Source organism: Salvelinus fontinalis, chromosome 2 (assembly GCF_029448725.1).
Source record: "Salvelinus fontinalis isolate EN_2023a chromosome 2, ASM2944872v1, whole genome shotgun sequence".
Lineage (NCBI taxonomy): Eukaryota > Metazoa > Chordata > Actinopteri > Salmoniformes > Salmonidae > Salvelinus > Salvelinus fontinalis.
The window spans coordinates 86979482-87123660 of record NC_074666.1 but is presented as its reverse complement, the minus strand read 5'-3'; the positions used below and the strand labels follow the sequence as shown (position 1 = coordinate 87123660).

The following is a 144179-nucleotide window of genomic DNA, read 5'->3' as shown; positions in this document are numbered from 1 at the left end:
ATTGTAAACCAGTCACCATACTGCCAGACGTTGGCTCTTTATGTGTCCCTCAATAGCATCATTAAACATAAAATTTGACCATGTAATACCCTAACAAAAAAAGAAGGATGGACGGACAAATAGACAGACAAAAATACAAAACAGTGTTTGCGACAAATCCCTGCTGCCTCATGACAGTATCAGTATTTACCTTGTTTTGCCTAGTTAAATAAAGATTAAATAAATAAATAAATGTATTTTTTATACTAAAACAGAGCAGTCATGAACGACCTGTCCTGAGATGAAGTAACTTGCGTTTATTCCCCCGCCATTATGAATTCACTGGCGTGTATTAACCCCTGGCATCCCATCAAGGCTTTTCATCACAAATCTATGTTTCTGCTTCCTGAACAGGCAAAGGACTATTATTTTATATAACCAGCTTCAACCAGAGCCTAATCTGCATTCCTGGGCCAATATTTTTCAAAAAGTTGAAAGTGCGTCAGCTCAGCTTAGTACATCATGCAGTTCACCAGCCCTGTGGAATCTCTTCTGGCTCTAAGTACAGATGCAGTAGAGAGGAGAGAAGCTGAATTGTAAGTGACTTGTTTTTAGAGCAGGTATGACCTCCAAGTTAGTTATAGACTACAAGAAAGGATGCTCGAAGAGCCGTTTGTTAAAGTCTGCTGACCATGGCTGTGAAGAGCCGTTTGTTAAAGCCTGCTGACCATGGCTGTGAAGAGCAGTTTGTTAAAGCCTGCTGACCATGGCTGTGAAGAGCCGTTTGTTAAAGCCTGCTGACCATGGCTGTGAAGAGCCGTTTGTTAAAGCCTGCTGACCATGGCTGTGAAGAGCAGTTTGTTAAAGCCTGCTGACCATGGCTGTGAAGAGCCATTTGTTAAAGCCTGCTGACCATGGCTGTGAAGAGCCGTTTGTTAAAGCCTGCTGACCATGGCTGTGAAAAGACGTTTTGGGGGGCATGTGCTCAAACTAAAAAAAGAGCACCCCAAAAACAAAAATCCCAAATGCGGTCATAGACTTGTTGAGCAAATATTAGGATACTTTGATTATTTAGTTAGATAAAATAAATAGATGGTCACATCTTAATGGCAAATTAAATAAGCCTTAGTCTCAAAGTAATTTCATAACTCTAATAACTTGGGGGGGGTTCTTATATTTGTCCTGTTCACACAAGTGTTTTATGATTTTTTCTTTTTTTGCATATGCCAACCCCCCCGGGGCACCGACAGGGAGTGGGGTCACCATTGTACAGCACCCCAGGAGCAATTAGGATTAAGTGCCTTGCTCAAGGGCACAGCAACAGATTTATTCACCTTGTCGGCTCCGGTAGTGAAACCAGCAACCTTTCGGTTAGTGGCCTAATTCTCTAACCTCAAAGCTACCTGCCACCCCCTCTATAGTCATGTAGCACATATCGCCCACTGGGCACAGATGTCAATTCAACGTCAATTACACGTTGGTTCAACGTCATTTCAATGAAATTACGTGGAAACAACATTAATTCAACCAGTGTGTGCCCAGTGGGCTATTACATTCCTTGCTTTGCTTAACCCTTTACAATCGTGGAAATTGACTTATAAAGTTGCTTGCGAAAGTATTCACACCCCTTGGCATTTTTCCTATTATGTTGCCTTACAACCTGGAATTTAAATAGATTTTTGGGAGGTATCATTGTATCATTTGATTTGCACAACATGCCTACCACTTTGAAATGTGGTATATGTTTTATTGTGAAACAATCAAGAAATAAGACAAAAAAACAGAAAACTTGAGCGTGCGTAACTATTCACCCCCCCAAAATCAATACTTTGTAGAGCCACCGTTTGCAGCAATTACAACTGCAATTATCTTGGGGTATGTGTCACATCTGCTCCAGCTACACCCTCCGGTGTTCATCCGGTGTCTTCTTGACCTGCAGTTACTCCCCCTGTACGCTCTCTCTCTCCCTCTCCCTCTCTGTGTCATTGTGTGGTTGGAGACAGGTGTGCTGGAGTCAGAGCAGGTCCCTACCAGGTGCAACTCGTTCCATAATCAAGACCTCTACAAATACTCAGTCCTGACACTTCCACTCTGCCAGATCGTAATCTCTGCTCAGTCAGTTCATGATTCTAGACATTTATGATTATTCAAGATCCCGTTACTCGGCTGTGCCTGTTTCCCTGTCGGAAACTGTTTACCCTCTCATTGCAGTTTACCACTCTGTCTCTGGCTCTTGTCTCCCATTCCGCATCTCACCACCCAACTACCTTGTTCTGGATTTTACTTACCACCACTACCTTGGATTACTCTCAGGACCTGTTTACCCTGTTCTACTCAGCTAACTCCAACCTCAGTCTCCACATTTGTTTTTTCTGCAACTCATCCAAGCTTCCCCGGATCTGCACTCCATATCTCCCTGTGTAACAATACATATTTTGGTTCATTCATCCCTGTTTCCTCATCTGAGTCTGCTCTTGGGTTCCCCTAAGTCGCTCCACTTAACAGTATGTCTCTATAAGCTTGGCACATCAAGCAACTGGGATTTTTGCCCAATCTTCAAGGCAAAACTGCTCCAGCTCCTTCAAGTTGGATGGGTTCCGCTGGTGTACAGCAATCTTTAAGTCGTACCACAGATTCTCAGTTGGATTGAGGTCTGGGCTTTGACTATGCTATTCCAAGACATTTAAATGTTTCCCCTTAAACCACTCGAGTGTTGCTTTAGCAGTATGCTTAGGGTCATTGTCCTGCTGGAAGGTGAACCTCCGTCCCAGTCTCAAATCTCTTGAAGACTGAAACAGGTTTCCCTCAAGGATTTCCCTATATTTAGCGCCATCCATCATTCCTTCAATTGTGACCAGTTTCCCAATCCCTGCTGATGAAAAACATACCCACAGCATGATGCTGCCACCACCATGCGTCACTGTGGGGATGTTGTTCTCAGGGTGATGAGAGGTGTTGGTTTTGCGCCAGACATAGCATTTTCCTTAATAGCCAAAAAGCTCAATTTTAGTCTCATCTGACCAGAGAACCTTCTTCCACATGTTTGGGGAGTCTCCCACATGCCTTTTGGCAAACGTGTTTGCTTATTTTTTTCTTTAAGCAATGACTTTTTTTCTGGCCACTCTTCCGTAAAGCCCAGCTCTGTGGAGTGTACAGCTTAAAGTGGTCTTATGAACATATACTCCCATCTCCGCTGTGGAGCTTTGTAGCTCCTTCAGGGTTATCTTTGGTCTCTTTGTTGCCTCTCTGATTAATACCCTCCTTGCCTGGTCCGTGAGTTTTGGTGGGCAGCCCTCTCTTGGCAGGTTTGTCGTGGTGCCATATTCTTTCCATTTTTTTATAATGGATTTAATGGTGCTCCGTGGGATGTTCAAAGTTTGGGATATTTTTTATAACCCAACACTGATCTGTACTTCTTCACAACTTTGTCCCTGACCTGTTTGGAGAGCTCCTTGGTCTTCATGGTGCCGCTTGCTTGGTGGTGCCCCTTGCTTTTATGGTGTTGCAGACTCTGGGGCCTTTCAAAACAGGTGTGTGTATATACTGAGATTATGTGACACTTAGATTGCACACAGATGGGCTTTATTTAACTAATTATGTAACTGAAGGTAATTGGTTGCACCAGATATTATTTAGGGGCTTCATAGCTTCATACACATGCAAGCACCACTTTTCCGTTTGTTATTTTTTTGCATTTTTTTAAACAAGTTATTTATTTCATTTCACTTTACCAATTTGGACTATTTTGTGCATGTCCATTACATGAAATCCAAATAAAAATCAATTTAAATTACAGGTTGTAAAGCAACAAAATAGGAAAAATGCCACGGGTGGTGAATACTTTTGCAAGCACTGTATGGCTAGAGCCACATTTAAATGTTTCTAACAGAATAACTTTAAAAAGCATGTGCATGACCATGGTAGCAACTGAAAGAGAAAACTTTGGAGATAATGGGGAAATTATCAGATCAAAGGCGATGACAACAGTTCACCTGACAAGAGACTGAATCCAAACATTACACTGTTGATTTTATGTGCATTTTACATTTGAAGTAGACTACTTTTCACAGCATTTGTCAATAACGAAATCTTAAAATACTCTGGATACATTCAGTAACATAAGAATATTAATTGGCATTTTGAGGTAGGTGCAACATAAGAAAAAATTATGACACGGGTTTGAGTGACAGGTCTAACTTGTCTTGTGTCTCCAAGTGGCCACACAACTCTCCAAAGTGTGCACAGTTCCTAAGTAATTTCAATGCCCTTTTATGACTCAAGGAAAATGTGCTTTTTGAGCTATCTTGCTTTGCTGTTGACGAACTGAAGCGATCACACTTTTTTTGCCCAGCACTACACAGCTGATTCAAATAATCAAAGCTTGAGGATTATTTGAATCAGCTGTGTAGCACTAGGGCAAAAAACAAAATGTGCATCCCAGGACTGAGTTTGGGGAACGGTGCCATACATACTATCGTGTTTCAATTTAGGTGCTTATCAATGACCAAATCTGCCATTTCCAACAACATTAACGACGAACTACAGGCAGTGAGTTCAGAACAACAACACCAACAATACAGACTTTGGGGCGAAATTATACTACGACCCAAAAGGCCACTTTGGAGACTAGAAGGTCAAAGGGGCATGTGCTTTGCTTCAGGTAGAGCCCTATCTGAGCACGTGCCTGCTGCTGACTCTGAAACTTACTGCAAGGTCACTCAAATGTGCTTAAGTCATGGAAGATCATATCCCCCTTCAAATAAGGCTTGCAGATAAGATAAAGTGGATGTGAGAGGGAGTGGAGGAGGGAGAAAAGGAGGTTGAGGTAGGAGGGAGATGACCACTGAGTACACATCCTACATCCTGTCACCAGTGGGTGGTGTGGGCAGCTCTCCTCTAATGGTTCCTGCACAGCTTAATCATTAGACTAACACACACACACACACACACACACACACACACACACACACACACACACACACACACACACACACACACACACACACACACACACACACACACACACACACACACACACACACACACACACACACACACACACACACACACACACACACACACACACACACACACACACCATGCACCGGAACAGCCCTGAGCTCTCTGCCTCCTGCCTCTCCTCTCTCACACGGCCAAGCAAAACAGATGAGGCCGAAGGAGAAGTAAAAAGAAAAACATCACCACTGGTCTCTGTTCAACCTCAAGGGGATGCATTTATCACTGGGCACACTATTAAAGCAAAAGCCTGGCTGACGCTCTTAAACAATGGCCATTTTGTCTCAGCCACATGGTGTTCAACTCCAGTTCAACCAAAGTGTTATACGCTGCATGTGGCTGAAAACCAAAAAAGATTAAGAAACTAACTTATGACTTGACAGATTTTAGCCCCATTACCTCCTTATGGCATAGCAGATTTATAGACAGCTGGCTGTTTGTTTGTCATCTGTTGCATCTTAAGAAATAAACACAGAACAGGGCATGTCTATGTTGTCTATGCGGTGGGTAAAGGTCAGAAATCACATTGGTTCATCTGTGTGGGAGTTGTGGTGTACTGTTAGCAGGACACCACCTCCTCCCCCTCTCCTCCCTCTCCCCATCCCGCTGGGTTTTGGACCGTACTGCCGCCCCTCTATGGGCCCCCGTCCCCCACTGAAGCGCTCTTAATCTCCATTGTTCTTGTGGTGGCGGCCTCGCTGTGAAGCAAGTCCCTATCAACAGCGTAGCCTGCTCCCTTCCTATAGTCCTCCCTACTTCTCTCCTCCCTGCTTTTTCCTAGATCCCCTCCCTAAAACAAATAGATATCAACTATGACACCAAACAGGGTTGAACAGGGTCGGCCTCCGTTCAAACCTCCCGTAGCCCTCCCAGTGCAACCCAACCTGGCTCTGTCTGTCTGGCTACATCAGATCTCACCCTGATCCCAGCCCTCCCCAGATACCCTCTCTCTCTACTCTACTCTCCGCTATGTCTGTTTATTGGCTACATTTGGGTGCGTTCTGGGAGGTTTGTGTGGAGGTAGTGCTGAGGTGGCTGCGCTCGTCTGGAAGCCATGTTTTATGGGAGCTCTTGAATGACCACAGAGGTTTTTCTGGGAGATGCAGCTAATGTATTACTGGCACCATCAGATTCTGTTTGGTTTCCTCTTTGCCTCCTGTGTAGACTTTCCCTGTAAACTACATCTTAGTGTTTATACCACTGGTTACTGCAGGTTATTTTGCTTGTCTTGTTCTGTCGAGCTCTGTACTGTCTGTCTGTCTGTCTGTCTGTCTGTCTGTCTGTCTGTCTGTCTGTCTGTCTGTCTGTGTGTGTGTGTGTGTGTGTGTGTGTGTGTGTGTGTCTGTGTGTGTCTGTGTGTGTCTGTGTATGTATGTGCCAGTGTGTTTTGCATGTGTGTGTGTACTGTTCAGCTCCACTGGTTCCGATGGGAGAGGGATGAGCTGTGTGAGTGAGTCTGGTGATGTCATGTTGAGGTGGGTGGGGCAGAGCACTCACATGTTTATAGTGAACACATGGAAGGGATTGGATGGTATATGGATCTGTGGCCTCCTGGAGAATCATTACTGAGAGAGAGAGAGAGGTTGTTTTTACACATCAGCCACAACATTCCCTTGACAGCCAAAACATGTGACTAAACTAAATACACTGGACATGCTTCAGTTAAAATCATTAGAGAAAAATATACAGACTGTCTGTCAGTGTAACTGGAAATGTACACAAACCATATATATCCATATACTGCTATAAATTCCCTTTGACATAGTAGCCCGGATTCTGTATCCCTAAATAGTGCTAAGCGATTAACCCAAATGTCTGTTATTTTCAGTTCAATTGTTTGAATTACGTTTTTTTTTTTGTCTAGAGATAAATCAGATTCAGCCCGGACTGTGCGATGTAGGCGGGTTATTGTTACCAACAGGCCAATATTTTTGTTTAGCAAAGAAAATGGTAATTAACTACAACGCCCATAATCCATTGCATGCGTACTTGTCTGGTCTGTGTTTGGCAGACAGAGAGAAGAATGCTCGATCCAGAGGGATAGAGAGCAGTTGTTCCCCAGGTATCGCTACCTGAAAATACATGATCTAAGTGATTGATAGTTATTCAACAGTCATAAAAGTTTGTCTTCTTTTACTACTAAAATAGTGATTTTGTCAGGCAGCATAGGCAGAAGCTCTATAGAGATGAGATGATTATTTGGAATGAAATAATAAAGTCATCAAATTAAAAAAATGAAACATTCACAAGACATATGTATTAAAGTAAAGTAATGTGAATAAATGATGGTTAATAAGTGATAAGCGGTAATGGGCAGTCACTACCATCATGGGACTTGTATTATTTATTTTATGTTGTTACAGCATTCAACCCACATAATGCATGGTGCATTTCAAGTCTAAAATAACTATCAAAACCAAAATTGAAAACCGTGATGTAAAAAAAAATCGACCGAAACCGAACAGACCTCAAAAGGCACCCTGCTAGAAATGTAGGCTTGTTTGAAAGAGCCAAATTAGAGACCTAGGCTTTTCCACTCTATCAGATAAGGATAAACGTAGAAAACAGGCCTGGTGTGAGGCTGAGCATTCCACCGCTGCTGCCTGCCACACACAAGGCTGCCTTTGTCTGCCCACTCTATCTCCACATGGTGGGTTCTCTTCCTTTGGGCTGTGTTGTGCTGGAGGTTGTATGTGTTGTGCTGGAGGTTGTATGTGTTGTGCTGGAGGTTGTATGTGTTGTGCTGGAGGTTGTATGTGTTGTGCTGGAGGTTGTGTGTGTTGTGCTGGAGGTTGTATGTGTTGTGCTGGAGGTTGTGTGTGTTGTGCTGGAGGTTGTGTGTGTTGTGCTGGAGGTTGTATGTGTTGTGCTGGAGGTTGTGTGTGTTGTGCTGGAGGTTGTGTGTGTTGTGCTGGAGGTTGTATGTGTTGTGCTGGAGGTTGTATGTGTTGTGCTGGAGGTTGTATGTGTTGTGCTGGAGGTTGTGTGTGTTTTGCTGGAGGTTGTGTATGTTTGTTACGTTCCCCAGTTTCTGTGTTCTGTTTTGTATTTGAGTGTGTGTTTCAGGAGATGGCTTCCTGAAGTACTCCCCAACCAGCTGATTGGTCAACCCCAGACTAATTGGTGATTGGAGCTGACCCCGCCCCCTCGTCAAGAAGCAGCTGACTCTAATCACCATTTCCACCTGAAGATAAAAGCCAGTGTTCTGCCCAAGAGAGTGAAGATTAATAGAGATTTGTAGATTTGTAGATTTGTAGATTTGTAGATAAAAGATAGAATTGAATATTTTGGAGAGATCAAGAGAAATTAGAGATTAGAGGGAGATTGAGAGAGAGAAAAATTAGATTGTGATATAGTGTTGGTTGTGTATCAGAAAGTGTGGTATGTACTGTTGTGAGTGTTTGTGAAATCATTAATAATTACTCTGTTTCATTTGTTCCCAGGGGGGAAGGAGAAGGCACTTTGGGAGTGCTTAGGCAAGAGGCCCGTGGGCATACATATACCCGTAGTATATTTACTGTCTAGGCACACTAGGTAAGACCTGGGCGGACCACCCCCTGTATTTTGGTTAGGGCACCAGACGGTGCTAAGTTAGGTAAGTTAAGTGGGTAGGCAGGTTAGATAGGAGAGGGGGAACTTTGATATTTACTTTCTTTGCTTTGGTTCCGTCCAGCCCCTTTTCCCCATATTACCGTGTAAGAAAATAAATTCTAGTAAACGGTAAATTCTGCTTTTGTGTCATCCTTACTCGCACCTACAGTCCATACCTCTTGCACTTCAGAGAGTTGAGTTGTAGCAGGGAGTTGCGTTCCCTCTTCTCAGAGGAGTGCGTAACATAATGGGGGCTCATCCGGGATTCCATTAAACCCACCGGACCCTGCTGCACTGAGTTCTCTGTGGTTAGTGATTGAGGTGTGATGGTGGGTTGTGAGTTTGGATGACTTGTTTAGTTTGTGTGTTCAGTAGATTGTTGTGTACAAGATGGCTGCCTCAGCCATCTCCAAGTTCATTGATGCGCCCTCTATTGATTGTTTGAGGTTTCGAAAAGTAGACCTTATAGCTATAGCTGACCATTATGGATTTGTTATCCCTGAGAAAGCCCTAAAGGCTGAGCTTTTAGTGCTAGTCAGGGAGGGTTTAGTAAGAGAAAGAATTCTCTCATTGAAAGGAGAGGAGACGGGTAGCCTTTCCGATGCCAAGTCAGAGGACAGGGCAGAAGAAGGGGTTGCTTGTACCCCCTTTACATTGCCTCGATTCGATCCTTTATCTTCTGCTTCAGGTTGTTCAGACGGGACCGCTAGGCTAAAGGTGAGGCTGGCCCGGTTAGAAATGGAGCAAAAAGATAAAGAGAGACAAATGCATTTTGATCTTGAAATTAGGAAAATAGAAGCCGACAAAGAGGTGAGGATCCGACAACTGGAGCTAGAAGCTGGCTCCGGTACGACTCCAAAAGCTGCTCAGCATCAAGCCCACTTTGATGTAAGTAAAAATATAGCTTTAGTCCCTCCATTCCGAGAGTCGGAAGTTGATTCCTATTTCTCTGCGTTTGAGCGTGTGGCCGCTGCGCTACATTGGCCACTCGAGGTTTGGCCGCTCCTGTTACAATGTAAATTGTCTGGGAAAGCCCAGGAAGTAGTAGCTGCTCTCTCGCTGGAAGACAGTTTACATTACGAAACAGTTAAAACTACCGTGTTGCGGGCTTATGAGTTGGTGCCTGAAGCCTATAGACAGCGCTTCAGGAACCACAAGAAACCCTCTCACCGTACTTTTGTTGAGTTTGCTAGGGACAAAGAGTCTCTGTTTAATCGATGGTGTTCAGCCAGCAAAGCTAACACCTTTGCTGATATTCGGGAGTTGATGCTGTTGGAGGATTTTAAAGACAACCTCCCTGATAGAATTGTAGTTCATTTAAATGAACAGAAAGTGGTGACATTGGCCCAGGCAGCAGTGTTGGCAGATGAGTACGCTTTGACACACAAGACTGTCTTTTGTGCACCTCGTTTTGAAGGTAGACTGATTACGTCATCAGTGCCTCATTCAGGTCGTCTTTCCTCTGACAAGTCTTTTCATGAGATCCGTGAATGTTTTTACTGTCACCAAAAGGGTCACGTGATTGCGGACTGCCCAGTTTTGAAAAATAAACCGAAACAGTCCCAGTCACCGTCCCCAAAAAGGAAAAGTTTGGGTTTAGTCAAGTCTTTGGCTCGTCCGTTGGTCCGAGGTATTGATTCAGCATTTGAGAAACCGGATCCTGTTTATGCTCCGTTTATCTCTACTGGTTGTGTTTCCTTAACTGGAGAACAAGCTGATCAAAAGCCAATTAGAATCTTACGAGACACCGGAGCGGCACAGTCAGTAATCATTACTGATGCTTTATCCTGGTCTCCTGAAACATATTGTGGCTCGCATGTTATATTACAGGGGATAGAGACAAAAACAGTACCTGTACCATTACACTGGGTCCACTTAGTGTCAGATTGGGTATCAGGACGTTTCCGTGTTGGTGTAGTGTCTACACTGCCAGTAAAAGGAGTCACATTGCTACTAGGGAATGATATTGCTGGTGGTAATGTTACTCCTGTATTAGAGGTAGTAGATCTCCCAGAAATTAAAATTGCAGATGAGAAATTGGTTCAAGCATTTCCACATGTTTTTCCTGCTTGTGTCTTAACGAGGGCACAATCTCGCAAGCTTGGAGATGTGGTGGATTTGGCTAGTTCCATTTTTGAGAATATTGAAGTAGAAGACAATGCACCGAGTATTCCTTCTGCAAGTCCGACAGTTTTTACTCCTGTAAAAACTAAGGCAAGGGGACTGCGAAATCGCACCCCAATTACATGACATTCTTTTGTCTGTCACCCCTGAGAAGGTGATTGAATGTCAAAAAGGAGACACCAGTCTTCGCAAGTGTTTTGCTTCGGTAATTTCCATTGAGGAAGCTAAAACTAGAGAGACTGCCTACTTTATGGAAGCAGGAGTTTTGATGCGTAAATGGGCAGCTCATGACACCGTTAATGACTGGAGTGAAGTGTGTCAAGTGGTTGTTCCTACACCGTTCCGACAGCAGGTGCTGTCACTCGCCCATGACCAGGCGTGGTCTGGACATTTGGGGATCACAAAGACTTATAACCGGGTCCTTCGTCATTTTTTCTGGCCAGGTTTGAAGTCTGACGTGGTCCAATTTTGTAAAACATGTCACGTATGTCAACTCACTGGGAAAGCGAATCAAACAGTTCCTAGAGCACCGCTCTACCCGATTCCTGTGGTGGGGGAACCGTTTGAAAGAGTGATAGTTGATTGTGTAGGTCCATTGCCGAAAAGCAGGTCAGGTAACCAGTTCCTACTAACAATAATGTGCAGTGCTACTCGATACCCAGAGGCTATTCCTCTCCGTACTATTACGGCTAAGACTGTGGTGAAGGCACTGGTGAAGTTCTTCTCTACGTTTGGACTCCCTAAAGTAATCCAAACAGATCAGGGATCCAACTTTATGTCCAAAATGTTTTCAAATGTGTTAAAGACGCTGTGTATTTCCCATCAGGTCTCAAGTCCGTATCATCCAGAGAGTCAAGGGGCTCTCGAACGCTGGCATCAGACGCTGAAGGCAATGCTACGCAAGTATTGTATGGATACCAGTACCGATTGGGATGAGGGGGTGCCCTTTGTCCTATTTGGTATTAGGGAAATGATACAAGAGTCCTTAGGGTTCAGCCCTGCTGACCTTGTGTTTGGACACACCCCACGGGGTCCGCTGAAAGTTTTGAAGGAGCATATCTTATCTCCTACACCCAGTAGCGCTCCTAAAAATGTGTTGGATTATGTCAGTAAGATGCGGGAGAGACTGCACGCCGCATGTGCGTTGGCCCAAAAGTCTCTTTCCTCTTCACAAAAACGCATGAAGGTGCATTATGACAAAAAGGCTGTTGGCCGTTCTTTTGCACCAGGGGATCAAGTTTTAGTTTTGTTGCCAATTCCTGGCTCATCTCTGTCAGCACGTTTTTCTGGACCATATCTGGTGGAAAAGAAACTCAGTGACACAAACTGTGATAAAGACCCCAGATCGAAGGCGTTCTTCCCGTGTGTGTCATGTCAACATGCTAAAAGAATATTATGTACGTGACTCTCCAGACAGCTCCTCAAGTAAGCCGGTCCAGCCCGCCGTCTCCAGTGTGGCTGCGGTGGTGCTGAAGCCTGGCTGGGACCTAGAGGAGGATAAGGAGGATGGGTTGGAGTTACGCCATACGTTACAGCAGTGTGAACGCCTATGTAATTCAGAGATGCTGAAGAAGTTACCCTCTCAAATGGAACATTTGGATAGCGATCAAACTAAGGACCTAATCCTATTGATAAACAGTTTTCTCAGTGTGTTTCAGGACGTTCCAAGTCGCACGTCCATCTTGGAACATGACGTGGATGTGGGCAACGCTGCTCCTATACGTCAGCATCCGTACCGGGTTAATGCAAAGAAAAGGGAGGTAATGAAAAGTGAGGTAGCTTATTTATTACAGAATGACATGGCAAAACCCAGTAACAGCTCCTGGAGTTCCCCATGTATTCTTGTTCCTAAGCCTGACGGTACGTCCCGCTTATGCACGGACTATCGTCGAGTAAATGCAGTTACAAAGTCTGATTCTTTTCCTCTACCTCGATTAGATGACTGCATTGATAGAATTGGCTCTGCTGCTTACGTTAGTAAGTTAGATTTGTTAAAAGGTTATTGGCAGGTGCCTCTGACCTCTAGAGCTTCTGACATATCGGCTTTTGTTACGCCTGATAACTTTGTACAATACACTGTGATGCCCTTTGGCATGTGTAATGCACCTGCTACTTTTCAGCGTCTAGTTAACATTGTGTTTGCAGATGTACCAAATTGTACTGCATACCTTGATGATGTGGTGATACATTCGTCTACTTGGTCTGATCATCTCTCCACTTTGAAAAGTGTGTTTCAGCGGTTGGAGAATGCTTCTTTAACCCTCAATTTGGCCAAGTGTGAGTTTGGGAAGGCTACGGTGACTTATTTAGGGAAACAAGTGGGACGAGGTCAAGTGCGCCCAGTATCTGGCAAGGTGGAGGCAATTGTTGCTTTTCCTGCTCCCACGACTCAACGCCAGTTGCGCAGATTCCTAGGGATGGTAGGGTACTATCGTACATTCTGTAAGAATTTCTCGACGGTAGTAGCCCCCCTTTCATCTCTGCTTAGTCCCAAGGTACCATTTAGGTGGTCCAAGGACTGTAACCATGCGTTTGAGTCCGCTAAAGCGCTACTTTGTAGTGCCCCAGTGCTTGCCGCCCCCAACTTTGACAAACCTTTTAAGTTGGAGGTTGACGCTAGTATAGTGGGGGTTGGTGCGGTTCTCTTACAGGAAGATGAAGACGGAGTGGATCGGCCCGTCAGTTTCTTTTCCCGTAAGTTCAACTCGTGTCAGTCAAGGTACTCCACAATTGAACAAGAGACGCTAGCTTTATTGCTAGCCTTACAGTTCTTTGAAGTATATGTGGGATCCAGTGCCTTTCCTGTAATGGTCTTCACGGACCATAATCCTTTAGTGTTCTTAAAGCAAATGTACAATCAGAACCGCCGCCTTATGCGGTGGGCTCTGATTGTACAAGGATATAATGTACAGATAGCCTATATGAAGGGCTCAGCGAATGTGGTTGCTGACGCTCTATCACGGGTTTACTAACTGGGGAAGCGTTGGTTTTTGTTATTACAAACTGTATGTTTGCAATTTTTGTGGTGGGCGTGTTACGTTCCCCAGTTTCTGTGTTCTGTTTTGTATTTGAGTGTGTGTTTCAGGAGATGGCTTCCTGAAGTACTCCCCAACCAGCTGATTGGTCAACCCCAGGCTAATTGGTGATTGGAGCTGACCCCGCCCCCTCGTCAAGAAGCAGCTGACTCTAATCACCATTTCCACCTGAAGATAAAAGCCAGTGTTCTGCCCAAGAGAGTGAAGATTAATAGAGAGATGAGAGTAGAGATTTGTAGATAAAAGATAGAATTGAATATTTTGGAGAGATCAAGAGAAATTAGAGATTAGAGGGAGATTGAGAGAGAGAAAAATTAGATTGTGATATAGTGTTGGTTGTGTATCAGAAAGTGTGGTATGTACTGTTGTGAGTGTTTGTGAAATCATTAATAATTACTCTGTTTCATTTGTTCCCAGGGGGGAAGGAGAAGGCACTTTGGGAGTGCTTAGGCAAGAGGCCCGTGGGCATACATATACCCGTAGTATATTTACTGTCTAGGCACACTAGGTAAGACCTGGGCGGACCACCCCCTGTATTTTGGTTAGGGCACCAGACGGTGCTAAGTTAGGTAAGTTAAGTGGGTAGGCAGGTTAGATAGGAGAGGGGGAACTTTGATATTTACTTTCTTTGCTTTGGTTCCGTCCAGCCCCTTTTCCCCATATTACCGTGTAAGAAAATAAATTCTAGTAAACGGTAAATTCTGCTTTTGTGTCATCCTTACTCGCACCTACAGTCCATACCTCTTGCACTTCAGAGTTGAGTTGTAGCAGGGAGTTGCGTTCCCTCTTCTCAGAGGCGTGCGTAACAATGTTGTGCTGGAGGTTGTATGTGTTGTGCTGGAGGTTGTATGTGTTGTGCTGGAGGTTGTGTGTGTTGTGCTGGAGGTTGTGTGTGTTGTGCTGGAGGTTGTGTGTGTTGTGCTGGAGGTTGTGTGTGTTGTGCTGGAGGATGAATGGTGAAACTATGCTGTTTGTTAGATAGACAAGGTTTTGGCTCTTCTGTAGTGTTATTTGATCACACAGGAAGGGAATTTGATTGAAGCCCACATCTTCACCTAGGCTTGGGGACCACCCAGTTGTGGCATCCAGGAGCAGAGAGGTTTGGCAGGGAGATCGTGGGGACTGGAGGCATACACTGTTCCACCACTCACCATATCCACAAACCTCTGACATTTAAGTGCATTTATACGAGAGTGGTTTGGAAAGGGCTGTTACAGGCCGTAAATTCTCTTTGTCATGATTCCGTTATTAAAGATGTTTTTTGAGAGTGTGATGGAGTTTTTTAAAGTTATAACTACAGACTAAAGTGAGATTTTGTTGAGATTAAGTTTTATTCTGAGGGATTTAAGCCCTTGACTGAGGACAATTGCGTTACATTGAACTCTAAACATTGATAAAATGTCATTCCCTGCTGCATGTGTGCATTAAAAACAATATCCAAACCAACTCCTCTCTCTCTCTCCCTCCTTCTTTCTCCCTCTTTCTGAGCAAATGTATTCTTATTAGCTTTCAGTCTCCAGAACAGAATGCAATGCTCAAATTCACTATCAAATCTGTATGCATATGTGACTGGAACAGAACCAGCCTTACATAATGCTCTGCTTCCTGTGAGGAGATGCATTTACTGTAATTACTTACAGAAAATAAATGCCTTTTAGTTTCGTCATCTGATTCCTAAAGGCCCTAAAATCCATCTGTTGGATTTAAGCCACGAAATGTCAGTTGAAATTTCTCGCTCCTTTGTTCAAGAGAAAACGTATAAGCACTTCCCCCCTTCTTTGTTGCAGTTTACATAATCCTAATGTTCATGATTATGTAGTTTGAAGTCTGGCCAAAACAACAAATCATTGTGCAAGTGAGTTCTTGTCCATCAACGCAAGATGTCATGGCAACATTGTATTTCCAGATTTAGCGTAAATAATATGGCGTCATTATATGTAATGATTGTGATACTGTTATGGTTTCCAAGTCTTGTGGGGGTTCATATCATATGAGCCTTTTGTGCCAACCTCCCATAGTACTATACAGGCAGACAGACTGAGGACTGTTTCATTGGTATTGATTTAACCGCATGCCTCTGGACGTGACAATGATTATAAAAAATGGCATCACCATTTCTGTCTATATCACATCTTTCATAATCCTTATGGTTTCCTCCACAGGCTTTCAGATGATGTAAGTGCCAAAGGGTATAATGACTGCATGTTTATTATTTGAATTAATGGGCATTCTTGGCCTTTCATTTTGATGTAACTAGAGTGTTCTGCCACAATTAACAGGGAGCAGACAGGTTGTAAAGTCCCATCAGAGACAAAGCATTTTGACAGCCCCTTTTATTTCTATGTAGCTGGCTGCTGCATCTAGCTGAATCTACCCTACCAACAAAACACAGATAAATAAAATGCTGAGAAGGCTTGTGTGTGTGTGTGTGGGGGGGGGGGATTCTCAGAGAGATGCTGTGGCTCCTTCCCCTCCACGCTTCCCCGCTTCTTCAAAGAGAGAAAACGCACCATGAAGTGAGGCACACTGCAGACTGCAGACCTTGGCATTGTGCAATAACACATCATGGTTTTCTAAGACTGCTCACCGGAGGCCTGCCTTTTCATGGAACGATTCCAGAAAATAGAATAACCTTCCCCTGACTCGTAATAATGACAAATTCCAGTAAGTTCCACTTCGAAATACCTCACCTTTTTGAATTCATGGTTCATGGTCTGTCTCATGAAACGTCCTGAAGTGCATGGTATTAAAGCAGACTTTCTTCCCAGGCTTTTTAACAGATCATTTCAAGTAACGTTATAATTATTTAGAACCGTGAGGAGTTGCCTTACCCTAAAAACACACACATGGGCTCACTGAACAACCACAGAACACAGCCTACATGAATATGAACAGGGCACAGGAAAGTATCGGACTTCTATGGGGCTGTGTAGCGACACCGATCGGCTACTAAAAGCACCAGAGAGGAGCATGGGATGGGATGGGACAGCACTGGCTTGTGTTGCCAATTAACAGGCATCTGGATGTAGTTGCTCCCCCCGGGCCAGCGGGGCTGGATCCCCAGCAAGGCAGGGCCCTGCTCTGCTCACTAAACAAACAGCCAGACCTGCCATAATTAGAACCAGAGGTCCAGCCCCTCTCTCTTAGATACACTCGTGTGCTTGTCAAAGGACCAGTTTTAATAACACTTCCTGCAGAGGAAAGGAGAGTTCCCTTTCTGCCCAGGCAGCTCTGTGGTCAGAGTAGAGAGGGAGGGCTCCGTAGAAGAGAGACGGATCTGGTAGTCCAACCTTGAGTTGGTTTGAAAATGTTTGTGAATGAGGAATAAAAACAGTGCGTGTTTGGGCCTGGGTTTGGGCCTGGGTTTGGGCCTGGGTTTGGGCCTTCTGATTCCAGGCTGAATCATTATTCTGTGGGCTTTTAGATTCACTCTGAGAAGGAAGTCATAACACAGTAGTTCCTGCTCATCGCAATTATCATAAAATGTTGTATTTATACTTGGAAAAATACATCAACCATCCAATATGGACTCTGAGCTGTTATTCAGGGGTTGAGGCCAGATGGCTGTAGCAAACAGATCCATTAAAACAGATCCTCTCTCTCCTATAAAGTCTGTTGTCAACAGGAACAAATTATGGGAACATAACAGGACCCTATTAAGCAACATATGAGAGTAAATGCTGTAGGTCTCAAAGCCTCGGCTTCAATGACACACACAATTTCCCCTCCTTTTCATCCCAACTTAGTGCACGCTAGATATGACCAGCGTTAGCGTAGGGGAGCCCGTGCCAGGGAGCGGGAGGAGAGGAGCGTACAGCACCGAGCCACACTGGGGATGGAGGTTTAGCATTAGATAGCAGGTCCTTCAGGAAAGCCGAGCTCGCCACATGCCATCCACATGACAGAGAAACAGAGTGCATCGTTGAACGGCGAAGCCAGAATTCCACACAGCCTGCCGCTGTGGTTGTGGGGGCTGATGAGAGCAGATCGTGAGTGTTGGCAGCAGCCTCGGTGGTCCCTTATGAGTCAACCATGACATCCATCAGGCTGAGGAGAGCCTACGATGTGGGATGTAGGCTAAATACACACAAACACTTGGCATGTTGGGGACATGTTGCTATGTGCTTTAGAGTCAAATGTTGGTCCAGATGTGTTTTCTCTCCCAGCCATGTTGTTCCACTGTGCCAGTGTCTCTATGGTCTGCCTTTGGCACACTGCAAATACACAAAGTTGGAACACATGGTAGTTATGTTCAATTATTGCTAATAAGGAGTACTTGATATGGAGTTTGTATACTGTACCAATGTGACAGCATGTTGTGCAGAGCGTGATAAGCTGAAACCACAGAACATGTGACTTCAGTGTGATGGAATGAGCTCAACTTACATATAGTATACATCAGGCCATGGATTTGGAATCCTGTCAAATCATTCCAAATGTTCTGCAGCAGGCCACTTTCGGAGGGTTTGAAGCCAGGGCCCTTTTCCCTGACAGGAAACCAACCTCAAAGACTCTATATACAGCATGTCATGTCAGAATGTTCTTCTCTCACTGCACATATCATCCCTAATGTCGATATGGACTGTCATTCAGTCATGAACGACATGTTGAGGGCCTACAGTTAGTTCTCACCTCTAGCGCTCATGTGGGATGTTCATTTCCAATAGGAAAAATCTGTTAAATTGTCATTACTTTGCTACTATGGCCTATTTATTGCCTTACCTCCTCACGCCATTTGCACACACTGTATATAGACTTTCTTTTTTTTCTTTTATGTTATTGACTGTACGCTTGTTTATTCCATGTGTAACTCTGTGTTGTTGTTTCTGTCGCACTGCTTTGCTTTATCTTGGCCAGGTCGCAGTTGTAAATGAAAACTTGTTCTCAACTAGCCTTCCTGGTTAAATAAAGGTTAAATAAAATAAAAAAATTTAAAACATGTGTTCCCAGTTGGAGCTGGTGTCAGGTTCACAGGACTATGGATCTAAAGTGGACAGCTGTGCGAGTTGAGACACATGGTTTCTCTATGTGCTTTGAGAGAATGTTAGGATAACATTTTAACAGCTGTTCCTGCCTTAATCAAAACCTTCCACCACCACCTCCCCTCTGCCACACCCTCATCCCTCTGCTGTTGAACCGCCCGTTCAATCCCCCTACCCTGGATGAGTTGGAGGTTGGGCTGGATGGTGGATGGGTGCCATCCAGGCCTGGAGAGGTCTGGGTCTTGAGTCCCTGGGTCTTGTTTCTCTGTGGTCTGATGGAGGTCTGGGCCGGGGCATGAGAGAGAGTGAAGTTGACATAACAAACTGTTCCTCGTACACACATACTGTACCCACTACATCCCCCTCGTGACCATGGCACTAGAGAGAGAGAGGCTGTGTGTGTTGGAATCTGTGTTTCTCACTCACACTGAGGTCCCTAGTGGGAAGGCTCCCTGAGTACATTCCCACAGCCTCCATGTCCTGGTCCCACCAGGAGTCAGCGAGGTCACAGGAGGAGAAGAAAGAGCTCTTTCTAGGCCTGCGTCTCCCTCACGCCGCAGGACGTTTTACTGGGAGACATTTTATGGTACTTTTAATGAACTGGACGAGCATTTCCTTCAGGTTCAGACTTCACCCCACAGCCAGGTCTCAGAGAGACAGACTGACAGCCAGGTCTCAGACAGACAGACTGACAGACAGGCCTCAGACAGACAGACAGACAGACAGACAGACAGACAGAAAATTTAAGAAGAAAAAAATCCTGACGTTTCGCACAATTCGTGCTTCTTCAGAGAAAAGTCCTTCGTATTCGTGCTCTGTTTTTTTGTTTTTTTGTTTTTCGGCCAGGGCACATCTTTTAATTAATAAATTTTTTATTTACCGACCGACCAACCGACCAACCGACCGACCGACCGACTGACTTAGGGTTGCACAATTCCGGTAACTTTCACAAAATCCAACTCAAAACTGAGACATTTGGAGACCGTTGCTTTGTATTACTTTTGTCTCCGCTTGTCCTCAAATGTGTATCTCGCCCTCTCAGTGTTGTGCGTCAGTGTTAGTGGTGCGATGGAGGGATGTGAGGCCCTTCACATGCACTGACTGGCACTTGTCCAACGGGACTGAATGGTTGGCATCATACTAACATAATGTACTACACTTGTTTTCCCCGTGCACTTCAATCTTTACATTCATCCAATACTGATTAGGCTACACTGTTCAACAGGGGAGGACGTAATCTGATCAACAGTATGCAGTGTCATTTAATCAAGAAGGTTTGGAAACTATTACAGTCTGTTTAGTGTGACCACATCTTCATTGTTTTAATTCTATGTTACAGTTTGTGTATATTAGCACCACTAGCAGGACTGTTTTTCCATGTTAGGGAAGTCAAGGCAGTCTGCTGACCTTGACATGAACCAGGAGATTACATCTATGGCAACTGGTTGCATTCTTTCTCATTCACTGCTGGTGGTCATGGATACGGTTGTCTTTGTTACTCGCTGGTCATCAAAGACATCAAAGAGGGAGTTGTGAAAACGTTGGCTTGGGGACTGACCACTTGACCCTCCGATGCCCTCTTCGTGGAGAACTGTAGTAGGAAATGAACTGAAGATTACTACCACCACAGTGTCAATGGATGATTGTGGGCTTTACATCATAGGGCTAATACCGATTCAGAGAGGAGAAAAGAGAATGGGAGGGGGGGCATCCAGAGACAAATACGAGGGTGGGGGGCATCCAGAGACAAATACGAGGGTGGGGGGCATCCAGGGGACAAATACAAGGGTGGGGGGCATCCAGAGACAAATACAAGGGTGGGGGGCATCCAGAGACAAATACGAGGGTGGGGGCATCCAGAGACAAATACGAGGGTGGGGGGCATCCAGAGACAAATACGAGGGTGGGGGGCATCCAGAGACAAATACAAGGGTGGGGGGCATCCAGAGACAAATACAAGGGTGGTGGTCCTTCAAATTGAATTAATACTGACTTTGGTGGTGACTGGACTGCTCATTCATTCTTCTCTTTGTTTTTTAAAATAAGATATATGATTTATTTTTACAATACAAAAAATCCCTCTCTTTCTATACTCGTTCATTAGACAGACATGGAAAGCCTAGACAGACTGCGAGATAGAAAGAAGGAAGACTAATAAAGTGCTCTGGTCAAAGTGTCATCTCTGAAGTCACCTGGGTCCCTGATGTAATGGTGTGGTTTAGATTTGCAACCACCCCAGACAAATCCTGACTCTGTGAAATTCTGCTCAAGGCCAATAAATGATTTAATAACAAACTCATGGGATGTAATTTAGACGGATGCATCAAGCTCAAAACAAATCTGAAGTTATAACAAGCTGGAAAAGAGAGTACATAGACAAGTTCTCTGGAAGTCCCTTTGATTTCTAACCTCTGATTATGGTTGTGAGGTTTGTGAGGTTTGAGCTAGATGTAAAGTTACAGATTGCTCAGTGCGAAGGCTGAGTCTAACTGTTTGGGGCGTGTGTGCTGTAGCAGAAAGCCTGGGCGCTGATGTGTGTGTAAGGGGCCAGTGGAGGGAACCACAGGGTCTGTGAAAAGCAGAGCTGAATAGGTAGGCAGAGGATTCATGTGGACAGGCCACGCCACAACATTGTGTACTACACTTCAGAGGCCTACAGATAGCCCCCAGACCAGTCCAAAGAGAGGAAAACTCAGGCTGCTTTCATTCCGGTACTAAAAATGAACGTCTCCCAGCACTTCAAAATGTTTTCTGGGATTGGTTGAGCAGCTTCACTTTCAAAATGTTCTTATCTTTATTTTGGAGACTTTGTTTTTGCAGTATTTCCACTCTCATCACGGTGAGCCGACCAGAAATTGGCTGCAGGCAGAGGGAAAAAATGAACAAACAAAGGTTGTCAATATGTTGTGATTAGATTGCCTATATAAGGATGGGAGCCAACATTGATCAGGCCAGCTGAAGGCCCTAGAGTCAATAGGAATTGTGAGGCAAAACATGTTTTCCGCTGCTGGCTTCTGTCCATTCCATTTTTGAGAAAGTGCCAGCCACAGAAACACAAGGACCAGGGGAGAATCAGATGCAGCTCATATGATAACTTCCTTGTATTTTTCTGGCTGGGATTATGCAGAACTATATCCTGTGGCTGAACTGGAAGGAGCACTCACATAGAGCTCTATTCAAAAAGGCCACAATGAAAAATGGTTATGTGCTCATTGTAAACAACTTAGCGCATATGTCTTCAGTCATGATTTTTAGCCTAGGGGTGCTTTCTACGTTCTATAAAGTGTTATGTTTTATTACATAGAACTCATTCACTCCTTACAGTGTGTTGTTAGGACAATAGTGTCTTCTGAGTATTGTTTACCATGTGTATAGCTAGTGTAATCATAGGTCTGTACATGAACACCAGCTTTATGATACACACCTAGATAATGAGACACCTCATCCCTCCACAATTTCCCTCTTCCTCTTTGATTCCCTCATGCCTTCTTTCTTTCCTCCCTCCCTCCCTCCCTCACTCCCCCACTCCTTTTCTCTGAGCTGTTGTGGTTGTGCCCAGGCGTCCTGTGTGGAGCCATAGGGGTGACTCTGCAGTTTTCTGGCACCATGCCGGGTGGTTGGGAGCAACGGCCCTTTTTAAGTGGCTCAGTGGAGGCGAGGCGCTGGGCTCGGCCCCTTTCCAGCCCTGTCCCAGCTGCATTCCTCCGGGCGAGCTGTCCAATATCATTTCTGCTCTCTCTGTCAGGGGCCCCGAAACCACAAAGGACCCGCTGTGTTTGCCTCTCCTCACCCTGGCCCTTCCAGGCCACCATCTCCACTGGAGAGGAGAGGCTAGAGCTCTGAAGTATGTAATTATCCCGACGCCATGGCCAAACCGTCTCCCTTCTGCAGACCACAACCAAAGAGTCTTTCAACAGGTGTCTGGGCCCACGTTGTGTGTGCCGGGCCAGAGAGGACACTATTTGTGGGAAACTCATTAGGCCCTGTCAGTTCAAAGCACAGTGTTTCTGACACATTGGTCTTGATCACATTTTCAATCACTGATAAGAATATTTCTTGGCTGGGTGGATTTCTCCCCGAGTGGCATTACATTATTCACTGCTCCAGTAACTTCTTGTTAAGAAGATACATGTTAAGGGAAGAGGGGGTTCTTTCTAAGGGTAAGTTTCAGTTTTTGATACAGCTGCACTGGAAGTTCCCAATGAGTCGGGCTTTGCTATCACTATACAGGTCTGAACACGAACAGAGTAAAGTGCGCCCTGGCATTAATGACAGCCCTCTGCCTATAAATCCCAGATGTAAATATATCTTCTATGATATCATGACTAAGCCTGCAGAGGAACAGGCTTCCCAGGTAGCCCAGACATCCTGGGACGCTGCAGGTGTATGTGTGCTTTAATCTGTGCAAGAGAGAGAGAGAGAGAGAGAGAGAGACAGAGAGACAGAGACAGAGACAGAGAGAGACAGAGAGAAGGGGGGGGGGGGGGGGGGGCTCTGGGTTGGCCTGAGCTCCAGAGCAGGGATCTATAGTGTTATATTTCTGTGGGGGAATTAGGGTTGTCTGATGTGAGATGGGCATGTGAGATCACAGTGTTGTTAAACGTACCTGCCAGGGCCAGATCCCAGAGCCAGGACCCAGTGGAGGAGCAGCAGCAGTCATCCCATAGCTCACAAATCTGCCAACATTCCTAGGGATCAACACCAGTCCTATTCTTCCCACTCACTCTAAACCCACGCTCTCTATCTCACCCCCCCCCCCCCCCCCCCTACTGCCTAAACTTACACAATACATTACACAGGCAGTTGGCGGCACCTTCATTTGGGAGGATGGGTCCATAGTAATGGCTTGAACGGAATAAATGGAATGGTATTAAACACATCAAACAAATGGTTTCAGTGTGTTTGAAATCATTCCATTCACTCCATTCCTTCAGTTATTATGAGCCATCCTCCCCTCACCAGCCTCCTGTGATACAGTCCCTGATGAAGGCAGCTCAGTATGTTCAAAGACCAGAGAATGTTTAACTCACTGTATATAGATCTCTGACTCACTTGGCTTCCAATATGTTTCCATATTTACATAACGGTATGTACTCTAGTAGCCTAGCTACCCAGTGGGCAAAGCTGGTTTTAATGACATCATGGCAACCAGTTTTTCCCAGTGGGGGAATCATAGCCTACATGTAGAACATTCAAATCAATCCCTCCACTGTGATTTGTTTGTTCCTGTGTTTAAATTGCTCAGTTTGTGTAGCTATCAGAGTAAGCTCCTCAGAGGAGGAAGGGGAGGACCTCAGTGAATTTCATAAAATAAAAATAGTGAAACATTAAAAAAGTTGTCAGTTTTAGATAAAACTATACAAAATATAGTCACGTCACTAAATAATGTTTTGCAATGAAGGTCTACAGTAGTCTCAACAGCACTCTGTAGGGCAGTACCACGATGTAGCCAGAGGACAGCTAGTTTCCGTCCTCCTCTGGGTACATTGACTTCTATACAAAACCTAGGAGGCTCACGGTTCTCACCCCCTTCCATAGACTTACACAGTAACTATGATAACTTCCGGAGGACGTCCTCCAACCTTACAGAGCTCCTGCAGCATGAACTGAGATGTTGTTCACCCTATCAAAGGATCAGAGAATGAATCTAGTACTGAAAGCATACGCTACAGCTAGCTAGCAGTGCAGTGCATAAAATGTGGTGAGTAGTTGACTAAAAAAGAGAGAAAGACAATAGTTGGACAGTTTTCAACAAATTTAAATTTCTTCAAAAATGAAGGAGAAGCAAGAGAGAGGGAGAGAGAGCTAACTTTATTTATTTGTATTTTTTGTTCACTTTCACTTAGCTAGCGGATGCAGCTAGCTAGTTTAGACTACTCAAACACCCAGCTCAAATAGACAGGGATGCTATGTTAGCTAGCTGGCAATGGAATATTTTGTTTTTATTATTTTATTGCCACCGGTGCCTGCTGGTGTAACTGTTAAACTGCTTGCTGACTGTACACTGTACTGCCTGATTGTAGCGGGTTTACTAATGTGTTAGTTGTAGTAGCTACAACGATGTAGGTAGGCTGTGTGTAGCGGTTAGTCATTATGATAGGAAGGTTTGGCTTGGAAAGGTTTTTTCGCCTGGTCACAAACAGCTGATGTGTTGTGCACTGAAGACCACAAGCGAAGGGAAAAGGTGGAGAGTGCGTAGATGCAAGAAGGAATTCTACAACGAGCAAAACGATCATGCTGTTTGGATGTGGCTCCTGTGAAAGTGAACTGTGTTTGGGTCTGGGGAGTATTCATTCTGCTGATTCTGTTGAAAAACGTTTCTTAAGCTGAAGCAAATGGAACGAAACAGGGGTAAACATACCTGAATTTGTCCAATAGAAACTCTCGTTTGCAACTGTTGGACTAATGATTACACCCTAGATCAGTTTGATGCAGGCAAGAGTGTGGAAGGCGGTATTGAATGTGTCACTGTCTGTCACCGCGATTACTTACATTTTTCTCTCAACCTATGTACCTACATTGTAAACTTTCATTCATAGTCTGAGGTCCTGAGTGCTCTGGAGCAGGATCTGTCTGTACTTTGATCTGTTCATCTTTCCCTCGATCCTGACTAGTCTCCCAGTCCCTGACGCTGAAAAACATCCCCACAGCATGATGCTGCCACCTCCATGCTTCAACATAGGGATGGTGTGAGGTTTCCTCCAGACATGACGCTTGGCATTCAGGCCAAAGAGTTGAACCTTGGTTTCATCAGACCAGAGAATCTTGTTTTGATGGTCTGAGAGTCCTTTAGATGCCGTTTGGCAAACTCCAAGCGGGCTGTCATGTGCCTTTTACTGAGGAGTGGCTTCAGTCTGGCCACTGTACCATAAAGGCCTGCTTGGTGGAGTGCTGCAGAGATGGTTGTCCTTTTAGAAGGTTCTCACATCTCCACAGAGGAACTCTGGAGCTCTGTCAGAGTGACCATCGGGTTCTTGGTCACCTCCCTGACCAAGACCCTTCTCCCCCAATTGCTCGGTTTGGTGGTTCCAAACTTCTTCCATTAAAGAATGATGGAGGCCACTGTGTTCTTTGGGGACCTTCAATGCTGCAGAAATGTTTTGGTACCCTTCCCCAGATCCTGTCACAAGCTCTACGGACAATTTGCTAACATTTCTAAAAACCTGTTTTCACTTTGTCATTATGGGATATTATGTGTAGATTGATGAGGGGGAAATTAATTTAATCAATTTTAGAACAAAGCTGTAACTTAACAAAATGTGGAAAAAGTCAAGGGGTCAATACTTTCCCAAGGCGCTGTATTTGTATGACAGGTTACACAAGGATCGCAATACTTACTGACTTTATTGTCCCCATGGGGACATTTTGTTGCAGTGTCATGTACACGTTTAAAGTGGCATTTAAATACAAAACACAATTGACAATACAACTTTCATAACAGTTACATACCAATAAAAATATATAAAAAAGACTAGCCTGCTGGCCTTACTGAGTCGATAGGAACATTGGCCCGAGCTATTTAAGAGGGATATCACACCTGGCACAAATTATTGTCTAGTTCTGTTTTTCTTGCTGAGGGGTGCCCTATTCCTGCGCCCAGAGGGAAGTACACTGCTCAAAAAAATAAAGGGAACACTAAAATAACACATCCTAGATCTGAATGAATGAAATATTCTTATTAAATACTTTTTTCTTTACATAGTTGAATGTGCTGACAACAAAATCACACAAAAATTATCAACCCATGGAGGTCTGGATTTGGAGTCACACTCAAAATTAAAGTGGAAAACCACACCACAGGCTGATCCGACTTTGATGTAATGTCCTTAAAACAAGTCAAAATGAGGCTCAGCAGTGTGTGTGGCCTCCACGTGCCTGTATGACCTCCCTACAACGCCTGGGCATGCTCCTGATGAGGTGGCGGATGGTCTCCTGAGGGATCTCCTCCCAGACCTGGACTAAAGCATCCGCCAACTCCTGGACAGTCTGTGGTGTAAAGTGGCATTGGTGGATGGAGCAAGACATGATGTCCCAGATGTGCTCAATTGGATTCAGGTCTGGGGAACGGGCGGGCCAGTCCATAGCATCAATGCCTTCCTCTTGCAGAAACTGCTGACACACTCCAGCCACATGAGGTCTAGCATTGTCTTGCATTAGGAGGAACCCAGGGCCAACCGCACCAGCATATGGTCTCACAAGGGGTCTGAGGATCTCATCTCGGTACCTAATGGCAGTCAGGCTACCTCTGGCGAGCACATGTGCGGCCCCCCAAAGAAATGCCACCCCACACCATGACTGACCCACCGCAAAACCGGTCATGCTGGAGGATGTTGCAGGCAGCAGAACGTTCTCCACGGCGTCTCCAGACTCTGTCACGTCTGTCACATGTGCTCAGTGTGAACCTGCTTTCACCTGTGAAGAGCACAGGGCGCCAGTGGCGAATTTGCCAATCTTGGTGTTCTCTGGTAAATGACAAACGTCCTGCACGGTGTTGGGCTGTAAGCACAACCCCCACCTGTGGACGTCGGGCCCTCATACCACCCTCATGGAGTCTGTTTCTGACCGTTTGAGCAGACACATGCACATTTGTGGCCTGCTGGAGGTCATTTTGCAGGGCTCTGGCTTGCACAAAGGCGGAGGTAGCGGTCCTGCTGCTGGGGTGTTGCCCTCCTACGGCCTCCTCCACGTCTCCTGATGTACTGGCCCGTCTCCTGGTAGCACCTCCATGCTCTGGACACTACGCTGACAGACACAGCAAACCTTTTTGCCACAGCTCGCATTGATGTGCCATCCTGGATGAACTGCACTACCTGAGCCACTTGTGTGGGTTGTAGACTCCGTCTCATGCTACCACTAGAGTGAAAGCACCGCCAGCATTCAAAAGTGACCAAAACATCAGCCAGGAAGCATAGGAACTGAGAAGTGGTCTGTGGTCACCACCTGCAGAACCACTCCTTTATTGGGGGTGTCTTGCTAATTGCCTATAATTTCCACCTGTTGTCTATTCCATTTGCACAACAGCATGTGAAATTTATTTTCAATCTGTGTTGCTTCCTAAGTGGACAGTTTGATTTCACAGAAGTGTGATTGACTTGGAGTTACATTGTGTTGTTTAAGTGTTCCCTTTATTTTTTTGAGCAGTGTAGTTCAAAGTCCGGGTACAGGGGGTGGCTTGGGTCTAAAATTATTTTGTGAGCCTGCGGATGGCCCTGACCTTAAAGACTCCAAGTACCTTGCTTGCTGTGGTGATAATCCTTCTCAGCATATTTCTCTGGCTGACAGTGCCATTGCCAAACCAACAAACAATACAAAAATTTAAAATACTCTCAATGAAAGATTTGTAAAACAGAGTCAGTATAGTACATTCTACATTAAAAGATCCCAGCTTTTTGAGAAAGTACAGTCTCTGTTGGATCTTTTTGTAGATCAGGTCTGTACATTTAGTCCACTGAAGCTTATTGTCCAAGAGGACACCCAGGTATTTGTATTCCTCTACAATCTCTATATTCTGACCTCTGATAGATGTTGCAGAGGTAGGTGTTGTACGCTTCCTGAAGTCTATGCACATCTCTTTGGTCTTGTTGGTATTGAGGACCAAGTGTGATTCCTCACACCACTCTACAAAGTCATCTAGGACCGGGTCACGATGTTCCTCGTCATCATTGTGTCATCAGCGAACTTAACGAGGTGTCTGTCAGGATGGGAACTAGTACAACTATTAGTGTACAAGATGTACAGGAGTGGGGACAAAACACATCCCTGAGGAGAGCCTGTGTTGGTATTGCGTATGTCCGACATTTGGGGACCTATTTTGACTCGCTGTGAGCATTGACTCAGGAAGTCCAACAGCCACAAAACCAGCCCCCCATCTAAGGAGAAGTCCCAAATTAGTCTCTGTGCCAGAATGTAGGGCTGGATTGTGTTGAAGGCAGAAGAAAAGTCAACAAACAGAACCCTAACATGGGATTTGGCAACCTCTAGATGTCTGTAGACCATGTTCAGGAGGGTAAGAATGGCATCATCAACTCCTCTGCTAGGCTGATAGGCAAACTGAAATGAGTTGAGAAGCTTCTGGGTGATGCTGAGAATATGACTTTTCACAAGTTTCTCAAGGAATTTCATTACTAAGGATGTCAAGGTGACAGGGCGGTAGTCATTCAGCACAGAGGGATTAGATGCTTCAGGAATGGGTATAATTATTGAGTTTTTCCACAATACTGGCACGTGTTGCTGGTCGAGTGAGGATTGGAAAATGTCTAAAAACACCAGCCAATTGTTCAGCACAGTACTTTAACACATGTCCACTTATTTTGTCTGGGGCTTGTGTATGTGTTACATCCCCTGAACAACTTCAAAACAACAACCCTCTCAAACATTTTAAATGATGCTTCCATTTGTTTTTACCTCCGACACAAGGTTGTCTGATTCAAATCTTGAGAGAAAACATTCAGTTCATTAGCCATGTTCTAGCCCTCATATCTCCCAAGGTCAGCACTGGTTTTCCCCCTGCCTGTGTGTGTGGGGGGGGGGGGGGGGGGGGGGGGGGGGGGGGACGACACACTAGCCATGGATTTAATCCCTTGCCAGGCCACCCTTGAGTTTCCTGAGGAGATGGTCCTCTCCACCCTTTGCTTGTATGCCTCCTTGTCCACCAGTATCTGTCTTTTGATATCACGTTGTACATCTCTTAAAGCCTGTCTATCACAGTCAGCATAAACTACCTTCTTCCTGTCAAGTAGTTATTTTAGATGTTTTGATACCCAAGGCTTCTTGTTAGGGAAGATTTGACAGGTTTTAGTAGGCACAACTGACTCAACACAGACGTTTACATAGATGATAGGACAGCACAATGTACAGTAAGTCATGTGTGTGCTACTGTATCCTCATCTCTCCTTCTCCTCTGGTTCCATCTGTTCTGTATTACTGTGGCCTCAGGAGGAGTCCTCTCCATGGAGCTGTCTGTCCCTGAGACACATAGAGAGGGAGCCATGACCCACAGCAGGCCCACTGTGGTCCCTCTCTCTCCCATCACACGTGTGCTCTGTTGAGGGTCAGAGCCCTGTGGGGGCTGGGCCAGCAGCAACAAGGACACGGCACAGTCCTCCTGGTTTGCCCTCAAAGACCTCAACCTCCACTGAGTCTGAGCCCCTGAAGAGGCCCATATAGATCATGCCAGGAAGGGCACAATAGAAGTGGATAGAGACCAGCATATATCCTACAAGTAGGGAAAAATACAACCCCTACCCAGATGGGAAATGGGTTTGTCACCAGCATCAGACACTGCCCGAGGAGAGAGACAGCTCTTCCCCCTCAGGGGGCTGAAAATATTTGGCATGGGCCCTCAGATCCTCAAAAAGTTATACAGCTGCACCATTGAGAGCATCTAGAGGGTAATGCATATGGCCCAGTACATCACTGGGGCCGAGCTCCCTGCCATCCAGGACCTCTATATAAGGCGGTGTCAGAGGAAGCCCCTGAAAATTGTCAAAGACTTCAGCCACCCAAGTCATAGACTGTTCTCTCTGCTACCACACGGAAAGCGGTACCAATGCACCAAGTCAGGAACCAACATGCATCTGAACAGCTTCTACCCCCAAGTCATAAGACTGCTAAATAATTAGTTGACTAGTTGACCAAATACTGTAGCTACCTGGACTATCTGCATTTACAAACTTTTTTTGTTGACTCCTCACATACGCTGCTGCTACTGTTTACTATCTGCCACTTTATTCCTAGTTATATGTACATATCTACCTCAATTACCTTGTACCCCTGCACATCGACTCAGTACTGGTACGCCTTGTATATAGTCAACTCATTGTGTATCTATTATTCATTTTATTATTATGTGTTTTACTTTTCTACTTTTCAATTTTATTTCTCTCTGCATTATTAGGAAGGGCCCATAAGTAAGCATTTCACTGTTAGTCCACACCTGTTGTTTAGGAAGAATGTGATGGATACAATTTGATTTGATTGGACCAAAACATACTTGGTAAATCAAATATGTAATTCCTGTATCAACATTTGACTGCTAAATGTTTTGTTTTGCTTAAACTACTATGCATTCACCAGACTTGTTCCTCCCCTACTCTAGTTCCACCTCCAGCTGTAGTTCATCTCTCTGCAAGGCCTTGAATCAGAGGCTGTGTTACCATGGTGACTGATGACCTGTGAGCTCCCAGCAGGGTGGTTCAGCGATCCTGTTGCTCAGCACAGATGTAGAGTGACACATGGACGACCAGAGACATGCTGTTATTGTGACTTAGTAATGAGTTCAACCAAAAGAGATCCAGCATGGATCACCAAGTATAGTGTCATGTGCCACCTAACGTCAGAATAGTGAACTGATAAAAAGTGGTTGGTGAAACTATGGGGACACCTTGTGGTTAAAGCTCAAACTGTCTGGGTATCAATGCCAATGCTGTTTTAAGCATCCTCTAACCCAAACAAAACTCATTATCTCCACTGAAAAATAGATGAGCTTAATTTACTTTTTAGCAATACAGCTACCACATGCACAGCATTCCTTGAGTGTCAATAGCCTTTAGCTCATTGTGTGAATGTTACATTGATGTTCTTCTTTATTTTACCTTTATTAAACTAGGCAAGTCAGTTTAAGAACAAATACTTATTTACAATGACAGCCTAGGAACAGTGGGTTAACTGCCTTGTTCAGGGCAGAAAGACTGATTTTTAACCTTGTCAGCTCGGAGATCTGATATAGCAACGTTGCGGTTACTGGCCCAACGCTCTAACCACTAGGCTACCTGCCGTGTTACTGGCCCAACGCTCTAACCACTAGGCTACCTGCCGTGTTACTGGCCCAACGCTCTAACCACTAGGCTACCTGCCGTGTTACTGGCCCAACGCTCTAACCACTAGGCTACCTGCCGTGTTACTGGCCCAACGCTCTAACCACTAGGCTACCTGCCGTGTTACTGGCCCAACGCTCTAACCACTAGGCTACCTGCCGTGTTACTGGCCCAAAGCTCTAACCACTAGGCTACCTGCCATGTGTAATCTACAGAAATATATTTGGTCATACTGTATATCAAATTCCCTCCATTTGCTTTTCTGTGTTGCTGCATCAACAAACGACAAAATAAAAGCATACCTGTTGGTTTGGAGCTGTAGTGTAGATTCCTGTTGCAGTACAGTGAACCAATCAGAGGGTGTGAGAGGGAGGCTGTGGAATGGAATGGTAATGAAGCTGAGATAGGTCACAGCTGGACAGAAACAGAGAGCTGTCAGGTGGCATGATAGCTACATTAAACAGGTTCTGACCACAGGGCATGACGTCTGGGTTACAGAACCATGAAATGTCTGCTCCCCATCACACCTGAGACACCACAGCACTGGCAACACTCAATCCAATACCAGATACGCAGCATTGGGCTTGGGTATTTTTTTCTGGGGGGGGGGGGGGGGGGGGGTTGATTGATATTACCAAATTAACACTCCCTCTCTCTGTAAAACATCCCAACATATCCATCAAAACACTACCGATCTATCTTAGCCCATATTATTGCAGAAGTCCATCAGTCACAAATACTGTGTGTAGGCGGGACGGGGATGTAATCAGGTCATTGTGGTTCAGACTTTTATGATTTGATAGATTAGACATAATCAACATAACCTTGCTGCCCTTATTACTGGACTCTGAGTGTTTCTCTTTGGGGTCACTGTGGTCGTGCAGCAGCGTGTTTTCCATCCAAGGTGGCTCTCTTGAGGTGAGTGAAGGTCTGAAAGGTCAAGAGGGGAACCGGAAGAGGACTGTGATAGAGGGAACACTATGGAGGAAGAGGGAGAGTGGAAGGATAATGGAGGTGGAGGTGGTGGGAGCAGACAGGGCTGCATCTGAGAATGACATTGAGGGAAGTGAGGAGAGTGACTATAAACAGACATCTGCTGTTTCCTTTTGTAAGCCTTGAAACTAAGTGACAAGAGCAGAGAGAGAGAGAGCGAGAGAGAGAGAGGGGGGGGGGGGGTAGAGATAGAGTGAGAAAAGCAAAATAAAGAGACACAGAGAAGAGAGAACATGTAGACACAAGACTGACAGAGACGGAATCTTTCGTCTGGAAGAAATCGAAATGAACCCTGGCATTTAGAGCTAAACACAAAGGACTGTCCCCCCCCCCAGAAGATTTCTAATCAATGTTTTTTTTCTAGGTGTCTAGTGCTACTATATGTTTGTGAGCCCATTTAGGTTTCCATTTAGAAAAAGACTCATGCAACATGAAGAGCAACATGTTGATGTCATATGGGCAAGTCCACTACAAAGAAGGAAACACAAAATGTGATAAGAGCTAGTGCATCATATTCAAATACAATCTTTATTTGTAGACAGCTTCATCTGAATGGTACAATAAACAGCAGCACAATCCATTGCAATCCAAGGACAAGGACAAGTTCACATTTACATTATAACAAATAGAGGACTAATACTCTTTTCTTCAGGGATTTGGTTCGTAATCTGAAGAGATATAAACATCCAATTATCAATCATCAATGAGCACAGATGGCGTCACATAGGCTGCGTTTACAGAGGCAGCCGAATTGTGAGCTCTTTTCTGTAACTTATTGTTCCTTTGACTAATCAGATCAGCTCTGAAAAAGAGCTGGTGTGAAAAGATCTGAAACATTTCAGAATTGGGCTGCCTGTGTAAACGCAGCCATATGTGACCCTACTCCTTGTGTTGACTTATAAAACCCCGGCTACAGATGGCTTTTCCTTGCAGTGTTACATCCTCGTGCTACTTCGCCATAAACTCAGAAACGGTAGTGAGTATATTTCTTTCCAAAGATTGATCCACCCACATGATTGGACTGAATACATACCAATTACAAATTAGTTTTAGATTCAGTTAGATGTTAGAGATGTAATACAACAAAGATAATATAACAAAGATAACATTCAATTAGCTCATTAGAAAACAAAATAATAATTACAGGATAAGCTATTTCTCATATATCTCAGATAGGACCCTTGGATCTTTCTTACTTTTTAACTCCACATTGTTTGGAAAGGGCTTGTAAGTAAGCACTTCACGGTAAAGTCTACACCTGTTGTATTCGGCGCGTGTGACAAATAGCATTTGATTTTGAGGCATAAAAATACAGCAGCGAGACAGGACATTCGTATTACAATTTAAAAAGTAATGCCTTACTGTGTTTTGTTCAGCATTACAATTTCAGTGTACGTACAAGAGGATTTGAAAACTGTAAACATTGTAAACATACGGTAGTACAACAAGTACAAAAGCACATGTGGCAAAGACATGGTCAGAATACACCAATACACCAGACCAGTGCTGACAGCTTCACTCCTCTTCCATGGATTTCTCAATCTCCTTTAGCTTCCTCACAAACTCCTGAGCCTCTCCGTCTCCTGTCCGTGCGTCCAAAATCCTCATGATTGGCTTCTCTGGATGGAGAGAGCAAACAGAGACGTAAGTGCATCCATCCAACGCCTGCCACAATTACCTTTAGATTGAACGGGTCGCTAGGTTGGATTACAGAAGTAATAGGAAACCTTTCCCAGACTTAACAGGCTCTCCCCCCTGGGGGCCCGTTCCCGCTCAGTGAGGAGTAGTGTTATGTAATGTAGTCTATCCGGCAGACTGTCCTACCAGGTTTGGGGTCAATTCCTTTCAATTCAGTAAATTCAGGAAGTAAACTGAAATTACAATTCAAATTTTCCTAAATTCTTTTCGATGAGGAAAACGTGGAATTAGAATTCGGGTTTACTTAATTCATTGACTGAATTTAAATCGAATTGACCCTAACCCTGCTCCCTACCGCTGGGTTTGCTCCGGGCCAGGTGCAGAATGGTCGGCTGGATGGTCTTTCCGGCCGCTGAGGCGTTGGGTCTCCCTGGCCAACAGAAGTCACTGAGCGGGGCCAATGCCTCCCCGGCAAAATCGTTGGTGGACAGCCAATCATAGTCCATCACAGTAAAAGTCAGACAGGCAAACCTGTGCCTGTACTGCTCTGGGCTGACATGGCTGTGGGACAGCAGATAGAGGAAAATGAGTCAAACTGAAGTCTACATCTCCATGTTTTGCTTTTCAATCTAGCTGCTGTCAAGAGGGAATTATCATATCATCCACCAATCCCAACATTTCCTTCTCCGTTAGTGCATACAGAAGGCGGATTAGACACTCACAAATAGAAGAGCTCATCAAATACTGGGTGCAGGGTCTTGAGCTTCACTTGGGTGCGCTGGCTCTTGGCCATGGGGAAGAGGTGGTGGGGACAGAGCTCCACGATGACAAAGGGGTCACTCAGCCCTGTGTGGCACCAGAGAGAGAGAGAGAGAGAGAGAAACAGGAACGAATGGGGGGCTCATACAGAAGATTGGATTGGAATTCTTTCTGCATATGGAGCTGCATGCCAATGGAACTCTGATATTTACCATTGGCGTCCAACGCAATGAGATCGGCGGCATGCAGGATCTCCACCGTGAGCCTCTGCTCAGAAGCATCATAGTAACACTTCACACTGACGCGGCCAAAGCGGGTGTGCTTTAGTGTTCTCTGAAAGGCAGATCCATATTAGAAATCATATATAAAACAGGTGATTGATTGGATTGGATTGTTATACATCCATTCAGTACAGTGAATCCTGGACATCAAATCTAATTTTATTTGTCACATACACACGGTTACCAGATGTTAATGCGAGTGGAGCGAAATGCTTGTAGTAAGTAGACATGCCTGTAAAGTTGTTCAGGCGTTCTAAAATAAACCGCTGTTACAGAATACAGTTAGCGACCACAAAAGCATTAAAGAGATAAAGAAAAAGAAAATGTGTTGTGATCTTTCAGCTCCTAATCAACACTCCCCCACTACACTAGCCTGGGGGCTAGAGTCACATGTGGCAGCCCAGCAGGCTGCAGACTACCTGCTGAGAGATCTTCTCCAGGAAGTACTGCTCGATCAGCTCAAAGGACGAACACTTGTTCAGCCTCAGCTCCTCGTCAAGAGCCTATAGGAACAGCAGTGGGGAGGGGGCTCGTCAGGAACCAGCTGAACAACCCCCACTAGAAAAGTCTCTCTACCAGGGTCAGGCATTAAGTAGCTAAATGGTACATAAACCCTTGGTGCTCTCACCTTGTAGTCGACATGGTTCTTCAGATCTTCTATGGCAAGTCCCTCTCCATCAGCATAGAAGAACTGCACCAGGGCCTGAAAGGAGCATTGTGGTGGGGAAGGTTTCAGGTTACATGTTCTGATACTCCGCTCTGTTCGACTGGCATGACTAGCTAATTAGCGGTGGTAACTATAACTAACGCCTTTTGTTGGAGCATATGTCAGAGGATATTAGCAGACCGGTATGTATCCTCGCTGACAGCGTGAAGCCCCCAGTAGGAGAAGGAGATCACCATGGAACACACCACATGTTCTACCCACGCAGCTTTGCATTTTCCTGACTTTTCATCCAAATCTGTCGTGTGTCCCTTGCCAGCTCTGTGCTCCATTAGAATACAGGAACTGTCACATTGCCATTCTAGTGGGGACTCTCCTCAGCAGGGACTGAGCAGCCAAGAGACCTGATGAATATCAGTGGTATGGAAATTATACCACACAAGTAATTAGCAAGGATAGAGTAGCTGATGATGGTGAAAAGGAAGAGGAAGAAGTGGAAATAAGCCCCCAAAGTGATTCTCCCTGTCTCTGGGGTAGAGAGAGAGACCACTGACCTCCACAGTGTACTGGAAGCGGTTGTAGAACTCCACCTGGACTCCCATGTTCTCCGCCACCGTGTCTAGGATCATTCTGAGGAGCAGCTCCCACATGCCGAGGAGAACTCTGTGCAGAAGACAGGAGAACACAGTTAGACAACGATCCGCTGTATGTCAAGTGATCATAAAGGCCGGATAATGACCAGTACTACAGCATAATGTGTCAGAGGGGTATCGTTATTGTGTGCATGTCTAAGATGCTCGTCTAGATAAAGACGTGACACAGCAGGTAATTACCTAGCCAGATTCTCCTTCACCAGAGACTTGCTGAGGATGACTAAAGTGTCACGTAAGTACTTCATGAGGGGGGACACGGCCTGAAACAGAACAATGTCACAGAACAGTGTCCCATCTTAGGGGGAAGCCTATCGAGGAAATGTCTTCAAACCCAGAAAGGACAAAGAAAGAAAGCAGAGAGGTTGCTGCTCCATAACAGAAGCAGAGCACAATGTACTGTTCAGTCTTACATCATCGTTGTTGATGGAGTCAGGGGACAGGCTGATGTGTTGGAGGTACCTCTTCAGCTCTGAAAGCATCTAGACAAAACACACGATATCACAATGCACTGGTTTACCTCTCTGTTCAAGGCAATGTGACAATGGTTACCAGGCAAGACACAATTTGAGTATGCCATATCATACAGCATTATGTAACCAGACCTGGGTTCACATAGTATTTGTTTTCTTTGAAATAGTTTAGCTGTGCTGGATTAAGGTTGCCTGACATGAGGGACCAATGGAATAGTCCCAAATGTGAAACCCCCCGACCGTCTTGCACTCCAAACAAGCTCCATCAAATGCCCCAAAAAACAAGAAAACAAATACTATTTGAACCAAAGGTCTGTATCATTTATGTAACTCGTTCTCATGGAAACTGATATTGACGTGCATGACTGTCCCTTGCCTGTGTCAAAATTCACAAGGCCGCAGGGCCAGATGGATTACCAGGATGTGTACTGAGAGCATGCGCTGACCAACTGGCAAGTGTCTTGACTGACCCTTGCCAGGTGGTCAGCTGACACTGTCGTAGTCCATGTGGGGTCAAACGACATAAGGAGGGCTAGCTCGGAACATTTGAAAATGTATTTTAAAAGAACTGATTTTAGCATTATAAGACTCCAAAAAACAGCCAATAATTTCAGGTCCAGCACCATCGTTGGGCCGCGGGTGTGAAAGATTCAGCAGACTGCTGGCATTACACATCTGGCTAAAAGACTACTGTAGCTCTGCTGGAATCACTTTTATAGATAACTTTGACACCTTCTGGACCTATTGTTATGTTACTGCTGCTCTTTAATTACATGTTACATTTATTTCTTATTCGGATTCTGATTTTTTAAAACTGCATTGTTGGTTATGGGCTTGTAAGCAAGCATTTCACTGTAAGGTCTACACCTGTTGTATTCGGCGCATGTGACTAATACGATTTGATGACTGGTTACTAAGTATGACCAACAGAGAGGACAGTTCAGTGAGATGGAGGGACCTTGTCTGTGAGGTGGGTGATGAGGCGCTTGGCCTCCCTCTGTAGGTCCGCATCCACATTGTAGAGCTGTCCGTTCAGGGCCTTGTTGACCTGCTCCTTCCCCTCCGCCCCGCAAGACTCCTCCATGGCTTGCTCCACGCCCTGCCAGTCCAGGTCCCGAGGCAGGTGGCCCAGGAACACACGCACATGCTCTGTGTTGTTCAGGGCGATGCACAGCTAGCCCACACCAAGATCCAGGAAGTACATTAGCAGAGGGAAGAAGAGAAAGCCAGAGGAAAGGTCGAGAATGGTTGAAGGAAAGAAAGGACGAAAAAGAGGCAGGGCTAAAGAAAAGAGGCAGGACGGTAAGTAGACCAGTGGAGGCTGCTGAGGGCTCATAATAATGGACAGAATGGAGTGAATGGAATGGTATCAAACCCCTGAAAAGCATGTTAATGATACCATTCCATTTACTCTATTCCAGCCATTACTATGATCCGTTCTCCTCTAAGCAGCTTCCACTGAAGTAGACCAAACATATTACACTACGGACAACCCGCCGAGGTCTTTGTGTTGCCAGGGAAAGAACACTCGCTGACATTTAATTCCCACGTCATCCTTCCCACGTCATTTACTTCCCCTTCCTTCCTGCCTTCCCACAGGCGTTACCTGCACCATCAGGCTCTTGATGTCTCGACCCTGCTGGCTCCTCTCAATCTTGCGCTTTATCATCTCTGAGTAACACATGGCCTCGCTGCAGAAATTCTGCAACACAGACAACATCTCACTCATCATCATCATCAAGAGTGAAACCCTCAATTAGTATAATTTTTTCTGCTCTGGTTGTTTGTGATTGTGGCTTGCCACCTGTAGAGCTTCTACACTGTCTCTGGATGTGTAGCGTGTGTGAAAGCGTGCACTTATGTGTGTGTGTGCATGGGTGTGTTTCTGTGTGTGTGGCGGTTACACTCACGTCTGTCAGGCGGGTGACAAAGATGAAGGCCCCTGCAGAGTCTGGCCAGGACAGCTCCTTCCAGAACTCCCGCACCTGGCTGAAACACGCTGTCACATCCACCGCTGAGGAGCTGTGTTTGGCCTGCTGTACTGGCTCCAGCTGTTCAGTACACACACACACACATTCTATGAACAACAACTTATAGAAAGTCATAAACATGTACTGTATTAGAAATACACTGACACACAGGTACAGTACACAGAAACTAACTCATATTCAGAGTACATTAGATAGAAACATCATGCTGGGTTACAGATCATCAATGGGTTCTGCTGTAGAAGTGTAATGGATATCCTGATTGCCATATGTTCCATGTTTTCTCAGATTGCTTTTCCATGAAAAGCAATCTCTATAGACACTTCCATAAAATGCCTTCTCACCTGGTCCATATCTACTGCTCTGCGGATCCTGTCACAAGACTTGTCATGGACTATCTGCAGCCACTTGTGGATAGACGTCTTGAACCAGTTGTGATAGCCAGTCAAGGCCATCATCTTTGCGTCCCTGAGAGAGAAATACTCATTAACCACCTGACATTTAGCTAATCTATTGTATCTTCAGGCATATGGAGGAGTTAACTGCAAGATCAAATCACCAAGCAATAACAACATCTAACCAATCTTTCTGTTTTCTAAAAGTTCAATACAACCAAGCTGAACATCCACCAGTCTGACCGGGTGACAGGGTGTACAAACTCACCTGAGAGGGAGGAACTCGCTGAAGCGTTTGAGTATTTTCAGAGACATGTAGAGCTCTAACAGAGTCTCTCCCATGGTCTGAGTTAGCCTGGAGCTCTCCTGCTCCAGAGTGCCACACACCTTCTCCATGGCAACGCTCACGTCGTCCGCGACCTGGGGGAGCACAGGGGTCAGTCACCCCATCTCAGAGGTCAAGGGTCAACAGTGAGGATACATGCATGCTGAACATACAGGAACACTATATGCATCAGTATACTGTATATCATCATGTATCAGGGCAGCAGGTAAGCCTAGTGGTTAGAGCGTGGGGCCAGTAACGGAAAGTTTGCTAGATCGAATCCCCGAGCTGCCAAGGTAAAAATCTGTTGTCCTGCCCCTGAACAAGGCAGTTAACCCACTGTTCCTAGGCTGTCATTGTAAATAAGAATGTATTCTTAATCGACTTGCCTAGTTTAATAAAGGTCAAAAAAAAATGTATGGGTAAATGTCATGTGTGGATAAAGATGTTGGCAGGTTCTATTCCTTTTGGTTTCAAAGGAATTCTCACCAGTTTCTCCAACTGTCTATACGCGATGCTGAAGAAATCCACTTTCACCGCACTGGGGGGTTTAAAAAGACAAAACAAAGAACAGGATTCACTTGCTATTTGACATAATCAACAGGATTCTACTTAAAAGTCAAGTTCGCCCCGTCACCCTCCTTGATTAACACAATAAACTGCAGGGACTGTTTGTGTACCTGTAGAAGAGCTTGTTGTAGACGTTCTGTCCCCTCTGTACATCTGCACACACTGCATCCACCACCTGGACCAGTCTCCTCAGCTGCTCCTCTAGAGCCTATAGAATCGACACACTACAGCTCACACACAACCCTGACAGTCCCCATCCATGTGTTACCCAATAAATGACTGGGAGTTTATATATAGAATGTGCGACTCTATTTGTATGAATTTGTGTGTTATCAATTCTTATGGTGTCAACTTACCCCGTCCTCTGGTTTGAATTGTGAAATTGTGCTCTCGTACCACTCCACTGTACCTTTCTGTTGAAATCAAAGATTGCAGTCACTCAAATTAGTCAGGCAACAGTGCTAACACTAACAGGTCTTCCTTATATTTATGTTGTACCTTGACAACAGTGGCAATTTCCAAACGCAGCTCATTTCGAAGGGGGCACGCAGTCTTGAAGGCCGGCATGGTCTGCATGTGTCCTACACCCCTGAGTCACAAGCACAAAGGGAGAGAAACATGGGCCTGTTATTGTAGCCCAACAACTCATTACTGAGTAAAAGACAAAAGGCACAATGCAAGGTGATTTTGTAGGTAATCAAAACGATTGTTGGACACAAATGTAGCAAATGATTGCTGGAACAGACAATCCTGACTGGCCTAACCTGTCATTTCTGTCAGCCTTTTTAAGTTACGGTGACTGACAACAAGAATGATTAGTATGGGTCTGAGTACATGTTTTTTGTGTGTTGTCTGTGTCCACAATACACAGAGATCTCTGTGTCCACAATACACAGAGATCTCTGTAGGAGTGTCAATCACTGGGCAGACTTTGAAATCTTATTGGAAAAGGCCCTGCAGGATCTCCATTAATCTGGTCTGCGCGACACAGAAGTACAGCGCCCCGTGGGGCTGCTCACAGAGAAAGATCATAGCAACATGAGCCTCAACATGAGCCTACTTTTATTGGCACAGTCACCACCATTCAAGTAGAAAACCCCTCCCAATAGGCTTATGATTTAGTCACCCTGCCCTCCTCTTGGCTGTTCTAGGTACTCCGTCTGTGGTTTTATTCTAGTGACTTGGTTGAGTGTTTGGTCTGGTATGACAGCGCTGGCGAGTGTTTGATGCGGTGATGTGGTGAGAGAGAGGGGTTGGTGGGAGTCACAGGTGGCTGGTGGCACCTTAATTGGGGAGCACGTGCTCATAGTAATGGCTGGAACGGAATGGTATCAAACACATGAAACACGTTTTCCATATGGTTTAATGTGATTCCATTCATTCCATTCCAGCCATTACTATGAGCCTTCCTCCCCTCACCAGCCTCCTGTGGTATGAGTTTACCTCAGCATGAGCTCGCAGCGTGTAACGGCGGCTGGACTGGTGCAGGGGAACACCTGGCGCATGCTCTTCATCAGACACAGACAGTGGTCCGTGTACAGCCTGAAGCTGTCCGACAGCTGCCGCTCCTGAACACAGGAAATACATCATCATCACATCACTCAACCTCACAATGATCGATCTAGCCAATAACAGCACATTCAGACAGAATTCTGGGCTTCAGTCTAGTTTCCAGAAAAACTACCGCACCGAAACAACTAGGTTTTGATTGAATAACAGACCCCTAGGTCATAGGATGATGGATGTTGAGTGGTGAGTTAATGAGGTGTCCTAATGCCAGATGAAAGTTGATTGTGAGCCAGAGGTGAGCTGTGAGAAGACAGTAGGCCTACCAGGTCTCCCTGCACAGCTTGGGGTTCCCACTCTGCATCGATGGTCCTCAGCAGCCTCAGCAGCAGGGTATAGCACATCCTCTGGGACCGGTGGTGGCTGCTATAGCACTGCCAGCGACTGCAGACCAGAGCAATATATACTACTATACATCTACTGTACACAACCCTCACCTCTCAGCTGAGATGAATGGTTTCAGACCTAAAAGGACTAGGAAGGAAAAGGTGCAACTCATAATTAAAAACGTGGTACTTTATTGGCACAGGCTCCTCCAGCTTGGCATAGCTTTGATTTTGTCATTTGGACCACCGCAATACCTTTGGCATATGATCTACATTGAAGTGTTACTATTGTAGCTACTTACATGATGGCCTGTTGCAGGGGCGAGAGGTCAGTTTGCACAGCATGATGGGACAGCACAGTCCATGCTGGAGGACTCACCTGCCCATTCCAGTTATAAGGCTCTTTCTGGAGAAAAACAAGATGATTTACATGGATCGCATAAGGAAACCATCCATAGCCATTTCTGTCATTTCACTTGATAATAGAATGATAATAGAATGCACTGTATAGTAGAGTTACCTGAATATGAGCATGCTCGTACTCCAGAATCTGACTCAGCATCTTCTTATGAATGACTTCTTTGGATTCCCTCTTACTCAGTGTAGTGTCTCTCTGGGGAACAAAATGAAATGATCAAGTGACTTGGGTAGAATACACAGGTACTATGGAGCAGAGAGACTGTACTAGCTACCTGGGTAGTGAAGAGCCTCAGAATCAGGTGACATTCTCCCTGGACCTTGGAGGCACTGGACCGGGGCTCCAGCTTAAACCACTTGTCATATCCCATCACAGGAATCTCCTACAGGCGAACAACAAACAGGCTAGACCAGGGATGGGCAACTTTGATGAGGGTGGGGACCACAAAAAGTCTGATTTCATCATGAGGGGTCGCAGTTGCTCGCTGGTCTGCGTACTCACATCCTGTTTAACACTTAATTTCCTGCAATTCTACACATTCTTCCATGGGGTGGAGAGAAATGTTAACAGTTTTTAATATGATATGAGTGAGACTGATAAAAAGTTCTAATAGCTGGCTGCAAAGCTAACTTAGCAATCTACTTTTTTTTTTGTTGCTGAAATGGGCTAATTGACTGACTATCAGTGACTGACATAAGAGACAAACTGCCAAAGTTCGAAATTGCACTTTTTCTATTCTACTATTCTAACTCTCAACATTAAGTTGAGACCCCGACTGAGTTCCTAAATATATACAGTTGAAGTCGGAAATTTACATACACCTCAGCCAAATACATTTAAACTCAGTTTCACAATTCCTGACATTTAATCCTCGTGAAAAATTCCCTGTCTTAGGTCAGTTAGGATCACCACTTTATTTTAAGAATGTGAAATGTCAGAATAATACTAGAGAGAAGGATTTCTTTCAGCTTTTATTTCTTTCATCAAATTCCCAGTGGGTCAGAGGTTTACATACAATCAATTAGTATTTGTTAGCATTTCTTTTAAATTGTTTAACTGGGGTCAAACGTTTCGGGTAGCTTCCAAAAGTTTCCCACAATAAGTTGGGTGAATTTTGGCCCATTCCTCCTGACAGAGCTGCTGTAACTGAGTCAGGTTTGTAGGCCTCCATGCTCGCACACGCTTTTTCAGTTCTGCCCACAAATTTTCTATAGGATTGAGGTCAGGGCTTTGTGATGGTCACTCCAATACCTTGACCTTGTTGTCCTTAAGCCATTTTTCCACCACTTTGGAAGTATGCTTGGGGTCATTGTCCATTTGGAAGACCCATTTGCGACCAAGCTCTAACTTCCTGACTAATGTCTTGAGATGTTGCTTCAATATATCCACATAATTTCCCTCCCTCATGATGCCATCTGTTTTGTGAAGTGCACCACTCCCTCCTGCAGCAAAGCACCCGCACAAAATTATGCTGCCACCCACATGCTTCACGGTTGGGATGGTGTTCTTTGGCTTGCAAGCCTCCCCCTTTTTCATCCAAACATAACGATGGACATTATGGCCAAACAGTTCTATTTTTGTTTCATCAGACCAGAGGACAATTCTCCAAAAAGTACGATCTTTGTCCCCATATGCAGTTGCAAACCGTAGTATTGTTTTTTTTAATGGTGGTTTTGGAGCAGTGGCTTCTTCCTTGCTGAGCGGCCTTTCAGGTTATGTCAATATAGGACTAGTTTTACTGTGAATATAGACACTTTTGTACCTGTTTCCTCCAGCATCTTCACAGGGTCCTTTGCTGTTGTTCTGGGATTGATTTGCACTTTTCGCACCAAAGTAAGTTCATCTTTAGGAGACAGAACGCGTCTCCTTCCTGAGCGGTATGACGGCGGCGTCGTCCCATGGTGTTAATACTTGCGTACTATTGTTAGTACAGATGAACATGGTACCTTCTTTCTGAGGCCTTGGCTGATTTCTATTGATTTTCCCATGATGTCATGCAAAGAGGCACTGAGTTTGAAGGTAGGCCTTGAAATACATCCACATGTACGCCTCCAATATAGTCAAATGATGTCAATTAGCCTAACAGAAGCTTCTAAAGCCATTACATAATTTTCTGGAATTTTCCAAGCTGTTTAAAGGCACAGTCAACTTAGTGTATGTGAACTTCTGACCCACTGGAATTGTGATACAGTGAATTATAAGTGAAATAATCTGTCTATAAACAACTGTTGGAAAAATGACTTGTGTCATGCACAAAGTAGATGTCCTAACCGACTTGCCAAAACTACAGTTTGTTAACAAGAAATTTGTGGAGTGGTTGAAAAACGAGTTTTAATGACTCCAACCTAAGTGTATGTAAACTTCCGACTTCAACTGTATATATATATATTTTTTTTTTATATTGATCCGAGGGCCTGCCCATGGGCTAGACACTAAGCCAGGAAAAAAGGGTTTTGTTCTCAAACAACTGGAACAGAGGTGCTACCTGAAATAATAGTGGATTTCTTTAGAGGCGCGACACTCTCTCCATCATAAAACTATAATTTATTCTAAATCCATTAAAACCGAGTGACGTTTCGGTCTGATGAAGGAGTAGACCGAAACGTCACACTCTTTTTGATGGATTTACAGTAAATTAATAACGGGTGTTGCGCCTCTCTGATAAACAGTGAGCCAGGTACCAAGTTTGGTGGAGTATTAATAAATGTTAGTTAACACTTATAAAAGCTAATAGATACAAATATTAGAATAAACCGCATCAAATGTATTACTACTGTATAAAATAAGAAACATTACCAGTAAACAGCAGTTGGGAAGTGAAAGCTGTAACTTTAAAGAATTACATTCAGTGGAATGTTGATGCAGCCCAGGAAGTCATCAGCATTGTCCTCAGATGATCCTGATGACGACGTCCCATTGGACCGCACCGATTTGGCAATCTGCTTAAAATACCTGGTGGGATAAGGTACTGATGAATACATGAAATATAACACAGAGCAATCAACCAGCACTGCGTCTCAATGACCTGGCAGTCAAGACCTCCATTCACTATATTAAAGGGCCTATTTCACCGATTTTATAATTAGCAAATAGAAGCCTGTTCTACCTGCCCATTCCTCTAAGTCCACTGACTTCATTCAGTTTTTTGCAGGCCTCTGCGACAGAGACGTCATCGTCATGGTCCCTGGGAAGAAGACCAAAGGTTAGTGGGACAGTTGGATAGCATTGGCATGCAGATTCCGTTTTCAGGAATCTGGACTGAAAGTGGAAAGGCCCACACTGTGTTTAATCTTACCATATGTCCATATGCAGTAGATCACCGTGGACATCATCAATGTCACTATTGGAAGAAAAAAAAGATCATAATTTAACATTGTGTAAACAAACGTTGTTACCGTTAGGATCTGAGACACATACAAATGTCAAGCATTCTGCCAACAACTTCCAGAATTGGCGTACCGTCAGTACTGTACTTACAAAACAAAGTGCTCATTCCAGACTGGGTTGAGAGTCTCTGGCTTGACCTCAGTCACCTGGATGCACGTGGCTGCTAGAACCTCCTTGGTACTGGACCTCTTCTCCAGCTTCTCCTTCCTCTTCCTGAAGCTGAACTTCCTCTCCTTCTTATCCTCTGTCTCCCGAGGGCTCTGGCCCAAGAGGATTCCCAGCATGCAATAGGGGTCGCTGTACCCTACCCAGGCACAATAAGGGTTAAACTAATATAGAGACACACTGAGATTATACTGTTAGAATGACGGTGATGTACCTTATTGCGGTTCAGGAATCAAAAGCAATTGGTCTGCTAGTAATAGCAGCCTGTGTCCTTTTAGACAAAGTAGTCCAGTATTGTCTAAAGTGGACAGTGACGTGATGATGGTTCTAGTGTCTTGGTTGAACCACTGTATCATGCGAAGTTTACATTTTTCTTCCAGACAGAAAAAACAATGTGGCTCACTCAATATAGTTGATCTGAAAATGTTCTAATCTTATTTCAATAATAAACAATTGCGTTCATTGTCAATGTGGAGTTGGAGATGGCAAATGGACACGATGACATTTCATATCCACGCACAGAAAACAAATGCTGCTTCCCATCAATAGCAGTAAATGAACAAACACCCCTCACCATTTGCATCCTTTGCCATTAGATTCTTCCCTTTCATGACAGACACTCTCAGGGTGAAACTGGCTCTCTGCAAAACAAAGTGCACAAAGTAACAGCAGTACACCGGCTAAGAGTCATGCATTAGTGAGAGGTCTCGCTGAAACGATCCATAAGCAGGCTGCATTCCAAAAGCGGGCCTTGAACATGGCATAGAGTGCACTTTGAAAACAACAGCTAGTCGGTGAACTTTATTTTAATTTGGATTCTTTAACTCGACAAATACACTTTCATCAGTGGTAAACAAAATACCAGCAATCACTGCAGTGTGAGTCTGTCAAGAGAGAATAATCAATGTGTTTTTTCTTTGTCTGGTGTATAATGCCAGGGCTTTGTGTGTCAGTAAGGTGGAAAGACACTGCTGCGCCAGCGAGAAACAGAGATCATTGTAGGATGGAACATTTAAATGGCACAATATGTTCTCCTCTGCACACAACCTTTCAAGGAGTCTTGCAGAAGAGCCCAGCATCTCTTTCAAACTGACATTTGAAAGGTTGCTGGTAGTCAAGGGCATCATACAAAGTGGGCTTTCACAGATCATTATGTCTCCTGGTGCACAGTGAGCCTCACTATGGCCATCAATACACTCCATCAGCTCAGTCTCTCCGGGTACATAGAGCTGTTAGTGCTTTCCATGCATTTCACTTTAACCTTGTGAATGCAACGTGCTATACACAGAGTATACCAAACATTAGGAACAACTTCCTAATATTGAGTTCCACCCCCCTACCGCCATTTTGCCCTCAGAACAGCCTCAATTCATCGGGGCATGGACTCTACAAGGTGTCGAAAGCGTTCCACATGGATGCTGACCCATGTTGACTCCAATGATTGCCACAGTTGTCAAGTTGGCTGGATGTCTTGATACACATGGCAAACTGTTGAGCGTGGAAAAACCCAGCAGCGTTTCAGTTCTTGACACAAACCGGTGCACCTGGCACCTACTATCATGCCCCATTCAAAAGCACTTAAATATTTTGTCTTGTCCATTCACCCTCTGAATGGCACACACACACAATTCAGTTCTCAATTGTCTCAAGGCTTCAAAATCCTTCTTTAACCTGTCTCCTCCCCTTCATCTACACTGATTTAACTGAATTTAACAGGTGATATCAATAGGGATCATAGCTTTCACCTGGATTCACCTGGTCAGTCTATGTCATGGAAAGAGCAGTTTTGTAAACTCAGTGTATAGCTAAACACAAAAGAAAGGCACATTAAATGGTGCAGACTTGAAGATCCTCACAGTGACAACTCAGCGGTGCCATCTTGTTCATACAGCTTACACGGCGGGTGTCTGCGGATGGGAGATACAGGAAGTGACAGGAGAGGAGACAGGAGATGGAAATTGACAAGATGGGAGTGGAACAAAGCATCTCACCTTGGATTCTTGGACTCTCTGCAGAATGATGTCATGTTCCTCCTGACCCATATCAAATACCTAGGAGAGGGACGACAGTGGAAAAGGGTGCTCTTTGCAAGAGAGCCTCATAGGTCTGTGAGCATATTTGCAATACACATCCAACTATACTCCTGCCTGCATTTTGACCTGTACGTTTATAAATCAAAGCTTAACTATTAAACTATTTGAAACAATAATACAATGATGATAAGCATTACATCCCTTGCCAATGATTTGCGTTCTCATAAGCTCGATCCTCCCAGATGGCTGCACAGGTTCAATCTCACTATCTTCAAAATGCCAAAGAGAACCAGGGGTCACTTCAAAGCATGGGGACATGTGCCTTGGTCCACCACCTCAAGCAGAGAGCGACAGAGGAAGCAAGGATGCAGCTTTGGAGTGACAGAGTCTGAATGGATGTAATATTACAGCTGAGCATCAATACTCAGTGGGCCAGGGCTTTGATGTTTAATCAGCTCTAAGCCAAAGCACATCTGCTCAGTCTCCTACAGATGTCTCATAGCAAACATGGCTCTCTACCGCCAGACTGAACCTCTAGGATCAGTTGGTGAGGACAGAGATTAGAGGGGTTTACAACAGGAGTCACATGACAAGACAATCTGATTTCTGCTGTTGTTTTCAAGGACAGTAATTATTTCAGCATACTTGGCTCTTTCTTGTCTTGTCTATTTTATTAGTCAGTATTTGAAGTGTAAATTACAGCACACTAGGGTGCGTTCATAAGTGTGTGTGTGCTTATGTGTATGAGAGTAAGTGTTTGTTGGTCTCTGCCGTGTGTGTGAGAGAGTTTGGCCAGGTGGACTGTACAGTAAACGGATTTAGCCGATCAAAAGAGTGTGTGAACCTTCAGCAGATAACTGAAGATGTCGCCTTCATTGGTGATGTACTCTGGCGAGGGCACGCCCACCCTGTTGACTACCGTGTAAACGGCCTCTTCATACAGGAGGTCCAGCTGGAAGAAAACAACCTCAGTGAATGCCTTAACTACCGTTTTTCTTTCTTAAAGCAGGGTCACTGCTAAATGAGAGCTGGGAAACAACTCTCTGTCAATAGAATGATGTGACCTTACTGTAGCTAACAATGTGTGAGGTTTATGCAACAGTGTAGCTAGCTACAGCCGTGTGAGGATAGAGGCAAACTGGGTTCAGGACACTAGATTCATGTTGGGGAGCTAGATATGAGAAAAGGCCAATAACAAGTCAAATACCCCTCCATCGCTAGAGCTGAATATTCTACCGTAGGGAGCCCAGGCTACTCACCTCTCTCCTGCTGGACCTCTCTGGAACAAAGGCCTGGTCTACGTGCTCTGCTGGTGGTGCGGCTGTGTTACCTTCCCCTTCGCACTGCGGAGACACAGAGAGAGATAACTTTAAACCTCAGAGCCACAGAGTCTCCCTTAAGCAGGCTCCATCACCATGACTGCTTCAATAAGGCTTGGAAAGGGGTGTGAGGTTAAGTCACAATGAGCTGTTATCGCCAACCAAACACTTTCGTTTTCAACTGCGGCACACAATCAGACAGAGGCAATGACTGCATCATTGATTTTCTTTTTGTTCCCCTTTCACCACTTTAAAACTTGAAGGGGCTGGAAAACAAGTGTTCTCAGATAAACATCTTAATAGCGCCCCATTCAGTCCCAGTCTCTTTCCTCTTGTGTGGGAAGTGAGGGGGTAGAGAGCCATGGAGAGCAGCTTCTTCTGATAGCTGAGCCTCCAGCCTTTTGAGTGGCCTTCTCAACCTCGTCCGTCTGTCCCCTCAGCGCACTGTGTAACACAGAGTTAAGAACGTCCGTAAGCTAGCTCCACAAATAGCTTGAAATGTACCAGACCGAGGGATCCAGTCGGTACCTTTTGGCAGGTTCAACCCATTGGAACGTTGTTAAGGAGGGCGGTCACGTGTGTTGCGAAGCAGAGGATCGCTGGTTCGAGCCCAGTGTGGGGCAGTTGGACAGTGAAGGAAGCTAAGCTGTTAGCAGCACATTAACCCCCGTTACATAGGCATAGCAGAGGGGACCGGTGAGAGCAAAGTATGTGTATACTACCCAAGACCTTTCCTCTATAGCACATATGTCAGAGTCAAGGCCCGCGGGCCACATCCGGCCCGCGAGAAGGTTTTTTACGGCCCCTGGGATGATCTTGATTTATTATTAGAACCGGCCCGCAGACCGCAGCAAGCCGGCAGCCCGCAGATCTTTTACACGCACCAATACTACATTTCCCACAATGCAACGGTGACGCACCGAGCAGTAGGCTGCTTCATTTCAATATTTATTGGCACAGCAGTCGTCAGCATCACAGTAAAATTAACTTTCAGATACCCATCAAAAATGGCAAAACGGAAGGTGGACACTGAGAACCGGGGGTTTCAAACAAGGTGGGAGTCGGAGTATATGTTCACGGAGGTAGCTGGAAAACCTGTGTGTCTTCTGTGTGGAGAAAGTGTGGCGGTACTGAAAGAGTATAATCTGAGACGACATTATGAAACGAAACACGCGGACAAAAACAAGAATATGGACATGGAACAAAGGCTACAAAAGGCAGAGGAATTAAAACGAGGCCTCAAATCTCGACAGGCTCTGTTCAAAAAAGCCAAATCACAAGGCCAGGCTGCTGTCAAGGCCAGTTTTATTTTGGCAGAAGAGATCGCTAAATCAGCCCGGCCATTTACGGAGGGGGATTTCATCAAAAACTGCATGATTAAAGTTTGTGACGAAGTTTGCCCAGAAAAAAGGCAACTCTTTTTAAATGTGAGTCTGAGCAGAAACACCATTGCCGAGAGAGTAGACCAGTTGTCCATCAATCTAAAAGAGCAGCTTGTGAAAAAGGGAAAAGATTTCATTGCATATTCCTTGGCTGTGGATGAGAGCACCGACATTTCTGACATTGCCCAGTTGTCAATTTTCATCCGCGGAGTGGACTCCAGCCTAAGCGTGACAGAGGAGTTTTTGGCTTTACGTCCTATGCATGGCACAACTACGGGGCATGATTTGTATGAAGAGGTGTCAAGATGTGTAAATGAGATGGAGCTGCCTTGGGAAAAACTCGTGGGTTTGACAACCGACGGAGCACCTGCGATGTGTGGACACAGGAGCGGACTGGTGGCGAAGATACGGGAAAAGATGCAAGAGGAAAACGCGACAGGTGAGCTGACAGCTTATCATTGTATCATACACCAGGAAGCGTTGTGCGGTAAAGCCTTGAAAATGGAGCATGTAATGAGCATCATCACGCGCACAGTTAACTTTATCAGAGCCAAAGGTTTGAATCACCGCCAGTTCAAGGCATTTCTGACGGAGTTAGAAACGGAGCATGGTGATTTGCCTTATCACACAGAGGTGCGATGGCTAAGCCAGGGAAAGGTGCTTCAAAGATGTTTCGAGCTTCGTGAGGAGATTTGTCTGTTCTTGGACAGCAAAGGGAAAGACACAACACAACTCCGAGACGAAATGTTTCTGTGTGAAATGGCTTTTCTGTGTGACATTACGAGTCATCTGAATGCAATGAACTTGCAGCTGCAGGGTCGGGATCATGTCATCTCTGATATGTACAGTACAGTGAAGGCATTTAAAACCAAACTGACTCTGTGGGAGACGCAGATGCGGAAAGAAAATTTGAGCCACTTTCCCAGCTGCCAGACCATGAAAGAGAAGCTCTCTACCAGTGCGTTCCCGAGCGCACAGTTGGCTGATAAAATAGGTATGCTTGCCGCTGACTTTCGACGCCGATTTGCTGACTTTGAAGCACAAAAAAGCAGGTTGGAACAGCTCGGTAACCCATTTGCTGTTGACGTGGAAAGCTCACCACCAAACCTCCAAATGGAGTTGATTGACCTCCAATGCAATGATGCACTGAGGGCAAAATATGCGGCAGTGGGTGCTGCGGAGTTCGCCCGTTTCCTCCCCGACACAATGCCCCAGCTGCGCATCCAGGCTGCTCAAACGTTGTCTATGTTTGGCAGCACATACCTGTGTGAACAACTGTTTTCTTTGATGAACCTGAACAAAACATCACACAGAAGTCGACTTACTGCTGAACACCTCCACTCAATTCTGAGGATTTCCTCAGCTCAGAGCCTTACCCCGAACATTGATGAACTTGTGGAAAAGATGGGACACCACCAAGTATCACCCTCAACCTCAAACAAGTGAACATTACTGTGCAATCACATATTTAGAGTTTTTACTCAGTTCAAGTTTAAAAGTTAAAGTTTAATATTTGTTTTCACTGCATGTTACTTCTCCTTAAACAAAGTGTTGTTTTTGATTAATAGATTTTTGCACTTTATTTTATTGTATTTCAATCCAATTATATTTTAAAAATATTTCAGTTGAGTGGATGATAGAAAATTGCTATTATTGTTTTTTTCTTTGAAGTAAATTTAGCCCACTTTTGCTAAAATAGAAAATATAGGCTACTGATGGTGCCTTGAATACCGGTTTCTTTCATTTAATGTTCATGTTATGGGGATTTTTATATAAAGGAAATTTGTCTTTTGTGTCTGTTGAAAATTAAAGATTACTGACAGAGCCATAAGAAAATATTGCTTTATTTATCTGATCATATTGGAATATATTTGTTAGGTTTTCAGTAGGTTCAATTAGGTTCACTAGACTATATGCGTCATTTAAAAAAATTTCAATGAACATTCGAACAGTCCGGCCCTCGGCTTGTAGCTAAATTTTTTATTTGGCCCTCCGTCCATTTGACTTTGACACCCCTGCTCTATAGTCTCCTTAAAAAATATATATATAATTTCAAGGATCTTCCTGCTTAAAGCCCACATGCAGTCTTTTTTACTTTATTTTTAAATCATCACTGTATGTCTAAAAAATCCCTGTGTGTGGTTAGTTCATGAAAATAACTCAGAATATGCTTTTTATCATTGCTCAGTCTGATTGTGTGGGTGTGTTGTTACAAATGTAAATATATGTATATGCACAGCCCTGATTGGCAGATAGGATCGTCTCGACTCTAGAGCCGACCCCTTCAAAGTAAGAGGATACATATACAAATAAAAGATTACTGGTCATTGGTCAGAATAATCAGATCAGATTGTGATGTCATGCTGTGGGCCAAAAACTCCACCCCACCTGAGCAGGCTGAAATTCCAGTCGTTTTTTGTTGTTCGTTTTTTAAAGCTCCAACACTAAAAGGGCATTATCATACTTTTCACAATATCAGACTGTTATTTCAACCTCATAGCATGGAAATATAATTTGTTTTACCAGAAAATCGCATTTGACTGGACTGCCCCTTTAAATTAACATAAGGAGGTTTAGGGTTTACCTCAGCCTGGGCAGCACGTAGCCGATTCTCTTGTTTCTGGAGGATGCCATTCATACGCACAAAGAACTCTCCATTCCCCTCAGACAGCCTGTAAAACATACAGAGAGATAACTGTCAATTAAATTCTCATTTGACACATTCTGTGAATTTCCTGTTAAGATTATAGAAACAAAACTGTCCTAAAGGGTCAAAATAGAGAAATGCTTTCTTAACCCCTCAGTAAACACTGTTACTCACAGATGCTTCTATTCTCCTTAGCAAATGTGGATTAGCTTTATTATGCTTGGTTTCCATTTAGCAAAAGACTAAAGGAGACCTAATGCTGAGCTGTCAATCACAACCAGCAACACATATAGTAGAGTATCATGAACAAACTGTTACATTATATATGATTCAATACCCCAGGTCTTTCACTAGACTAGACAGACATTCCTTCCTGCAGCAACCAATCTGAGGGGAATTGTCTGTTATTATACAACGGGTGGGTCTAATCCTGAATGCTGATTGGTTAAAAGCGCATTCCAGATGGTGTCTATTCCACAAATTAGCACCGGCTAAATCTATGACGTTAAATGGATATTTATTCTGTTCCATCTGACTGCGTAATCCACTGTCTCATCAGCCCAGGCCGGGAAGTTATAAACATCATCTCCACTATAAAAAGCATCTAGACATTATCTCACATTTCTTTTAGACTAACATTTAGTTTTCAGCAGTGGAGATTTGTATACACTTTACTGTCTGTCTGTCCAACATTTGCAACATTGTTTCAATGTTCAAATCTCCAACTGTCCCATAGTAATGAACGTGTAGGGGTTGGGAGTCGGGACGAGAGGCAGGCAGCGTTTCTCAGCCAGTCTAAATCATGAATCAGCTGGCATCCTTTTTTATGGCTATATACAAAGAAATGTCAATTGAAAAAAGGTCAAACGAAATTAAGTGCAGCTAGTTTGCAGCCTTTCCAGCTTCAGTTTGAAGTGAAATTGTTAGCTGTGTTGTTGGCTAGCTCCTCTGAACAACAGTCCTAACGAGGAGCACATTTTCTATGCCAGCGAAATCGTGCCTCATTAGCTCATTGTTAAATGTCACTAGAAAACAGTATAAACAAATTGCTATTGTTATTCTGTCTGTACTGTTTGACGTGACTGTAAGTTAGTCGTCGTTGGCTAACTAGCAAGCAAGGGATAAGAACGTTGCCAGCCAATGGAACATTTAGAATGAATGACTGGGTCGCGTCCATAGATAGAGAACAAAAAGACGGCATGACTGGGTCGCATTTTTGGCAACCGAACCGATAGAACGAACGACCAGCCGGCTTGGGTAGCAACTCTAGTTTTGTGTCGGGACTATATCCTGTGGAAGGATGAAATAGTATGAATAAATTCATCAAAATACATGTTTTTAATGAAAATATGTCAATCATTATTTGAATATGTTGGGAATCCCTTGTATAAAAGTGATAATGCCCCCGAAGCCGGTGGTTGGAGGATATATTGGCACAGTTTGCCAGCCCCCGACTTAGTCCCGGGCCTAACAACACCCGTGCCAATATATCCTCCAAATAACGGCTTCTCTGGCATTATCACTTAAATAACGTGTGTCTGGGAATTAATGGTAGCCTAAGACCAGTATAAACAGACAGTGGATATAAGGTGAGAAAGCAGCCCATCATCTCACTGCACTACACTTAAGGTCCTTGGGAGTTTCTGTGCTCCCTTGAGTAATAGCAAACATATGAAGCTCAACAAAGATTCAAAGGCACTCTACCATGTCTGCCATAGAATGTTATTCTAATCCAGGGAAGATACAAAATACATTCAATTTTTTATCTCTCTGAGCTGGTGAACTCCTGGACTCCTGCCACTTGCTAATTTCATAGCCCCAGTCACCATGGTGATGGAGGCACATTCATGGCGGAGGGATTCACTGGCAGCTGAACACCTTGGGAATACCCCCCTCTCCCCCCTCCCCTCTTTTCCTCACTCCCCAGACTAGAGGAGTGTTCTGGAATGAGTTGTGTGGCAGAGCACCAGGAGCAACAATTACAGGCCTGACACCTCCAGCCCCCCCCCCCCCCCCCCCCACCTGTATCCTATGTCTGAGACAGTGTCTCCAGGGAGCAGGAGGTAGTGAGTGGTAACACCCCTGATTATTTGTGGCCAGGGTACGTTTAGTGCGGGACGAGGATGACAGAGGAATGAGGATGTCTGTCTGTCTTTACAATGGAAGCTTGACAGGATCCCCAAAGAGCTAAAATAGCTCATTTCTGTAGAAATCATATTAATGAGCATGAAAAACATTCCTTCAATACAGTGACAGAATTCAAGGTACAGATACTTTATTTATGTTGGAAAATGGTAGTCTTGTAACATGTCAGCCCCATTAAATAGGTACTTTCATATCTGACAGCTAGCCTGACATTTTTGTGAAGCAGCATGAAGGCATGCCAAGCTTGTCTGCTTTGTTAACAGGTTGGTTACAGCATGAGTCATGTGGTGATTAAATAGGTTATTTGAGTCTATCAACATTTAACACTATGTATCCAAAACAAGACTTTGGCTCAGTGTACCAGCGGCACCTTTCGCTTTTAACCTTTGTAAGTGTATTTTCTGACGTCTGGATTCTCTTTGAAGATTTGTATGATTAAGAAAAACCCACAATCACAAATTATAGGGGTCTGTGTGAGTCAGTCAATCCCTTTCTCTCTCCCTCTCGGTCTCCCTCCTCACTTTCTCTATCCATCTCTCTCTCTCTCTCTCTCTCACACACACACACACACACACACACACACACGAACAATTTTATGTTGCTAGGAAACAGCTTCTTCCAATACAGTTTATTATTAATATTCCATTTTATTTTGAATATTTATTCAAAATCTTTGCTCATGTTTTGCTGTCTAAAAGGTGAATTATGAGATGAAACAGGCAAATAGACATGCAGACTCAGACGAACATATACAGATGAATACAGAGGAATACTTCATGTGTTTGGGTATATGCTGAAACATGACATAACATTTATTTATTTTTTAACAAAATAATTGTTTTCTCGTACATGTATCTTACATAGCCTGTGTCCCCATATGAATAGACATCATGAGGGTTATGAGGATGCAGCTTCAAAGCTTCAGAAAGTATTCCCCAAAACACCACATAGAGAATGTTTGCTAGGTGTGAGTGTTTCCGGTCTTTTTTGCATTCTTTAATATTAATGCTAATGAATCAAGAAATTAAATGTTCTTGACAATTAAAATTCCTCTAATGGTGTTACAAATCAATGAGCTTGGGATAATTTGGTAATGCCTGAATAATGATGGCTCGTGTTTAAGGTGAAGACAGGACTTTGAAAAGAGCAAGTCCTAGTCATCAGAAAATACAATCACCCTCAGGAAATGTCTATTGGTTAATAATCTCCTCTTCAGGGTACATTTCCTCACTGGGGATCTACAGTACTTCCTACATGTGATGTCTCTTTATGTACGACTAACATATAATGACTTCCTTCCATCCATGGATGAGAACCTACATTGTGATTATTTAGTTCTGACTGAAGAAACAACTGCTTATAATCTTTTCCCCCATGTGTGTTTGTCTCTGACCTGGAACTGACGTTACGTCAGACGCCCACCTGGGTAATTTACACCCTGGGTCGTCTACACTGGGCCGGACACTGGTGCTTTAGCCATGCCTCATTTGCATCCTTGGTATTAATGAGCGCCAGTGTGGATCATAGGTGTCGGCTCTCTTTCTATCCCTCTCTATGGCTAATGAAGGACACAAACAGGCTTTCATGCAACCTAATGATGAGCGTCCAGCGGCTCAGTCAGACTTCACTCAGGGTTCTCTCTAGCAGTCTTCAGTGGGAGCTGATGACCATGGTTGCTGCCTGCCTGGCAGAGGAAGACAAGTCTCTCTCTATCTCCTTCCTCCATCTCCCTCCTCCTTCTCTCCAAGTGGTGATAGAGTAAGTGATCGTTTAGAGCCATCATGGTTACACAGGGGCCTGGTCTAATTATAATCTCTCTCGTTGCAGTCCAGGTAGGTACAAAATGATGGATGGATGGAGAATGTCACATTTTCATTGCAAATCAATGGGTCAGATTGATGTGATAGTTATTCAATTCATCTCTCATAGCTGGGTTGATAAAGGGGAGACCGGGGTTGATTGTCACACTTATTTTTTACTCGTGTGTATCTCAACACCAGTACCTCTCTAGGCTAGATGAGACGCTGCCGTCCCACCTGACCAACATCCAGTGAAAGTGCAGGGCGCCAAATTCAAACTACAGAATTGTAAATATTTAACATTCTTGAAAATACACATGCAATACAGTATGTCAAAATAAAGCTTAACTTCATGTTAATCCAGCCACGGTGTCAGATTTCAAAAAGGCTTTATGGCGAAAGCAAACCATGCGATTATCTGAGGACAGCACCCCATCAAACAAACACAGACAATCATATTTCATCCCACCAGGCGCGACACATAACTCAGAAATAACGATATAATTCATGCTGTACCTTTGAACAGCTTATTCTGTTGGCACTCCAATATGTCCCATAAACATCACAAATGGTCCATTTGTTCGATTAATTCTGTCGTTATATCACCAAAATGTCCATGTATTTGGTGTGTTTTGATCCAGAAAAACACCGGTTCCAGCTCGCGCAACATGACTACAAAATATCTAATAAGTTTCCTGTAATCTTTGTCCAAACATTTCATAAAACTTTCCTAATACAATTTTAGGTATTTTTTACGTAAATAATCAATACAATTTAAGAAGGGATAAACTGCGTTCAATAGCGGATAAAAAAAAGTGGAGCGAGCTTTCAAGTCTCGCGCCCCAACCACAACAGTACACTAGACTCGACCCTCGTTCTGAACAGCCCTACTTCTTCATTTCTCAAAGGAAAAACATCAATCAATTTCTAAAGACTGTTGACATCCAGTGGAAGTGATAGGAACTGCAAGCAAGTGCCTTAGAAATCTAGATCCACATAGAAACCCATTGAAAAGAGAGTGACCCCCCCCAAAACAAATCCTGGATGGTTTGTCCTCGGGGTTTCGCCTGTTATACTCACAGACATCATTCAAACAGTTTTAGAAACTTCAGAGTGTTTTCTATCCAAATCTACTAATAATATGCATATCCTAGCTTCTGGGCCTGAGTAGCAGGCAGTTTACTTCGGGCACACTTTTCATCCGGACGTGAAAATACCGCCCCCTAGCCTAGAGAGGTTTTAAGGTGTCAGCATGCCTCGGTCGAACCGAACGAGTGTGCTCACATACTCCCTTAAAAGATCTTTGCTTGAAAAACTTGAAAAAAGCGTCAATATTACTGTTTGTCCATCTTGAGACGCCGTAGCCAATATATACTTCCTCAAAATAACTCAAGAAATCTGTCATAATTTATTTTTTTAATTTTTATTTTAGATCTAAGATGTTTGATGCAGTATTTCTCAAGTGAAACAATTTGCATGAAAACGAGTCCTCTCTCGTTGAATGACAACAAACACTTCATTGAAGAATCCCTACTGTTGACCAATCGCTGGCAAAGGGACGTAGACTTAGGCTACCGACTTTGGCTCGTCTCGAGAGACATTTTTGTCTGCACGATCAGCCATAAAAAAAACTTGCCGATGACCAAATGAACAAAACAGCACAAAATGTTGTCACAATATATAGACAAACTTTTCCTGACTGTTTCGGATGGGAAGCATGCGGATGCCTTTACAAGACTTGTTTCAATGTTAGGAGAAAGAACAATGTCTTGGGTTGAAATGGGGAGCCTTTATTAAATCTTATTCCAACATGGAGTTATAAGCCATCAAACACACTCAGCCCCATCACGGGTTGGATGTCACAGTATGAGGTTGGTTGTTCGCTACTAGCTGATTCCTTTTGTAACAGGAAATGAAGCTAAATAGGATACAGAATATTAGAAATAGCAAAGCCTTTCTTTGAATAAACAATATTCCTAACGAAATTAAGCTTTTTATGCCTTGATAATACCATATGACATTTTAAGTAAATGTGTGTGTGTGTTTGCACTTGCATGTGTGAGTGTGTGGGTGTGTGACAGAAATTATTTTTGTGAAAGAGAGGCAATGAAGAAAGCTAAAAGCACAACAACAAAAAAGCACAAAAGAGCTTGGGATGTATTATAATGGAGTTGATAATGACAACCAACCCCCTAACCCCCCAATGTAAATCAGACAGACAGACTTTTTTCACATTTTGTTACGTAGTAGCTTAATTCTAAAATTGATTACGTAGTTTTTTCCCCCGCATCAATCTATACACAATATCCCATAATGACAAAGCAAAACAGGTTTTTAGAAATTGTTGCTAATTTATAAAAAATAAAAAATAAATGAAATATCATATTTACATAATTATTCATACCCTTTACTCAGTAATTTGTTCAAGCAACTTTGGCAGCGATTACAGCCCCGAGTCTTCTTGGGTATGACGCTACAAGCTTGGCACACCTGTATTTGGGGATTTTCTCCCATTCTTCTCTGCAGATCCTCTCAAGCTCTGTCAGTTTGGATGGGGAACGTTGCCGCACAGCTATTTTCAGGTCTCTCTTCGATCAGGTCCATTCTGGGCTCTGGCTGGGCCACTCAAGGACATTCAGAGATTTGTCCCAAAGCCACTCCTGCGTTGTCTTGGCTGTGTGCTTAGGGTTGTTGTCCTGTTGGAAGGTGAACCTTCACCCCAGTCTGAGGTCCTGAGCACTCTGGAGCAGGTTTTAATCAAGGATCTCTGTGTACTTTGCTCCGTTCATCTTTCCCTCGATACTGACTAGCCTCCCAGACCCTGCCGCTGAAAATCATCCCCACAGCATGATGCTGCCACCACCATGCTTCACCGTAGGGATTGTGCCAGGTTTCTTCCAGAAGTGATGCTTGGCATTCAGGCCTAAGAGTTCAATCTTTCTTTCATCAGACCGGGGGATCTTGTTTCTCATGGTTGGAGAGTCCTTTAGGTGCTTTTTGGCAAACTCCAAGTGGGCTGTCATGTGCCTTTTACTGAGGAGTGGCTTCAGTCTGACCACTCTACCATTAAGGCTTGATTGGTAGAGTGCTGCAGAGGTAGTTGTCCTTCTGGAAGGTTCCCCCATCACCACAGAGGAACTCTAGAGCTCTGTCAGAATGACCATCAGGTTCTTGGTCATCTCCCTGACCAAGGCCTTTCTCCCCCGATTGCTCAGTTTGGCCGGGCGGCCAGCTCTAGGAAGAGTCTTGATGGTTCCAAACTTCTTCCATTTAAGAATGATGGAGGTCATTGTGTTCTTGGGGACCTTCAATCCTGCAACCATTTTTTGATACCTTTCCCCAGATCTGTGCCTCGACACAATCCTGTCTCGGACCTCTACAGACAATTCCTTCGACCTCATCGCTTGGTTTTTGCTCTGACATGCACTGTCAACTGTGGGACTTTATATAGACAGGTGTGTGCCTTTCCAAATCACGTCCAATCAATTGAATTTACCACAGGGGGACTCCAATCAAGTTGTAGAAACATTTTAAGGATGATCAATGGAAACAGGACTCACCTGAGCTCAATTTCAAGTCTCATAGCAAAGGGTCTGAACACTTATGTAAATAAGTTCAGTTGTAAAAATTTCATAAATTAGCACAAATGTCTAAAAAACGGTTTTGCTTTGTCCTTATGGGGTATTGATGAGGAAGACATTTAATTTGATCAATTTTAGAATAAGGCTGTAACGTAACAAAATGTGAAAAAAGTCAATGGGTAGGTAGATACAGTTAAAGTCGGAAGTTTACATACACTTTAACCAAATACATTTAAACTCAGTTTTTCACAATTCCTGACATTTAATCCAAGTAAGAATCCACTGTCTTAGGTCAGTTAGGATCACCACTTTATTTTAAGAATGTGAAATGTCAGAATAACATTAGAGAGAATGATTTATTTCAGCTTTGAATTCTTTCTTCACATTCCCAGTGGGTCAAAAGTTTATAAACACTCAATTAGTATTTGGTAGCATTGCCTTTAAATTGTTTAACTTGGGTCAAACGTTTCGGGTAGCCTTCCACAAGCATCCCACAATAAGTTGGGTGAATTTTGGCCCATTCCTCCTGACAGAGTTGGTGTAACTGAGTCAGGGTTGTAGGCCTCCTTGCTCGGACACGCTTTTTCAGTTCTGCCCACAAATTTTCTATCAGATTGAGGTCAGGGCTTTGTGATGGCCACTCCAATACCTTGACCTTGTTGTCCTTAAGCCATTTTGCCACACCTTTGGAAGTATGCTTGGGGTCATTGTCCATTTGGAAGACCCATTTGCAACCAAGCTTTAACTTCCTGACTAATGTCTTGAGATGTTGCTTCAATATATCCACATCATTTTCCATCCTCATAATGCCATCTATTTTGTGAAGTGCACCACTCCCTCCTGCAGCAAAGAACCCCCACAACATGTTGCTGCCACCCCCGTGATTCACGGTTGGGATGGTGTTCTTCGGCTTGCAAGCGTCCCACTTTTTCCTCCAAACATAACGATGGTCATTATGGCCAAAAAGTCCTATTTTTGTTTAATCAGACCAGGGGACATTTCTCCAAAAAGTAAGATCTTTGTCCCCATGTGCAGTTGCAAACCGTAGTCTGGCTTTTTTATGGCGGTTTTGGAGCAGCGGCTTCTTCCTTGCTGATTGGCCTTTCAGGTTATGTCGATATAGGACTCGTTTCACTGTGGATATAGATACTTTTGTACCTGTTTCCTCCAGCATCTTCACAAGGTCCGTTGCTGTTGTTCTGGGATTGATATGGCTTTTCACACCAAAGTACGTTCATCTCTAGAGACAGAACGCATCTCCTTCCTGAGCGGTATGACGGCTGCGTGGTCCCATGGTGTTTGTACTTGCGTACTATTGTTTGTACAGATGAACATGCTTCCTTTTGGCGTTTGGAAATTGCTCCCAAGGATGAACCAGACTTGTGGAGGTCTACATTTCTTTTCTGAGGTCTTGGCTGATTTCTTTTGATGTTCCCATGATGTCAAGCAATGAGGCACTGGGTTTGAAGGTAGGCCTTGAAATACATCCACAGGTACACCTCCAATTGACATAAAACGATGTCAATTAGCCTAACAGAAGCTTCTAAAGCCATTACATAATTTTCTGGAATTTTCCAAGCTGTTTAAAGGCACGGTCAACTTAGTGTATGTAAACTTCTGACCCACTGGAACTGTGATAGAGTGAATTATAAATTAAATAATCTTTCTGTAAACAATTGTTGGAAAAATGACTTGTGTCATGCACAAAGTAGATGTCCTAACCGACTTGCCAAAAATATAGTTTGTTAACAAGAAATTTGTGGAGTGGTTGAAAAACGAGTTTCAATGACTCCAACCTAAGTATATGTAAACTTCCGACTTCAACTATAGATAGATAGGTAGATAGATAGATAGATAGTAAATGCACTCTCTACCTATCTATCTATCTATCTATCTATCTATCTATCTTCAAAGATGACACAAAAAACAGACATAGTAGGCCTAGGCTACTAGGCATATAACACATAACAAAACAAAAGACAGGACGACATTGTCATAGCCTAGAGCATTGCATATAGACATCATGTTTTCTATTGGTTGATCATTAGCCAGCTTTCGACACTCTTTTTAAATGTCCGTTATGGTCGACATGGCTTTGAGTTGCTGTGGTAGTTTGTTCCACTCAACAGCGTCAGTATATAAAAAGGTGTTCTTCCCAGATAGACTCTTACATGTAAAAACGAGTTAATATGCTAGATACCACAAGGCTTGACCTAGAAACATTTACAAAGAAAGCATCTATATATACATTTTGATTTTACTTATGAAAAACACATGAATTGCCCTCACCTCAATGTTTCGTTATGCTGACACAAATTGACCAGGTGGATGAGTTATTTTATCAAATTCACACATCACACCCTTAAAAATGTTAGATTGGGAGTAATTAGCACTGTGACAATCAGCACTGTGACAATCAGACAACCCACCTCTGAGACAAACCACCCATGAGACAAACCTCCCCTGAGACAACCAACCCCGGAGATAACCCACCCATGAGACAAACCCACTCATGAGACAAACCCACCCCTGAGACAACCCACCCCTGAGACAACCCACCCCTGAGACAACCCACCCCTGAGACAACCCACCCCTGAGACAACCCACCCCTGAGACAACAAAACCCCAATCTCCCCTGTGTATCAATAGTGTTGGGTCGCTGTAGCTCCTCAAGTCTTTTAAAGAGCCAGTGTTTGATAATTCAACATTATCAAAATCAAAGTAATAATTACAAAAGGTTCTGCTCAGAGCATCACAGGTGTTTTTCTCCCTCGCAAATAAAATAGGAGCCGTCATTAACAATCTAGCTGTTCATATTTTAGGAGCAGGCTGTAACAAACAGACGTTGTTGGGTTGCTATAGAAACCTCAAGGTTCACATGCCCATTACTTTTGACTTTGACATTCAGCTGAAGAGGAATCAAAACAGAAGACTCGCTCCAAAGGATGACTGGAAAAACAATTGATTTATTCACCTGTGCCTGTCAATTCTGCTGTGGCCTAATCATCTGCCAATATCCTTTGGATGACAGCTCATCACAACGATCTCAGTTTGGGGTAAATCAATCAAATAAATGTGTTAATAAATATCAAAAGAAAATTCTGTTGACATGTATTGGATGAATTTGGTTCGTTCTTTTTCGATTAAGGTTCTGAAAAGTTCTAGAGTTACATATTAAATATAAATGATAGACCATTTGAGTATTTGTAAGTGTTGTTCCCCCCAAAAGCAATGTTCCCCGTTCACTGAGTGTCTAACTTCATGTAGCTGTTGGTATTTTGGGATGTTTGATGTCTCCTTGGGGAAGACCAGACTGATCGAGGCATTTTAGAAACAGGTCCCATCTCTGGAGTAGAGGAGAAGGACACATTAAACATATTGGGTTTGTCCAGAATATTTATAGTCCCCAGCACCAGACTAGGCCTTCTTCTCAGAGACAGGGGAACCTTTCCTTCATCCAGTCTGAATGTTCCTGTGTGTGTAGCTGTATCTGTCAGACTGACTTTCTCCCTGGCTAACCATCAATGCCCCTCTCTCCACTCAAGCCATACCAGAGACTGACTGCCTTTTCAAACTGCCGATAAGGCTGACTAGAGACAGCTTTCGCTTTCCATTTTATATAATTAGTTTCTTTGCAAGCGCTTTGAGATTCTATGTTGCAATGTAAAGTGCTATATTATTATTATTACCTGAGTGAGTGAGTGAGTGAATATCCATGTTTACATGCATGTGTGCGATTAAAACTGCTGTTACTTCTGTGTGCCACTGAGCCTCACCCGTGAGGTAGCTGGTCAGGGCAGTGTGTGAGACTCACCCGTGAGGTAGTTGGTCAGGGCAGTGTGTGAGACTCACCCGTGAGGTAGTTGGTCAGGTCAGTGTGTGAGACTCACCGGTGCGGTAGCTGGTCAGGGCAGTGTGTGAGACTCATCCGTGAGGTAACTGGTCAGGGCAGTGTGTGAGACTCATCCGTGAGGTAACTGGTCAGGGCAGTGTGTGAGACTCACCCGTGAGGTAGTTGGTCAGGGCAGTGTGTGAGACTCACCCGTGAGGTAACTGGTCAGGGCAGTGTGTGAGACTCACCGGTGAGGTAACTGGTCAGGGCAGTGTGTGAGACTCACCCGTGAGGTAACTGGTCAGGGCAGTGTGTGAGACTCACCCGTGAGGTAACTGGTCAGGGCAGTGTGTGAGACTCACCCGTGAGGTAACTGGTCAGGGCAGTGTGTGAGACTCACCCGTGAGGTAACTGGTCAGGGCAGTGTGTGAGACTCACCCGTGAGGTAACTGGTCAGGGCAGTGTGTGAGACTCACCCGTGAGGTAACTGGTCAGGGCAGTGTGTGAGACTCACCGGTGAGGTAACTGGTCAGGGCAGTGTGTGAGACTCACCCGTGGGGTAGCTGGTCAGGGCAGTGTGTGAGACTCACCCGTGAGGTAACTGGTCAGGGCAGTGTGTGAGACTCACCCGTGAGGTAACTGGTCAGGGCAGTGTGTGAGACTCACCCGTGAGGTAACTGGTCAGGGCAGTGTGTGCGACTCACCCGTGAGGTAACTGGTCAGGGCAGTGTGTGAGACTCACCCGTGAGGTAACTGGTCAGGGCAGTGTGTGCGACTCACCCGTGAGGTAACTGGTCAGGGCAGTGTGTGAGACTCACCCGTGAGGTAACTGGTCAGGGCAGTGTGTGACGGGGATGCTGCTGGCTGCTGAGGCTGCTGGCTCCCTCCTCCCTCTCAGAGACTGGCTCCTCTGAACCTGCCTCAGAACACTGCTCTTCAGGTCCAGCAACGTCGTCATGCTCATTCACTCCCTGGGGTCACAAGGAGAATAATTCACATGAACATGAGCCTAAAACAAGTGTCAGGTTGTAAAACAATGTTCAGTAAATGTCTGAAAATCCTTGTAATTGTTTATTTAAACTATAGTTGGATATACAGTATCTAACACAGATTTGATATATCCACTTGAGGAGCTTCCCTTTGGCTACATAAACACAGGGCTAATCACAGTAATCACACCCTCTTAACTCAATTATACTCAACCCATGGCAGAAGGTACGTGCTATTTCTGTCCAAGGCTGACTGATATCGTATGCTGGTTGATTTCATCATAGACTTGCTGGTTGGCCACTGTTGTGACAAGCCTACCTGCAATAACTCTCATTAAAGCAATGCCCTCTCAAATCCTCCTGCACCGACCCCCATCTACTGTAGCAGAGAGAAGTGCTGCTAAGATAGAAGTATCATCATCACAGACGCCTAATTCATCCCTGACTTTGTTCTTAAGGGTCCTAGTTAAACTGTGATACGATGTGAGACTTCTAAAGAACAAGGTCATCGTTCCACCTCAGTGAGTATGTTCCACCTCAGTGAGTATGAGTCACTCTCCAGCCGCTGCCAGCTTGTATGGTGGCTGACACCAGTAGACGCAGCAACAGTACAATGCAGAGGTAGAGGAAAAACTAAAAGGCACTAAAAGACAAGAAATGACATGGATACAAGAGAGAGGGTTTGATTGATGACAAAGCTTTTTCAGGGGACAGATAGACATTCTTTTCATCAGCTGACAGCAAATGTCTTTCTTTTGTCACATCTCTGAGGGACGAGGAAGAGAGACAGACTGGCAGCTCTGTGTTCTGCTTTCTCTCAAACAGTGAAAGTGACACATTAAATAACAGCTAGCTAGACAATATATTTGTAATAGCAACTAACTCAATGTAACTGGTCGAGACAGATAGTGCACTTGCCTCGGACTTTTAGTTAGAATGTCAATATTATCATCGATGTAGGTATTCATATGTCTATTGAGGAAGGTTCTGGAAGGTTCTGGATTCCAGTGCCCCTTGATTATGGGTCAAAATAGTTACTGCCTATGAATGAAGTGGGTTTGAATCTCATGCCACTATTTCCTATACAGTGACAGCATAGTTAAACCCACATGATAAGAATGACTGTTTTCATTTCACATTTTCATTTCTCAGGGGAGGCTTTTGTGAGAGAGATTTGTTCATATATTGTGTGCACCGTTTCCCCAAGGTCATTAGACACCTGATGCTGTTTTAACAGAGCAAACTACTAACACCAGATACCTGCTTGTGTCTCAGATCCAATACCTGTCTGTTAGGTATACACTTGCAGCTCTGACTGGTGACAGTTAGCAAAGCATCACAGTCAGGGAGAAGCCTTCTCCCAGGTGAGCAGCTCATTTCAATTAGACGTGGCTGGCTTCCCAACTGGATGTCACTCTGTCTCAGTCATCAAGTCCCAGTGACAAAAACGAGTCAACGTGCCAAGGAAACACTCACAGCCAAGTGAATATCACTCACTCTCACTCTCACTCTTACTCTCACTCTCACACTCACTCTCAGTCTCACACCACAGGTGCCCGAACCTTAACAGGGACTAAAGGCGATGCTCAAGCCTGTATTTCTCCTGTAACAAAGCCAGCGAGCCCCGGCAGCAAAAGGCTCCTTGCTGTTAGGGGATGGAGGGGTCTCTATGGTAACGGTGGAGGGAGAGAAAAGGGTTGGTAAATCCAGGTAGACAGAATTCTACCGAGGCAGGCTGCATAAATAATCACTTGATGTTATTATATCAGTCTTCCCCTGGCCAGGCTAGCTTAACACACCATAGCACCAATGAGGCAAAAGTTGGTCCTGATCCCACCTGGATTCTCATCTCCTCAGCTCCGTATTTAGGGAGGCTAAAGGACTGCAAGTACCCCATCATCAGACTCCCAGGGAGCCAGAATGACACAGTTTTTTCCAAAGCCAATTGTGATGAAGATAAAAATGGATTTATGACTCATATCTAAAAAAGAATCTCCCATTCCGTCGCTGGGGACTCATCCTGCCGCTGATGTCATTATCATCCTTATAGATTGGTTAACCTACTGGTATCTATCAAATGACATCAGCCAGCCTAGACTGCTGCTGTAAAGTGTATCCATCAGTGGGTCCCTGGAGTCTCACAGCAAGCTTTCTTGGTCTCATTTCTTCAGGCTTTAGTGAACAGATTCTGCCATGATATCATATTCAAAATAGAGGGCAGGCATTTTTAGAAAATGTCATTTGAATGCCGTTGTTATCAATTAGTCCACAAGTGTTATCTATTTAGACATGTTTGGTGACGGTCCTGCCAGTCCCTCAGAATACAGATTGTTTAAATGATCTTCTTTGGTCCTATGGGAGATCTTCTTGATTATGTGCATGGACTGTACTGTGTGTACGTGTACGTGTACGTGTACGTGTACGTGTACTTGTACGTGTGCGTGTACGTGTGCGTGTGCGTGTGTGCGTGTTTTTCTTCTCTAATCCAATTGTATTTTCCACAGTTGTAATTGCTCAATATTATTGTGGTTTTGGGACATACACTGAAAATGATAATTAAATAATAAAGATATCCACATGTTGACCATCAGCTTTGTCAAAATGTAATTACATTAAAAGACACACAAAAAACATCATCATTATGGAACAAACTCAATTAACAACTATCTATTTGATTGATGAATCCTTTGTGCATGGACCAAACAAGTGGTCCCTCAGGCCCCCAGACTGAAACCTGTGTGAATGGCTCATCACAGATAATCAGGGGGGAAAGGACCTTATTGATTTAACAAGGGCTCAATTATGTCCAGCACAAACATAACAGCCATACTAGAGTCCTGGGCATTGTGACATGGCAGACAGAAGGTGTTGGGCTGGGAGCTCCACATCTTGTTGAACATGGAGAGAAAATTCCTCACACGGAATGGGGAGACATAGCTACAGTATCATTGGGATCTGTGTGCATGTCTAGATAGATACGGGCTCTGATCCCCTCCAGGCTTTGGCAGAACCACCGGATGACAATCAGAGGTTCCACGGTAGCAGCTTATTCTCAGCAGCCCCTGTACAGCCAATGAGCCAATCTGTTAGGGTGATCAGCGGGCGCTCAATTCAGAATTGACATAAGACTGACACTTTGCATCTGAGATCGATAGGCAGTGAATATTCGTCAGTGTTGGTGGGAAAGAGTATGGGAGCTGTTTTACAGCATGGGTAAAGTCTTTCTGTGCTAGTTAGGCTATACAAAGCCACAACCTAGCAAACACAGCAGAAACTACTTAGAGAGCCACATGAACAAGGGCATACCGCAGGGAGCAACAATTCTCTATTCAATGAGAATTCACTTTTAGGACTATTCTCTGAATTCACTGGGTACATGCAATGCATTACATGATTTGCAAAACAATACAGACTGGTTATGTTATGTAGATAAGAAATGTCTCCTCTTTATGCTACTCAACTCAACTGTCAATGTAACGGATGTGAAATGGCTAGCTAGTTAGCGGGTACGCGCTAGTAGCATTTCAATCAGTTACGTCACTTGCTCTGAGACTTAAGTAGTGTTGCCCCTTGCTTTGCAAGGGCCGTGGCCTTTGTGGAGCGATGGGTAACGCTGCTTCGTGGGTGACTGTTGTCGATGTGTGCAGAGGGTCCCTGGTTCGCGCCCGGGTCGGGGCGAGGGGACGGTTTAAAGTTATACTGTTACATTGATGCTGTTGACCCGGATCACTGGTTGCTGCGGAAAAAGAGGAGGTTGAAAGGGGGGTGAGTGTAACGGATGTGAAATGGCTAGCTAGTTAGCGGGTACGCGCTAGTAGCATTTCAATCAGTTACGTCACTTGCTCTGAGACTTAAGTAGTGTTGCCCCTTGCTTTGCAAGGGCCGTGGCTTTTGTGGAGCGATGGGTAACGCTGCTTCGTGGGTGACTGTTGTCGATGTGTGCAGAGGGTCCCTGGTTCGCGCCCGGGTCGGGGCGAGGGGACGGTTTAAAGTTATACTGTTACATCAATACAAACACAACCTCAAACACAACACAATATCAACCATGGTGACTATGACAGGATATTCATTACTATATGAAAGGTTGCATGATGGTGAGGGTAAATGCTTATGAGCTCGATCCTTTACACAAAACCATGATCCTGTGTGAAGTAACAAATGAATGATTCACAGCGTGTTCGTCTCTCTTTAGAAAAAAGGACCAGGGAACCCTTCAACCAACATAATACGGCCTGGATCCTTAGACTCATAGTCATAAGTAGGCCTACTATAAGGGCCAAATTGACATACGGACACATCAAAATGAAGTTACCCTCTCACTCAACCTTTTCACAAGTTGCTCTTTGGATGTTTAAGGAGAGAGAGAGAGGGGTGTGGGGAATAGACAGGGTTAGCCAGTGTTTTTATAGCACCAGTAGTGCTGAGAGAGTGACTCACAGGGCTAGACTCTAGAATCAAGTAGTCTTTATCCTGCAACAGGAGGCTTTCTCAAAGCTCTGAGGGAAGAGACTGTACCACACAGACAGATATTAACTGTTAATCAATAAGAGAATGTCATTTTTTTTTATAGCCATAGATGTAACCATAGATTTGGGAACAACCATTCAAGTGACTGTTGTGTTTAGAATGATGTCTCCGCCACAGCGATTTCTAATCAACCGTGTTTTTCACATCTCAAACTGAAGTGACCGTTACAGAACCAAGCAATCAAACAATCACATGTCACAATACATTAGGCATAACCCAAAAATAACAGCACTGTCAAACTGTGTGCTAATGTTACTCTCAATGCAGCACTGTAAATGCAGTGTGCAGACATAACATGACTATTCTGTAATTGTTCTCTTTGTATAAGACTGAGAGACCTATTTTCTCAAGAGAACTCAAGGGGGACATCTAAGAATTATGTGAAACAAAATGGTAAAAGAAAATCAGATTCAGCGTTTTCTGTCTTTTGGGACTTTACGATGTGTGTCCAGAGGCACATTTTGTTAAATTATTTTGATTAGTGTAATATGATGCAGGATTAATTACAGGCTATGAGGCTACTCATTTAGGAAAGGCAAAATTCAGTGGAGGAAATAATATTTTCTTCACGGAATGCATCCACTGGGTACATGATGATGAAATGTAATTCATTATTAAAACTCTAAGTGATTACTTTCTAGGTGCAGTGGAAATATAACAACACCTGTCTGAGTTATTTGTCTCTTTAAGATACTTAACGAGCTCCTTCTAAGTGAACACTTAGGACCCCGCTTGTTTTTGTTTACCTCTAAAGAGCTTCATTAAAAAAGGAAATCATATTCCTGCAATCTGCATAACAGCCATTCACCTCTCTGGTACATGCAAATCGTCTGAGTGCAGAGCGTATTGCCACAAAGATCAGGCTGATTATGCATCAACCCTCTTCATTGAAATTCACAAATGAGGGCCAATATCGCACAATTATTGGAGAGAGAGCATCGGTACTTTCAGAAGTATTGTTAAAAGTTAAAAGGGAGGTTAGCAGGAGTGATTGCTATAATGAACACACCAACCATCCCTACATCAGGTTAGTCAGTTTCCAAGACAACTGCATGATATATACACAAGAAAGGTTCCCTTGACAAATACATCCCTCATGCAGCAAACTATGCTTCATGACAATTCAGCAGGACTGGATGATTGGGGAAAAGTATGCTCTACAAAGGATTCTAATTGTACAGTACTGGAGATTTGTTGAGAGCACTATAAGTGTAACTATGCAGTTATTATTAATTCACACATCTAGCCTTTAAATGAAAATAATAATTGATAGACATACTTGAGTATATAAAAAAAGGTGTGTGCATCTCTGCCTGTCTGTTTCTTAAATTAGTTCTACACACCAAATAAGAGTTTCAGTTCAGCAAGGTTGGGTTGCCTTGACCCATGCAGGGAACTGGTTGTAGCTTTTCAAAACGTATTATTGACATGAACAACTAAGATGGAACAATAGGATAACATCCTTTGAAAGATCACATGCAGAGTGCATGTTAGGGAACACAAGATCCTCTGAAAGATAGTCGGCTAATTATAGCCTACAACTAAACGACAGAATAATATATTTGTGCATACGATTAGACAACATCTTGTTGAGGAAATGAAATCACCCGTTCGTACTTTTTTTCTGGTCAATAATCAACCAACAGATCAACCAAAAGCATCATGAATAACTAGGATTTAATTTAAAAAACGAAATTAATATTACTGGATTCTGAGGGGATGGATAAACAACTTTTTCTTAGAATAATAAACTTAAAGGGGGACTAGCACATAAGTGTCAACAAAACGACATTCATACACATACGCTTTACCATGGCATAAAATATTTATCTGTCAACTTATTAAAATATTCGTTGATTATGCACGCAAGTTGGTTACAATTAAAATCAACAGGTTTGAAAACAATTAAATGCCCCCTCCAAAATGTTCACATATTGAAACAGCACACAATCAATAATGCAAAGTACTATTTTCATCTTTAAAATAGACATGGAATAGAGATGGTATACGTGCAACTAAATAAAGTTGAAATGCTGTAGATAAAGAAAAATAATGCTCACCTGAAGCTTTCTCATTCACAGTTGCGATGTGCGTATGTTTTTGCTTGCGTCTCTGAGTTCCTGTTTAAGCACAACAAAATCGACGGAAAATACGTGTTTGTCTCTTTAAGATAGGAGATAGTCATCGGCCGCAATAAACGTTAATTAATTTTATTTGATCACAGACAAACGCTCTCATTTTCCCCGGAGATGTTTTCTTCTTCACTCATGCTATACCGGTGGTCTCCATTTATAGTCACAGGAAATCAAGGCACACTTTCCCCGCCTCGGGCTGTTGCGGAGGGATGTAAGAAATACGCTCTGTGAAGAAGAGGGTAGATCCACATGTCACATTTAGCTAGCTCTACCTGTGTCTTCTATCATAATCATCTGCTATAGCTTCGAAATTATACAATAATAAAGGATATTTGTGTTCAGCCAACTACACCAGCATTAACACAACAGGTTATTGTTTATTTGGTACAGGGAACAGTTGATGGAATATCTACCTGAAGTCAAACATGATCAAGTCAACCTGTAAACGGGCCAAATTTGGCCTACAAGTGGTTTTATTATTAGACATAAAAGACTGTAAAACACCAGGAAATCAACTCCAAGTAATTTTGGAAATCTGTTCTCAAGTATTCCCAAGCATAATACAGAGAAACATGTAACTGCCCACAAATGTAAGCAAGGTTTGTAATGATTGTTTTAGTCAAATATTGTATTTGTTTGGGCTACTTGGGGTCAAATTGCAGTCTACAAATGATTTATAATTATGTTCCTGCCCCCCGACCATCAGCTCAAGAAAAAAATTGACCCACGAATGAATATAGTTGATGATCCCTTCTGTGAATGATGGAAGTTCTAAATAATAGGCTATAACATGACAACAGGTATTGAGGTGGAACTGCCTCCCAATCTGCCTCCCAATCAGATCCAAAATATACAAATTCTGGTAAAAGCTTACAAAACTCATGATATTGAAATAAATGTGTACCTCAACTGAGTGAAGATGCCAGATAGACATTTATGGTATTTGTATTAAGGTCTAACATAGTGATTAACTTACAGGCTTGACATTTCTCAAGGTCGCTTCTTGTGCTGAGGCTACTGAGAAGAGGTGAGATCCTACAGAGTTATACTGAAGACATTCATTAAAAGCATTGGGAGGTTTTAAAATTGACTGTGAGTTTGTTCCCTCATAACCGAACAGAAAAAAACTGGAAAAAAAGTGTTGCGAAATGTATCACACAAATAGCATGACACAAGGTAGGCTCAGCGATGTGCACACTATCTATGGAATAAAAATATATCTTTCAGGTAGACCAGACAATCTGACCTTAATGGCAATGCACTGTTATAATCTCCACCCGGCACAGCCAAAAGAGGCCTGGCCACCCCTCAGAGCCTGGTTCCTCTCTAGGTTTCCTTCTTAGGATCCTGCCTTTTTAGGGAGTTTTTCCTAGCCACTCTGCATCTACACCTGCATTGCTTGCTGTCTGAGGTTTTAGGCTGGGTTTCTGTATAAGCACTTTGTGACATCTGCGGATGTAAAAAGGGCTTTATAAATAAATGTGATTGATTGATGCAACAATTGTGTGGTGCGAAAGGAGAGCCAAGAATCAGACGCAGGTTTGAAACAACTCCTAGGTCTCTCAAAAACATGTTTCAAACTGTCTATCGATTGGTTCAATAGTTCAATTTACACATCTTAGCATAGACCCCTGGGAATGAACCCGGTCATGAGGGTCAGGTTGAAGACAATCTACAATCACTTTGAATGGCTGTCACTCAGGAGATCAGAGGTTCCACCACCCAATGGGATGTAATATTGAGTGACATGGAAATATACTCAATTCAATCTTTCCTCATTCCATTATATTTTACATTTATCCAGAGCATATATTTTCATTTTTTTCTTCCATACTGGTCCCCGTGGGAATCGAACCCACAACCATCGCCGCAGGAAGACAACTGAGCCACACAGGACCCAATGCCAGGCATTGATCTGTATGAACTGTTAACTCAGAATGTGTGTGAACTCTGAATCTCCTATACCCAATGCTTAATTGGCCCGCACAGCAGAAAATACTTCCTGCTTGGGTGATGTTTCCCCCCCCCCAACTCAGTTTAGCATAGCCAATAGCCACAAGCTGTTAGATACTTGGAAAATTAATAAAAGGAAAATACCATGTAAAACGCATCATACTGTGACACTTTCTGTATTTTGAAAGTCAGTGGTGGAAGAAGTACTGTCATACTTGAGTAAAAGTAAAGATACCTTAATAGAAAATGACTCAAATAAAAGTGAAAGTCACCCAGTAAAATAGTACTTGAGTAAAAGTATATAAGTATCTGGTTTTAAATGTACTTAAGTACAGTGATGGGGAAAGTACACAATTGTCATACTTGAGTAAAAGTAAAAGTAAATGCTATAAGTCAAATTCCTTATATTAAGCAAACCAGACCGCACACATTTTTATTTACAGACAGACATGGGCACACTCCAACATCATTTACAAACACAGTATTTGTGTTTCGTGAGTCCGCCAGATCAGAGGCCGTACGGATGACAACACGTTATTTTGATAGGTGCATGACTTGGACCATAATGCTGTCCTGCCTGAACATTTGAAATGTAACTTTTGGGTGTCAGGGACAATGTATGGGAGTAAATACATATTTACTTTAGAAATGTTGTCAAAAATATAAATAGTAAAGTACAGATACCCCAAAAAACTACTTAAGTAGTACATTAAAGTATTTTTTACTTAAGTACTTTACACCACTGATGAAAGTTCTATATCTTAAAAACTCGATTGCTGACAAGCAAAACATTTTGGGACTGTATCAACAATGGACTAACCTGGAGCGCTGGAATTCTCTTCCGATTTCATGGTTAGGTAGAATATCCCTCCTGAAAATGAATGTTTTACCTACTTAACCCAATCCAAATGATCCTGGTCTTATTTTCCAATAAAGTAATAACATTTTTAAATGGCTGGTTAAATTCCTTTATATGGAAAAAAAGCAAGCCAAGACTTAAGATGGCAATATTGCAGCTGCCAGGTTCTATAGGGGTCTTAGAGCTGCCCAATATGAGGTTTTATAAGTGGTGTGCCCACTTAAGGCATATTACTGACTGGATAACAAATTATGACTCCTCTATTTGGTTAGATATTGAGACTCCTTTTTCAAAATACCCCTTGCAGGATCTTTTATTTTTCAGAAGCTTCAAATCTATAAAAGATAGCTGCAATAATCCCATTACACTTAATACACTCAAAGCATGGAGATCAGTTCAATGTTTTGAGGGAAGGTCCAAACTAACCTCTACTCTTACCCCGATTCTTAACAACCCTGATTTTGTAACAGGATTGCTGGATGTTGTCTTTAACCTTAGGCTTAATAAGGGCATAGGCAGACTAAATGATTTATTAGCTGACAAGATTCTAATGTCATTGGAGCAGATGGTTGAGAAATATCAGCGCCTAAAGCAGGACTATTTCCGCTTTCTACAAATCAGACATATTTTGAAGAGCACCATCTTGGTTGGCAACCCTGATATGTCTGTCATTGAAATAATGCATTTTTTCTCACAAAGGAAATGTCTGTACGTTCATTTTATGATGCTTTAAGACCCTTCTCTACTGTAGACACACAAGGGGTCAAGCCAGTGTGGGAGAACATTTTTGAACATCTTGGCATAGTTCTGTTATAATCTCCACCCGGCACAGCCAGAAGAGGACTGGCCACCCCTCATAGCCTGGTTCCTCTCTAGGTTTCTTCCTAGGTTTTGGCCTTTCTAGGGAGTTTTTCCTAGCCACCGTGCTTCTACACCTGCATTACTAGCTGTTTGGGGTTTTAGGCTGGGTTTCTGTACAGCACTTCGAGATATTAGCTGATGTACGAAGGGCTATATAAAATAAAATTGATTGATTGATTGATTGATTGAGAATTAACTGTCTGTTGCTATTCGACGAGATGTGGGAGGACATTTGGAGATATGCACGGTCCTTTTCCAAATTACAAAGGTACTGTTCTAATGTCCTTCAAGAAATTGAACAAATTCTAGGGGTCGACCTTACAATAAATGAAACAAATACCAAAAGATAGTTTTTGAGTGGTATTTTGGCTCTAGCCTAATATGGGAAGGGCTGCTACTAAACCAGACTTTGGCTCAGAAAATACCATAGCTGGCTCCCTCCTTGTGAACCTATAATGCACTTGAAGGATGGCCACCAATACTGCCAGCATAACTTTTAGGGTTCCATGTTATTTGATAGTGGGCTGTATGGTGTACTGTTGTGAATAGGCTGCAGGATATCAAATCCCATAACAGCCTGATACATGCTACACCCACTCAAGGACTGGCTATCTCTTTCCTAGCTTTTGACAGGTTTTCAGATCAGAAGCTTTATCCCTCTGGATTGTGGAGGCTATTTCGCCTGCTTATTCAAATGCTGACCAAGAGTCCCCGCAGGGGTTCTGAATCACAGCATGGGTGTTACCACCTCCTGGGCACTGCTCAGAGGTGATCTGTTGACATCTGTGCTGCAATCGTCTGGGCATCCATGCACACATTGTGGGGTTTTGTAATTGGATTATTACAGAATTTTAACTAGTGTACGGGGCCCCACGCATCTGTAAGGTCTCTCCTGTACCTTGAGAGTGAGTATGCCACATTATTCAGTGTGATTGTAGATCATCTTCAGCCTGAGTTAAATGTGTTACATGTTATTCCCCTCAGCCAGGAAACCAAGATTTCATATTGTAATCAGACTTTTTGCAATAGGCTGTGATAAAGTGATAAACTACATGAGAATATTGTCAGCAAGGAAAATGTGTTTTTCTTTCACACACAACAACATGATGGCAACTTCAGAGGGTCTCCTTCCTAGTTCCCATGAACCAGCATGGAGCAAGTGAAAGGCACCATCACCAACAACCCTTAGCTTCCCTGTCAGATACTACACATCGCTCTCTTCCTCTCTCTCGTTCTCTTTTGCACACACATATTAATTACGCGGCTACTGGGGTGAGTTGCCTCTCCACATGCAGCAATTATTCCACACACAGCCAGTGAAGAAAAAGCTCCAGTCAGGTACCATTTCATGGCACAGGGATAGACACTTCCCAAATAGAACCCTTTAGCGCCAGTGGAAAAGCCAAGGCGCAACAGAATCTTGTGATTTGGCTATTCACATCCATTGATCTGCTGAAGAAAAGGCGATTCAAGGGCACTTGTCATGCTCTTTTGAGTTTTAATTGACTTTTATGTTATGTGGATGGAATTATACTGAACAACAATATAAACGCAGCAGTTATGTGGATGGAATTATACTGAACAACAATATAAACGCTGAACAACAATATAAATGCAGCATATAAACGCAGCAGTTATGTGGATGGAATTATACTGAACAACAATATAAACACAGCATGTAAAGTGTTGGTCCCATGTTTCATGAGCTGAAATAAAACATTCCAGAATGTTCCATACCCACAAAAAGCTTATTTCTCTCAAATCTTTTTCACAAATTTCTTTACATCCCTGTTAGTGAGCATTTCTCCTTTGCCAAGATAATTCATCCACCTGACAGGTGTGGCATATCAATAAGCTGATTAAACAGCATGATCATTACACAGGTGCAGCTTGTGCTGGGGACAATAAAAGGCCACTCTAAAATGTGCAGTTTTGCCACACAACACAATGCCACAGATAACTCAAGTTTTAAGGGAAAGTGCAACTGGCATGCTAACTGCAGGAATGTCCACCAGAGCTGTCGCCAGATAATTAAATAGTTTTAGAGAATTTGGCAGTGCGTCCAACCCGGCCTCACAACCGCAGACCACGTGTAACCACGCTAGCCCAGGACCTCCACATCTGCCTTCTTCACCTGTGTGATTGTCTGAGACCAGCCACTCAGACAGCTGAAAAAAACGGAGGAATATTTCTGTCTGTAATAAAGACCTTTCGTGGTGAAAAATGCATTCTGATTGGCTGGGCCTGGCTCCCCAGTCAGTGGGCTGGCTCCCAAGTGGGTGGGCCTATGCTCTCCCAGGCCCACCCATGGCTGCACCCCTGCCCAGTCATGTGAAATCTATAGATTTGGGCCTAATGAATTTGTTTCAATTGACTGATTTCCTTATATGAACTGTAACTCAGTAAAATCTTTGAAATTGTTGCATGTTGCAATTATATTTTGCTCAGTATAGTTTTTATTGCTCAGGAGTCATGTAAAGAGTTTGCCATGCCTATAGCGAAAGGAGAGAGAAAAAAAAGTGAGGAAGACTGTGGGCAGACAATAGCATTAACAGATGAGTTGGTTATTTTAATATTTCCTCTTTAATAATGAAAATGAATGACCTGCCCCAGTCACTGACAATTAGAGACTCGGGGTTCAGCAACGGTTAGACTGTGATTGGACTGTTGCCCATGTAAAGAGCCCCTCTAAACGTAATTGTTTGTCTGCTGCAAGGTGCCTTTCTTCCTAAGGACCTCTCAATAGCACCTTTTTTTCCTAAGAGTGTACTATCTAAAACCTAAAGCGGTTCTTCAGCTGTCCCCATAGGATAACTCTTTGAAGAACCCTTTTGGGTTCCATATAAAACCCTTTCCACAGAGGATCCACATGGAACCCAAAAAGGGTTATCCTATGGGAACAGCCAAATAAACCTTTTGGAACACTTTTTTTCTAGGAGTGTGCCTATATCGGAATACATTTTAATGGCTTGTCACAGCACTTGGCCTCCAGGGTTTCAGAGTCAGAAATGAAAGCACAGCATTGAAAGAGGATGCAACAGTCCAGTCAATGGGTCCTCTTAGGCCTTTGAAGTTGCAGCTAGATGGAGCACCTGTACTCCCTCCTCCACCTATTCGTCAAGGACAGATTGCGACTCCCTTCCATTTGCCAATGAAGCTAGTACAGGATTCCCTCTCCTGCCTTGTCCCACATCCCAGTTAACAGGTTTCGAAAAGTAAGATTCCTCCAAAGCGAATAAGCATGTTTGAATGAATATGCAATTCATTTATTCCATGGTTTATCTTCCATCATGTCAGCTATCCTAACTCTAAATCTGCAGAAGGGAACAAAGGATTGTCCATGTTTTGTGCTTAGTGATAAGACACAGGGTGACCCTCTGGCAGCTCCGTTTCCATGGCCACATCATTAGTGCACCGCCACAGCTGGCTGGAACTGTTTGAAGTGGCAGTGGTACAGTATCTTTAAATAACAAGCCCCCTAGTTTAGGGAGTAAGGAGGGGAAAATAACTTTTGGGAAAAAATGATTAGCTTTAATCCATGTTTAATGACGCCCCATAAAGCCAACCTGCAGATAGTCATCAACGCTCTTCCATTACACCCAGTTTTTTGTTCTCACCCTGAAATTATTTTCAGTTAGCGAACAAGTAGCGAACATTGACTTAACACTGACTAAATCAATAGCCATCCACAACACACCACCGTGTCACTGAGGTGTAATCAAGGTTTGTATCATGCTTATTATGTATGACACCAAGGAGATTTTCTGAAAGTGATTGCCTTAGTGGATGAACTGAGCTGATTAGAAATCTGACTTACAGAATTATGCCACTTCAACCCAAGGAACACCTTATGGCATCAGCTTGGTTCATCAACACAGCAACACTCATTTTGGTTATTATTCACGTACACAGTAAGAGTAGCAATTTGAGGCGGATCAGAGGAAACTAAGGAATAAAGCCCCCCCCAAAAAACTCACGTCAGTCTGTCAATGACAATCAGACAGAAATGAGTCACTTCAAAACACACAGCCTGATAAACATGTTGGCCATGTAATATCAACACTGATTTGGGTTCCTGAGCAAATCTGCCACAAAACAGGATGTATAGCTGGTGTGCATGACAGTGACTGCACTAATGATATAATTTGCATCACAAAACCTGAAATTTGCATGATGTGTTAATTGCTAGCTGTAACCAGAATGTGAAACGCAATCATAAAAGGGCCCATGGGGTTAGTGTAGAGGGAATAGGATTCCCTCTTTGAAAAGGTGTGACATGCACACATACAGAAGTCAATTACTATTCCCTAGTTATATTGATTAAAGGGATAAGAGAGATTTTGGCTATTTTGCCTTTTTCTACCTGCCCACTCATATGAACTCATGGATAACATGTCTTAGTTGTCAAAATCTCAACAATCCCTGCTCTAAAGGGATAGTGCAACTTGATTCAAAGCAGGACGAGTTTTCCTTGAGCGGATGGTCAGGGGGCCGGAACATAAAATATTTGCAGACTGCAAATTGACCGCAAAAATCCCAAACAGATATTTGACAAAACCATTTCAAAACTTGCTAACAATCTCATCTCTATTTTGCGTGGGAATACTTTGGAACAGACCTCAAATAAAAATCACTTTGAGCTGATTTGTTGGTCTTACGTGCAAAACAATCTCAGAAAACTAAATAAATGACGGGCCGCCAGGATCTATAAACCCGTTACATCCGCCGTTGAAAGAGTCCCTTATGTAGGGTTACCAGATTGTACCTATGAAACAGTCTCGTTTGAACAGTTCTGACGGTCACTCAAAACCTTACAATCCAGTATCCTTATGGTGCACTAACAGCTTTAAAAGGTAGACTTTGGGTACGACAAACAGTCCAACTCCTAAGCTTTCTCCATATTCAAAAAGAAATGGTTTGCTTTTAGTAGTTCATTCTGGTCATGCATGCAGCTAACGATGTAGGTCGTTCGTTAAGCTAGCCAGTAACTCATCCAGTATGTGTTATGTCACAGGATTTGGTTTTTGGACAGAAACGATCGATAAATGGCACTTCTGTAGCCAAATATCTTATTCAACAATTTGTTTTTAAGCATTAAAATGACCTTGATCAAATCAATCATGTAAATAGTCTAAAGCTGTTATTGTTACCCAAAGTCCACCTTCAAGAGTAACACACATTCAACTGGCAACACAATGCATTGGGAAAGATGGAACTGAATCCATCTACATGTATTAACACTAGCTTTGTACAAACATATTTAATTAAATCTAAATATTTGGACCAAAACAACTTAAGAGTCTGATGCAGAGACACTAAACTACCTTTGAATAGATTCATTGAGGCCTGTTTCTCTATATCTTTATCAGAACATATAGAAAATAATTCTAACATTGAATAGAATAATAAAAATCAACAGAAGTGACTCCCATTTCGTATAGTCTTCTCTGACAAGCGTGAGCTCTTGAAAAAAGAAATACCACAGTTGGAGTACGGAAAATCCTTTGTGGTGACAGCATAGTCCACCTTCAAATCCAGGACTTCCAAATCAAAAAAAAGCAAAGGGGTGCATCAGTATGTGGGTGATGGACAGAAATGGCACACATTCAGTTTTAAAACAGTCCAGCAGGAAATAGTTGGAGGCAGACAAAAAGGGGGCAGAGACAAAATCCTCAGCAAACCAATTTCTTCTCTTGTGTAGTCTTGAAGCTTTATGGAGAAAACTTTTTGGCTTGTGCTCGAACCCTTTTTTCATATTCCACTCTGTTTTGGCTGAAATGAAAGATGGAGGCATGTTATGAGGAATGGGATATTTCCTGGAAATATCAAGTATCAACTAACAGCCTTGCAACAATGTTCGCGAACAGCTAGACAAACCATTGACCAGGAGGGGCACAAGCTAATGAGAAGATTGTGCGAGCAGCAGTGTATATCCTATTCCGACTGACATTTGACAAACCATTCACTTAATTAAAATATCTACTGGCTCAGACCCACCAGTAAATTGTATACGCCTCAGCTTGTGCAGGATCCTGGATATTTGGTTCATTTAGGAGCTCTTGGATTCCTAACAATATCTGTGGATGAAAACAAAATACTGTATAATGGCAATTTGTGTTCGCAACTTTCCATGGCTTCAAATCAATTTCACCTAATAAGTAACCACCATGAAGCCATGCTGCCCTCTACAGCAAAGCCATTTACAGTGCAGCCAAGAGTCACCTGTATACACGAGTACAGTTCTCATCCACAACGATGCAAAGATCACTCCATATTCATTTTGACAATAAAGATAAAATTGTTAGGCTATAGCCCAGCATTTTGGATTTGAGGTCAGTTAAAACATTTTATTTAACTAGGCAAGTCCGTTAAGAACAAATTCTTATTTACAATGACTGCCTACACAGGCCAAACCCGGACGATGCTGGGACAATTGTGCACTGCCCTATGCACTCCCAATCACAGCAGGTTGTTAAGCCTGGATTCGAACCAGGGTGTCTGTAGTGACGCCTCTAGCACTGAAATGCAGTGCCTTAGACCGCGCCGCCACTCGGGGGCCAAAATATATTTTACCTTTATTTAACTAGGCAAGTCACTTAAGGACAAATTCTTATTTTCAATGACGGCCTAGTGGGTTAACTGCCTGTTCAGGGGCAGAATGACAGATTTGTACCATGTCAGCTCGGGGATTTGAACTTGCAACCTTTCGGTTACTAGTCCAACGCTCTAACCACTACACCCTGCCACCCTAAGGTGACCGTACAGAAAATCACCTTTATTCAAGGATATTATCCTATATATCTGTTTAACTGTTTCAAAATGTATTAGTGAATTACGGTGAGGTTAGAGGCGCAAAGATCATACCTCTGAAAAATGATAATCTCCTGTTCTTGGAGATGGTAACATGTTTTGTTGTAGCCTCTGACTGGAATCATTATTCTTGACTTCTTAAATCATGGCACTCAGGATTAATTTACAAGTGTTCAAAAACATCTACTTTCCAAGAAAAAATTACTCGGGTCATCAAATCACCATTCAGTTCCTATTTGTCAAAACCCAAAACAGAATGCAAATGCATCAAACGAGTTTGTACAGTCACAAGCTTGATGTAGTCATTGTGTGCAAGGAATATAGGCCCAAATACTAAACCTTTGACTACTTTGATACACTACATACTATTTACCAAGGGGGTGGTCATCTATATTTTTCTTCGCTGTCTATTTACCGCCACTCAACGAGCTGTATAGGGTCATAAGCAAACAAGAACACTCATCCAGAAGCAGCGCTCCTAGTGTCTGGGGATTTTAATGCAGGGAAACTGAAATCCATGACAATTTCTACCAGCATGTCACCTGAGCAAATAGAGCTTTCGCTTCTATCACCTTTACTCTCCACACAGATAAGCATACAAAGCTCTCCCTCGACCTCCATTTGTCAAATCTGACCACAACTTCATCCTCCCGATTCCTGCTTACAAGCAAATACTCAGGAAGTACCAGTGACACGCCCAATATAGAAGTGGTCCGATAAAGCGGATGCTAGGCTACAAGACTGTTTAGCTAGCACAGACTGATAAAGTGCTGGGATTCATCCGATGGCACAGAGTAGTTTACCACATCAGTCACGGGCTTCATTAATAAGTGCATCGATGACACCGTCCCCACAGTGACCGGATGTACATTAGGGCTGGGCAACATAAAATGTATGTTTACGCACAATGTTCAAAATGTCTGTATCGCAAGAATACATTTTTATGAGCTTTTGTCTTTAGGCGTGGTCTCCTTCGCTCCTTATGTGTGACTTTCCACTTGCAGACACCAAACCCCTCCCCGCCAATCACAACAAAAACAAAAAGGTCCTCATCTCTGACAAGCAATTTAAACTCGCTATTTGCATTTTGTCCCCCAAAAAATACATTTAAGTCAAACCGTCACAAAACATTGAAACCATTTTACTGTAATAGAGAACTTATCCTTTGTAACAATACCCTTATGCGTCGACTCCAATGTAGAACAGAGCAGAAGTATCAATGAAAATGATTGTGGCAAATTTAAAAAATCAGTTTGTCGCGTGCAGCATCACATACCGCTAGCAGCATTTTAGCCAGACGTGTGCTAGGTGTCTAGTCTTTTATAAATGTGCAATGAGCATTAAAAAGACATCTACATAAGGAATTGGCATCCCGTTCTCATTCTCAGAAATAAGCATCTTATTCAGGTAGGCCACTTGATTTCAACATCTAAATAGGCTGTTCAAACAGTTGGAGACAGACAGGTGTATTCATAAAAATTAAACTGTTCTACCTTGTTAGCAACCAAATAGTTAAAAGTTAGCTAGACTTTAAATATAAAGATTAGCTGGCTACTCACTAGCAGGTCAGCTTGAGACATGTGTTAATTTCCTATATTGCCCGCTACCAGACGTTTGTCATCATTAGTGGATGTGCAATGTTCTGGTTAAATTTGTAACATTAAGGGCATTTTCATAGAGTTGAAACCCAGATCAGGTTAAATGGGTAGGTAGCATAAATGTAACCTATGGATTTGTATTAGAAAATGCATAAACATCCCCTCACTTCTCGATTGAGTTATTACATAAAACTGATCGGAATTCTAAAGAATGCATTAGTAACCCACAATCGACTGCATTCATTACTACCGGTTTCAATTACATTTTCTGCCAACTTGCGAACACTATGAATGTATTGCTACAAATTAGCTTGCAAGCACTACTAGCCTGCTAACACTACGTTAGCTACTGGCTGACACGTGCAGTGCTATCAACCAGAGCTATAGGAGGACAGGCTCATTGTCATGGCTGGACTGGAATTAATGGAATGGTATCAAGCATATGGAAATAATGTTACATTTTTCCATTCCAGTCATTACAATGAGCCTGTCCTCCTATAGCTTTTGGGTAGTAGATAACGTTAGCCAGATGGAAATGGCTAGGTAGCAGCTGTTCTCCATATGACGTTCAGAAAGTGCATCGTGGGTAGTTCCGAAGACATCCAGAAATTAAATGTATAAACGCTAAAACTATGTTTGCAGTTATAGGCAACCAGATCTAGACTACAACTAAGTTACTCTTTGACCACACTTGGATGAGAAAAGTCATGCTTCCTACCCTTTAACTCCTTAGAGTCGATGTCCGTACACTCACGGAAAACTCATTAGCATTATAATAAAAAATAAAACACCATACAATCTGTAGTTGAAGCTAGTGATGGTTTATTTTGCATTGATGTCTCAATCCACCGCATCCGCCGATGTCGCACTTCTACATTTGCGGTGACAGAGCTAGAGCGGTGTTCGTCAGACAATGAGATACCAAAACTCTGTCTTCACAAAATCAGCTGTTGCGTCTAAACGGTTTGGCCTAAAAACTATGACCCCCTCTCACAAACAAGCGTTCTCTGTTTTGCTCTACGACCCCCACAAGAGTCTTGGGACTCCTCTGAAGTCAGTACAGCCAATCTCCCAACTTCTGTCTGTAGCAGACTAACAGTTTGAGCTAAACTAATATGACCCTTTCGTGAAAAGGTGAGAAGCTTACAAACACCTCAAACATAACGAACCATCAAACAGTCGAAGCATCAATACAGAACTAAGACCGAAGACTATTACACTGGCTCTGACGCTCGTCGGTTGAGGCAGGGCTTGAACACTTTCAGATAAAAGGAAAACCCAGCCGCAAGCTGCCCAGCGACGCAAGCCTACCAGATGAGAATTGCATTCCATGCTTGCTTTGAGGCATGCAACACTGGAACATGGATGAGAGCACCAGCTGATCACGCTCTACGTAGCTGTTGTGAGGAAGACCTTAAAACAGGTTAACATTTACAAGGCCAGACGGATTACCAGGACCCATACTCAGAGCATGCACTGACCAGCTGGCAAGTGTTTAACCTGTCATTTTCATCCTCCCTGACCCAGTCTGTAATACCTACATGTTCCAAGCAGACCACCACATCCCTGTGACCAAGAACAAAAATGTAACCAGTCTAAATGACAACCACCCCGTAGCACTCATCTGTAGCCATGAAACGCTTTGAAGGGCTGGTTATGGCTCACACCACCATCATCCCAGACCCAAACCAACTCACATACCAGCCCAAAAGATCAACAGATGAGGCAAGCCATTGCGCTCCACATAGCCTTCTCCCATCTGGACAAGAGGAACACAAACTCCGCAAAAAAGAAACATCCCTTTCAGGACTGTCTTTCAAAGAATTTGTAAATATCCAAATAACTTCACAGATCTTCATTGTAAAGGGTTTAAACACTGTTTCCCATGCTTGTTCAATGAACCATAAACAATTAATATACATGCACCTGTGTAACAGTCGTTAAGACACTACCAGCATAGACGGTAGACATTTAAGGTCACAGTTTGGATAACTTAGGATACTAAAGACGACTTTCTACGGACTTTGAAAAACACCAAAAAAAAGATGCCCAGGGTCCCTGCTCATCTGCGTGAACGTGCCTTAGGCATGCTGCAAGGAGGCATGAGGACTGCAGATGTGGCCAGGCCAATAAATTGCAATACCCGCACTGTGAGACACCTAAGCCAGCGCGACAGGACGGATTAGCCCATCGATTTTGCTGTGGCAGAACACGTGTAACACCTGCACAGGATCGGTACATCCGAACATCACACATGCGGGACAGGTACAGGATGGCAACAACTGCCCGTGTTACACCAGGAACGCACAATCCCGCCATCAGTGCTCAGACTGTCCACAATAGGCTGAGAGGCTGGACTGAGGGCTTGTAGGCCTGTTGTAAGGCAGGTCCTCACCAGACATCATAGGCAACAACATCGCCAATGGGCACAAACCCACCGTCGCTGGACCAGACAGGACTGGCAAAAAGTGCTGTTCACTGACGAGTCGCGGTTGTGTCTCACAAGGGGTGACGGTCAGATTCGCATTTATCGTTGAAGGCATGAGCGTTACACCGAGGCCTGTACTCTGGAGCGGGATCGATTTGGAGGTGGAGGGTCCGTCATGGTCTGGGGCGGTATGTCACAGCATCGGACTGCATTACAGGGAAGACATCCTCCTCCCTCATGAGGTACCCTTCCTGCAGGCTCATCCTGACATGCATGACAATGCCACCAGCCATACTGCTTGTTCTGTGCGTGAATTCCTGCTCGACAGGAATGTCTGTTCTGCCATGGCCAGCGAAGAGCCCGGATTTCAATCCCATTGAGTACGTCTGGGACCTGTTGGATCGGAGGCTAGGGCCATTCCCCCAAGAAATGTCTGGGAACTTGCAGGTGCCTTGGTGGAAGAGTGGGGTAAAATCTCACAGCAAGAAACGGCAAAGCTGGTGCAGCCCATGAGGAGATGCACTGCAGTAGTTAATGCAGCTGGTGGCCACACCAGATTACTGACTGACATCCCCACAGCAAGATGCTGCCACCACAATGCTTCTCTGTAGGGATGGTGGTAGGTTTCATCAGACCAGAGAATCTTGTTTCTCATGGTCTAAGAGTCTTAAAGTGCCTTTTGATAAACTCCAAGCAGGTTGTCATGTGAGGAGTCGCTTCCATCTGGCCCCTATACCATAAATGCCTGATTGGTGGAGTGCTGCAGAGATGGAGATGGCTGTCCTTCTGGAAGGTTCTCCCACAGAGGGACTCTGAAGCTCTGTCAGAGTGACCATCAGGTTTTTGGGCACTTCCCTGACAAAGACCCTTCTCCCCCATTTGCGCAGTTTGGCCAACTCTAGGAAGTGTCAGTGGTTCCAAACACCTCTTCCATTTAAGAGTGATGGAGGCCACTGTTCTTGGGAACCTTATATGCTGAACACATTTTTTGGTACCCTTCCCTAGATCTGTGCCTCAACAGAATTTGTTCTCGGCGCTCTACGGACAATTCCTTCGACCTCATGGATTGGTTTTTGCTCCGACATTCACTGTCAACCATGGGACCTTATATAGACAGTTGTGTGCTTTCCCAAATCATGTCCAATCAATTGAATTTGTTACAGGTGGACTCCAAGTTGTGTTATCAGCTCAAGGAAACAGGATGCACTGGAGCTCAACTTCAAGTCTCATAGCAAAGGGTCTGAATACGTAAGTAAATAAGGTATCAGTTTTTTTTGTATAAATTTGCAAACATTTCTAAAAACCTGTTGTGCTGTGTCATTATGTGGTATCGTGTTTAGATTGATGATTTTTTTTAAATAAGGCTGTAACGTAACAAAATTGTCAAAGTCAAGGTGAATGCACTCTCAGCAATTACCTTGTACCCCTTGCACATCGACTCTAATGGTACCCATGTGTATAGCAAAGTTTGCGTTACTCATTGTGCATTTATTAACACTTCTCTTATTTTTGTATCTTTCTGAATTTTTGGAAAAGGGGGGGGGACTAGATACATAAAGTGCTTTCATTTCTAAATGATTAAAACAGATCTGTATGAAAATACTCAAAATGTGACATTCTGTACCGTCGCCTCATGAAACATTTTCTCTCAAATCCAAAATGCTGGAGTACACAGACAAATGTTTAATATCAGCTTCACTGTCTAAATACATACCGAGGGGAGTATAACTATTCCTGGGGTTATAGGCAAAGAAAAAGCTAAAACCAGAGAAGAGGTCTTGGATGAAAGCTCTTACTTGTTTGATAGTGATGGCTGGTCTCCAGTCTTTGTCCTCCTCTAAAATCGATAGACAGACTGTACCAGAGGGATATACATTTGGATGGAACAAAGGGGGCTCAAATTTGCCTGCCAAGAGCGGAGAAAATATAATTATTAGCACAATCTGGAGAAAATTCCAGATGGCACATTTGCAGTTCATTAAACAGTGATTTTCGATAGATCGCTCCCTCTATCCGCACCGAGGTTGGAATAATACTGAACATTATGATAATGCCCTTTTAGTATAAGAGCGGTTTGAAAAGAGACTGAAATTTCAGCCTGTTTTGGTGGGATGTAGTTTCAGCCTGCCTGGTAAATGTATTAATAGACCAATAAGGGGAGTTCAAACAGCTGGTTTTCTGTTTTCCACCTACCCACTCACACTAGTCCTAGCAAAATTCTTTGAGAAATTGCTCTTCGCTAAGAAACTATTTTTGTTTGTTGGCCATTTTAATTGAAAACAAGGCAAGAGTAAACATGTCGTCCCCAACTAATAATGCAACGCCCCCTAGGGGCAATCACTAATTCTGTAAATGACAGATCCATTTGTCAAGACGCATCACTCATCCATGGTGTCAAATGGGTCCCGTGGTGTCAGAGTGTCAGTTAACTAGACTCATCTCTGAGCATGTGTGCCAAATTTCATAATTGAGTCAGACGGCAATAAACACATGTGCCCATTAGAGCCACCATGTGATCAATATGAATGTTCTTGCATATGTTGAGTATTGACAGTGTTTGCAATATCCGTACCAAATTTAGTTACAATGAACATGCTTGACTGATATGCATTTATGTGCCAGATCACATCGACATGAACATCGGTATTTTTTTTTTTAAAACTAAAAGTAATTTAAGAAAAAAAGATTTACAATGACGGCCAACGCTGGGTCAATTGTGCTGCGCCATCAATAGTGGCCATGTTTTAGGTACTAGTCTGGAAAATATTGCGTTGAGACCTTTGGCCATATCCATGTTCCATGGAGATCAGTCATTCGGTGCCATAAGAGCAGCACCTTAGGTGTTTCACACATTTCTTAATGGCGGACCTTATGGGTCCCCGAGGCAAATTAGTTCCTTATGAGGGACCCTTGTAGCGAATTTCATGACTTTATGTAATACGGGGTGAGGGGCATGACCTCTAAAAGTTTGCATTCTCTTGTTATAGGGCCACCATCTGGCTAATCAGTGTAATATTGTAAATGCTGGATCTCTATGGCAAGACATCATTCACCCACAGTAAGGTACTTAACTATTGCCCAGAAATGATACAGATAACAGCTGCATCGGATATAAAAAGAGAAAACATACACTTGGGAGGTGAAGAAGGATAGTCATCCTTGAAGAGCATTCGGAGTTTGAACAAGCCCCCCTCCCATGGGGTCTGTGGAGAGAAATACAGAAATTTGGTCAACACTCCTTCAGTAACTGGAGTTACTCATTGTGAAGCAATGAGAATGTTGCACAACTGTTGTAATCAATTAAAATTGGTTCACTGGCCATCCAGCAGCTATACAGAGGTTAGTACCAGCACCTCAGTGTATTTAATATCTCCTACAACATATTAATACTCTGCTTAGTTGTATTAAAACAAATCTGCTGTCCAGGTGAAAGACAGTGACAATTTATTATGCTGCACAGGAGTGAACACTTCCTCCAGTCTGAACATATTGGTGACTACAATACATATAACGTTGAGCGCTCACTCCAGAGAGACTCTTACCCCCTTCTTTCCCGGGATGGCACACTCCCAATTCATCAAGTTCATTGTTCCATCTGGGTTTTTTGTTGGCACAGCAACAAACCCCTAGGGAGAGAGAAGAGATGTTGTCCAACACATTAAATGTCCAACTCCATGAACTTGCAAACTACAGCCCTGCCCAGAATCAATCCTTAGCCCCCGACCCTCTATGGATGCGTAACTCAATGTGGTTAGTTGGCAGCGCTGCCCTGTTAACGGCTCAGTCACCTGTAATGTAGGCTATTTTATTTGTTCCAAAGCCATGCAGTACGTGTTCAGATGTGGACCTATGCCTGTATTGTCTCCTGTCAGAGTTATGCTGGTGACAAATCCAATTTCCCGTTCGCAATCAATAAAGTTTATTCAATCAGGCCAGGGCAGTACAGCTCTGCTTGGCATAGTGTAAAATGTTATGTGGAATAGAAGATCCAGGAAACATTTCCACAAACAGGTCTTCCAAAGTGACACATGCCCTTAAAGAACCAGGTAAGCTTCTACGCAAAGGCACTGTTGACATTTAAATGGCTTCCACCCAAGTCCCTTTATACTCACAAAAGGATGGTCTTTTCTCCAGGCCTTTCTTTCTTGTGCAAGACGACTTAAGGCTATACCAGACATGACTCCCTAAATCAAAAACATTAAGATCAACTGGGAAAACGGGATCAACAGTTGTTTACAGTTCTATTGAAATAAACAATGCATGTGATGCACAAGTCCAGCCCACAGATCAGTTCAGGTGGTTGTCATTTCTCTCTGGCATTTGATCAATTAATGTTACTAGTCTCTGGATAACAGCACAGCCAAATGTGGTGCTCAGAAAGCTCAATACTGCAACCACTTCAACTAGGTCACATCCACAGGTGCCAAGGGCCGCAACCGGAGACCTAGCCTAAACGTGTTAAATATGAACTCATTCTTTCATATTGTTTTCAACATCATTGTAATGCAGCTTGTTGCTCATATATGTGTGTAGTAAAAGGTACAAGTACTTCCATTCAGGTAGGCTTTAAGTTCTCCTACACTCTTAGGAAAGGTGCAATCTGGTACTTCAACTGTCCTCATAGGAGAACCCTTTGCAGAAACTTTTGGATCCAGGTAGAACCTGGAACCCAGAAGGGTTCCCCTATGGGGACAGCCGAAGAATCCTTTCGGAGCCCTTTTTTCACTGAGTGTAATGTAAACATTGACTGCATTAAACAATCCAAAGACCCACCAGTTTATTCAGTTTTTGATTGATTCATACACTTGTGAAAATATTTGACATCACATTATCTGGGAAGCCTGGTTATTGTAGGTAGCTGGGGCCCCTGGTGTAGAAAAGCTATAGCAAATATTTTAATAACTGAACCAAGTTGGACCACACTCAATTCTAATGGGAACAGATGAGTCACAGTGGGCAGAACAAGCAAGGTGGTGGGCAATGGCAAACACGGGCTAGCGCGATCCTATTGGCAAGTTCTAGCATTCATCTGCATATTTCCGTTAGGGAACGCCTACTCTGAAATGCGCATGTGCAATAACTCAATTCAACTTTGCACTCCTAAACAAAGCGACTTTAAAAACTTTGGCAAAGGCTAAAGTCTACTGATCTTAATCCACTCTGTTCAAAACAGATTCTAGTTTTGGGAATAGAAAACTGTTGAGATAAGCGTTTCATCGAGTAGAAAATGTGCAGAATATAGACCAACATCGATTTCGTGTCATCTTCTCCCACTGCACGCCAGTGGACTTCCTCTCACTACCATATTTGGTAGTGAGAGGAAAAGCCAAGCGATGCCTCATATTTAAAAATTCAGTGTAAAAGCTGTCTCATTGTTTCATCTGTGGCTATAGTATTGAAGCTTCATACCAGACTAACGCAACTCATTGTTTGAATGTGCCACTATCAATATTCTGACAAGATTGAGACCTATAATTTCATTACAGGGAAAACTTTGGCCTTGAGCTAAAGGAATTAAATTCACAACCGAGATATCTGTTGGATGTTTAGGTTATCACTCAGCGGGAATGGTACAAAGCAGCATTACAGGTAACGCTGGTTGCAAACTAACATGTTAGCTATAGCAGCGTATTTTGTTGACACACATGCCCCATAAAGTATATATTGATTGGATAACTTGTAAAGCAGTAGATACAATTGCAGTCGGTTGTCCTAAGCGAAAATGCAACTCTGCGCAATTCTGGCACAAAAAGCCGCTAAACAAGTGTGCAACAGAGTGCGCAGCCGTCACATTTCGAGGCTAGGTTAGCTACATAGAAGTCCAGTTTATGGTGCCTTAACCTTTTAAATACATTTCCAGCCGAGAAAGCAACATGACGTTTAAGATTGACGTGAATGCAGGGGTTTCAGTCTTCCGTCTGGATAGCGTAGTTAGCTAGCCAGCCAACTACTTTAGCCTAGCTAACAGTAGCAAGTTAGCAAGCTTTCTAGCGTTTGCTTCATAAACCCCAAACCAAAAAACACGAAAACTTAAACTACGGATAAAAAAACAAAACATTCTCAGTAGGCGACAAAGACTTACCTTCAGTGTGATAAAAATCACTAGCTATATTTTTAAAAGAACACTCGGGTAAGCACCAATTTTGGGGGGATCTAACTCGAGACAAATCTAGCTAGGCTAGTGAAGTTTCCCTCCTGAAACCCCCCCTGAAATTTAGCCTAGGCTAAATAGGACCTGATTACTTGCTAGTGCCTGAAAACAATTAGCTTTAATTACTAAATATGACAATTATATCTCTACAAGGTGTTGCTTATTAAGAGTGTATGTAATCAAATTTTCTACCATCAAAAATGTATTATGAGACAGCTATTTAACAAGAACAAACAAGACAAAAATATGAAACATTGAATATTCTGTGAGAACTATGTGGTGTCACAACTAATACGAGGAATGTATTATATTTTGCAGAAAAAGGTACAGCGTATGTTGGTACAAATTATATTATAATTTAAGATTATAACTTTCAGGCAAAGCATTTGACAGCTATGCATTTAAAGAAACAGTACATCCAAAGTTAGGGACTGAATGTAAAAATATATTTTTACAAAAAATATTTCGACCCTACCATTATGCTTGTTTACACTGAGCTGCACTGGGGTCGGAACACCATCATAGTTTATTTAAGACAGTGCAGAGTTGGAGTGAGATATGAGTCAGAAAACAAACCTTAATACAGGGATGGGATATGTTACTGTATTCCAAATTTGACCTTCATCCAAACTGATACAACCAGAAGATTAAAATACTGTTTGTTTTCTTCCGAAAACTGCCCTTTTCCGACTTCATGCTAACTAGAAGTAGTAACAGCAGCTATTATGGAATGGCATGTCAAGTTGAACAACAAAATAACTGATTGTACAGTCATCCCAAAATGGCTTCAATGGCTACTGCTATTTAGCATGAGTACGAAAAGGGAAGTAAAAAAAAAAAAAAGTCAATCTTCTTGATGTATCAGTTTGGATAAAGGTAACATTTGGAGTTTAGTGCTAGTAGAGCTCGCCAGCTTGTAGTCCTAAAACCCGGAAATTAGTTACCTGTGGTTCATTTAGCCATCCCAATGGAAATTTTCATATTTTTTATTTAACTAGGCAAGTCAGTTAAGAACAAATTCTTATTTTCAATGACAGACTACCCTGGCCAAACCCGGATGACGCTGGGCCAATTGTGTGCTGCCCTATTGGACTCCCAATCACGGCCGGATGTGATGCAGCCTGGATTCGAACCAGGTACTGCAGTGACGCCTCTTGCACTGAGATGCAGAAAATTAGTGGAGAAAGATTAGGGTCTTGGAATAAACACAGAAAATAAGGTCTGAGGTGAACACCGGCTTAGGAGATCTTATTCGTTTTGTTCTATACGATAATAGCAGTCCGTTAACATGACTTTTATGAATTATGAAGCATTTGTGCTTTTTTTATAACAAATTCTTAAACATTTACAAAATGTGACGTTAGCTTATGAAGATTATCTCATAGAACAAAATATATAAGATCTCCTAAGCCTGTGTTTACCACAGATCTTATTTTTGCCGTTCATCCAAAACCCCCACAAAAACGGCATATATTTTCCTAATAGGCTTTGTCCAACGGATCACGGCGAGTTAATGCCTACAAAAAGACACCATTACTATTTCTCTCTATACCCCATGCCTGCATGGAGGTACGTTTTCCAACCCATATCTTATGCTGGCTCAGCTGTCTTAATTTAACCATGATGGCTTTCCATCCCCAGTGCAGCTCACTGTAAAAAAGTGTCATAGTAGGGTTGGAATCTTCTGGCTAGGACTGTGTCCAAAATATTAGTTTATGACAATATTTTTGGTAATTACTTGAGAGTATTTTCCTACTTAAATATCGCATTCTGTGTGGAAATGAATAGTGATGCGTTAATAAGCCATATAGTAGCTGCTAAACATTATGATGACAATAATCACAATACTTCGTTTCTAACACATACAGATGATCCCTTCACAAACGAGGTTTGTTCACAAAACCTGGATTGTATTTAGGAGGGTACAACCAGCAACCAGAACGAAACTAGAACATATTTGGTGCATCGTAGGCTACTGAAATTTTAGTGTTAGATTGATTTACCAAAGAGTTCCTCGATGTGTTTCTATCAGAACGTTCTACAACGTTGTGCCACTGAGTTTCTAAACCCAGAGGTGCAACATCGCGAGACGTCCAGGAACGCTTGCGTAACAGATCAAGCAGACCAGGCCGGGGTTTGGGGTTTGAGAAGTCAATGAGAAAAGTGAAACATTCTTCCTTAGTTGTACATTTTCTCGAAATCTGAAGGCACAACCTAGATTCGAACACATGTCTTAAGTAGTGGACCATGTTTTTACTCCAACATCGTGAAAGTGACAAACTGACAAGTTAATTTACATAAAAAAAACATCTTTATATTGAAGGAGTACCTTTGACAGGATGTATGTGCACAGTCTGGACCATTAGACCCGATGACATTGCCTACAAGTGTGATAGGGGATTTCTATAGAGTACCACCCGAGTGGCGCAGCGGTCTAAGGCACTGCATCGGTGCTAGAGGTGTCACTACATATCCTGGTTCGATTCCAGGCTGTATCATTACCGGCCGTGATTGGGAGTCCCATAGGGTGGCGCACAATTGGCCCAGCGTCGTCCAAGTTAAGAGTTTGGCAGGGGTGGACCGTCATTGTAAATAAGAATTTGTTCTTAACTGACTTGCCTAGTTTAAATAAAGGTTAAATAATATCCATAAAGCCTAGTGGTCCAACAGGGAAATGGTTATAATTGTTTTTCCACGATTCATTTATCCCATAGGGGATTTTATAAACACTTAAAATAAGGGCTGTGTTTCATGTAGGCTTACCCTGGCGTGACATTTTGTGTAAATCAGTGTAAATCTCTCCAGGACAAGGTTACTTTTATCAATATATTACCCTCCAAAAATGAAACGCTAATTAGCTGCTAATAAAAATGTTAAATTTGCTTCTAATGTGGCTGTCATAAAGAACTGCAAATGCCATGACGATCTGGACGAGACTGCCGAAATCGAAGCAATGTAAGAATCTCTGGATTAACTATGTTAGCTAAATGTAGTAATGATTAAATTGGCTACATTTCTTTAAACGGACAATTCTGTGAACGGTCTTGTGCAAGTTTTAGATGGACACAATACCTGTTAGCAAAGGTGTCAGCTAGAGATGACGTTTAGGAGCTTGCTGGGATTTGTAGTCTTGCATAATGTCTACTTTAATGCTAAATATCATTTTTTTCAGATCTGAGAGATAATAGAGCTGATAAATTAATAAAAGTCACCTTATCTGAGAGATTTACATGGTTATCAGAACGTCACACCAGGATAAGCCTACACAAAACACAGCCCTTATTGTAATCGTTTCTAAATTTCCCTATAGGAAAAATGAATAGTGGAAAAACGATTGGAACCATTTATCTTTAAAAAAAATATTTTTTTTAAAGATATTTCATTTTGGCATTTTACAATTAACAACATTCAGAACAAAAGTGAAAAGATATTAGACAACAATATGACAAAGTGACAGTAACAGATGAGCGTATTTAAAAAAAAAAAAAATATATATATATATATATATACAAACATACAATAAATAAGTCATAATAAAAAGTAAAATAAAGATACATTGGATCATATGGTCACCTGCCGTAGGCTACATATTATACATTTACGTGTGAAACATTGTGAGGATTATATGGAACCATTTATCTGTTTAACCGCAGGTTTTATAGGTATTATGACACGTCCACTTTGGGGCTCTATGAGTAGCAGTTTCTGCCCATCTTTATACTGTACGGTCTTTGTTTGTGCACTACTGAATGGAGCTTTGTTTGAACAGTTGCTCAATATGATTTAACCCTGTGATGGACCAAACTTGAGCCTGTCATTTGAGATTTATCTAACTAGGTAAGTCCGTTAAGAACAAATTCTTATTTACAATGACGGCCTACCAGTGTCTAAAGATGCTTAGTGATTACCATATTTCCTTTCAAGTGCACCCTTGCTCTATACAGTACATCTAACATATTGATGACAGAGCCATGTGGTTAGTATTTTTCTATGGCTCTGCAACAGTTTGTTCAAATACAATACAAGAGTTGAATTCATTACCATTTATTGATTAAATCCACCAGGTCTAGCATCACCATAACTTCCATTATCCCCAGTCAAAACATGCTATTACATGTATATAATATAGTATGTATATACAGTAAGGATAAAAAATACAAAACATTTGATACTATAATATAGGAACAGCAGTGAGAAAATAACAATTGTCTGCCTGTTCATTTTAAAAATACATTTAACAAAAACTGGAACAATGTCCCATTAGAAACCCACAGCAGCCTCAGAGGGATCACGTGTCTTGATAAGCATTCTAGAAAATAACGGTCAAACAGGAGCTGAAGTGTCACAGTGGAGTGAAGTGGTGTCCTGCAGAGCTGAGGGCATGGTGGAAAGTGAATAAGGCCATGCATGCAATGGCTGACACCCCCTTCTGTGTTTAAGAATCTGCAGTCAAAGGACACCACACTAGACATGCATGTCTTCACTGTCACTGCAAGGTGGACACAAACAATGCACCCTTGTGGTTATGGGCATCACTGCTACACAGATTTCACATGCACTGTGAAGCCTCAGAAGCAAGAGGCACTTATCACAAGACAACTCAGTGAACAAGAAAAAACCTGTCCACGGAAAATGTTGGAAAACTATCCATCTGAGTACTAGATAAATGGCAGCAACTACCTGGGTATCTGGGATATGTAAACATAGTAATATACAGATGTTTAAACCAGCCAAATTAGAGCATTGTGTTACAATGGAAAGGTAAGTAAGATCCGGATTATAAAACACTAGACATGTAAACTTTACCTTGATCAGGCAACAGGAGGGGTCCAGTTGACCTTTACAGAGATTATAGCTTGTATTCCACTAGTTAAAGCCCTGTGTGTGTGTTAGGAAGAAAAAGCATACACTGATAACACATCTGAATATTATTATACTTCCTCTATGTACAAATCCTCATAGATATGCATGTTGTCTACCGAACTTCCTTATCCCTGACAAAAGAAATTCAGATTAAAGTTGAAATTCTGACATTGATTTGGTCATTGAACAAAGGCAACATTTTCAAAAAGAAATGTTTTCATGTACTGACAATGTTAATGTATTCAATAAGTAGCTCAACCATCTACAAGTTGAACAATGGTAATGACTACAAATTATAATTTCCAATCTTTTCATCAATACATGACCAAAGCATTTTAGCTCAGAACTTGCATGATTGCAAACCGCCAGAGTTTGGTGTAATTTTGCTTGGTATACAGCCCTATCAAAGTTCAATATAGTTAAACCGCAGAAGCGTAAGGATTGTGTATACACACAAACAAGCAGATATGCACTAATTCATGCAAGAGACAAAAAACGATATTCTTTCTCACGTAAAATGGAAAACAGGCCCTTCGCAACATCAGCCGATAACAGTCACTGTCATATGTCAATGTGAAAAAAAAATGTGCCTATCAAATGGCTTTAGGTATAATGTCCTCTAAAATGTAACAATGTGTTCCAGTTCCACAGTGGCTGCGTAACAGGTAACCCAACTAAAACCCGCCAGAGTTCAGGGATGGAAGACAAGTTTTAGTCCTTTAAACATCTGGCATCCCCCAACATCATTATCATACAATAACCCTGGTAGAAGTAGTTATAAGAATGTCCTCCTTCCAAAAAACTGATCATGTGCAGGTTGAAGGGATATTTGGAAAGGGACATAAATAATCTCGGTTTAAAATAAATAAAAACTGTCGATACAGTCTTCGCCTCTAACAAGACAGTATGAATCTATACAACTCCATATAAATAGTCTTAAATATCTAACTTTTAAAACATGCTTTCCAATTAATTTCTCAGAGGTTTGATTTTTGTATGTGAAGGACTGGCATAATGTAGTACGCACAGATGTTTGAAATAATGTCCCACCAGACAGTGCACACCTAATGCATCTTCCAAAACACTATTAGAGACCCTGAGTAAATAATTGATGGACCAAGTATAAATGCTGTGGACAATATGATAAGTGATAAGGCCCTTCTCTCTGTGTGAAAATCTACAGTCCAGTTTTACTATGTAGGCCCAAAAACAGAGTAATGCTATCAATTGCACATTTTGATTTGATATCTGAAAGAAAAATGGTGTGTACAATGTATAGACTGCAGTTAGCCAGCTTCTTCAGCATGCCATAACGCTCCTCAGAATGTGATGTAGTTTGTGTCTTTATATCTGGACATCATAGCAGGACGCAATCTAAGAACTGAACAGTCTCTTCACATTCGAGAGCCTTGTTCTTGAAGAATCTGCAAAAGAAAATGGTCAGAGCAAAATAAGATGTTTAGGCCTGTATCTTTCATACGAGACAGATGTTTCAAAAAACCTTTGACAAAAGGTTTTTTTGACTGGAAAGCAGGGAGACTAAGGCTATGGAGAATTCTATGAACTGCAGAAGCTAGTGACAGGAGGTCATTAAATATTAAAGTAGTTTAAATCATTATCGAGGCATTGCTCTTGTCTAGATAATGATTAGTGGGATGCTCTCTAGGTAATGGGCTCATAGGGATGATATGGCACAAGGGGAGAAGGGGCTCTTGGAGAAAGGTTTAAGGCCACAATGGCAGGGGTCTAAACAAAATCTCACCAATTGTCCCCTTATATTCAAAGGTAGATACATTCATTGGCAAAATGTTTCTAACAATCCTTGTACTTGTCCTCTGCAGGAAATGCAGCATGCAAAGAAAGGAATTGCAGCATCCATGACCAATAAAACAATTGTGTGCATTTATGTTAGACATGTGATACACAACATGTATACCAAACTTAGTGTAAGTCACAATAAATGGTTGTAACAATGGTCAGGAAGTTGATGAAAGACGTTTTTGTTGCAGTTCTGGGATACTCACCTTGGCCTTTTCACTTGGTTCACTGCTTGTGCCGTATGATTGGTTATGTAGCTCCTTAGAGACAACACACAGGAACTCTGCCTGGTCTTCGTTTCCATAGTTATATGAGGAGCCAATACTGACCAACTGAGGGGGGGAAAAAAGGGGGGGAACCAATGCCCAATGAGAAGGGAAATGTTTCTACGGGACTAGAGGAAACATGCACACATGGGAAATCTAATCTTTCCAACAGCTTGCCAGGCACAGTCAAAATAATGTAACAGATTACAGTAGACAATTTCTATTCTACTTAAGGATCTTAACTTATTTTAGTTTTATGTAACCAAATTATGCTGCAAGGTTATATTTCAGAGGGACTACAAATGAAGACAATTATAGTATTTATGTTATACACTGAACTCAGCATCATCTGTGAACAGTAAATCAACCAACACAAGTCAAAGTGCAGCCGAAAGGAACATTTCTGAAAATAGGAGGCAGAACACTCCCCAATGTCTTCCTTTCAGGATAATTACCTGCTCAAACTTCCAACCATCTGACATGGTGGAAACCATTTGTGTTAGCTCCTCTTCTTGGCACTGCAAGACTCTATAGACATGTTTTATAGGGAGCTGTGGAGAGAGAGAAAGAGGCCATGTTAATTCACATGCAACAGAGCAGCAAGTGCTCTCAATAGGCTACATATGAATCACCCATCCCCCCCAGAGCAGAGCATAGTGAGTATGTGCCAATTCCTGACCTCCTCTACCTGGCAAGGGTAAGGAGACTCTGGACTAATGCAAATACATCAACAAGACCTGGAAATCCCAGTAGCTTAAGCAGAGCTTGTGCCCAGAGTCATTGCAGTATTAGACCATGTAAACAGAGGTGATCCTTGGGAGGGAGCTAGCCAAGGATGTGCCTCTCGCCAGTAGTTAGAGGGCCTTAGAGGCACCAAGGCTGACATGCCACTCCACTGCCCCTTTTAATATCCAGAGCTCTGTATTAGTGATTACAACAGGACAGTCTCAGGGAAGAAAGAAATCACCCAGATAGCAATGACAATTTTAGTCAAGCCCACACACCTGAACTGTTTTGCAGTCCCTCTCCCTGATTTTGTCTTTAATTAGCTTGATCAAAGAAGGAATATTGTAGAATTCAGCCTCTTCCAGTACACCTTGAGAGGAACAGAATGTATTTAACCAGTTCTTAAAACCCCAATCATTGAAAACAACTATGTATGCTAATGAGAACTGCTGTGGTGTTAAATGTAATAAGTGTGATTGTTAGCGTGTGACGTGTTAGAGCGAAAAAGAAACAGCAACAAAGATAACAGAATGGCACAACTCTTCAGACATGTCTCAGCATATCTCAGAATATCACCAAGACATTATCATCATACCTTCCTCGGCAAGGCCTCTATTGAGCACCAGTTTCCCATGCCTCAGGTAGTTGAGCACTGGACCAAAGTATGTTGGGTCCCGGTCTATCAAATAGGCACCCGTTTCATCCTGAAGAAAGAGAAGTCGATAACAATGAGAAAAGCAGACAATCGATAACAAATCTGGGGAGAAACCATTGACGATTTTTGTACAGTGACAAACATCGAAACAGAACTGTGCAATAGCATAAACCCATAGCCAATCCATGGATACAACAGCTCTGTAGCCAGAGCTTGGAGCAGCGCCAACATGGGGTAACTGACATTTAGCAGGTCTCATTATCCCTGAAGGATCACCACAGCGGCCTTGCTCCAGCCTTCACACACACGCGCCATCATTAGCAAGAATCAATACAGAGGGCAGAGATACATCTCCTTACATTACACTGGGCACATGAACATTACAGACATTGGAGACTTTCACCTCGACTTCAAATTAGAAACGCTAATCAGCATAGTTTCGTAAATATCCTAGATAACTATGGGATGAAACTATTCTGCTGGGATACTGTGGATCTTTCAGAGCCCAAGACTCATTGCAACTGCATCTGTATGACTGAGCCAACTTGTCTTGTAAGGTCTTTTGGCCGCTTTTAAATGTCATCCTCCTGTTAAATGATGCATGGTGACCTTTGAGTGTTGGAAATCAGGATGGTAAACACATTCAACATGTGGATTATCATACTTTATTTTACAGGGGCAATGCTCCTGTAAAATAGGGGGGCTCATGTAAAAAGGGGGGCTCATTTGCACAATTGTATATTATAAGCCTAATTATTTACAAAAAAATATATACTACTTGCTGGTCTTGCCAACAATGTATTTTATGGTCTATTGGCGTGTAGGCGTTATTCACCAGCTAAATAGCTACAGTAACAGTTTATTGTGGTTGACTAGATAGCAAACTTGCCTGTTAGCGAACTGACAGATACTAGTACTATATACGAATGTTATCTATCTTAGTACGAGTAGAAACGTGCTGCTGTACAAATTAATATTTGTTAAGTCAGTTACTGTAGATCTGTAGTCAGGAGGGTTATCCAGAAAAAAAAAACAGGAAAACAAACTAACGTTAACGGTAACGTTATTTAGCTAGTTAGACAAGTTCTTTGGGAGTTAACGTTGGCCAGTTGAACCATCTAGCCTGTACTAGTAACGACGTTAGTAGCTAACGTTGACCATCTAAATTAGCTATCAGTTTGGCTTACTTCCTGGCTAAACAACTAAAATAACTAGCTAACTAGTTAGTAAATCGGTCTGGATATGCTAGCTAGGTAACGTAAGTTAACGTTAGAACATTCACATGATGTGTAACATAAAGGTTAGCTAGTTAACATTAGCTAACTAGCTAGTAACGTTGTTTAGCTAGATAGATATCCGTACCTTGTCAGAGTCGAGGTCGGGGTCGGCCTGGCACAGACGGTACAGGAATGATTTTGAGTCTCGGCACAACGTTTGCCTCGTTGTGAGAAAGTATGTCCCACCGACATTCAGACGGACCCATTTGGATGCCCCGATCCCAGCTGACTGCATTCTCTGTTCCGGAGACAGGGCGGGACACTGGTCAACTGAGCCGTTTGAGTCAGGGCTCTTCTCCGCCATCCCAGCTCCTCGAACCTGGATGCGTCGCTATCTAAAGTTACAGGAACTGAGTTGAAGCGAGCCGGGAAACTGGGTAAGGCATAGTCATGAAGTACGGTAATCCAAGTTTGACAACCCCCACCCACCGGTTTCCAGTTTTTATTATACATCTGTCAGATTCCACAGCCACAGTCAAAATTGGCTACAAATGTTTTATTTTTTTGGTCTTAATTTAAGGTTAGGGTCAGGCATAAGTTTAGCAGTGTGGTTAAAGTTAGGCTTAACTTTAAAATAAGATTCTAAGATAATAAATTGTAGAAATGGGCGGGGTTTATAACTTTGTGGCTACTGAAGCTAGTGAGGACCCCTCCCCCACTCCCTGCATCCTTCTCATAAGAATAATTTTTGCAGTTGGGACTCCATGACTTCAAAAAAGGGTTGGTCCCAAAATGATCATACTGAGCCTTCACCCAAGCTAAGTATAAATAAACACAGGACGTTTGTCAAAACACATGCTTTTATTACCAAGCCACCTTATATATATGCTGCATTCTTCCAATTAACAATTTGAAACTTTAACACAAAAAATAAGCCAGGCCCACATCTATTTATGTAAAACATAACAATGTCACCATCCATAAATAAAATATAGATTACAATGAAATATCATAATTTACCATTATCAACTATTTACATTCAATTGATTTACATTTAAATGATGTAAACATGGAGCCGGGACAGTAATCCAAATTATTACCATATTTGAACTGTTTGGATAACATGAGGATTAATCAGCAAAGGATAAAAGCCTAAAACAAATACAAAATATTAATCTTACACTTTACTTGCATCCCACTTTGTACATCACAGCAATGGTCGGTAGAATAGACTAACAAAATATCGGTCTAACATTTACAATCAACTTCTCCCAGAAATGAGAACAGGCAAAAACAGGCTACAACATCCTCCTCTACAATTTGGATGAACTGTTCAACCAACATCCAAGTCAAATCCTAATTTCTAAAGCAGCACCAGCCCATGTGGTTTGACCAAAGTTTATTCTCTGCTATAGAAGACAAATAGCTTAGGAGTACCAAGGCCACCGTGTCAGACATGAGACCATCCAAGCCTAAGAAATCATTAGTTAGAATAGTTGCAATAGCCATTCTACTTCCTTGAATAATAGGTCCTTTCTATACCAGAATTTCTTTAGATCCAGCTGAATGTATCAAATTCTGCATTACAATGGAACATGCCCTGAACCTGCTGCCCTACAAGAAATTAAATGTGTGGAGTAATAGGGAAACCAACTTGTAAGCTACATTACAGCTATGTGTTTTCCATCATTTATGAATTAACGCCTTCATTTTCTGTCTCCTGTCATTACAGGGTCTTCAAAAGATAGTGTACCCAACCTACATGCATGAGTTACAATGCTTGTTATAGATCTTTTGCCACACTTCTTGAATTTTCTTGCACCATTTGTCAGCATTCCCACATGGGTCCATCAGATAGTATGTTCTGTTAGGCTGCAAAGAGGAGGATAGGTCACCGTTACTGATAGTTTTATAAAGTGAATTTTGTTAGCTAAGGGTGAGCTATTAATTACAATAGACTAATTCATTACTGTATGGACAAAGAAGGTCTTGAAGTTCTTGGCCTCTGGGCGCAGTGCGGGGGACCAGGGGATCTCTCCTTTCAAAACCTTGTTAACTGGGTCCACATAGTAAAGGTGTGGTCCCTCAGTCAACAATAGCTGGCGCCGACGTGCAAACAGCCCCTGTAAAAGCAGAGAGCAATTCTCAGACATAAAAAAGAAATCCCTTGCCTGTAGGTAAAGTCAGTAAGTATGGTTCAAGATGCCCCAAATTGATTCCTGGCAGCAATTACAAACAACTGCCAGAGGAGGGAAGTATGTTGCTTTAGGGTTGGAAGAGTACAGTATCAAGACATTCACTCCTCCCCTTCAAACTGAAAAATAGAACATTACTGTAAAGTAATTCAGGATTACATAAATCCTTACCTTCCTTTTGTCCACTGGTCCCATCTTGAGGATCAAATTATTCTCCACAAACTGATTCCTTAATACATTAAAAAAAGTTAATTTCCAAAATCTTTCTTGATACAGTTCACACAGTATATCATGTTATTGTTGGCATTGTATTGTCTTTAGATAAAGTACTTCATGTTTACAAGATGTAACACATAGAATTGTGTAAATATTGTAAGTTAACATATGAATCCCAACATACGAGCATGAGATCATCAACTACAGTATGTGTCAATATTATGGTGAGATAATATTGACAGTTAGTCTTCTGACACTCTGTCCACAAAAACATGATTTGCTCGTGAGTACATCGCTGCAGGCCTACCAGGGGTTTCTGCTTGTCTGTTTCTCAAGCAGTAGCCGCTTCACCTCAGTGGAAAACTGCAGGTCCAGCTCAAAAGAGTTGTTGTCCAGGTCATGAATGTACTGCTTGATGTTGCTGTTGGGCCTTTGTGCAGGGTTGGAGTTGGGGATGGGACTGGGGTTGGCCACAAACAGTGGTTGACAGGAGCGGGAAAAGACAACCTGCATGTTGCTGAACTGGCTGAGGAGGTCATCATACTGTGGATGGAACCACATCCTGATCATGGTGTTTTCAGTACAGATTACAAAACAAGGACATGCTAATTTGACATATTGGGGAAAGAATATGTCAACAAGGATTTGTGCCAACCTTTTATCATATATGTCAAGAGGGAAAAACCTACGTTTCCATAATAGTCCTCATCATCCTCAGCCATGGCTGGCAGGTAGGGGGTGAGTTTGGGGGGTGTCTGTAGGTGAAGGTTCTCCCATGTGACGGCCTTAAAGAAAAGATGGGCTCTGAGAGGGTTGTACCCACCCATCTCCTCACAACCTAATCGGTTGGAGGGATCCAAGCACTACCACAAAAATAAAGCAATGCTTAGTTAATAATGACACTCATTGGGTCATAGTATGGAACAACATCTAAATGTATTTTAATAATTCATATGATTAGACTCACTAGAAGCTGTTCCACTAGATCCTTCGCATTAGGAAAGAATTTATCAGGAAATTCATACTCCAGTTTAATAATCTTCTGGAATTTCAGGTAGTCATTCCTGGTGAGCAAATAACACCATCAAACACATGGACAGACAGAAGATCATATGAGAATGCAAGGCCCATGTTAGAACTTGTGTCATATTGATGTCTTCTTTGGGGCTTGATTGCCTGGAAGTGGAAGATGCATACAGTATACACAACTGTCACTGTACTTGGCTTTGAGGTAAATGTGTTGGTTTATAGTTGAACAATGAAGCTGCTGCCATGTGAGAGAGAGACTGGGGTTTCTTCAAGCCTCCAGGCACTCAATACACAAACAAGTCATAAACACCACAGCCATAACTTCCTGTTATTTCACACAGTGTTTTTAGACTGCGATAACAAATAGACTAAATCGTTTACCAAATCAAAGTGCGCTTCTTGCAAAGCCCCTGACAATGACGCTTCTCAAATATTTTACCTGAATATTCAAAAAGAAAAATAATAATGTACGATACGCAACTTACCCAGCTCTAAATGGAGGTAATCCTGCTACCAACTGGTAGATGATACAGCCTAAACCCCAAAGGTCAGAGCTAAAACACATCAGAAAACATGACAGATTCAGTTAACTTTTTTCAGTGTTGGGTTGTATCATAGTGATGTAAACATTGCCAGAAATACACGAGTCTTGTTCCCAGCTGTATAAAGCATGGCAAGCGAGGCTAGAAGTGATACACTAACAGACAACTTGAATATTGGATTCAAATCAGGGTACTGAATGAATTCAAGTCAAACTACCTTTTGCAGGCAGATTTCTGAGTCAGTAGCTCTGGAGAAACATACTCAGCTGTTCCAACAAAGGAGTTTGCTCTGTCTGCAAAAGAAAACAATCATATGAATTAGATGTATGGACAAATTATTCACATGACACATTTGGTACTGTTACTGAAGATGTCTTGAGTCAATTGTGCTTAAAATGACATTATTGACTCATACCTACTAAAATGATATTCCGAGCACTGTATAACTAGCAATTTGCTATAATTTGCTTCCATATCTATGAAGTCCACATAGAGACCCTTGTGCATGTGCCTATAAATAACAAAAACACTTTTCTGTTAGCCTTTAGAGAGGTATAGATAGACAAGTTAACCACAATACGATAAGGGGTAAACAAACCAATGTACTGTACTTAGTCTATCAACAAACTGGAGGAAAATTACACAAAGACAAAGCAATATGTGTTAAATTACTTTGTGTACCATCTGATGAGAGTTGTTTTGCAGTTCCAAAGTCTGTTATTTGAATGTGCATGTCCTCATTCAGTAAAATATTCTCTGGTTTGAGGTCCCTGTAAAGAAAAAGCCACACCATTTAAAACTTTAAAATAAAATGAATATCATGACATTTTAACAAACCTAACGCAGTGGTAAATCTAAGCACTGGCGATAGCGCTATAGGTTCAGGGGTGTGTCAGAAATATTTTTGCCATTTTCACAGCCGGATTTATGACTACAATAGCTGGCAGTGACGCAAAAGGGCTGAGTTTTGATGAATTAATAAGTTGTAGGTGTGATGAGGGCTTGGCCACTCACTGGCCAATCAATGCGTTCCATGGCTTAATACTGCATGTGTTTGTCTCAAGTTCTGTTGGTTATTGACAGTCTTTGCGTTGTCATCACTTCCAATTCGGCTGGAGGCACAGAATATTATTTAATCCTGGTCCATTTTGGATTGATACTAAAGTTTATTAAATAGCATAGGCTACAGTAACGAGTTTGCTCAATAGCCTATGTTTGGAGAGTTGGAAGTCAACATTGTTGTAATTGGCTTCAATGAGCCTAGCCTATATGTCTCTATGTGTCAAACTTTTCCTAAATTAAAAAAAATACTAGGCTCCTGTAAATTGTATTGTATGTGTGAGGCACGTCCTCAATAAGTGAAATATAGCTTAGGCGTTCCGTTGATCCTGCATTATAGGACTGAATAATTTAAATATGTTTGGAGGAGTGCGTCTTTGGTAACCAGATGAGAGGCGCTCTTTGGAGCTGGGGATCAATACTTTGAACAAGTGAAATGAAGTATGCAGGTAGGCATATGTGTGTATGTTTTAGGATCTGCAGTATATTTTCAATTCACGTGTCTTTACCCATAGCATTTGCACGTCTATACAAAATACTAGGCTCCTGTCGATTGTATCGTTACCTATGTGCTAGGCAGATTCTCAGAAATGTGTATATAGTATGCAAGTATGTGAATTGTGAATAATGAAAAAGCAGAGGGCAAAAACCTCCAAAATGTTTAAAACCTCCAAAATGTTAGACAGGCAAATTGCCGAATCTGGCATTAGGTCTGGAAAATACCAGTGTGCCAGTTTTTACATGACGAAATTGCAAACTAACGTGTGTTTGACACTTGCACCTCCTTAGTGGCAGCCGAAAATAGAGCCCACAATTTCTAATCAAGGAACATTATAAAATTTCCATAAAAAATTATTGAAAGATACAAAAATATCAAATAAATTAATGTTTGTCAAACTTAATAGTACATTGTGAAATTGGTCTTACCTGTGAATTATGCCTTTAGAATGCAAATACTGTAATGCACATACTATTTCAGCAGAGTAGAATCTAGTGCACGTCTCATCGAATGAGCCTATTTTGCGAATGTATTTCAGTAATTCCCCATTTCTTGCATAGCTTATGCCAAAATCTAACAGGAGGCAGTTAAGGATAATGGTACTAAGATCACAAAATAGATGAGACCAGATATTATTATGTAGAAGTCTTAAAGTAACCCATGTTCTGATTATTTCAAAGGATACACAACCTTTTCACATCTTGAAATGTGAAGTAGAGCTTGACGATAAATGGATGGTCTAAGCTTGACATGATATCCCTCTCTCGTGTCACGCAATGTGCCTTGTTCTCCTTCCGGATGTGCATCTTCTCCAGAATCTTCACTGAAACACAATTCAAACCGATATGCTTCACTCTGTGTTTTTGACTGAATCAAATTCCAGTTTTCTCACTTCAAAGAGCATTATTGTTCAGCACAAATGCATTTAAGTTAATAGCAGAATCCAGGACAGTCACTTGAACGCCACTTGAGAATCATCAGCATCATGCAACAAGAGAAAACATATTTGTAGTGTCTTACTAGCATATTCCTTCCCTGTGGCCTGTTCTCTTGCCAGCACAACCTGAAACAAGTTTGCAATCAACAAAGATTTGTTTTTTAACAATCCAACCCTTTACCAACTGTAATCTGTAAGCCCCACACACAAAATACAAAACCATAGAAAATTATGAGGACTTACTGTTGAATAGGAGCCTTCTCCTAGAATTCGACCAAATTTAAAGTCCTCTGGCTGCTTTACAAGCTTTGGGGAGGCTTGAGGGCCCTCCATTCTTAGATGGTGGAACAAACTGGAGTCCAAGTGATTCTTACCATAGAAGGAGGAGGGGAGGAACACAGGATGATGCTGGACAGAATAGGAACGGCATCATACCTTAAAGGATGTACAGAGACAGAAAAACAACAGTCACATAACAAAAAAATTAAGCTACACTACACTTTCCCTCCCTCCCCTCTCTCTCACACATACACACACTCACACACACACAAGAAAACCACCATACAGCGAGTAACCCACAGCTGATAAACTAGCATGCTGCTTCCGCACAGGGAGGGTTCTTGTTTATGTTTTTTTTTCACACGACTACAGGTGTTGTTCCAATTCCTTATAAATACCATTTCATTATTCAAGTAAGACTCCAAGAGAGAAAGGGTCTTTAATATCTGAGATATCTACTGCAGCCCTCATCCTCCACATACAACACATTCTGTTAAAGGTCCCCAAAGCACACATCCCTGAGTCGCTCCTCTTTTCAGTTCGCTGCAGCTAGCAACTGGAACGAGCTGCAACAAACACTCAAACTGGACCGTTTTATCTCCATCTCTTCATTCAAAGACTCAGTCATGGACACTCTTACTGACAGATGTGGCTGCTTTGTGTGATGTATTGGTGGCTCTACCTTCTTCCCCTTTGTGCTGTTGTCTGTGCCCAAGAGTGTTTGTACTCTGTTTTGTGCTGCTACCATATTGTGCTGCTGCCATGTTGTGTTTCTGCCATGTTGTGTTGCTACCATATTGTTGTCATGTTATGTTGCTACCATGCTATGCTGTCATGTGTTGCTGCCATGCTTTTTACATTTTTTATTTAACTAGGCAAGCCAGTTAAGAACAAATTCTTATTTACAATGACGACCTACCAAACTGCAAAAGGCTTCCTGTGGGGACGGGGGCTGGGATTAAAAATAAATAAAATAAAAATATAGGACAAAACACACATCACGACAAGAGAAAACACTACATAAAGAGAGACCAAAGACAACAACATAGCATGGGGTGGCAGGCCTGCCTAGTGGTTAGAGCATTGGGCCAGTAACCGAAAGGTGTCTAGATGAAGGTGTCTAGATGGAATCCCAGAGCTGACAAGGTAAAAATCTGTCGTTCTGCCCCTGAACAAGGCAGTTAACCCACTGTTCTTAGGCTGTCATTTTAAGTAAGAATTTGTTCTTAACTAGTTAAATAAAGGTTAAATATATATATTTTTACATTAATAGCAGTTGTTTATCTTATAGAATATTGTCCTGGGACAATCATGAAATTATGGTAGCAAGTTACTTTCATTAATTACTTTTATTAGGCTAAGTGATTGTTCGACTTAAGCTACAACAGAAAACACAAGGTTTAGAAACACTGGTGAATGAGTCCATTGAGAGAAGCAACCATCAAAACAATAGAAACACAAGCAGCATAGTGTAGGGCAGGGTTCCCCAACTGGTGGCCCGCGAGCCGAATTTGGCCTGTATTTCATTTTATTTGCCCCCCCAGTTTTCTGAGCAACCCCCCCCCCCCTAAAATATATATATATATATATTTAATTGTTTGACATAAAAGACTAATAACAACAGCAAATCAGCTCCAAGTGATTTTAATTTTGGAAATCCCACGCATAATAGAGATACTGTATATGTGATCGTATACAAAATGTAAGCAATGTTTGAAATGATTATGTTTTATTCAAATATACAGTACCAGACAAAAGTTTGGACACACCTACTAATTCAAGAGTTTATTTATTTTGACTATTTTCCACATTGTAGAATAATAGTTAAGACATCAACTATGAAATGTTTATATAAATGTTTTACAATTGAACCTTTATTTAACTAGCCAAGTCAGTTAAGAACAAATTCTTATTTACAATGACGGCCTACACCGGCCAAACCCAAACGACGCTGAGCCAATCAGTTGTGTTGTGACAAGGTAGGGGTGGTATTCAAAAGATAGCCCTATTTGGTAAAATACCAAGTTCATATTATGTCAAGAACAGCTCAAATAAGCAAAGAGAAATTACAGTCCATCATTACTTTAAGACATGAAGGTCAGTCAATGCAGACAATTTCAAGAACTTTGAAAGTTTCTTCAAGTGAAAAAAACATTAAGCTATATGATGGAAATGGCTCTCATGAGGACCGCCACAGGAAAGAAAGACCCAGAGTTACCTCTGCTGCAGAGAATAAGTTCATTAGAGTTAACTGCACCTCAGATTGCAGGCCAAATAAATGCTTCACAGAGTTTTTTTATTTTACCGTTATTTTACCAGGTAAGTTGACTGAGAACACGTTCTCATTTGCAGCAACGACCTGGGGAATAGTTACAGGGGAGGGGAGGGGGATGAATGAGCCAATTGTAAACTGGAGATTATTAGGTGACCATGATGGTTTGAGGGCCAGATTGGGAATTTAGTTCAAGTAACAGACACATCATCGACTGTTCAGAGGAGACTGTGTGAATCAAGCCTTCATGGTCGAATTGCTGCAAAAAAACTACTGAAGGACATCAATAAGAATAAGAAACTTGCTTGGGCCAAGAAACACAAGCAATTAGACCGGTGGAAATCTGTCCTTTGGTCTGATGAGTCTAAATTTGAGATTTTTGGTTCCAAATGCTGTGTCTTTGTGAGATGCAGAGTAGGTGAATGGATGACCTCCGCATGTGTGGTTCCCACTGTGGAGCATGGAGGAGGTGTGATGGTGCTTTGCTGGTGACACTGTCAGTGATTTATTTAGAATTCAAGGCACACATAACCAGCATGGCTACCACAGAATTCTGCAGCGATATGCCATCCCATCTGGTTTGCGCTTAGTGGGACTATCATTTGTTTTTAAACAGGACAATGACCCAACACACCTCCAGGATTTGTAAGGGCTTTTTGACCAAGAAGGAGAGTGATGGAGTGCTGCATCAGATGACCTGGCCTCCACAATCACCGACCTCAACCAAAATGAGATGGTTTGGGACGAGTTGGACCACAGAGTGAATGAAAAGCAGAAAACAAGTGCTCAGCATATGTGGGAACTCCTTCAAGATTGTTGGAAAAGTATTCCAGGTGAAGCTGGTTGAGAGAACACCAAGCGTGTGCAAAGCTGTCATCAAGGCAAAGGGTGGCTACTTTGAAGAATCTCAAATATTATATTTATATACACTTTTTTGGTTACTACATGATTCCTTATGTGTTATTTCATAGTTTTGATATCTTCACTATTATTCTACAATGTAGAAAATAGTAAAAATAAAGAAAAACCCTTGAATGAGTAGGTGTTTTCAAACTTTTGACTGGTACTGTATATTTGAATAAAACAATAATTTCAATGTTTGGGCTTCTTGCGGTACATTTTTAGTCTACAAATGATCACATAACAATAATACATTACTGAAAATAAACTCTTTAATCCCACCCCTCAGCCACGCTCAGCCCATCCCACCTATCACCATAGACCACTCGTTTTGTTTCCATGTGCCATATATTTTTCAAATGTGCTGTGATGTTTTACATAAATGTTGAGCCTTTCTAATCGTATAGTATCTACAGATTGTGAGCCAAAGGTGAAAACCTTTCCTACGAGTATTATTATATTATTTATTGACTGACTGGATAAATAAATAAATTGTGGGCCAGTTTTAACATGACGAAATTGAAAACGAACACTTACTAACATGCTTTTGACACTTGCAACTCCTTAGCGCCAGCTGAAAATAGAGCCCACAATTTCTAAACAAGGAACATAAAACTTCCATTATAAGTTATTCAAAGATACAAAAATATCCCAAAAATGTATGTTCATGTCAAACTTCATAATACATAGTGAAATTGGTCTTACCTCTGTGAATTATACCTTTTAGAATGCAAATACTGTAATGCACATACTATTTCAGCAGAGTAGAATCTAGTGCACAAATTATTTGTAATTATTTTCCGGACCCCTGACCATCCACTCAAGAAAAAAACAAAAACAGCCTGTGACTGAATCTAGTTGATAATCCCTGGTGTAGGGTACTTTCCACTCCAGACACCTGCCACGGAAGGCAGTGCTCCAACAACACCATGACAAAACTATAAACCACAGAAACCAGAGGGTATGTCCCTTTGCACATAGAAATGTACAATTTAGAAGAAAACAGCTCTTATAGTAAAAACAAAAAAGCTAATAATTAACTGAGACAATCAAAGGCATCTGTCCTAGAGACAGGAAATCATAGCCTAGTCTAACCTCCAAGGCAGTAAACAAGCCAATAAAAGTAAATTACCTGTCTTCTAGGAAACTTAAACAACTGGTCATAAATCTGTATTTTTAAACAACATTATTTTATGAACAGATTAAGATCATTGTGGTTTCCTGTTGTGACACGTCTTGCCTAGGTGAGAAAGAGAGCTTCCTTAAATGTTTGTGTTCAAGCTTATCCATAGAGTCCCACAGTGGAGGTGTCATAATACCCATAAAACCTAGCGGTAAAAAATAGTTTTTCTACCATTAATTTTTCCCATAAGGAATTTTAGAAAAATGTAAAATAAGGGCTGTGTTTCATGTAGGCTTACCCTGGCGTGATGTTTTGATAACCATGTAAATTTCTCTCGGACAAGGTGACTTTTATCAATATATACACTACCGTTCAAAAGTTTGGGGTCACTTAGAAATGTCCTTGTTTTTGAAAATTGTCCATTAAAATAACATAAAATTGATCAGAAATACAGTGTAGACATAGTTAATGATGTAAATTACTATTGTAGCTGGAAATGGCAGATTTTTAATGGAATATCTACATAGGCGTACAGAGGCCCATTGTATTCGGCTCTATTTACTCTCAGATTCAAAAATGCTAATTAGCAGCAAAGCAGACATGCAAAACTACAAATCCCTGAAAGGTCCTACACGTCATCTCTAGCTGATACCTTTGCTAACAGGTCAATTTAAAACTTGCACAAGACAGTTCACAGAATTGTCCATTAAAGAAATGTAGTCAATGTATTCATTACTACATTTAACTAACATTAGATAGGTAATCCAGAGATTCTTAACTTCGCCTCGATTCTCAGTCTCGTCCAGATCATCATGGCATTTGTAGTTCTTTATGATAGCCATATTAGCAGCTAATTAGCATTTCAATTTGGGGGGGGGGGGGGGGGGTTAATCCAGGTGAATATATTGATAAAAGTCACCTTGTCCTAGACCTAGAGAGATCGAAACAGTTATCAAAACATCACACCAGGGTAAGCCTACACGAAAACAAAGCCCTTATTTTAAGTGTTTCTAAAATCCCCTATGAATGGTGGAAAAACAATTGGAACCATTTCCCTGTTTGACCGCTAGGTTTTATGGGTATAATGACTGTGGTACTCTATGACCCTATAATATTACAGCTCGTAGGAGGACTGTAGCCTTCTGTATGTGTGTGGGTAATTGGTCTCCATCTGGGAACTAAACTCAGTAGCAGGCCGTTTTCTTTCTTGTGCGGATGGTCAGGGGGCAGAGACATAATTGCAAACAATTCGTAGACTAAAAATTGACTGCAAGAAGCCCAAACAGATGTATTTGACTAAAACATAATAATTTCAAACCTTGCGACATTTATACATGATAAAATACAGTATATCTTGCTATTATGCATGGGAATACTTTGGAACAGATTTCCTAAATTAAAATAACTTGGAGCTGATTTACTATTGTTTTAAAGGTCTTTTATGTCTAACATAAAAAGAGGGGCCAAATAAAATCAAATGCGGGCCAAATTCGGCCAGGGGGCCGCCAGTTGGGGAACCCTGGCCTACATCCTCTGCCAAGAGGTCTGACCTTTATGGCACAGGTCGGTGGTAATACCGTAGCAGATAACCAGAACCAACATCATTGCTATGTTAAATGAACAATCCTTCTATATGTAACATTACAGTAATGTAAAGAGATGGCTGCAGAAGCATAGGCCTAGCCAAATTTAGCCGACTAAACTCAACGATTTACGATCTATTTGAGCTCCGACTAGCGTTAGCGTGGGCAGACTGCAGCTCCGACGTCACATAAAATAAAGTTTTTACAAAAAGAACGACAGATTTCAGCACCCAAAGAATAGCCCGCATTTACACGGGACAATGTAATTTGTAAATGCGGACTATTCTTTGGGTGCAGAAATTCGTAGTATTAAAAATTAAATAAATAAAATGACATCGGAACTCCAGTCCGCCCACACTAGAACCTGCTCAACTCCATCATCGTTGAGTTTAGTCGGCTACTACTGCCACAGTTTGAAAAGTGTTGGTCGGTCAATCAATTGCTCACATTTGAGAAGACATCTGCACACACGGATGTGCTAAGGTAGGAATATAGCTAACGTTAGCCAGTACCAGTGCTAGCTGCTGACTGTTAGACCCAACACCGAACATGAAAGTGAATCTTACCCGCAAACGCTAAACTGGTTGCTTGCTGACATGGATGGAAGTCCTAAAGCAAGCTAGCTACGTACTGGGTTCGTTTCCGAAAATATGACGTCATATCACAACAAAACATTTTACTCTCGTTCATTTGTAGCACGCGCATATGTTCTGAAATTGCACCAAGAATGAAAGATAAAGCAAGTTGAAGACAAATGGTTGGCTATACATATATATTGTTGCAATTGTCTTTACTGATAACTATAGCTACTCATCTACTGTTTTGCGAAATAGAAAACGATACATATAAACCATACCAATGTATTATTGTACTTACAATAGCGAACAAGTATGTAATACAAGACAAATTAAAGGACATAGTAATTACAGGATTATCAAACTACTTTCAAAATATTACATAGAGCTCAAATTGTCATCCAAGAAACTGCATCTCGCCAATTTCTCTTCTAAGTGTTGAGTCGCAGCATCCTCTGGTGGTTAAGTCACATACTGAAGGATCAATGGCTCTAGTGCCATCAGTGCAGACAAATTATGAAATGAATTGGTCCAAAGTAGCTATTTAAACTATCACACAATTGATACAGTAATTTAAAAAATTACATTATTTCAAACGGACAAAACACATTTCATTACAGTGTAATATACACAATTCTACTTCAGAATTACAAATAAGAAACTGCAAATGATCATAAGTAAACATTATGTTATTTAGGAAATTGTAAAGACTATGACACTCCTTGCTCAGTACATTTTCAAAACCCAAGAGGTAGGCCATCTGTGTCCTATTGGCATATGATGTAACATTTGGTAACTTCACTCAGTGGCACAGGTTTCCTCCTTACCTGGTCCCTCTATGCAATAACTCTTCAAGGGGTGAGTAGAGACCTTTTTTGGCACAACGTTGGGGATAAAACCTTTAGAGGTTTCGTGTAGGATACAGTAATCAGTACATATGCATTCTGGCTCACTAGATACAGGACTATTAGGCAGTGTTAGGAGTGTTAAGTCCTCGCATCCAGAGTCCCCCTCACAGGAGACCGAAGGGTCCTGAGAGAAAGAGGTGACCATCCCTCCAAACTGGAGCTCTAGTGGAGAGCAGGGCAGCTGGGTGTAAGGAATGTCCCCTGGACCATTTCCATTTGGACTGTGACTGCAGACCCAGTCCATCACTGAGGGACCAACATAGGGAGTGTGAACTTGTGCTAGGGGATATGGTGTTGTAGCTGAACAGTCCTGGTCCTCTGCTATGGGTTTGGCCTCAATAATCAAAGTATCGATGGTCAGGAGCTCTTCTGTTTTGTATGTTTGTATCAGATTGCACTCTGACTCAAGCCAGTTCTATAGAGAAAAAATGATTAAGATATAAACTGTATCCCAGGGACCATTTTGAAGATGTTATGAGGAGAACTTTGGGAAAATAATAAATTAATTAGTAGACGTTACCTGGAAATGTTTGTTATCTTTGTGGGGAGGTTTGAAAAAAGGGGCTGGGCTTGGCACATCATAGAAAGCTTTTATCTTCATTCTATGACACAAATGATTGTAAATGATTTGTGTTTGTGTGCTTCCAAATCAGCCTCGCTCTCTCATGACACAATTTTTAAGTATTTGTATGGGTTTCTGAAGAAGACCAGTTACCTTGTAGTGGGGTTGTAAAATACAAACAACAGAACTCCAGCAATCACACAAACTGGAAATACAAACTTGCTGACGACAAGGACTATAGTTGGTTCTGCTGAAGGAGAAAATTAGTATATGCATCAATGGCTGTGTTTAGACAAGCAGCCCAATTCTGATATTTTTTCCACTAATTGGTCTGTCTAAACACAGCCTAAATGGTTTGCCATAGCATATTTTGGGACAATAACAAAGAGGCGATAGGTAAGAGTGGTATATGATTTAACTAGTTTGTCTCCAAAGCAGATCTCTCTCACCTTCCTTTGCATCAGTCTTCAATTGCACCGGTGTACTCCACAGACTCCACTGTCCTTTATATCCAGAGGACTTATATAGCTCGGATCTCACTTTCAGAGTATATGTGGTATCTGGCTCAAGTCCAGATCCATCAATTAAAATAGATTTGTTTTGAGGGGACACACAAAACACCTGAGAAAAAATCCAGGAAACAATTTAGCAAACAACCATTGACTTTAACAATTGAAGCATGAATTTTATTAAGATGCACTTTACCTCGCCCTTATCGCCATGGTTTTTGTAGAAGAAGAGTTGGTAATGGAACTCTGTTATATAAGGATGGTGTTCATATCCACTTTGCCAAGTGCATTTGTAACCCTCTGAAGTCCGCTGGATAGCGAGATGACTTGGAGCTGTTGGTTGAACTGATGACAGAGAGTTAGTTACACATATTTGTCAGCTATAGAAAAACATATTTTGCACAATCATAATTATTTCATGCAATATTTCATGAATTGCAAATCAATATAATCTTCGCAGGGAACTTACTATTTTTGAATGGTTCAAAGCCTGTCAAGTTTGATTGGCAGTCAATGTTATAACAAAGATGTACATTGAAACAGTCCATGTCATTAAATGAAGCGCCGTGATACGTTACATTCTTATCAAAATCGGCCACAAATGTGCAACCATAACTGTCCCCCATCTCCACCAGTGGACATTTGAATGTAATCCTGTGGAAAAATGTTAATCATTTTTGTGATTCAAATGATATTAGAAATGATTTATCCTCTGCATATTGTTTTCCATTTAATGTTGTCTATTCATCTCTCCACTTCATGCAATGTACAGAACCAAGAGATTTATAACATAAGAATCCATCATCAGCACACAATAAGGCTCACCCAACTCCACCAGACCAGGTGAAATTCAACCAGTAGTGGGTGTTGTTGACACCTGCAGGCTCGTCAGTGATGCTCAAAGTACAGGTAATTGTAAACCAATAATCAGATACACAGGTGAGTCGATCTGTCATTTCTGTGAAGAAACACACCCTTTTATCACAACCCATGTCATCTATGTTAAGATCTTTTACTCCTGGACATGAATCTGAACATGAACAAAAAGAACAGTACAATGGAATATTGTACAGTACCTCCAGAAGAACAGCACACTGATAGTTGGATGATGTACCAAACTGCACAAAGTGCCAGTAGAAGCTTCATCTTAGCATGAGTGTAGGGCTAAACCAGGAACAACATGTATAAGTCATGTATAATGTGCAAATTATGCATTTTATCGTAATGTGGAAAGTACACAATTTAAAACATTTCTGAGAAAGGACCATACTACCTTGTGCATGGGTCTTGTGGATAGTGCATCTCTCAGAGAGAATGAATGAGTGAAGTCAATCATCCTAATACTATAATAACACGATGAGAGGAAGTCAGGTCCTGTTATCATATGAAAGCTGTTCACTTCTCCACGCCTTCTTCATGCCTCTCTGTGACAGAGTTGATTACTATCTAATTGCTCAAATTAACCCATCGTAATATTTTTTATGAACATATGTCTAAGATTTTCTATTTCACATTACACACTTGCAATAAAAAAAGGTGATATGTTGGTGTATAAGTCATATTTATGCATCATGAATATAATGAACTAAGCTATAGTTTATGATAATATTCCTGAAATTTATATAAAAATATGTTTTATCATACTCTTCAGTGCAATCAAATCAATCTGTTTCACACTTCTCAAGGAGTGTTAACGGAAACTAGACAGTGGTTTAACTCATTGTGATAACAGTGCAACGGCAATATCTAGATTATAGAATTCGATACCTAGTGGCGAGTCAATTTATCAGATGTAGCCTTCCGCTGCTGCCAAGCTTTTAGTTCACAGTCACAAGTAGCTATAATTTCTTATCAGCAAATGAGAATGGTAAAGAGAAATGACAGAACTGCATTAAAGCAGACCTAAATCTGTGTTCTGATGCATTTATGCATCGTACAGAAAAAGGAGACTAATATCTGAATGTTGGAATGCTCCCATAACTTAATAATATTGTTTTGACCCCTATGGGACTTTATCATGCATATGAGATTTTTTTTTAACTTTAAATGGGCAATCATTAGTTGAAACAAAATGGCCACCAGCCTCTGTTTTGGTAATATCTGAGGGATGGGCCTGGAGAAATGTAACCACTCATAAATTCATAGACAGCGCTATTGATGCAAGGAATGACCATCCAATATATCAACATTTTAAGCATATTTTGAGGCTGTACAGTTTGTTTCCACTTACAATGTTTACAAACATTGGAGTAAAACAAGCTTATATATTGTCTTCTGATTGGGTATGACAGTTGAATTAAGCTCATGAGGCATTTAAAAGTTATATTCTTCAATAATAAATGAGTTTATATAATTAATTTAGAAGTCAAAAAATGGATGTAGCAACTGTGGATTGTTCCTTTAAAGATTTAACAAGCGATTGAAAATGAATGCAAACTCAATTGGATCCATTGTCACAAACATAAGAAACATTAGATGACAAATATGATATAAAAACAATGCCCTTTCCACATTGAAATTGCATGAGAAATGAAGCTGTAAAAAATGATTAATTACATGAAGGCCAAAATCTAGGTTTTGGAAGGCCAAAATGACTAATCTACATCTATTTACATAACGTAACATGACAACTTTTGTCAAACAATATTATTGTATTACTACGACAAACAATTTTTATGTTGGGAAGAAATCGTTCGTACTCCACTTTAAAAAAACACGATGACAATATGAACAATATACCTATGCCAGGGAAAGTAAGGAATTTTACAAATATGCTGAAGCACTGTCAGTGACACAGGAGATGAGGGAGAACTCACATCGTTGAGTTGGTTGAGTCCTCTTGCATAGTGTTACCCATCACCCACTGTTTGACATATTCAGAAGGGGAACTGCCTACCCCACTCAGTAAAGCAGAGTCTATCTGCTTCTCAGACTCAAAGTTAGAGTTCACAGGACTGCTACAGTCAGACTCAACAAAGACTCCACTGTCAATGGTGTCCACACTGTCCAGATCCAGCACCATAGGAGGGTAGCCGTCCTCTGAGTCCAATGAAATCTGCTCTGGTTGATAGTTGCGGGCTTGTAGCTGGAGCTGCCACTTCATAGCAGGCAGGCCCATTGATGCCCGTCTTCCACTCTGCCCAGATAACCCTCCTTCCTCTTCTGCCCCAGCACCAAGAGGGCCATCCGCCTCAGTGTCGATACCTCCTCTGCTGCCTCCAGTATATTGGGAGAAGCTTTCCCCACCTTGGCTGCACTTGTATGTCACCCAAGAACTCCCTGACAAAGCTCCTTCCTCCCCAGACACCATCACAGTATCGATGGAGATGTGTCCAGCAGAGTGACAGGTGCCCTGGTCCCCACTGTTGCTGCTGCTGTCTTCCTCCACCCTCAGCCTGGACAGCCCGAGGATGTCTAGCTGCTTCTCAGTCATCCTCTGTGTAGGTGGGTGTTTCTCCAAGGGATCCAGCTCACTGAAGATGAAGACAGGTCCAACCCATTTCTGCAAAATATAATGATAAAATGGATGATTAAGGAGCAATAGGTACACTTGAGGTGAAAGGTAAGCCAGCCCGGTGCAGAAACAAACCCTTGCCCCTATAGGCTCATACAGTATATATATACAGTGGGGAGAACAAGTATTTGATACACTGCCGATTTTGCAGGTGTTCCTACTTACAAAGCATGTAGAGGTCTGTAATTTTTATCATAGGTACATGATAAAAGTATAAGAATCAAACAGGTGCAGTTAATACAGGTAATGAGTGGAGAACAGGAGGGCTTCTTAAAGAAAAACTAACAGGTCTGTGAGAGCCAGAATTCTTACTGGTTGGTAGGTGATCAAATACTTATGTCATGCAATAAAATGCAAATTAATTACTTAAAAATCATACAATGTGATTTTCTGGATTTTTGTTTTAGATTCCGTCTCTCACAGTTGAACTGTACCTATGATACAAATTACAGACCTCTACATGCTTTGTAAGTAGAAAAACCTGCAAAATCGGCAGTGTATCGAATACTTGTTCTCCCCACTGTATACTGTATATACAGCATGCCATTTAGCAGACGCTTTTTCCCAAAGCAACTTAGTCATGCATGCTTATATTTTTCACGTATTGGTGGTCCCGGGAACCAAACCCACTACCCTGGCGTTGCAAGCGCCATGCTCCACCAACTGAGCTACACTTGAATGCAAAAGGTTGAATGAGAGCTTATCACTGTTATTGGTAGCAGGTCATGGTAACCTCGGTTGTCAATATGAAGATCGATCACAGAAAGAATTACCTTTTTTCTTTTTTAACATTTAGAAATGTTCATGAAACTGGTGGCAGTTATTTTGTACAACTCTGAACCCTTCTAGAGCAAGATGTTGCCTACAGATATGCATGGACAAGGTTTTTCACCAGAATACCTTATCTGGGTGAAGAGCCATTCAGCAGAATCTAATCACTGTTTTTCATCTGAAAAGACTGCAGTAAGTGCCCATACTGCACTACTAACAGCTGTCAGAGAGCTAAAGAGAGAGGACGTTTAAAAACATCTACCTGACTGAGCTTATCATATATTGACAAAATGCTTTCTTTATAAAATGTAATTTGCTGTGAGGTTATTTTTATACTATATGATCAGGGACTTTATGTGCGTTCATCACTGACATTGAGCTTATGCTATAAGACAGCATAGATAGTACAGCTATGTCATGCTCCTCAACTATAACCAAACCCTGTCGACATCCTCATGACTATGAACTTCTCACAGGACATCTGTACAGTTCAGAGAAATGTATACTGCTTAGTGAAAGGGGAACATAGAGTAAGTACATCCTTTATAAAAACGGATTAGTTTAGGTTTACATTAGGTTGAGCAGGAATACGATCTAATGTGTCTCATGTGTGGCAGAGAAGTGAAGATACCAATCTACAGTTTTTGTAGTGTGTGCAATATCAGTGTCTTATATCTGTGGGCTGCTGCAAGAGTATGTTTTCACATGTTCCAGTAACTCTGGTTTATCTTTCAATAGCTTTTTCCGGCCTACTAAATCTTTTGAAATGATGTGACTGTCATGGACATGGCCATAATTACATATGAGGACACCGAAGCAAATTCAGGGGGTAGCCCCAACTGGGACTCAAACCCAGGTCCAGTGACTGTCAAGCCATAACACCTTTACTAATACACCAAGAGGTCCAAACCTCTTGATGAGGTCGCTAGGTGTTGGGTTAAGGTCACTACATTACCAATTACCTTCAGGAGAGTGTGTCTCCACGCATCTCAAGACCAAATGCCTCACGTGTACACTGCTTTCTGATGGCCGCCCTTGCGCCATCCCACTTCTGACACCAATGTAGCAAATTTGGGGGTGTAGCCCCAATGGGGACTCGAACATAGGTCCAGCGACTGTCAAGTCAACACCTTAACCGTTACCATTTGGGCTCCCGAGTGGTGCAGTGGTCTATGGCACTGCATCTCGGTGCTAGAAGCGTCACTAAAGACTCTGGTTCGAATCCAGGCTGTATCACAACTGGCCGTGATTGGGAGTCCCATAAGGCAGTGCACAATTGGCCCAGTGTCGTTATGGTTTGTCCGGGGTAGGCTGTCATTGTAAATAAAAATAATAATATGCCAAGAGGTCCAAACCTTTTGGTTTAAGGTTGCTACAATATAGTTTGTACACAATAAAGAAACTCAATTATGAGTCTAAATATATCAAAATATTGCTCCCATCCTTGATCAAAGCTCAATTGATAGAGAATTGCGATTGCAATACCAGGGTTAGGGGTTCGATTCCCACGGGGGACCAGTACGGAGGAGAAAAAAAAGTATGATATTGTATGCACTCACTACTGTAAATCGCTCTGGATAAGAGCGTCTGCTAAATTACAGAAATTAAGACGATTATATTCTTGATCTGACCGAGTTCTAATCGCGCCTGACTCTTTGCCAACGAATAGTAAACAGTGGTCTGTTCGTTATGTTCACCTTCGTTCCCCGCATTTTCCTTTTTAGTAGCAAATTCACCACTCTCTTAAACGGTTAACTCCACCCACTCGCGAACAGGCCGGGGCCGTGAAACGAGCTACCCAAGCTCGGAGTCGGCTCAGTTGAGTAGGCTAAACTGGAGATGCTGCTCGGCTTCTGACAGTGTTTGCGAGATGCCGGACAAAAGGCGATTTTGAAACCGTCCCATGACTCCTGCCGTGTCTACAGACATCCCCCACACAAACAAAAACCGACTCTCGGAGAATGAGAGTACAACTGGTAAATAGTCAGTCAGTCAGTCAAGTGGCTAGCTGCCGGTAGAGACTTCTATTGCAGTAACTTTGAAGGGTCTTTGCTATTCGGAATCCTTGGTACGTCCCTAACGCATTATAGTTGAAATGTAAAATAGTTACGGTAAGGATTAGGCAAGGTTTAAGGTTTGGGTAGGGGTTATGGGTAGGGCGGATAGCACTAACCAACGTTGAAGTGCTCTGGCTAGTATTATTTAGCCAGATAGAAGGTTGAAGTAAGAAGCTAACGTTAAACGGAGCCTACCTCAGCAGGAGCATCATATAGGCTACTAAGTTATCATAATAACTTTGCTTTGCAGAGAGTTTGCTACTGAGACATTGGTGTGGTGATCGAGGCTGAGGCAGGCTGCAATGCATGCAGGAGGAAGCAGAGGAGAGAGAGGTTAGCACAGTGATCCCCAAAATGTGGGGTCTCTGCCCCATATTTGTACTAGTCTTATCAAACAAGGTAGGAACTTAAAAAGAAGAAGATATGTTTCAATATGAACATCTCGACATGGCCTACATTAAAATGTAATTAAAATGCAAACAATACAGTTATAAAAATGGCATACTTTTCGTTTATATCAGTGAATGTTCATCTTATCCATTACCCACTTTTTTTGTACCACTACATCACTGATATTAATACAGAATCATAAGTAATATTCTAATAATTAATGTGAATGTGATAATATGATTATCTGTGTGCAGTGGTGGAAAAACTACCCAATTGTAATACTTGAGTAAAAGTAAAGATACCTTAAATGACTCAAGTAAAAGTGAAAGTCACCCAGTAAAATACTACTTGAATAAAAGTCTAAAAGTATTTGGTTTTAAATATACATAAGTATCAAAAATACATGTAATATCTCAAATAAATATCAAAAGTAAAAGTATAAATCATTTAAAATTCCTTATTTTACACAAACTAGAAGGTACAATTTTCTCATTTTTAAATGTATTTTTGGATAGCCAGAGGCACACTCCAACACTCAGACATAATTTACAAATGAAGCATGTGTGTTTAGTGAGTCCACCAGATCAGAGGCAGCAGGGATGGCCAGGGATGTTCTCTTGATAAGTGCGTGAATTGGACCATTTTCCTGTCCTGCTAAGCTTACAAAATGTACTTTTGGGTGTCAGGATTTTTTTTTTTTTTAAGTACATTGTCTTTCGGAATGTAGTGGAGTAAAAATAAAAGTTGTCAAAAATATATATAGTGAAGTACAGATACCCCCAAAAACGACTTAAGTAGTACTTTAAAGTATTTGTACTTGAGTACTTTACACCACTGTCTGTGTACTCCAGTTGGATATCTGTTTGTGCGGAGCTTGATTCGTAATGCCTAGGAATACAAACATGAACACTATCCACTGAGTGTACAAACCATTTGGAACACCTGCTCTTTCCATGACAGACTGACCAGGTGAAAGCTGTGAACCTTTATTGATGTCACCTGTTGAATCCACTTCAATCATTGTAGGTGAAAGAGAGGAGACAGGTTAAAGAAGCCTCGTGACAATTGAGACTTGGATTGTGTATGTGTGCCATTCAGAGGGTGAATGGGCAAGACAAAATATTTAAGTGCCTTTGAACGGAGTATGGTAGTAGGTGCCAGGCGCACTGGTTTGAGCATGTCAAGAACTGCAACGCTGCTGAGTTTTTCACGGTCAACAGTTTCCCGTGTGTATCAAGAATGGTCCACCACTCAAAGGACATCCAGCCAATATGACACAAGTCTGTGTAGTATTGGATCGCATTTGACACCTTGTAGTCCCGACAAATTGAGGCTGTTCTGTGGGCAAAAGGGGGTATAACTTAATATTAGGATGGTGTTCCTAATGTTTTACAAACTCAGTGTATGTAATTTGAGGAAAGCGATATCTACAGTATGTAAAGAGTTGATGATTTAATGATTGTATCATTACAAATGACTGAACAATCTCTGATGCTACGTGTCAGTGAGAATCATTTCTCATATTTTCCCCCTTTCAGGGGTATAACATTACAACTGTATTGCTGATAGGCTATCTGTTTGTTGATCGAATGAGGTGAATGAACCTACAGCAGCCAAGATGAAAATGGCTGGGGTAATTTTTGCTGTTCTCCGAATAGCATTTGAACGTTTTGTAATTGTATAGAAATGCAGTAAATAAGCTTCAACTTCATTAAAAAAAAATCTGACCCCTCTTTAACTCAAACCTAGTTACGACCCTGGTCATGGACACGTCTTGGTGTCTTTTTCTGAGATTTTTCCTAAGATAATTTCAAAGGACAGCTTGCAAGATTGTGGTTTAGCTACTGGTGTTCTGCCAGACTCTCTGCAGCCACAGAGGAAGTAAAATATTTCAGCGCTCTTTTCAAATACTTGCATTTTCACAATTTTATGTGAAAAGATTATTTACATCTACCCATAAATGATTTATCATCGTCTATTTGTTTTGTGTGTGTGTGTGCATATGCGTGTGTGTGTGTGTACGCGCAATAGTTCTGGATGATATGAAAAGGGATCTTTTGGACTGATCTCAGAACAAGTCCACATTGTGCCCCACCAAAGCCCAGCCCAGTACAAATTGATAATGGCATTCTGAATAGGCACTTGTTTTGACACCATGGGTTGTTCACTGACTTCAGACAGAGAATCTATGTCTCTCTCTACACAGATTCTTTCAATGTTGCCCTTTCTCAAAAGATTTTATTTTTATGCAAGGCTTTCATTTTCCCATGGACATCACTTCCCCCTACTGGATATTGATGTAACTGTAGTTGAGAGACCAGCAGGGGCCTCATTTATCAAAGGTGTATATGCACAAAAAAAGACTCTTGCGTGCGCCACAAGAGAATTGAAATAATGGTCTGCTAATAAAAACATTGTCACGTTCCTGACCTATTTCTGTTAGTTTGTTATATGTGTTAGTTGGTCAGGACGTGAGTTTGGGTGGGCATTCTATGTTTTCTGTTTCTATGTTGGTTTATGGGTTGCCTGGTATGGCTCTTAATTAGAGGCAGGTGTTTGGCGTTCCTCTAATTAAGAGTCATATTTAGGTAGGTGTTTTCACAGTGTTCGTTGTGGGTGATTGTCTCCTGTGTTTGTGTATGTCGTTATGCCACACGGGACTGGTTTCGGTTTGTTTGTTCAGTGTCATTTATGTGTAGGCTTTTTTCCCTGTTCGTGCGTTCTCGTGTGTTATGTGAGTCCCTCGTTCAGATCTGTCTACACCGTTTATTTGTTTTGTTAGTGTATTAGTCGAGTTCGTGTTTTTTCGTTAATAAATCATGTCTACAAACTCAGCTGCATTTTGGTTCGATCCCTGCTCCTCCTCTTCTGATGAAGAGGAGGAGGAAAGCCGTTACAGAATCACCCACCAATCCAGAACCAAGCGGCGCGAGTTCAAGCAGGATTATACACAGGAATCATGGACTTGGGAGGAAATATTGGACGGGAGAGGTCCATGGGCACAGCCGGGAGAGTATCGCCGTCCCAAAGCTGAGCTGGAGGCAGCGAAAGCAGAGAGGCGGTGGTATGAGGAGGCAGCAAGGAGACGTGGCTGGAAGCCCGAGAGGAGACCCCAAAAATTTCTTGGGGGGGGCTAAGAAGTAGTGGGCCAAGGGCAGGTAGGAGACCTGCGCCCACTTCCCAGGCTTACCGTGGAGAGCGGGAGTACGGGCAGGCGCCGTGTTACGCAGTAGAGCGCACGGTGTCTCCTGTACGAGTGCATAGCCCAGTGAGGGTTATTCCACCTCCCCGCACTGGTAGGGCTAGATTGGGCATTGAGCCAGGTGTCATGAGGCCGGCTCAACGCGTCTGGTCTCCAGTGCGTCTCCTCGGGCCGGCTTACATGGCACCAGCCTTACGCATGGTGTCCCCGGTTCGCCTACATAGCCCGGTGCGGGTTATTCCACCTCCCCGCACTGGTCGGGCGAAGGGGAGCATGCAACCAGGTAAGGTTGGGCAGGCTCGGTGCTCAAGGGAGCCAGTACGGCTTCACGGTCCGGTATGTCCGGCACTACCTCCCCGCCCCAGCCCAGTACCACCAGTGCCTACACCACGCACCAGGCTTCCAGTGCGTTTTCAGAGCCCTGTGCCTCCTCCACGCACTCTCCCTATGGTGCGTGTCTCCAGCCCAGTGCCTCCAGTTCCGGCACCGCGCACTAAGCCACATGTGCGTCTCCTAAGTCCTGTGCACACTGTTTCTCCCCGCACTGTCCTGAGGTGCGTGCCCTCAGTCCGGTACCACGCACCAGGAATATAGTGCGCTTCGAGAGGTCAGTGTGTCCTGTCCCTGCTCCCCGCACTAGGCTTGAAGTGCGTGTCCTCAGTCAGGTGCCTCCAGTTCCGGCACCACGCACCAAGCCTACAGTGCGTCCCAGCCGGCCAGAGTCTGCCGTCTGCCCAACGGCGCATGAACTGCCTGTCTGCCATGAGCCTGCAAAGCTGCCCGTCTGCCATGAGCCTACAGAGCCTTCCGCCAGACAGGAGCAGCCAGAGCCTTCCGCCAGACAGGTGCAGTCTGAGCCATCCGTCTCCGCAGCGCCATCTGAGCCATCCGTCTCCCCAGCGCCATCTGAGCCATCCGTCTCCCCAGCGCCGTCTGAGCCATCCGTCTCCCCAGCGCCGTCTGAGCCATCCGTCTGTCCTGAGCCATTAGAGCCGCCCGTCTGTCCCGAGCCGTCAGAGCCGATAGTCAGTCAGGAGCCGCTAGAGCCAGTTATCAGTCAGGATCTGCCAGAGCCGCCAACCAGACAGGATCTGCCAGAGCCGCCAACCAGACAGGATCTGCCAGAGCCGCCAACCAGACAGGATCTGCCAGAGCCGCCAACCAGACAGGATCTGCCAGAGCCGCCAACCAGACAGGATCTGCCAGAGCCGCCAACCAGACAGGATCTGCCAGAGCCGTCAGTGAGCCATGAGCGTCCAGAGCCTTCAGCCAGCCATGAGCGTCCAGAGCCTTCAGCCAGCCATGAGCGTCCAGAGCCGTCAGCGAGCCATGAGCGTCCAGAGCCGTCAGCGAGCCATGAGCGTCGAGAGCCGTCAGCCAGCCATGAGCGTCGAGAGCCGTCAGCCAGCCATGAGCGTCCAGAGCCGTTAGCCAGTCATGAGCTGTCCCTTAGCCCGGAGCGGCTATTTACCCAGAACTGCCCCTCAGTCCAGAGCTGTCTCTCTGTCCGGAGCTGCCTTTCAGTCCGGAGTTGCCCCTCTATCCTGATCTCCCTCTCTATCCTGAGCTACCTCTATATCCTGATCTATCCCTCTGTCTTGATCTATCCCTCTGTCCCGGTGCTGCCCCTGTTGTTGATGTTACCAAGAGGATTTTGTGGGGGTAAGATGAGGGTGGACATTCATAGGGGGAGATGGAAGCTGGGATTGACTATGGTGGGGTGGGGACCTCGCCCGGAGCCTGAGCCACCACCGTGGTCAGATGCCCACCCAGACCCTCCCCTAGACTTTGTGCTGGTGCGCCCGGAGTTCGCACCTTATGGGGGGGGTTATGTCACGTTCCTGACCTATTTCTGTTAGTTTGTTATATGTGTTAGTTGGTCAGGACGTGAGTTTGGGTGGGCATTCTATGTTTTCTGTTTCTATGTTGGTTTATGGGTTGCCTGGTATGGCTCTTAATTAGAGGCAGGTGTTTGGCGTTCCTCTAATTAAGAGTCATATTTAGGTAGGTGTTTTCACAGTGTTCGTTGTGGGTGATTGTCTCCTGTGTTTGTGTATGTCGTTATGCCACACGGGACTGGTTTCGGTTTGTTTGTTCAGTGTCATTTATGTGTAGGCTTTTTTCCCTGTTCGTGCGTTCTCGTGTGTTATGTGAGTCCGTCGTTCAGATCTGTCTACACCGTTTATTTGTTTTGTTAGTGTATTAGTCGAGTTCGTGTTTTTTCGTTAATAAATCATGTCTACAAACTCAGCTGCATTTTGGTTCGATCCCTGCTCCTCCTCTTCTGATGAAGAGGAGGAGGAAAGCCGTTACAAACATAGCCTGATGTTAAAACGGATGCATTTGCCGTCGGCAAGGAGATAGCATAGCAACATGTAGACTATGTTTCTTTGACCTTTATTATATAGGCTTGAATCATAATCGTATTTGGAGGTGGGATGGAGACATGTTAGCTGGGTGGGGTCGGGGTAATGGGATGGGTGGATGGGGGTGGTTTTGGGAGGCCCACTTATTTTTTCTTTTCTTTTCTTGTACATTCTGAATTTATTATTACTTAAACTGTAATATGATACAAATTATGTTTATTTTTTTTCCGGAGTGGCAGTCCACAGGTACAACACAAAAATATGTGTGAAATAATGAATGGGAGACATGATATGAACAGAATATTAAATTATATTAATTTGAATATTGTACCTGTAGCTCCACCCCAATGAAAAAAAAAGACAACAACAAAAAGAAAAGTGGTCAAAAAACTAAAAACAAAAAGAGTAGACCTGGTTTGTATGAACGTTGAGGCTTGGGCACTGGGGTAGACCGGTTTTATATGAGTGTGCCCATGAATTTACTTCGTTTTTATGAGTAATGGGGTGTAGGGATACACAAGGCTCATACAGCTAATGGGTCTGGATGGATGTCTATTTGTCTATTCAAATCCTTTCTGGCAGCAAGTTTGTGGTAGGAATAAAAGTGAATGGGGTTTGGGCACATGTGTTATTCCACTGTATTATGAGTTGATCTATGAAATAATTAGCGGAATACTTGGGGAATACAGGCCTAGGCAAAGTGGGGAACAGGGCTGGGATAAGCAAGTAACAGGGATGAGGTATTTTGGCAAAGGAACTGTGGTCTAGGGGTAAGAAATAGGGCTTATAGGGCAAGGATACAGCTGCATCGGGACTTAATTGTATCTATATTAGGGTATTGGGATGTGGGCCTTAGGTAAGGGCATTGGGATAACAGGGTTCGGGGTGTGTGGGTAATTGGGTGTAGGGTTAGTGGGTTGAGGTACATAGATATCGGGGCTGAGCAATAGGGGTTAATGTCTGTTCATTTTATTATAGGCATAGCACTGTATGTTTCCAATAAAATATACTTTTTCACATACAGTGCCTTCAGAAAGTATTCATACCCTTTGATGTATTCTACATTTTGTTGTTACAGCCTGAATTCAAAATGGATAAAATATGTTTTACTCACACATCTACACATGACGCCTCATAATGACGAAGTGAAAACACATTTTCATACAATTTAAATTAAATACATAAATATTAATTTACACTCCTGAGTCAATACTGTAATCGCCACCAAAGGTGCTTCTATCATCAGGGGCCTCATTTATCAACTGTGCATACATGATCAACTGTGTGATTGTAGCTGTGAGTCTTTCTGGGTAAGTCTCTAAGATCTTTCCACACCTGGATTGTGCAACATCTTCCCATTATTATTTTCAAAATTCTTTAAGCTCTGTCAAATTGGTTATTGGTCATTGCTAGACAACCATTTGCAGGTTTTGCCATAGATTTTCAAGTAGATTTAAGTCACAATTTTAACTTGGCCACTCAGGAACATTCATTGCCTTCTTGGTAAGCAACAGCAGTGTAGATTTAGCCTTGTGTTTTAGGTTATTGTCCTGCTGAACAGTGAATTCATCTCCCAGTGTCTGGTGGAAAGCAGGCTGAACCAGGTTTTCCTCTAAGATTTTGCCTGTGCTTAGCTCCATTCCGTTTATTTTTATCCTGATTCCCCCGTCCTTAATGATTACAAGCATACCCATAACATGATGCAGCCACCACGATGCTTGAACATTTGGAGAGTGGTACTCAGCAATGTGTTGTATTGGATTTGCCCCAAACATAACACTTTTGTAATAAGTACAAAAAGTTAATTGCTTTGCCACATTTTGTGCAGTATTACTTTAGTGCCTTTTTGCAAACAGGATGCATGTTAGAATATTTTTATTCTGTACAGGCTTCCTTCTTTTCACTTTGTCAATTAGGGTAGTATTGTGGAGTATACAATGTTGTTGATCCATCCTCAGTTTTGTCTTATCACAGCCATTAAACTCTGTAACTGTTTTAAAGTCACCATTGGCCTCATGGTGAAATCCCTGAGCTGTATCCTTCCTCTCCTGCAACTGAGTTATGAAGGATGCCTGTATCTTTGTAGTGACTGTGTGTATTGATACACCATCCAAAGTGTAATTAATAACTTCACCATGCTCAGATGGATATTTAATGTCTGTCTTTTTTTACCAATCTACCAATAGGTGCCCTTTGCGAGGCATTGGAAAACCTCCCTGGTCTTTGTGGTTATATCTGTGTTTGAAATTCACTGCTCGACTGAGGGACCTTACAGATAATTATATGTGTGGGGTACAGAGACGATCGAAAATCATGTTAAACACTATTGAGTCCATGCAACTTATTATGTGATTTGTTAAGCACATCGTTACTCCTGAACTTATTTAGGCTTGCCAGAACAAGTAGGTTGAATACTTATTGACTCAAGACATTTCAGCCATTCATTTTGAATTTTTTTTGTGAAAAGAAAATCGAAAAAACATAATTCCACTTTGATATTATGGGTTATTGTATGCAGGCCAGTGAAAAAAAATCTCTCAATTTAATCTATTTTAGATTCCGACTGTAACACAACAAAATGTGGAAAAAGTCAAGGCCTGTGAATATTTTCTGAAGGCACTGTACTTTTCACAATACAATTGTCACGTCCTGACCATAGTGCTTATGTGTTTTGCTTGTTTTAGTGTTGGTCAGGACGTGAGCTGGGTGGGCATTCTATGTTGTGTGTCTAGTTTGTTTGTTTCTGTGTTCGGCCTAATATGGTTCTCAATCAGAGGCAGCTGTCAATCGTTGTCCCTGATTGAGAATCATATATAGGTGGCTTGTTTTGTGTTGGGATTTTGTGGGTGGTTGTTTCCTGTCTCTGTGTTTTGTCTGCACCATAAAGGACTGTATCGGTAAGCCACGTTTGTTATTTTGTGGTTTTGTAAGTGTTCACGTTTTCGTCTGTCATTAAATATATTGAACACGGAATACGCTGCGTCTTGGTACGATCCCTGCTACACCTCCTCTTCAGACGAAGAGGAGGAAGGCTGCCGTTACAGAACAACCCACCAAACTCGGAACAAGCAGCGTGGCTACGGGCAGCAGCAGCAGCAGCGGCCCACTACACAGGACTCCTGGACATGGGAGGAAATTCTGGAGGGAAAAGGACACTGGGCTCACATTGGAGAATATCGCCGCTCTCGTGAAGAGATGGAGGCGGCTAAAGCCCAGGAGCGGTGGTATGAGGAGGCAGCACGGAAGCGTGGCTGGAAGCCCGAGAAGAAATCCCAAAAATGTATTTGGGGGGGGGGGGGCTAAAGGGTAGTGTGGCGAAGTCAGGTAGGAAACCTGCGCCCACTTCCCATGCTTACCGTGGAGAGCGGGAGTACGGGCAGACACCGTGTTATGCGGAAGAGCGCACGGTGTCTCCTGTACGTGTGCTTAGCCCGGTGCGGTACATTCCAGCTCCACGTATCGGCCGGGCTAGAGTGAGCATTGAGCCAGGTGCCATGAAGCCGGCTCAACGCGTCTGGTCTCCAGTGCGTCTCTTCGGGACGGCATACATGGCACCAGCCTTACGCATGGTGTCCCCGGTTCGCCAACACAGCCCAGTGCGGGTTATTCCACATCCCCGCACTGGTCGGGCTACGGGGAGCATTCAACCAGGTAAGGTTGGGCAGGCTCGGTGCTCAAGGGAGCCAGTACGCCTGCACGGTCCGGTATATCCGGCGCCACCTTCCCGCCCCAGCCCAGTACCACCAGTGCCTACACCACGCACCAGGCTTCCAGTGCGTCTCCAGAGCCCTGTTCCTCCTCCACGCACTCTCCCTGTGGTGCGTGTCCAGCCCAGTACCTCCAGTTCCTGCACCACGCACCAAGCCTCCTGTGCGTCTCCAGAGCCCTGTACGCACTGTTCCTTCTCCCCGCACTCGCCCTGAGGTGCGTGTCTCCAGTCCGGTACCACCAGTGCCGGTACCACGCACCAGGCCTACTGTGCGCCTCGAGAGTCCAGTGTGCCCTATTCCTGCTCCCCGCACTAGCCTTGAGGTGCGTGTCTCCAGTCCGGTACCACCAGTTCCGGCACCACGCACCAGGCCTACTGTGCGCCTCAGCAGGTCAGAGTCGGCCGTCTGCCCAGCACCGTCTGAGCTGCCTGCCTGCCCAGCGCCATCTGAGCCATCCGTCTGCCCAGCACCATCTGAGCCATCCGTCTGCCCAGCGCCATCTGAGCCATCCGTCTGCCCATCGTCGTTAGAGCCGCCCGTCTGTCCCGAGCCGTTAGAGCCGCCCGTCAATCAGGAGCCGCTAGAGCCGTCCGTCAGTCAGGAGCCGCCAGAGCCGCCAGCCAGTCATCAGCCGCCAGAGCCGCCAGCCAGTCAGTAGCCGCCAGAGCCGCCAGCCAGTCAGGAGCCGCCAGAGCCGCCAGCCAGTCAGGAGCCGCCAGAGCCGCCAGCCAGTCAGGAGCCGCCAGAGCCGCCAGCCAGTCAGGAGCCGCCAGAGCCGCCAGCCAGTCAGGAGCCGCCAGAGCCGCCAGCCAGTCAGGAGCCGCCAGAGCCGCCAGCCAGTCAGGAGCCGCCAGAGCCGCCAGCCAGTCAGGAGCCGCCAGAGCCGCCAGCCAGTCAGGAGCCGCCAGAGCCGCCAGCCAGTCAGGAGCTGCCCTCCAGTCATGAGCTGCCCTCCAGTCATGAGCTGCCCTCCAGTCATGAGCTGCCATTAGTCCGGAGCTGCCCTTCAGTCCGGAGCTGCCTCTCTGTCCGGAGCTGCCCCTCTGTCCTGAGCTACCTCTCTGTCCTGAGCTACCTCTCTGTACTGAGCTACCTCTCTGTCCTGAGCTGTCTCCTCAATTTAGTGGGGACCTTGGTGAGGATTCCTGCCAAGGTCGGGGGCGAGGGTTGCCACTCAAAGGACGCTAAGGAGGAGGACAAAGACAATGGTGGAGTGGTGGCCTCGTCCTGCGCCGGAGCCGCCACCGCGGACAGATGCCCACCCAGACCCTCCCCTTGAGTTTTAGGGGTGCGTTCGGAGTCCGTACCTCAGGAGGGGGGTACTGTCACGTCCTGACCATAGTGCTTATGTGTTTTGCTTGTTTTAGTGTTGGTCAGGGCGTGAGCTGGGTGGGCATTCTATGTTGTGTGTCTAGTTTGTCTGTTTCTGTGTTCGGCCTAATATGGTTCTCAATCAGAGGCAGCTGTCAATCGTTGTCCCTGATTGAGAATCATATATAGGTGGCTTGTTTTGTGTTGGGAATTTGTGGGTGGTTGTTTCCTGTCTCTGTGTTTTGTCTGCACCAGAAAGGACTGTATCGGTAAGCCACGTTTGTTATTTTGTAGTTTTGTAAGTGTTCACGTTTTCGTCTGTCATTAAATATGTTTAACACGGAATACGCTGCATCTTGGTCCGATCCCTGCTACACCTCCTCTTCAGACGAAGAGGAGGAAGGCTGCCGTTACAACAATAATAATAAAAAAGCAATATGGATTGCACTAAGGGTTACTAATGGCATACGATTTGCATAGTGGCATGTCTGGGAAGTTAAAACATTCTGCCCACACCTCTACAGAAATGTGATCAAATGTGCTCTTCAGCTTTCTTGTAGAAATGGACATGGCCCAGTTCCAGCATTTCCAAATCGTACAGCAAATGATGGTATTTTTGTTACCATAAAAAGTCAATGGAGGGCGTTTTCCAGGTGGGATTGTAGCGCTCGTTCCCGAGTTCACAAATATAAACTCAGCAAAAAAAGAAACGTCCCTTTTTCAGGACCCTGTCTTTCAAAGATAATTTGTACAAATCCAAATAACTTCACAGATCTTCATTGTTGAGGGTTTAAGCACGGTTTTCCATGCGTGTTCAATGAACCAGAAACAATTAATGAACATGCACCTGTGGAACGGTCATTAAGACACTAACAGCTTACAAACGGTAGGCAATTAAGGTCACAGTTCTGAAAACTTAGGACACTAAAGAGGCCTTTCTACTAACTCTGTAAAATACCAAAAGAAAGATGCCCAGGGTCCCTGCTCATCTGCGTGAACGTGGCTTAGGTATGCTGCAAGGAGGCATGAGGACTGCAGATGTGGCCAGGGCAATAAATTACAATGTCCGTACTGTGAGTAGCCTAAGACAGCGTTACAGGGAGGCAGGATGGACAGCTGATTGTCCTCACAGTGGCAGACCACGTGCAATAACACCTGCACAGGATCGGTACATCCAAACATTACACCTGCGGGACAGGTACAGGATGGCTACAACAACTGCCCGAGTTACACCAGGAACGCACAATCCCTCCATCAGTGCTCAGACTATCCGCAATAGGCTGAAAGAGGCTGGACTGAGGGCTTGTAGGCCTTTTGTAAGGCAGGTCCTCACCAAACATCACCGGCAACAACGTCACCTATGAGCACAAATCCACCATCACTGGACCAAACAGGACTGGCAAAAGTGCTTTTCACTGACGAGTCGCGGTTTTGTCTCACCAGGGGTGATGGTTGGATTCGCATTTATCGTCAAAGGAATGACCGTTACACTGAGGCATGTACTCTGGAGTAGGATCGATTTGGAGGTGGAGGGTCCGTCATGGTCTGGGGCGGTGTGTCACAGCATCATTGGACTGAGCTTGTTGTCATTGCAGGCAATCTCAACGCTGTGCGTTACAACGAAGACATCCTCCTCCCTCACGTGGTACCCTTTCCGCAGGCTCATCCTGGCATGACCCTCCAGCATGACAATGCCACCAGCCATACTGCTCTTTCTGTGCGTGATTTCCGGCAAGACAGGAATGTTAGTGTTCTGCCATGGCCAGCAAAGAGCCCGGATCTCAATCCCATTGAGCATGTCTGGGACCTGTTGGATCGGAGGGTGAGGGCTAGGGCCATTCCCCCCAGAAATGTCCGGGAACTTGCAGGTGTCTTAGTGGAAGAGTGGGGTAACATCTCACAGCAAGAACTGGCAAATCTGGTGCAGTCCATGAGGAGGAGATGCACTGCAGTACTTAATGCAGCTGGTGGCCACACCCGATACAGACTGTTACTTTTGATTTTGACACCCCCCCCCCCCCCCCCCCCCCCTTTGTTCAGGGACACGTTATTCCATTTCTGTTAGCCATCACAATAATTTAAATGAAGATGGCAAGAAAACTGTAGGCTATTACACCACAATTTATCGTTGCCGCCTGTCAGTCGCAATAGAAATGAGCGAATTTACTTGTGTGGTATATGCTCCAAAATGCTGTGTGGTTCGATGTGAACAATGTTAACAGATGTCTCTTTCCATTTTCAAATGTCAGGTGCACAGTGCACTGTTTGGATGCTGGGATTATTTTTGTGGACAAACATGCGCAAGTAGCCTACTTTTTTGAAGAAATTGGCTACAGATCTTCATGCGAATCAAAGAATCCGCATAAAACAAATATGCGCATTTTCACACCAGAGATGTTTCCATCAAATTGACTTGTTGCATATAAAAGGATGTGCGTGATGGTGTAGTGCACATAAAAATAAGTTTAAAAGTTTCCATCGCATTTTCAACTCATAGTTTTCTCACAAAATAATTTGCGTGATAATTGTGTCAGGTAGCCGAGCGGTTAAGAGCGTTGGGCCAGTAACCGAAAAGTCGCTGGTTCAAATCCCCTAAATCTACTATTTGAAAAATCGGTCGATGTACCCTTGATCAACGCACTTAACCCTAATTGCTCATGTAAATCACCCTGGATAAGAGTGTCTGCTAAATGACAAAAATGTAAATATACTGTGCCCTCTCTGGTATTGATACGTGCGATCTAGCCCAGGGGTTCCCACACATCTTCACTCAGTGCCCCACCCCATCCAACATTGGGGAACATCCCGCGCCCCCCAGGTCTATTTCTTTGTGCCCAAGCACTGTTCATGACACAAACTGTTCACACCAGTCATTATTTCCTGAAATTCTACACATTTTGTCATGGGTTGCAGAGAGCATTTAGCCGTTTTAAAGCTAATTGTCTTGCAATTATATACATGTTCCCATCTCTAATGTGTATGCATGTGATATTTGAGTGACTAGAACATTACTACAAAATACATGGCTAAAAAACCTAGCAAAAAAAACGTAAGCTGACATGGGCTAGTTGATATGGACATTTATAACATGTTACAAAATAGCTCCCTAAGGTATGCAATGACTGACATGACAAGAGAAAAACTGATGATGCACTACCCATTTCGAAATTATATATTGTGCATTCTACTACTACAGCTTCCAAGAGTAAATTGAAAGCCGGACTGAGTTTCCCCACAGTTGGGATCTACTCACTGCTCTAGCCAGCTAGAGCGCACGGATAGCCTACATGATGAGATTATATGGACAAAAGAGCGAGATTATTAAACAATTGCACTTTCACCACCCTTAGAAGTTAATCATACTATATTTAATTTGTAGTTTAATAAACTAAACTGCATGCTTTCCCATCAAGTCATAGTGGGAGGAACGCACAACATGTCATCGCGTGACTCCAAGTTTACTTCGAAATGATGGTTATTATATCAATATTTGCACATAAAAGCGTATCCAACGACATTTCTCGCATAGTTCATTTTACCGACACAAAAATATCTCACCTTGTCTTGCATATTTTGTTTCATCGACATTTGGAAAGTTTACCGTTTCCATCAGGACTGTCATTACATTTTTATCTGACGTACTTTACTCGTAAAAACGTTGGATACAAACCTGGTTAATCAGATGAAAACATCATGACTGGTTGTATTCATGCCAAATTAAAAGGCAATACATTTGACATTTAAAAAATGGCATGTTTTTACTATTCACTAAGCATAGTGGATATGACCCCTTCATTAGAGTGTCAATTGTTTTGTAAATAATACATAAAAAAGGCAAATCTGAAAAGATAAGTGGTTACCTTTCTGGAATATTTATAAAATACTCCTCTAAGGGGAAAATATTTAAATATAACCCTAACAAACATCTTAGTTTAGATTTCTACCTGTGGTATTTTCCATTGGGGGATGGGAGGTGAACTGCTCTGATGTAATACATAAGCTCAATGTCTACTGAGAATCTACCCACATATGAGTTGAAAACAAGCCCTTGAAGCCCCTGCAGACTGAGTCATTATAATGCAGGATCATAATTGATTATGGGAAAGTCCCATTGTTGGCCATGCTGAAGTTCCCCCTATAGGTAACACCTGCTGGAGGGGTTTAGAACATGTCCCACAGACACAATGAGTTATTTTGGTTTTGCCTGTATTTTTACCTTAAAATCCCCTCCATATGTGTGGTAGAGAGGCTTGAAAAAGTCCTCTGGGCTTGGGGAATAGTTCATCATGTGTAGCCTCTTCGGCCACAATCTGCAGAGGAGAGATGTAGAGGCAAAGTGACAAACAGGTTGTTTTCACAAAGGAAAGCAGAACTATTCAGGTCTTCACAAATACTCTTTCACTTTTCATTTCTGGGAGGATGGAATTTTTCTCTATGCAGGTGTTATAATGTTTTATAGGGTAAGTGGTGTAATAATAATGTAGAAGAAAACCTAACCACCGCGCTATCATCGGTTAGTTTTGGTATAATAATAATGTAGAAGCAGCTCTGACTTCCTGTGCCTTCTCACCCCTATATGTACATGCAAGTAAAGAGCATCAGCTGTGGTTTCTGTGTATGTGGGAGGTTATGCCAGGAAAGTGTATAGTGATTTCACGCTTTCTATAAAAACACCAAGAGGCTGAACATTTCTAGCCTGGTCGTAGATCAATTTGTGCTTTAGCCAACTGTTGTGTTTGTTCAAGGCATCTGACGAAAGTCAGAGAAGTTGGATGTAGCACATATGATGGTGACCAGGCTAGAACCTTTCATTTATTGGCAGACCTGAAGAAATTGAGGATACAAGTTGGTGTCTGATCAAAAATGCTTAGCAAACACAAACAGTTACTGTTACCTGAATGATCATAAATAAGGAATACTCACATTTTAAAGAGGTAGCACAGGATCAAACAGGGGAGAATGGTCAGTAAAACAGGCCACTGACACCATAACTTAGCATCCCCTTCTGTAAAAATACACATAGTGTATAGAAAGAGAGAGCATTTTTACTCCATTTCATACATTACTATAACATGAAAAATGAAGTCCCACGCCAATATATCCAGGAAAAGCATGTAACGCAGATCAGTTCAATCTAAACTTGCTGCATTGATGTACCTGTAGTCCTCCATTCTACGGTGGAGCTCCATTCACTCCAGGGACCTTGGTAGCTACTCCCAGGGTTCACTGAGGCCTGGACATTTGCCACATACTCAGTTCCTGGTTGCAGTTTAAGACTGTTTAGCACTAGGTACCTCTGGTCCTCTCTTACAGGGTAATAGACTGGATCCTGTAGGTCAAAAGAAAAACTTATATTTAACAGTTTGGGGGACCTGGTATTTCACATACTGTAATATTTGATTGGAAACATGTAACATAGTAAATATATTTTGTTTACCTTTAAATAGTTATTATTTGTTGTAATCCGCACCCTGTACATAAGGCTTCCATCAAGGTAAATGTTTTCATCCATCTGCCAAGTGACGTTGTAGCTGTCAATGTTCTCTGTCACTTGTACATTGACTGGATGCTGCGGCTTCACTATTGAAGTAAAGGCAGAGACGCTTGGGTTGGAACCATTATATGAAAAAGGCATGGATTCAAGTGCACAAAGCTCAATCATTTGTACCATATTAGCTTTCAAATGCGGGTGATAGATATATAAGAATCCAGGACACTCAGTCCACATCACACAAATACTTAATTGTAAAGACTGTTCAACACTGTCATTTCAAAGCTGTGCAAAGTTCAAAACTGCTGATACAAATTTGTCACAGCAGAATGGCTAATAAGATGACCTCACTGCTAACGATAGACACTTCTTATTCATGCCATATCTTGTCACTGAATCAGAGGCAATGTTCAGGGTAAAGTACAAACCATCCTAAGACATTGGTCTACTCCACTTACCTAATTTATACAATTTCCAGTCAGTTGAGTCATCCGTTTTCATTTTGTCTTCTTTTCCTGTGTGCTTTACTCTTGCAGTGCAATAAGTTTCAACGGATATTATATTGAAAAAATCTTCTGGTTGTATTATACACCAGCTTTGTGGGGGTGTTATTTCACAGCTATCATTCACTTGGTCTTCAAAATATCTGAAAAGAGAGAAGAGTGATTATAATATTCAAATACAGCTTTTGTAAACAAAAACAAAAACAAATTTGAAAAGGTTTATGTAACATTCAGATGTTTTTCTTAAAATTATATGTTTAAACTTTACAGTACATAAATATGTATACATGTGATCTCTTAAATCTATCTGCACAAGGCCAGAAACACAGCAGTGAAAAAGAACAGTGTGTACCTGCACTCTGCCTCAAGGAGAATGGGAGATGAGGGCACTGTGCCTGAGCAGGAACAGTTCAGGGATGTATTGTAGTCTGTGGTGCAGGTGACATTGCAGAAACATGCAACTGTAAATGCAGGAAAAAAGGATGATGTGATTCCAGTGCCATGGTACCCAGACTCATAGTCTATATAAGGCTCTGCTCGTACCCTGATGTGGTAAAACATTTCCTGCTAATCTAACCAATTACTACTCATAGGAGATAACTATCTAGATATGTGTTTGAGAAAATGCATAACTTGAAAATCAATACAATATATAGCACAAATAATAGATGAGATAAAGTTAAACTTACCATATTGAATCAGGTAACACAACGCTAGTGAGCTGATTAGCGGTTTCACAGCCATGAGGGCAACAATAGACAGTAGTCTGTTCTGCTCATTAACTGAGATCATCAATGGCACCTGAAAGCCTGAAAAACAATAAATCACATATGTCCTTGTGTTGTTCATTACTTGAAGTAAAATAACCATTACTGGAAGTGTATGAAACAAATATAAAGTACTGTATTGGAGTCGAGAAGAAGGAAAAAATGTAATTCAAGACTATCACTTTCATGTCAAGGAAAGGTTAAGTCCAGAAATGTAAGCAACAAATGCGTTTACAAAAAACACCAAACCCCACACAAAGAAATCTAACAATGGTAGACAACGCTAACAATAGAATAAAGATATTGTACTTCAATGTTATTCATGTTATTCAGAAAAATACTATTCAAATAGTCTTCTTACCTTATTGGTTCTGATAGATTCTGCTAACCATGCCACATGGCATCATTGTTCGATTAGTTCTAAATCCAAATGAATTCATTAATTTGTGTCACAGACTGTCTGATCAAGTTCAGTGCACAATGACATATCTGACATTGAAAGTCGTCATCTGCTCTAGTGTCACAGAGGATGTGGTTGTTTTGTGGCTACCCTGTGAGCATTCTAGGAGGTCCCTTCCAAACCTTGCTGCTGTTTCGCAACATAATCCATCTGTGAGAACAAAGTTTGAGACGTACACTATATATAGAAAAGTATGTGGACACCCCTTCAAATTAGTGGATTTGGTTATTTCAGCCACACCCATTGCTGTCAGGTATATAAAATCGAGCACACAGCCATGCAATCTCCATGGGAAAATATTGGCAGTAGAATGACCCGTACTGAAGAGATCAGTGACTTTCAACGTGGCACTGTCATAGGAATCCACCTTTCCAAGTCAATTCGTCAAATTTCTACTAAGCTATATGGAATTGTTTCAAGAAGGTCATACCAAGGATCATTTTGCTATTTGATTTTGAATTTTAACAATCATTTGAAGTCTAAAAAAATATATATAAAAAAAATAGTTGATGAAACTTTATTTTTGGCCTTACTACTATTAGCCCATTCATGGAAAAACAGATTCCCTAAAAAAAATATTATAATATTATAACAAATTCACTACATGGAACAACAGATCCCCCCCCCCCCCCCCCCCCCCCCCCCCCCAATAAAAAGTGTCTGTTCTACAGTACAGTATATCTGAGTGATACAAAGACAGATCAGGAAACATTTGTAATTCAATTGTACATGTATTTAACTACTTATTTCTGTCACTAAACTGTCTCCATATATACAGTACCAGTAAAACGTTTGGACACACCTACTCATTCAAGGGTTTTTCTTTATTTTTACTATTTTCTACATTGTAGAATAATAGTGAAGACATCAAGTAACAGACACATCATTGACTGTTCAGAGGAGACTGCGTGAATTCGGCCTTCATGGTCGAATTGCTGCAAAGAAACCACTACTAAAGGACAACAATTAGAAGAAGAGACTTGCCTGGGCCAAGAAACCCAAACAATGGACATTAGACTGGTGGAAATCTGTCCTTTGGTCTGATGAGTCCAAATTTTAGATTTTTGGTTCTTTTATAGCGTGGAATTTGAGACAGAATATCCAAAGGAACATATTATAGGTCCAATGCTGTTTTTATCTCACTATCAAATCATTTCTGGGTAACAATTATGGACTTAACAGTGATTGTTTTCAATTAAAATGGTCAAATAGTAACAAAAATAGCTTCTTAGCTAAGGGCAATTTCTCAAGCAAGAATTTTGCTAGGACTGTCTGGGGGGTGGCCTGAGAAATGAGCTTTTATTGGCAGAGGTTTGGAGCTCTCTTTTGTATTGGTATATCATTTACCACATGGTGATGTCACCATGGAAGGTGTTGTGGAAATTCTAATCAAAAGGAAGAGAGACTGCAGATTCTTCAAAACAACAACTTTTTATTATAAGATTTGCAAATCTGGAGCTGGTTAACAATCCACTCAACAGTGCAGCGTTAAGAGACCATCAAACAAGAGTTGGATCTCAGCCTTTATAGGAAAATAGAACCTCACCTGCAGTTTAGCAGGTGTGTGAGATCATGGTGGGAACATAACGTACAAACAAGTGATAACGGCAGTTTTGTTACCCCTTTCTGCTGAAAGAATTGTCGCTGCTGCTCAAGCTAGCCTTTGTTCTCTTCATATCTTCACACAGCTGTGCCCTTGAAAGATACGAAAATAA

The 144179-nt window shown here is 42.7% G+C and overlaps 5 protein-coding genes across 8 annotated transcripts; all 5 read right to left on the bottom strand.

Moving 5' to 3' along the window:
- Positions 1–33044: 33044 nt before the first annotated feature.
- LOC129830446 (BAI1-associated protein 3-like) lies at positions 33045–72798 on the bottom strand. The gene is made up of 34 exons (XM_055893025.1): positions 72455–72798; positions 65697–65849; positions 53459–53546; positions 49433–49516; positions 49018–49125; positions 48132–48191; positions 46715–46781; positions 46066–46279; positions 45884–45928; positions 45695–45772; positions 45432–45540; positions 42863–42970; positions 42691–42783; positions 42473–42576; positions 42111–42228; positions 41722–41846; positions 40777–40867; positions 40635–40691; positions 40389–40486; positions 40198–40249; positions 39652–39803; positions 39333–39456; positions 38911–39051; positions 38607–38702; positions 37959–38174; positions 36941–37009; positions 36711–36790; positions 36432–36540; positions 35842–35916; positions 35633–35716; positions 35145–35265; positions 34896–35019; positions 34529–34734; positions 33045–34154 (listed from the first exon to the last, which is right to left on the bottom strand). The coding sequence occupies exons 2-34, from the start codon at positions 65840–65842 to the stop codon at positions 34051–34053; spliced, it is 3546 nt and encodes a 1181-aa protein (XP_055749000.1). The 5' UTR covers positions 65843–65849; positions 72455–72798; the 3' UTR covers positions 33045–34050.
- Positions 72799–79727: 6929 nt separating this feature from the next.
- LOC129830455 (SUMO-conjugating enzyme UBC9-B) lies at positions 79728–93253 on the bottom strand. Its single transcript, XM_055893036.1, has 7 exons — positions 93121–93253; positions 91151–91222; positions 90581–90664; positions 90169–90241; positions 88835–88944; positions 82200–82279; positions 79728–81974 (listed from the first exon to the last, which is right to left on the bottom strand). Exons 2-7 carry the CDS (start codon positions 91214–91216, stop codon positions 81914–81916), a joined length of 474 nt encoding a protein of 157 aa, XP_055749011.1. The 5' UTR covers positions 91217–91222; positions 93121–93253; the 3' UTR covers positions 79728–81913.
- A 3964-nt stretch (positions 93254–97217) lies between these two features.
- On the bottom strand, positions 97218–103330 carry LOC129830430 (BTB/POZ domain-containing protein KCTD5-like). Of its 2 annotated transcripts, none has more exons than XM_055893016.1 (6): positions 102880–103317; positions 101458–101566; positions 101141–101232; positions 100592–100687; positions 100077–100202; positions 97218–99476 (listed from the first exon to the last, which is right to left on the bottom strand). In XM_055893016.1, the coding sequence occupies exons 1-6, from the start codon at positions 103096–103098 to the stop codon at positions 99447–99449; spliced, it is 672 nt and encodes a 223-aa protein (XP_055748991.1). In that variant the 5' UTR covers positions 103099–103317; the 3' UTR covers positions 97218–99446. The 2 variants fall into 2 exon arrangements, with proteins under 2 accessions (XP_055748991.1, XP_055748986.1); XM_055893011.1 differs by lacking the exon at positions 97218–99476 and adding an exon at positions 99490–99887 and having other exon boundaries at positions 102880–103330.
- A 246-nt stretch (positions 103331–103576) lies between these two features.
- LOC129830415 (3-phosphoinositide-dependent protein kinase 1-like) lies at positions 103577–116069 on the bottom strand. Of its 3 annotated transcripts, none has more exons than XM_055892981.1 (14): positions 115935–116069; positions 109455–109646; positions 109295–109337; positions 108960–109097; positions 108703–108847; positions 107389–107486; positions 106934–107009; positions 106660–106728; positions 106113–106209; positions 105835–106008; positions 105453–105688; positions 105101–105158; positions 104705–104857; positions 103577–104606 (listed from the first exon to the last, which is right to left on the bottom strand). In XM_055892981.1, the coding sequence occupies exons 2-14, from the start codon at positions 109542–109544 to the stop codon at positions 104493–104495; spliced, it is 1491 nt and encodes a 496-aa protein (XP_055748956.1). In that variant the 5' UTR covers positions 109545–109646; positions 115935–116069; the 3' UTR covers positions 103577–104492. The 3 variants fall into 3 exon arrangements, with proteins under 3 accessions (XP_055748956.1, XP_055748975.1, XP_055748966.1); XM_055893000.1 differs by having other exon boundaries at positions 107398–107486; positions 115935–116068; XM_055892991.1 differs by lacking the exon at positions 115935–116069 and adding an exon at positions 113200–113260.
- A 2846-nt stretch (positions 116070–118915) lies between these two features.
- Positions 118916–142596, bottom strand: LOC129830407 (interleukin-21 receptor-like). Its single transcript, XM_055892969.1, has 9 exons — positions 142366–142596; positions 141927–142046; positions 141590–141698; positions 141193–141380; positions 140681–140823; positions 140401–140572; positions 140167–140248; positions 139460–139553; positions 118916–121424 (listed from the first exon to the last, which is right to left on the bottom strand). The coding sequence occupies exons 2-9, from the start codon at positions 142027–142029 to the stop codon at positions 120735–120737; spliced, it is 1581 nt and encodes a 526-aa protein (XP_055748944.1). The 5' UTR covers positions 142030–142046; positions 142366–142596; the 3' UTR covers positions 118916–120734.
- Between the last annotated feature and the right edge of the window lie 1583 nt (positions 142597–144179).

Excerpts from the sequence above, each read along its gene's own strand:
- LOC129830407 (XM_055892969.1), bottom strand. The coding sequence starts at position 142,029 with ATGATCTCAGTTAATGAGCAGAACAGACTACTGTCTATTGTTGCCCTC. Across the intron at positions 140,573-140,680 it reads CAAATAATAACTATTTAAAG|GATCCAGTCTATTACCCTGT; the intron begins GTAAACAAAATA and ends TTTGACCTACAG. Across the intron at positions 140,249-140,400 it reads CGTAGAATGGAGGACTACAG|AAGGGGATGCTAAGTTATGG; the intron begins GTACATCAATGC and ends GTATTTTTACAG.
- LOC129830446 (XM_055893025.1), bottom strand. The coding sequence starts at position 65,842 with ATGAGCATGACGACGTTGCTGGACCTGAAGAGCAGTGTTCTGAGGCAG. Across the intron at positions 42,577-42,690 it reads ACGAGCATGCTCATATTCAG|AAAGAGCCTTATAACTGGAA; the intron begins GTAACTCTACTA and ends GTTTTTCTCCAG. Across the intron at positions 36,541-36,710 it reads GTGAAGGAGAATCTGGCTAG|AGTTCTCCTCGGCATGTGGG; the intron begins GTAATTACCTGC and ends TCTTCTGCACAG.
- LOC129830455 (XM_055893036.1), bottom strand. The coding sequence starts at position 91,216 with ATGTCTGGTATAGCCTTAAGTCGTCTTGCACAAGAAAGAAAGGCCTGG. Across the intron at positions 88,945-90,168 it reads TCCTTCTTCACCTCCCAAGT|GCAAATTTGAGCCCCCTTTG; the intron begins GTATGTTTTCTC and ends CGCTCTTGGCAG. Across the intron at positions 82,280-88,834 it reads CAGCCATCACTATCAAACAA|ATATTGTTAGGAATCCAAGA; the intron begins GTAAGAGCTTTC and ends TTTCATCCACAG.
- LOC129830430 (XM_055893011.1), bottom strand. The coding sequence starts at position 103,098 with ATGGCGGAGAAGAGCCCTGACTCAAACGGCTCAGTTGACCAGTGTCCC. Across the intron at positions 101,567-102,879 it reads CCGACCTCGACTCTGACAAG|GATGAAACGGGTGCCTATTT; the intron begins GTACGGATATCT and ends CTCTTTCTTCAG. Across the intron at positions 101,233-101,457 it reads TAGAGGCCTTGCCGAGGAAG|GTGTACTGGAAGAGGCTGAA; the intron begins GTATGATGATAA and ends GTTCCTCTCAAG.
- LOC129830415 (XM_055892981.1), bottom strand. The coding sequence starts at position 109,544 with ATGGAGGGCCCTCAAGCCTCCCCAAAGCTTGTAAAGCAGCCAGAGGAC. Across the intron at positions 107,487-108,702 it reads TCTAAAGGCATAATTCACAG|GGACCTCAAACCAGAGAATA; the intron begins GTAAGACCAATT and ends TTTTCTTTACAG. Across the intron at positions 106,210-106,659 it reads TTACCTCCATTTAGAGCTGG|GAATGACTACCTGAAATTCC; the intron begins GTAAGTTGCGTA and ends TTTGCTCACCAG.